At 41.1% G+C, this 123,435-nt stretch overlaps 2 protein-coding genes across 10 annotated transcripts; one reads left to right on the plus strand and one right to left on the minus strand.

The window, feature by feature from the left end:
• The first annotated feature begins 2,139 nt into the window (after positions 1 to 2,139).
• LOC112553551 (spermatogenesis-associated serine-rich protein 2-like) lies at positions 2,140 to 57,416 on the plus strand. Of its 2 annotated transcripts, none has more exons than XM_025220843.1 (17): positions 2,140 to 2,293; positions 3,333 to 3,594; positions 43,786 to 43,868; positions 44,240 to 44,348; positions 44,593 to 44,639; positions 45,506 to 45,752; positions 45,925 to 45,996; positions 46,645 to 46,782; positions 47,259 to 47,388; positions 47,631 to 47,689; positions 47,947 to 48,056; positions 48,277 to 48,357; positions 49,913 to 49,934; positions 50,095 to 50,232; positions 50,742 to 50,818; positions 50,981 to 51,044; positions 52,499 to 57,416. In XM_025220843.1, exons 2-17 carry the CDS (start codon positions 3,399 to 3,401, stop codon positions 52,891 to 52,893), a joined length of 1,968 nt encoding a protein of 655 aa, XP_025076628.1. In that variant the 5' UTR covers positions 2,140 to 2,293; positions 3,333 to 3,398; the 3' UTR covers positions 52,894 to 57,416. The 2 variants fall into 2 exon arrangements, with proteins under 2 accessions (XP_025076628.1, XP_025076637.1); XM_025220852.1 differs by lacking the exon at positions 2,140 to 2,293 and adding an exon at positions 41,286 to 41,423 and having other exon boundaries at positions 3,462 to 3,594.
• Positions 57,417 to 57,565: 149 nt separating this feature from the next.
• LOC112553560 (centrosomal protein of 164 kDa-like) lies at positions 57,566 to 72,596 on the minus strand. 8 transcript variants are annotated; one of them, XM_025220876.1, is made up of 16 exons: positions 72,265 to 72,596; positions 71,482 to 71,721; positions 64,194 to 64,289; positions 63,737 to 63,845; positions 63,392 to 63,504; positions 62,889 to 62,912; positions 62,562 to 62,655; positions 62,251 to 62,312; positions 61,777 to 61,874; positions 61,157 to 61,309; positions 60,764 to 60,867; positions 60,304 to 60,375; positions 59,975 to 60,064; positions 59,638 to 59,747; positions 59,334 to 59,433; positions 57,566 to 58,358 (listed from the first exon to the last, which is right to left on the minus strand). In XM_025220876.1, exons 2-16 carry the CDS (start codon positions 71,625 to 71,627, stop codon positions 58,059 to 58,061), a joined length of 1,671 nt encoding a protein of 556 aa, XP_025076661.1. In that variant the 5' UTR covers positions 71,628 to 71,721; positions 72,265 to 72,596; the 3' UTR covers positions 57,566 to 58,058. The 8 variants fall into 8 exon arrangements, with proteins under 8 accessions (XP_025076661.1, XP_025076651.1, XP_025076694.1 ...); XM_025220866.1 differs by having other exon boundaries at positions 63,392 to 63,507; positions 72,265 to 72,593; XM_025220909.1 differs by having other exon boundaries at positions 63,392 to 63,507; positions 71,482 to 71,563; positions 72,265 to 72,459.
• Positions 72,597 to 123,435: the final 50,839 nt, after the last annotated feature.

Consider the following 123,435-nt stretch of genomic DNA (forward strand, 5'->3'; position numbering starts at 1 on the left):
GCGAGACGCTACGTGATCCGTTGAATAGTTAAGCTCTGTTATGTTTTTCAGAAAGTACGAGAAAGAGTTGGCAACATGACACCAAGGCATGCAGATATTCATGATACCCTAAACGCCTGCAAGGCTTTTAGTTCACGCGAGCTGCGGGTAATGAGATAAACGCCATTGACAAATGCATTTCTAACTGCTGGGTCATTGTCAGCTGTTTTGGTTGTTTGTGGACTCGAATGATGTAATGTAGTGTCAGCAGAACCTTGTGTCTGTTGCAAAACTGTCGGATGTAATTCAGAAAGTGTAGGGGTCATCCCTGAAAAAAAAGTAGCCAAACAAGAGATGGGCATTTGTGCCTGCCCTCAACACAAGTGGAAAAAAATGATGATGATGACGACCACAGAATCGCCTAACTTAGGATTTGAAAATGAGCCTGTGATTGAAGCAAAACTGCAACGTTAGAGACTGTAATAGTTAAAAAAAAAACAATTTTTGTTGAAGAGTCTGGATTTTTTGTGTGACAATACGAAGGATTAGTAATTTTAATAATGTCCTCATATTTACATGTTGGTGGCATCAAGTAACGGGTCCCTAGACGAAAGCCTGTCACGAGTTGAGAACTTTCATATCTTACCCCTTTGTTCGTCGACTTCATCCTGTAATAACGGCGAATGAAAAAAAAATGTTGACAATTTATTTTGCCAGGTCAAATTAAAAATTACATTGGAAGGGCAGGAGTCGGGAAAAATATATGTGTGTGTTAGTGTGTGTGTTTGTGTGTGTGTGTGTGTGTGTGTGTGTGTGTGTGTGTGTGTGTGTGTGTGTTATATGTGTGTTTGTTTGTGTGTATCTTTTTTGTATCTGCACTTATTTGCTGCGTACCCACTTCGATTTGACATGCTCGGGTGCTGAGAAATGACGTTAGAACGGAGCGAGCAAAGCAAAAAGAAATATATTGATCCATCTGCGTGCTGCGGTATGTGTAGGAGTGGCTCAAGCTCGATCCCAGCGAAAACAACTAAATCCACCTTAAGACTAATCTGTTTCATAAATAGAACGCAGCTGTTGTACAATTTCATCGATCTCCCCAGATATCACATCTCATTTTCTCTCACTTCAGTCACCTTGTAGGTTTTCATTTTCTTAGTGTTTCTTGCACGTTGTTACAGTAATGTTTGCTTGTTTACATTTTTTTCTCTTTAGAAAGGGGTCAGTCTATAAATAAACACCGCTTGAATTGCAAATGTTATTACCCTGCATAATAAAAACTTGCCATTGTTTATTCTCTCTTTACTCTGTCTGTCTGTCTGTCTAAATTCGTGGTTAACTTGCCGTCTAATTTACTCACTGAATATACATCGATTCGAAACTTGACTTTGACATTTTGAGACAAAAAACAAAGAGACAATTAGGAGAAAAAAAAACCCCTCCATTATTCCAAGCTACAGCAATTTTGCTTTTGTTTCAACTTTTAGCCATTAAATGCAGTTGTTAATGACTGTGTGGAGTCTAATGCAAGATATTAATTACCAAAATCTGAGTGAGTACCCTCCTCTTCATCCCTCCTCCATTCTCGAGAAAGACGCCTATTAACATTCCTATGCACAGAAAAAGGTCAAACTCGAGAGGTCACATTTGTGCAGAAATACACCGAATTAGCATGCAGTGGGCTCTCTCAATGACCGTAAACATACCTAAATAAATGTTTGTATGCATGTATCTTGACGAGTAGTGATATGTTAGTCCAGATGTGGTCTCGAACCCTCAGTCATCAGAGGAGAAAGAGAAATGATAAATAGGGAAATATAATGACAACCACGATAACAACGATGGCATTATTTTAATATGTAGTTACTGAACACATTTCATTGTCATTGCAATAGAAAAGAGAAAGGATGGGATGGAAGAATAAAAGAACGAAAGAAATGGTCTGTGAAGGAAGAGTTGCAAGAGTTACAGAGAGAGAGAGAAACAATATGTTGTTGCAACTGCAGCCTCATTGCTTTCAGGAAGTTCACTAAAAGGTTGACAGCAGCCTTGAGTGTCTTGACCTTTCACTTCCCCCTCCCGCTCACTTCTGCGTGAAGTTGTTGACGTCTGCGTCGTAAACACGACGCCAGCGACTTTGAGTTGCAGGCTACAACACGCACAGGAGGCAGTGAACAACCGCTAGGTGTAGCAGTGTAGCTGATGGTGTCCTCGGTGTAACCGCAGTCCCTTCCCGCTACGACAACCATTGGCTGCATGGGTAAGTCCCTGCGACCTGTTAGGCCACCCGGCTGTGACCGACACACCTAGAAAGGTGAGTTTTCAATCGACATCGAGAAATCGATTGCTGTCAGCAAAAATAACTAAACATAGAAACTGACTACCGGTGATGAGGGTAAAACAGAATGAGGGAAAAAACTTTCTCTAGCAACACTTTGTTTACCGTGGGTATGGCTGAGAGATTTAATACAGTAATCCATTAAAAAAAATACTAACGTGTCCTCAGGTTGTGGAATGGCTATATAACAATAAATGTGTGTAAAGAACATTATACAGTTTAAAACTGTAGCTGAAAACTCTGGAAGGGATTTTGAATTCATCTGGCAGCATCTGATATTGCCAACCGGGGGGAAGAAAATCCCGACTATGATTCTTCAATAAATTTTCATCGATACAAATGTATCGTTAAGAAAAAAGTAGTCATTTTATCTTCTTGTTTTCTAATAATAATAAAGCACAAACAAAAATAAATAAAAATAAAGAAGCCATCAAATTTTGTTTATTTCACGCAATACGGCAAAGACATGGTTAAAATGAGATTTAAATTTTTGATAAACATATAGCAGCAGCCGTTCAGATGGTTAGTAGAATGTTAACTATATCGTTATGATGGTATATTAACCTCGGGATGTATTCACCAAGTGAGTGTAAGTCTGTACCCGTGGGCAAAAATTAAAAAAAAAATATTGTCAACATAGTGACGATGCTCTGTTCAGATACCGCGGATACTGCCTATAAGTTTCTCTGTACCCCAGGGTATCTTTGCCTCTGATTTCTAACTTCAATCCCAGGGGTAAAGCAATATCCTTGGGGTCTAGAGGCCGTGTTACAGAGACAAGACGCCTGCCCTTGATTTTCCCGGGACAACCACTTATCTCCGCTTTATGAATACGGCCTCGGAGTTTGTTTATACTTTAACCTGCATCGTTTATCTAAGGACTGGTCGACCGACAATTAACAGTTGCATTCCCTTCATTTTCTTTTTCTCACTCTGTCCCTCACTCATTGACTTATTCGTGAATATGCTTATCTAGCAGGCTAGATGTGCACTGTGCTCGCGTGTCGTGTTCCAGAACAATCAGTTATCGATGTAGCTGTAACGGATATGACATCGGGCAAAACAAACGTGTCGTCTGCGCATGTGGACATTACGTCGCGTACCTGATAAAGGAGGGGATGTCGATCTGGCCCTAGTACAAACCCGCCGGGAAACGAACGAGAAAGAGAAAGAAGATTTCGCAGAAACTGTCGTCACGAGTGTCATTCAGGAGCAAGCTGTTGTTTTTTTTCAAGAAGACTTACGTAGACCACATCTACGAGCGAGGGCAGTGCAAGGTAAGTTGTCTTGAAAATATAAGAATTATAAAAGCTTGTTTGGAAGATGTTTATCTTTTATATATTAACCCCAGGATCGTGAACGAAACCCTGCTCAAAACATTGACATCATTGACACATGTACAAAGTTTGTTACTAGTCTTATCGACGGTTTTTTCATATCAATCAGGTCAGTCCGTAGCTTTAGGACAAGTTTTAATGCATTGTACACACAGTACAAGAGCACAGTACACACTGCACAAGAGTAGAATATTACAGTGCAAGAGCGAGCAGTCTACTTTCAGTTTTGCTCAAGGTTTAAAAAGAAAACTAAGTAAAAGGAAAGTTGTGCATGTATATATATGCATGGATATATGTGGATGTGTATACGTTTGTGGCTGGCATATAGGTGTAGGGATGGACGTTTCGTGCTTGGGTAGTACAATCAGTATTACAGGTATCCGGTGCCCATCTGAGGACAAATCAACAACAGCCAGCCACCTTAAGGCACGAAATGAAAACATCATCCACACGTCATAACATAAACTTCACGCTTCACTCACTTTTTCACGGCCTGGAATGCTCTCGGTTATTTTTGGCTCCCCTCCTTGGACCTCCTTGGAGGCCTTTATGTCGCAATTCCTTTTAGCACTTGTCAGCTCGACAGTAAATAATGAAACTGTGCTTAGGTTTATGATAGAAACGTTTTCGCCTTCTAGATAAAAAGTAACACCAATAATAATAATAATGATAACCAGTAGGGAGGATAAATTTTGAAGGTATGGGTTGTGGAAAGTGAAGCTAATTATTCCTTTTCTTCTAGTGGGGGTAGGTGGTTGTTCTTTATCCAGGTGTGCCGTTTGCTAAATACGAGGGCACACCCTTTTTGTGCAAACACGGGTATATGAATTCGTGAAGTTCTGACATGGTACTGTTATTTACTGTTGTATTCGATTGTGTCTGTGGCTGTGACATAGTCCACCTGTGTCCTGCAAGGGCTGCTGTGTTGGATGAGTGTTACAGCCTTACAGGAATTCGTTCCGCGACAGTTTATGTGGGTGGCTGCCTGGCTGGCTGGATAGATGTCCGGTTTCCAGCTCTCGCCTGTGCGTGCATACCTGCGTTCTTCAAAGGATGGTGGCGGGAAATAGTTCCAAAACACATTCAGTAAAAGGATCAATTATTCAACCTCCTCGGTTACCAACTAACAGTCGTTAACAGAGCATGTTAGCAGCGGTACCCATCCTTAAAAGAATCCTTAAACTACTCACCCATGTTTAGGATACCCAGAACAGGTTTCACTATACAAGGCATACCTTAGTTCGATTCCATCCACCCCTCTCACTCTTCAGCTGCCCTCCCCCTCTAGATTAAGCCGGCCAGACAGACATCGTCACCACCCGTTGCGTGTCACAACCAGGAAGCAACCACTGTGGGTACAATGAGTGCGTAGCCTGTCACTGAAGGTCAACAACCTGCATTTCGACACAAAAGTGCTCACCCTGCACCTAATACAAGAGTTGTTTTCCGAAGTGTGATTGACTATCCTCGACCTCTCCTCCGTTCTCGGGTCGAGACAAACATCACCATAAACATAAAGAGGAAAAAAAAAAAAAAAAAGACTGGCATCAAAGTACGCGGATACGATTATGTTATCAAGGCTACAGCGAATGACAGAGCTAGGATGATATGTTAAATAGGTGTCGCCATGAACATTTGTGACACTGAGTTAGTATGTTTTTATTTGTGTGCACCCTGTCGTCGAGAAGGTGTCGAAGAACGTGTTCCCTCAAATGTGAAGTTTTGCTGAGTTCTGCCTGATGATTCGAAAACAAGTTTTACACTCTTGTAGACTAACGCATGACAACTGTTTGATTTCTTCTTCTTACTGGTCTACAAAAAGTAGTTGTCCCTAATAATTTTGGGCCCCTCAGTGAGACATTTTATTTGAACAGCCTCGAGGACATATAGGGTTATTTCCACTCGAGACATGGTCCGGGTAACAAAACCTTAACCTGAGCTGTAAATGCAGGTGTGAAAGATAAAGACCTGCCAGAGAACTGACACAAACAAATAAAAAAAAAGAGAAAAAGAACCACACTGATTTTTTCTTTTCTCTGTTACTACATAGACGTATCTTCATGCCCGCCTTGAACTTTATAAAACATCAAGTTGGTTTCTTTCCCTTGATACTGGTGAACACATCATATGTGGCTACTTGTAACCAAGGAAACTTTGGGTAAAGATTATTTATTGTTTATAATTCGGATTGTAATGCTGTCGTTGTCATTGCATTATCTGCCTTTGTATGCATGAAATTGTGCGTACATACGACATGTTCACACACCGGTGATCTTGTTTTATATTTTGTCACAAACAACAACAATGATACAATCTAAGCCAATCTCAACCTCTAAATATGATTTCGTTTACTACTGACTGAATTACAGTGGAGTGAGTCGGAATAAAAGGATTTATACAAAAACCAAATAAAAAATAAATAAAAAAGTTTTAAAGCTATAATAATTTTCTAGAACATTTCGTGCAGCTACATCCGTATAGAGTTTTTGTGCTGACATAATCCGTTCACAAGTCCTTTAATTTTTGTGGGAGAGGGACAGAGACGAGAACTAGAGAATAGGGTTAGGGGATGTGGTGTTTGTGTGCATGAGCGTGGGTGGAGAGGGAGGGACGCTGTGGACACGCAGACAATGGACATGACTTCTCTGGCAGAATCATGGCGTGCCATTTTCTCTCAAACGCTAAGGACATTACCACAATACTGGGAAGATTTCAGTGGAGGCTTAAAGTGGGGAACAGAAGCCTGAACAAACACCTAACACCGGCATAACCAGGTCAGGCACATCCAATGCAACATGCAGTACGTGTGGGGGGAAATGTAGGGAAGGCGAGGGAGGGGGGATAGACGGAGCGAAAAGAATGGAGAGGGAGTGAAGGAGGAAAGAAGGGTAAAGGGAGGAGCGAGGGAACAGAAACAGTAAACCTGAGAGGATGTTTGAACGCTTGAATATTTGCATACGCGTGTCATGTTTCAGACGGGTTTTGGAAGAAGTTTTAAAAGGCATACGCACATAGTCTCTCTGTATGTTTCCGTAATATTACTTCAGCTGGACAAAAAAAAAAAAAAAAAAAAAAAAAAAAGAAAAAAATGGAATCGTGTTGACGATGCTAGAACTTATCAGCATGTTTAACTGAATGTCACGGCCATGGGCAGAAGTCGGGTCTTCGTTAAACCTTGCGTTTGTATCTCTATGTTTTTCCAGCAACAACACGCTTGTTTACTGAGACACAAAGAAACCACTACACACCTTTTTCCTTTTCTAAACTTGTTTTGACGAGACATCGTCTTGTGCCCACCAATTGCATATTTCCTGCTCATCGGTTGGCTAAAACAGTGGCATGGGACCTTCTCTTTATTCTTTATACTCTTTAGACTAGAGTATTTCTTCATGTGTGCTTTAGAGTAAGAAATCCCACACAGTAGGAATAATCAGAGAGAAAGAAAGAGAAAATAAAAACAATAACAGTTAAAGAGACTATAAAATCTTGGTCATTGCAGTAAACATTGCACACCAGAATGATTGCCATAACTTGGGTTTGAAAACAGCACAATGAACAGGAATTAGCATTTGGCCTCCTCAATGGAAGCAGAGAGATTGAAGAGGGTTAGGAACTCATCGGAAAAATGTCTGGAATGTGTTGTTTATGATTAGAGGGTTATGCTCATTCGGCATTCGATTCTCTCCCCGCAATCAAAGTGTTCCAAGATGGCGTTTTCAAGCTCGTCAGCGGTGACTGCGGTGGAGATTTACCTCAAAGCATGTCCCAACAGCTCTTGCTCTTATCTTAGAAACACCCCAGCTGCTCCACCCGAGTACACCAGCACTACTTCGTGCGTGAATGTCGTCTTTGCGGTTGACTTGTACGTCGCGGATGCGTTTATCATGTATTGGGAGCACACATGTACAGCTGAACTAAGGTTGGCCTAGCTACACCATTCATAATATGTAGGTAAATGCGATAAGGTTCTTGATAATCTGTGATGACGTATTAGGGACAGATGAGGATCAATGTCACACGAAGCCCTTAAAATACTTTTCGATGCTACAAGGCTCGGGGCAGAGGGGAGGGGAGGGGAGGGGTAAAAGATACGAGTTTTATCTGTGCATGAAGTTTTTGAGAAGCCATGCGTCATTGTAGACTAGTAAATAAATACATTCATGAAAGGAGGCTTATTTAAACCTAAGCTGTAAAAATTGTAAACTTTTTATTTATTAATTTTTATTTCTTACACTTTCAAGTTTCTTGAGCTTCCGCCAAGTCGATGTTGTTTCGCCTAGACCAGGGATGCACAACCTACGGCCCGCGGGCCATATCCGGCCCGTGACGCGGTGCCATCCGGCCCGCGAAACTTCTGCCCACCGTGCAGGAAATCGGCATGTTAGTAATAAAAGAAGACCTTAAAAAAACAAAAACAAAAAAGGAAGAAGAAGTATTTAGCCCCACGTAGGGGCGTTTCCCATTTTTTTTTTTTTTTTTTTTGCGATGGACGAATATTTCGATTCAGTGCTCCGACTTGGTGTCTCTACGATGAGGCCGGACATTCAGAAGTTGGCTTCGGGAAAACAACTTCAAATATCCCACTAATTAATATATAATTAATGGTAAGTACAACTAATTGTTTCTAATAAAAAATGGTATCTGCTCTATTTTTTTTTTCCTTTTTGCATTTTTACGGTGAAGTGGCCCGCGACACGGCTGTCCGAAATGGATATGGCCCGCAGGCCGAAAAAGGTTGGGCATCACTGCCCTAGACTGGCCTAGAGCAAAGAAACAAATCAGAAGGTGACCGGTAAGTCCAATGCAGACAACAACCGCGCCACCCTGACCCACACGACCACATACGTTGCATGGAGACAACCCGAGCTCCTCTGAACCCTCAAGTCCCACCATCTGCACGACCCACGATCAAGGAGCGCCATGCCAATTGCCAAAGACAACCAGCTTAGTACAGTGTTCCCTCGTTTATCGCGGGGGATAGGTGCTATGATCAGCCGCGATAAACGAATTTCCGCGAAGTAGGGACATACATGCAATAATAATACATACATGTAAAACAATATCATGTGAGTGTAAAGTAATATATTAATAATGGTATTAATACAGTACAATAACAAATTAGTGTAAAAAAATTATAACTTTACTCAGAGAAACCCAAAAAAACTGACGCGAACTGGCTGCGAGATGGGAGATAACAATCATGGCTCGTCGCTTACGCATAGCAATGGATTTCTGTTACACAATTATTTCTTTCTTTCTATCTACAAAATAACCATGGTATTTTAATAGAAATACTAATACAGGTTCATTTTTCGTCTTTTTCCTGTTGAAATATCTATGGTATTTTATAAAATGATAATTCCCAGCGCGGAAGTATCGATCGATACTTCACCCAAAAAAAACCGCGAAGTAGTGAATCCGCGATAGATGAACCGCGAAGTAGCGAGGGAACACTGTACAGCTATAGACTGTGCCCTAGGTGACAGCCTAGCTTTCCTTAAAGTTCTCGTTTGTGTCTAGTTAAGAAGTACTAAAGCTACTGAGGGCAGGGTTGTTTCCCTTGTTTATGCTCAGAAAAGATAACTACCGTTTTAATTACGATGTTTCTTCTGTTTTCGTAGTGACAAATAATGTAAAAAATATGGTAAAACATTTTCTAAAAAATATGTGTAATATTTTTACAAAAAGTCTTACAAAACTTGTTGTTGTCTACATTAAAAGCTATTTAATTTGCATGCTATTTTGCTCAACCCGAATATCACGGAAAGCGAGACTATACTGTTCTCAACGTTAATGACAGTAAGTTTACAGGTTTGCTGTCATCCAGCTCTAATGTCAGCCTGCTTGCGGCCGACCGTCTCGTTATGGCAGGTGCATGACCCCACTTTTCTCGCGGGTGGACCTGCGACTTACTCCCCAGAAGGGGAAATAACAATTCAATGTCAAATAATAAAACTTGGTAATAATAAACATGATGTTACTCTTGATGACCATTTGGTCATTGCAGTGTCGTCTGCTCGATCGCTCTCTTTTATCTCTGAACGGCTAGCACACTAGTACGGTTTCACTGTATGCATGAACATTATTATATACATTATTACTTTATACATGAACATCTATTATTATTTTGAAACACATGTCCCTGTACAGTATATAGTCTACACTTGTGGCTCTCTGCCCCGCAGGGACCCGCGTACTGCCAAGGCTGCCTCTGTATGGTGTCATGACATGTCTCTCTATTTTTTTTTTTTTTTTTTTTTTTTTGTGGCAGCATCTCATACAGGAGAAGTGTCTGCATCCTCCAAAAGACAGAAGATACATTGAAATGAGAAGCAGATGCTTCTGACAGAGCTTTTATAAAACGAAAACCAGTCCCAAGAAAGATATCGTTAGTGCTTCTCTTCTTTTGATTGCCATTTGTTTCATTTTTTTGTTTTTATACAAACAACTCCAAAAAATCATGATCATGACACTTTTTTGTGATTTGATATCAATTTTGCTTGTTTTATAAGCCCTTTCTATGACAAGAATAGCACATCACCGGTTCGGACCACTCTGAGGCACACAGCCTCACGATTAAAAAGTAAGTGTTCTTACGGCTCTCGGCCCCGCATAGGATAGTTCGATAGTTCGATAGTTCGGCCTGACCGGCTTATTCACCAACAAAATCTCTGTGGCAAGGTGTTGAATCTGGACCATGTGATGAAGATTGTGGTCAGCACTGTAAACTTCATCGGATCACAGGCGTTGAACCACAGAACTTTCAAGGAATTTTTGACAGAAATAGAATGCGAATATGAAGACGTTCTCTTTCACAGTGAAGTCCGCTGGTTAAGCCGAGGAAAGGTACTTAAACGGTTTTTTGATTTGAGACATGAGATTGAAATTTTTATGACGGAGAAATCAAAGCAAGTGCCTCAGCTGAACGACCCCTCGTGGCTGTGGGATTTGGCGATTTTTGCGACATCACGTCACATCTGAATGAACTCAACACCAAACTACAAGGGAAAGACAAGTTGATTTCGCATGTGTATGCGGACATAACAGCATTCCAAGCGAAATTACTACTCTTCATTCAGCAGGCGGGAAGGATGGAGCTTGTCCACTTCCCAACGTGTACATCTCTACGTCAGGATCAGCAGCAACAAATGTCTTTCCCCAAAGAAAGAATGATAGAACTTTTGGGGCTCTTGAAGGATAATTTCAGTGAAAGATTTAAGGATTTTCATGATTTGAAGGATGAAATACGTCTCTTCGAAAATCCATTTGCGGCAGATGTGTCAAGTGCCCCGACAGACCTGCAACTGGAACTGATTGACTTGCAAAGCCAGACATCCCTACTTGACAAATTTCGAGCGATGCAGACAATTGCTTTCTACGCAGTGTTGCCTGCAGAAACTTTTCCAAATCTCCGAAAACAAGCGTTAAGGATGATCACGATGTTTACAAGTACTTATGTGTGTGAACAAACGTTTTCAGTGATGAAACGGGCGAAACCCATCTTACGTAATCGCCTCGCGGACGAACATTTCGATTCAGTGCTCAGACTTGGAGTTTCTTCGATGCAGCCAGACATTCAGAAGCTGGTTTCGGAAAAGCAGCTTCAAATATCCCACTAAGTACAACTTTTTTCTAATAAAAATGGTATGTTCTATTTTTGTTGTTGTTGTTGTTGTAATTTTTGCGGTGAAGCTACCCGCGACACGCGTGTCGGAAGGGAATATGGCCCGCAGGCCGAAAAAGGTTGTGCATCACTGGCCTAGACGATACATTTTCGAGTTGATTGTAAAGTCGATTGCAGGGAAACGATAAAAAGATAAAATCAGGGTTGTAGGAGAACAACAGCTGCACCGCAGCACAACATGTAAAAACACACTTATGAAAATAGTTTCTCAGCTTTTTTAAACTAGTGAGTTTAGTGGGGTACTTAACAAGGTAAATCATTACTAGGTAAATCAGTGCAACACACTATTTCTTCAAGTATCGATGCCTACCCTCCCCCACGTTCTCATGACCCACGCCTACAACATCGCCTTTAATCAGAAAGAGGTCAAAATCGGAATGTATAGTTAACATAGACTCTGGCTTTGACGACATCAACGTATCCCTAACTAGTCTTGCACACACACAGACATACACTGAGGTGTTCCAAATCATGTCCAATTAAAATTTCGACAAAATGTCTGACAAAAGATCTCTGAGTGGAAAAGATAGAAGAATGACATGGCAAAACTGAATGGACTGTTGTGCTGGCAGTAGAATTTGTACAGATTCTCGCACACAAGCAAAGCCAGTGAGATTTCCCACGCACCCTTATTTTATAAGAATAGTACGGAACCAAGATAAATTTTGATATCGTTCCTGTAAGCTGTGCCTTTCTGTAGATTGCAAGATATTAATTAAGGTCAAGCTGGCCAGTCGCGAAACTGCTAACAGTTTCTCAACACTTTTCTTGTCAAATGGTCCTCTTATGTCCCTCACAGTTTTCTTTCACCAAAGAGTACATACATACATCCTCCACAAATTGGCATGAAACTGTGTTTTAGACACGACTGTAAATAACCATTTTATTTGCAACCTAGAATTTTGGTTAAACATGATTCAGAACCTCATTCAAGCAAAACTTACCATTTCCCCCTAACGTGCTTTTCCTTTTAAGTTCATGAACAGGTAAACGACGACGATTTAAAATATCCTTTTAGAATATCCTTTGTTGTCTAATCAATATCGATCACTCTGGGCTGCGGTGACTTAACAAAGGAGAGTGATAGAAAGAAAGAGAAAAGGAGAGAAGGCATTCAGACTATCTCTATAGGGATGACTCGTTATAATTTCAGCCTAGCGTGAAGTTCACATTCAGTTTAAAATAAGCTTCAGAGATTATGACATTGCCACTCTCATTCACTGACATCGAGAAATAATGAGTGTATATTTTTCTTACCAGTAAAACATATTAACGTTTGGTCTCGGCATAGCACAACGTTAACATCGACATTCGCTCTGACACAAAGACTGACCAAATGCAGAAAGCACACACTCAACTTTGAAATGTAACTTTGGACAACTCTTTACATGAAAAATATATAGAAAGTATTTTCACACAGGGCTACCTATTCTACCATATGCTCAATACTAAACCACTAAAGCAGAGGACGGATTCTAATCACGACGGTTGGGAAACGTGGGGTGGTGGGTTGGGTAGTGGGACACAGATATAGAGATCATAGAAGTCTGTGGTGGGGGAACATCATTTATGTTCCCTTCCTCTATCATACTGTCTGGCAGTGAGAGAACGTAAACGAAGAGTGAGAAGGAGGGAGAGTGAACAGTGAAGAAGGAGAGACGGAGAGTAGTGCTGAAAGGAAGGAGGCCATTACTCCATGGCTCTCTCCACTCTCGGTAGAAGCCTTGGAGACGCCACAACATCGGAGATGTTTGTGGACACTTCATTTCTCATCGGACAAAAGAAAAGACTCAGTCCTAGCTACACCTGACAAGTTGACAGGCGACAATATTATCTATACAATATCAACTTTTGTTTTCTTTTTTCTTCCAAAGTAGATTGAAAACACACACACACAAATGCTGCACATTTCCTTCGCTTGCATTAATCGCTCTCCCAACTGTTAAGTCGGTCTTAAAGCTAAGTGACTCTATGTTTAAATAGTTAAATAAAGACAAATAGTAATGAAATCTTTCATCTTCCTAATGATGGTATTTTATATAGTTCATTAAACACCCTTTACCCCTACCACCGACCTCCCAGTCTCATCCTCCTAACATGAAGCACACCGCATAAACGTAACTCGTTTAACTAAAACAAATCACAAGAACAACGATCAGTTGTTTCACTGTGGAGGAAAATGGTCATATAAATAGCAGGGTTCTTCTTATTTTTTTGCTAAGTATTTACCAAAATAAGACTACCACCCTTGGATCTTTTTGTCATTAGGAGCACGAAAGATATATAAAGACAGTATCGTTCAACTTATGCCTATACACGTCCGTCACCGGATCGAATCCATTCTTTCCTGCCGGACGGTAAAAGTTCAGTCTTTAAGGCTCTTCCGGCTTTTGTACGGTCGTTGCAGTCAGTATGGTCATCAGTCAGCACAAACCTTCTCTGCAATTTGATGAAGTTTACAATCTCTCCTTGATATTTTGTCCGGAGGCGAGACATCTAGTTTCATGATGTGCTCAAACTGAGGCTGGAACATATCTTACTTTCCATATAATTTTGATTGATAAAACATAAACATGTTATGTTTTGGAAGCAGACTACGAATTTTGAAAGGAATTTATTTTGCTCCAAGCTCTTTTGACATTTTTTCCCCAACGCTGGCAGCAAAAACAGCGCATTTTATGCAATTCGTACTGCGCTCAAAAAATGGTTCATAATTTTAAAAATTCATAACTTTCGTTTCTTAGCAGATTTGCTGGCTACGAATTTTTGTTAAGGAATTTAATTTTGCACTTTGCTTATTTTTTTTTTTTATTTGCTCACTCTGGCGGCAAGAATGGAACATTTTGTGCAATTCTTACTGTGCACAAAAATGATTTTATTTATTAAAAAAAATATAACTTCCGTTCTCTGAAAGATTTGCTGGCTCTACGCCAGAAAATATACATGGAGAATGAAGCTAGCATTTGTCAAACAAAAGTGATCGATAGCTGCTGATACAAATTCTAAAAATGACAGGGAAAAAGTGCACTGCTAAAAAAGAAAACAAAGAAAACTATTACCTTGATATACAGAAACATTTGAAATCCTTCATACTATATCTTCTTACGAAACAGTATACTTCTCAGTGATTCATCCAACACAAGCGTACCAAAGTCGCGCGTTGTTCATTGAAGGTTCCCACAAGATGAACTTTAAGAATGCGAAGTAAACCAACTTTAGTCATGTATGAATATTCAGTAATAGAATTATTAAGAATCTGCACATTTACATTTTGTAAAATAAAGATCTTTTGCAATGGAAAGGCAATGTTGATACTGTAATAAAACTGCATGCACCCGTCGTCTGTTGCGAATTTTTGCAAGCCATAATAGTCCGTCTGACCTCTGAATGAACAACAAAGCTGAATACGGCTCCAAAGGTCAAAGGTTACAGAACAATTAAACGTGGACAGGATAAAGCATCACACGATAACAATCTGGGGCTGATAACAGCTAGTATAGGCTGTGTGGGTGACATTATAAACCGTTCAAAACATACGTGCCATTTATTAATAAATAAATATCACTGCAATGCCAGCACCTGTACTGTGATCTACATACAAACTTAAAGCCAAAGATGACTGGGTAAATAGTTCGATTGGTTGGTTGTTATGGATCGAAATAATTTTATTTTCAATTAAAATTACAGACAAAGCCACTTTAAACATGGATGTGGAGTTTCATATAGATTCGATCGAAATCGATACTTCTTTTCCATTGCTCTTGTTGGCTCAAAAATCGAGACTCATGGTCGTCTACCTTAACATTTTTTAGTCGACAGGTATGTTGTTCTGTGTGGATCCGTGGGCTGCTGCATCCTGTTCAGAAACTAAATGTAAATATATATATTGCAGATATCACAGCTAGACGTGATCGATGTTCAGACTAGAACCGATATTTTTCTGTTGGCATCATCCCTTTACACTCGACATTTGAATATCGTATCCCTCTGTACCAGTCCACAGTGACCAACAGCTATCGTAATTAAGGTGACCAGACGTTTCGGGAGCGAAAGCGGGACACGTGCCGATGATGGTGTCTCTCACAATTTAGGTCCTTTTCAGCCATCAGATCGTTTGGTACTGTAAAAATTTTGGTATGAACTTTCCTTTTGGTTTTCTGCAACTGCTGATGTGAATTTTATTGGAGTACTTCATTTTTTTCTACTTTTTGGTCAATAGCTAACTATTTTTGTGTATTTTCCTCTTTCGTCATGTATATCACTTTATAAACGTTCAGGTATACGGAAATCCTATTCAGATAATTATCTGAGACTGCGGCTGTTTCTTTTTGTCATTTTGTGTCACCTTGAAACTTTGTGCCTCGTTATATTCTTGTGACAATGCCAACGATGACGATGGCAAAAACTGTTACCAGAAAATGCGCACTCAACTTACTCGTGATAGTGACAATTGATTGATTAAAAAAAAAAAAAATTAGCAGTATTTTCGGAGGAAATAATGAAAAAAATCACAAATAGTTTCTAAAAATATAGATGTTTTGCAGTTTGTTCATGAAGGAAACATTCGAGAAACGCACATAAAAAATCCCGGATACATTGCTACATTTCACCCAAAGGACATGAATTATACTTCAGTTTGTAAGGTTTGTTTTGTAAATTTTGTTAAATGCATGCATGCGTAAGGTCGAATGGTTCCTATCATTCGGCGTTGCAACGAAGCCACGTGCATGACTATAAGACTAAATTAGTTTCAGTGACGAAATTCTTGAAAGAAATGAATCGATTCCTTGAGTTTCTCAAAATCCCGCGATTTTATTTTCAACACACATTTTCACTCGACCAAAAAAAAAAAAAGGGCGCTGGTGACATCAGATTAGAACTCGAGTATTTTCACCGAACGGTTTGTCTGATTGTTTTAGCAGGAAAGTGCTTCCACCTTGAGGTGATTTCGCACAATGTTGGAGACGGAAGGGGAATAGGAGAAAAACCTCGACGCCTAGCCCTGCGAACAGGTGTCGCATTCAAAGCGTTCCGAGACGAGATCTGAATCCAGATCGACCCTCTCACTGCAATGGTGACAAGCAAAGGTTTTCCACTGTAGAAAATATATTTTCTATTTTTGAGGTATTTAGTGTATTTAGTGCGTTATTCGGTTGGGGTAAGGTTGATTAGAATGGTTAAAGTTACCGGGCGCCCGTACCAAGCTAGCTCACCCTCAGTCTCCACGGAGTTAGGTGTTAGGTTTTGGCTAGATAGGTAGGTAAGTTAGGTAGTTGTTTTGTATATCTTGTAAATAAATTTATGTCTTCGAAATGTAAGTACTTGTGTGAGCATGTTAGTGCCAGCAAGTGCTAGTGTGTCGTACGCATGTCTCCGCCGTGTGAACGTGAGCGAGGTTTGTGTACTGTCCACGTGTGTAGTCGTGACAAGAGCAAGAGAGAAAGAACACATGAGAAGGTCCGGCGGAATCGAAGCATCGATTGAAAAGACACTTTAGTTAGAAAGTAAAGCAGGGTCTTTTGTGGACTCCAAGGTCGGCTGAGTTCGGGTGCGAGTGATGTCGGTCAGTCCGGTTACACCAACATTTACGCGAAAACACACAGAGTAAAAAAAGTAAAAGAAGCAAAAAATTTTAATTTACTCCGGTGAATGTCACTTTGCATTGAAAAATAAATTGTCCTGCAGAATTTTTTTAAGTTCAGTTCTTCTTGTCAAATGTAGAAAGATCAAATGGTGCCAGACAGTGAGAGTGATGTCCCTTCGCCTAACGAACTTGTTCTGCCATCTTGCATTTGGAGTTTTTGACTGTAATGGACTATGTGCCTTCTTTACTGACACTTTTCGTTGTTCCAGCATTGTGGACCATGCCGTTTTCAAATTACTATTTATGAACCACATACGCTGCTTCATGTTCTGTAGATTAGATTCTGGATCTGTGTGCTTCAGCGATGTCGTCTGGTGCTACGTATGGGAACTGTCTTCGCTCACATCAAAACAACAGACCCGGACGAGGGAGGCCACACAGTTTCATACAACATGACTTGTTTTAAATTATTTATTTTGTTTTCCTGCGCAAAGAGCATTCGTATGAATGGACACCTGCACGTTATAAATGATCATCATCATCGACTTTAATTTGAAGCGTGCCTGGCTGCGACAGCTTGGATATGATGCTCCTTCCATCCTGGTGACCTCGGTTTCGGTTCTGTTGTGTGGGAGATGATCAGTGGTGACCGTTCTTTACAGTTTCATTTTCACCTTCGATCAGTGGATTTGTGTGACATGGTTCTGCTTCAGATAGATCGTATGGGTCTATGTGAATCTCTGTGATATACTGATTTGAGAGTGAATTTTCTACGAGTGTGGTGCCTACAGGCCGTAGTTGGGACTCTGTGGTCTTCTTATACTTTTATCAACATTTATTTTTGTTTGTGCTTCAGTACCCAGTCCGCTGCGTTTCTACGTCATTGTACATTGTCGTCACTGATGACATCATCGCATGACGGCGTAGAGACCGAACTATAACAGTGAACTACTTCATGCTGTGCTTTTGAACTGTGTATATCCAGCACCCGGTTACTGGCAATTGTTGCCCTTTCCGTCCATCCGACTATATCTCGTGTGTCTTGTGTCACGTGTCATGGTACCTGTCTCATTGTTTATCCACTACCGCTGTACTATTATTGGAACATTATACTGTCAACATGAATGAGTTATCGTCATCAGAGGTGGTCTGGGGGTCCCTTCAACTCGTCTCGTGGAGCCAGGGGACGAGTAAGGAAAGCGACTGGCCAGCATACCACCAAAGCCAAGGACAACCCCAACATTAACATCATGCATTGGAATGCAGAAGGGGTTACCAATAAGAAGACAGAACTAGAACAGTTCCTGTACCAGAACAGCATTAACATCTGCTGTATACAGGAAACTCACCTACAAAAAGAAAAGCCCTTCAAGATCAGAGGGTACCAGACCTTCAGGAGTGATCGTCAGGGGAGAAAGAAAGGTGGAGTGTTGACCTTAGTCAGAAACAACATGAATGCTAGCGAAACGAAAAGATACATGGATGAGGCAGAATACATAGAAGTCAAGGTCACCATCACAAACAGCATCCTCCATGTCATCAACTATTACTGCCCCAGTGACAAGATGCTGTCCCTTGACACTATCCAGGTTCCAGACAGCGGCTTCCTCATCGCTGGAGACTTTAACAGCCAGTCCCAGAGTTGGGGATACAACATCCTTGACAAGCGAGGAGAAGATATTGAAACTTGGCAGGACGAGAACCATCTAATCCTTGTCAACGACCCCACAGATCCACCAACCTTCTACTCGCGCCGCTGGCACACAACAACAAAACTAGACCTGGCTCTCTGCACAGATGACATCCACAAGAATTTGAGCAGAACAGTCTTAGACCAGCTGGGAGGAAGTGACCATCGCCCAGTACTCCTTACCATCACAGGAAATACGACACCTGAACCCCCGCAGCACGCCAGATGGAATCATAAGAAGGCACAGTGGGGGCTGTTCAGAATACGAACAAATGAGCTCACGAAAGACATCAAAGTGGAAGGACTAAACATCAACAACGTCGTCAAAGATTTCAATGCCAGTATCATCAAGGCAGCCAAAGAAACTATCCCACGAGGGGTGCGAAAGGACTACACTCCGTACTTGACAGCAGAACTTCAGAGAGCCCACGATGACCTGACAAAAGCCAGAGAAGAAGCAGAAACCAGCCCCAGTCAAGAAAACAACATCAAGCTGCAAGAAACAAATGCCAAACTGCTAAGAACAAAAGTAGAATGCAAGAGAAGAAGCTGGACAGACAGCACGGCTGAATATGGAGAGAGATACCACCCAGCTGTGGAGGCTGACCAAGGCACTAAATGATAAGGGTAACAAGGGACAGAAGATCACCCTTGAAGAAGATGGACAGACATTGACAGATAAGGCAGCAGCAAATGCATTTGCGCAAGCATATGCAAAGGAGAGCAGCATCACCATCCCACCGCATCTGCAAAAAGAATTCAGAAAAGAAGAGAAAGAAAGAACAACAAATGGGGATGTCCATGAGTCGATGCAGCAAGATATCACCATCCAAGAACTGAAGAATGCCATCAAACAGCTGAAGAAGAAAAAATCTCCAGGTCCAGACAACATAACAAATGAGATGCTGCAACACCTTGGCAGAACAGCCCTCACTAAACTACTGGACATTTTCAACCTTAGCTGGAGAGAAGGCCAGGTACCTCAGTGCTGGAAGGAAGCCAGGGTGATCCCTGTTCTGAAAAAAGGGAAGAACAAGTCGCGAATCTTGAGCTACCGCCCCATCAGCCTGATAAGCTGCGTCTGCAAGACCATAGAGCGCATCATCAACCAGCGCCTGCAGTGGTACATGGAATCTGAAAGCATCATCATCCCAGAACAAGCAGGCTTCAGAAGATACAGAAGCACCGAAGATCAGACAACGCACCTAGCGCAGGTCATTGAGGATGCTTTCCAAGCCCAGAAGGTCACCCTAGCGGTCTTTATTGATATGCAGAAGGCTTTCGACAAGGTCTGGAAGGATGGACTCCTGGTCAAGCTCCAGCGAAGCAACATCAGCGGCAACATGTACCGGTGGACCAAGTCCTACTTGCACAACCGAAGAGCCAGGGTGCTTGTAGACGGACACTGTGGCCGTAAGGTGCTGCTACGGCACGGAGTTCCACAGGGGGGAGTACTCTCGCCGACCTTGTTCATACTCTTCATCAACGACCTGGTACCAGAGCTTCCAAGGGGAGTCCAAGCAGCACTGTATGCAGATGACCTGGTCATATGGTGCTCAGAAGAGTATGCAACAACAGCAACCTACAGGATGCAGCTTGCACTAGACAAAGTGGCAGCCTGGGCAGACAACGGGTACGTTACCATCAACCGTGACAAGACAACAGCCACTCTTTTCTCTCTCTCCACCAAAGCGCAAGCTGGCAGACTAAAAATGGGAGACGCTCCACTGACACTTGAGGACTAGCAGACGTACCTGGGAGTTACTTTTGACAAAAGATTGACATGGAAGCAACACATCCTGGACGCAGAAGCAAAAGCCAGAAGAAAGCTGAACATCATGAGAAAGCTGGCAGGAACACACTGGGGCGCCAACGAAAAGATCCTGAAGACCGTGTACCAAGGTACTGTAAGACCACAGGTTGGTTCCTGCTTCTCGCCGCCTGTAAACCAGAAGGTTGATTCCTGCTTGTCGCCGCTCGTGAGCCAGAAGGTTGGTTCGTGCTTCTCGCCGCCTGTAAACCAGAAGGTTGTTTCCTGCTTCTCGCCGCCCATGAACCATTAGGTTGGTTCCTGCTTCTCGCCGCCTGTAAACCAGAAGGTTGGTTCCTGCTTCTCGCCGCCTGTAAACCAGAAGGTTGGTTCCTGCTTCTTGCAGCCCGTAAACCAGAAGCTTGGTTGCTGGTTGTCGCTGCGCGTGAACCAGAAGATTCCCAGCCTGCAAGAGTTCATCGGCCCCGATTGGGCCCGTTTCGGGCTGAGAAATGGGGCCGTTAAGGGAAGTTACACTCCCAGCCCGCCGTATTATGGAAGCACAAAGCTCATCGGCCCCTTACAGGTTTTGGGAGAAATAACTCCCTCAGCCCTTCAAAGCCCCACCCTAAAAACACCTCGCAGCCCTTCATAGTCCCTCAGCCCTCCAAAGCAACACCCTGAAAACACCTCTCAGCCGTTTATAGTCCCTCAGCCCTCCAAAGCCCCATCCTAAACACCTTTCAGCCCTTCAAAGCATTTGGTAAATACCAGCAGACAAAAAATAGACATGATTCAACAATTTATTATATACAAGCAGATACACATGGTTTTAATATTAATATACAACAAAGAATTTTTCACAAATGCCTGACCAAAAAATATTCATTGCATTTTATAAAATACATATACAAGCAAAAAAAAAAGGGTTTTAATATTTATTACAACAAAGAATTTGAAATTTGAGTCTTCAAAATCTTCAGGCTAATTGTTGTGAATACCTGACCCCCCAAAAAAGAAAAAAATCATTACAATCTTCAAAACAATTTATCATATACAAGCAAAAAATAAACATCGATTTAATATTTATTTACAACAAAGAATTTGTCGCAAATGCCTCACCCCCACCTCCAAAAAAAGAAAAAAATCATTACAATCTCCAAAACAACTTATCATATAAATATACAAGCAAAAAATATGCATGGTTTTAACATTTGTTTACAACAAAGAATTTGAGTCTTTACAGTCTTCAGGCTAGTTGTCGCGAATACCTGACCAAAAGGAAAAAGGAAACAAATCATTACAGTCTTCAAAACATATCATATACATATACAAGCAAAAAATATACATGGTTTTAACGTTTTTTTACAACAAAGAATTTGAGTCTTTAAAGTCTTTAGGCTAGTTGTCGTGAATACCTGGCCAAAAAAATACTTACAATCGTCAAAACAATGTATTATACATAACAAAAAAAAAAAAAAAAAAGAGAAAAGAAATCATTACAATCTTCAAAACAATTTATTATATGCAAGCCAAAACTAAACATATCGTTTTAACATTTATTTACAACAAAGAATTTGAGTCTTCAAAGTCTTAAGGCTAGTTGTTGCGAAAAAAGCTTTAATTAGATTTCACAACAGCCACTTTCCCCCCTAAATTCTCTACACACAGATTCCTCTTCCAGCCTATCAAATTTCTCACCTGAAACATGGGATTGCTGCTGGAGTCATTCCTTGTTCACCTACATTTCATAACTTGATTCATATGTGGAGCAAGCTTCGAAACATTTCTCTGTGCTCCTCAACAGCATTACAAAGGAAAACTAATAAGAGGTAGAAATACTAGAATCATATCACATCAAAGCAGTTGCACTTGTAAACAGGTGTACAACATGCAGAGATTACCCAGAACAGGGTAATAGGCAGGGTTAACTTTCTTCATAAACACATCATGAATGATAAAGCCATGCTTACATTGATAAATTAAGCACATGCACGGTTATTTTCTTTGATTTCTTATGTCACTGACCCTCAGATGGCTTTGTCCTTGGACTTGTTCCTCAATTCTTGCCTGTTACTTCCAAACTATTTGTAAGCAGTGGCATTAATGTCCCCTTCAGATATAATATCCCCAGGCTGCTGCTGTGCACAAAGGGAAATTGTGATGGTTAGAAGTCAAATACAAATGTTTCATTGTAATACATTTGTACATGAAACCACAGTCTACTTCAGGGTCACATGCAAACCAAACAGGAAAATATATTGACTTGCAAAAACAAAACAAAAACAATCAAGTATGCTCTCAGCCACCGCCCCTGCTCAAGTGACTGTGGATGGCGTAGATCGTGTAGCCGCGTTCAATGTAGATCTGCTTCCAATGCGTTCATCACCTGGATCATGTTTCAGGCAACGACGCCTCTGATGTCCCCGTCCTGGTAGATGGCGGGGTTTTTTTTAATTGCCTGTTTGTATGGCAATTATTAACGTGGCTTAATATAAAAACTTGAACTTCGTATAATTGGTGCATGCCGGAAAATGTATTTTCCAGAGTTGTTTGCCGTATTGAATATTTCGGTAATTTTACATCTTTGGAGGTTGCCATGAGAGTTGCAGCACGAGCCATGGCTCCAGGGAAAGCTCTGCTGGCGGCTCGTTGCAGCAGCCGTCCTCTGCTGTCGGCTCTTCTTACGATACGGTTGGTTGGTAGGTAGCAAACTCTTCTCAAGTTTCACACCCCGTATCCGGTGTTTTAGTCTCGGTCGTTTGTGAACCAGAAGGACTGCTGTTATTGCTCTCTCTGCATTCGAAGGCCGACATCGTCTCATTTGTGACAGTATCTTAATATAAAAACTTGAACTTCGTATAATTGGTGCATACCGGAAAATGTATTTTCCAGAATTGTTGGCCGTATTGAATATTTCGGTAATTTTACAGATTTCGGAATCGACGCATCGATTAAAAACACACTTTAGTTAGAAAGTAAAGCAGGGTCTTTTGTGGACTCCAAGGTCGGCTGAGTCGGGTGCGAGTGATGTCGGTCAGTCCGGTTACACAACATTTAAGCGAAAACACACAGAGTAAAAAAGTAAAAGAAGCAAAAATGTTTAATTTTCTCGGGTTTGCATTGAAAAATAAATTGAAGAATTTTTAAAAGTTCAGTTCTTCTTGAAATGTTTCTACATATATATAGAAAGTAGAAATATAGAAAGATGGTGCTTTCACTCTTGTGCTGTCCGGTCCGCGTTGCGTCTTGTTCCAGACCGTAGTCCTTTGCGCGTCGAAGTCCCGGACCGTAGTCCGCGCCAGAAGGTCGGTTTCTGCTTGTACACACGAGAAAAGACACCTTAGTTAGAAAGTAAAGCAGGGTCTTTTGTGGACTCCAAGGTCGGCTGAGTCGGGTGCGAGTGATGTCGGTCAGTCCGGTTACACAACATTTAAGCGAAAACACACAGAGTAAAAAAGTAAAAGAAGCAAAAATGTTTAATTTTCTCGGGTTTGCATTGAAAAATAAATTGAAGAATTTTTAAAAGTTCAGTTCTTCTTGAAATGTTTCTACATATATATAGAAAGTAGAAATATAGAAAGATGGTGCTTTCACTCTTGTGCTGTCCGGTCCTCTGCGCGTCGAAGTCCCGGACCGTAGTCCTCTGCGCGTCGAAGTCCCGGACCGTAGTCCTCTGCGCGTCGAAGTCCCGGACCGTAGTCCGCGCCAGAACGTCGGTTTCTGCTTGTCGCCGCGCTCTTACGATATGGTTGGTTGGTAGGTAGCAAACTCTTCTAAAGTTTGATACCCTTATCGGGAATGAATTTTGGTCTTTTAGTCTCGGTCGTTTGTGAACCAGAAGGACTGCTGTTATTGCTCTCTCTGCATTCGAAGGCCGACATCGTCTCATTTGTGACAGTATCTTAATATAAAAACTTGAACTTCGTATAATTGGTGCATACCGGAAAATGTATTTTCCAGAATTGTTGGCCGTATTGAATATTTCGGTAATTTTACAGATTTCGGAATCGACGCATCGATTGAAAACACACTTTAGTTAGAAAGTAAAGCAGGGTCTTTTGTGGACTCCAAGGTCGGCTGAGTCGGGTGCGAGTGATGTCGGTCAGTCCGGTTACACAACATTTAAGCGAAAACACAGAGTAAAAAAGTAAAAGAAGCAAAAATGTTTAATTTTCTCGGGTTTGCATTGAAAAATAAATTGAAGAATTTTTAAAAGTTCAGTTCTTCTTGAAATGTTTCTACATATATATAGAAAGTAGAAATATAGAAAGATGGTGCTTTCACTCTTGTGCTGTCCGGTCCGCGTTGCGTCTTGTTCCAGACTGTAGTCCTCTGCGCGTGGAAGTCCCGGACCGTAGTCCGCGCCAGAACGTCGGTTTCTGCTTGTCGCCGCGCTCTTACGATATGGTTGGTTGGTAGGTAGCAAACTCTTCTAAAGTTTGATACCCTTATCGGGAATGAATTTTGGTCTTTTAGTCTCGGTCGTTTGTGAACCAGAAGGACTGCTGTTATTGCTCTCTCTGCATTCGAAGGCCGACATCGTCTCATTTGTGACAGTATCTTAATATAAAAACTTGAACTTCGTATAATTGGTGCATACCGGAAAATGTATTTTCCAGAATTGTTGGCCGTATTGAATATTTCGGTAATTTTACAGATTTCGGAATCGACGCATCGATTGAAAACACACTTTAGTTAGAAAGTAAAGCAGGGTCTTTTGTGGACTCCAAGGTCGGCTGAGTCGGGTGCGAGTGATGTCGGTCAGTCCGGTTACACAACATTTAAGCGAAAACACAGAGTAAAAAAGTAAAAGAAGCAAAAATGTTTAATTTTCTCGGGTTTGCATTGAAAAATAAATTGAAGAATTTTTAAAAGTTCAGTTCTTCTTGAAATGTTTCTACATATATATAGAAAGTAGAAATATAGAAAGATGGTGCTTTCACTCTTGTGCTGTCCGGTCCGCGTTGCGTCTTGTTCCAGACCGTAGTCCTCTGCGCGTCGAAGTCCCGGACCGTAGTCCGCGCCAGAACGTCGGTTTCTGCTTGTCGCCGCGCTCTTACGATATGGTTGGTTGGTAGGTAGCAAACTCTTCTAAAGTTTGATACCCTTATCGGGAATGAATTTTGGTCTTTTAGTCTCGGTCGTTTGTGAACCAGAAGGACTGCTGTTATTGCTCTCTCTGCATTCGAAGGCCGACATCGTCTCATTTGTGACAGTATCTTAATATAAAAACTTGAACTTCGTATAATTGGTGCATACCGGAAAATGTATTTTCCAGAATTGTTGGCCGTATTGAATATTTCGGTAATTTTACAGATTTCGGAATCGACGCATCGATTGAAAACACACTTTAGTTAGAAAGTAAAGCAGGGTCTTTTGTGGACTCCAAGGTCGGCTGAGTCGGGTGCGAGTGATGTCGGTCAGTCCGGTTACACAACATTTAAGCGAAAACACACAGAGTAAAAAAGTAAAAGAAGCAAAAATGTTTAATTTTCTCGGGTTTGCATTGAAAAATAAATTGAAGAATTTTTAAAAGTTCAGTTCTTCTTGAAATGTTTTACATATATATAGAAAGTAGAAATATAGAAAGATGGTGCTTTCACTCTTGTGCTGTCCGGTCCTCTGCGCGTCGAAGTCCCGGACCGTAGTCCTCTGCGCGTCGAAGTCCCGGACCGTAGTCCGCGCCAGAACGTCGGTTTCTGCTTGTCGCCGCGCTCTTACGATATGGTTGGTTGGTAGGTAGCAAACTCTTCTAAAGTTTGATACCCTTATCGGGAATGAATTTTGGTCTTTTAGTCTCGGTCGTTTGTGAACCAGAAGGACTGCTGTTATTGCTCTCTCTGCATTCGAAGGCCGACATCGTCTCATTTGTGACAGTATCTTAATATAAAAACTTGAACTTCGTATAATTGGTGCATACCGGAAAATGTATTTTCCAGAATTGTTGGCCGTATTGAATATTTCGGTAATTTTTACAGATTTCGGAATCGACGCATCGATTGAAAACACACTTTAGTTAGAAAGTAAAGCAGGGTCTTTTGTGGACTCCAAGGTCGGCTGAGTCGGGTGCGAGTGATGTCGGTCAGTCCGGTTACACAACATTTAAGCGAAAACACAGAGTAAAAAAGTAAAAGAAGCAAAAATGTTTAATTTTCTCGGGTTTGCATTGAAAAATAAATTGAAGAATTTTTAAAAGTTCAGTTCTTCTTGAAATGTTTCTACATATATATAGAAAGTAGAAATATAGAAAGATGGTGCTTTCACTCTTGTGCTGTCCGGTCCGCGCGTCGAAGTCCCGGACCGTAGTCCTCTGCGCGTGGAAGTCCCGGACCGTAGTCCGCGCCAGAACGTCGGTTTCTGCTTGTCGCCGCGCTCTTACGATATGGTTGGTTGGTAGGTAGCAAACTCTTCTAAAGTTTGATACCCTTATCGGGAATGAATTTTGGTCTTTTAGTCTCGGTCGTTTGTGAACCAGAAGGACTGCTGTTATTGCTCTCTCTGCATTCGAAGGCCGACATCGTCTCATTTGTGACAGTATCTTAATATAAAAACTTGAACTTCGTATAATTGGTGCATACCGGAAAATGTATTTTCCAGAATTGTTGGCCGTATTGAATATTTCGGTAATTTTACAGATTTCGGAATCGACGCATCGATTGAAAACACACTTTAGTTAGAAAGTAAAGCAGGGTCTTTTGTGGACTCCAAGGTCGGCTGAGTCGGGTGCGAGTGATGTCGGTCAGTCCGGTTACACAACATTTAAGCGAAAACACAGAGTAAAAAAGTAAAAGAAGCAAAAATGTTTAATTTTCTCGGGTTTGCATTGAAAAATAAATTGAAGAATTTTTAAAAGTTCAGTTCTTCTTGAAATGTTTCTACATATATATAGAAAGTAGAAATATAGAAAGATGGTGCTTTCACTCTTGTGCTGTCCGGTCCTCTGCGCGTCGAAGTCCCGGACCGTAGTCCTCTGCGCGTCGAAGTCCCGGACCGTAGTCCGCGCCAGAACGTCGGTTTCTGCTTGTCGCCGCGCTCTTACGATATGGTTGGTTGGTAGGTAGCAAACTCTTCTAAAGTTTGATACCCTTATCGGGAATGAATTTTGGTCTTTTAGTCTCGGTCGTTTGTGAACCAGAAGGACTGCTGTTATTGCTCTCTCTGCATTCGAAGGCCGACATCGTCTCATTTGTGACAGTATCTTATATAAAAACTTGAACTTCGTATAATTGGTGCATACCGGAAAATGTATTTTCCAGAATTGTTGGCCGTATTGAATATTTCGGTAATTTTACAGATTTCGGAATCGACGCATCGATTGAAAACACACTTTAGTTAGAAAGTAAAGCAGGGTCTTTTGTGGACTCCAAGGTCGGCTGAGTCGGGTGCGAGTGATGTCGGTCAGTCCGGTTACACAACATTTAAGCGAAAACACAGAGTAAAAAAGTAAAAGAAGCAAAAATGTTTAATTTTCTCGGGTTTGCATTGAAAAATAAATTGAAGAATTTTTAAAAGTTCAGTTCTTCTTGAAATGTTTCTACATATATATAGAAAGTAGAAATATAGAAAGATGGTGCTTTCACTCTTGTGCTGTCCGGTCCTCTGCGCGTCGAAGTCCCGGACCGTAGTCCTCTGCGCGTCGAAGTCCCGGACCGTAGTCCGCGCCAGAACGTCGGTTTCTGCTTGTCGCCGCGCTCTTACGATATGGTTGGTTGGTAGGTAGCAAACTCTTCTAAAGTTTGATACCCTTATCGGGAATGAATTTTTGGTCTTTTAGTCTCGGTCGTTTGTGAACCAGAAGGACTGCTGTTATTGCTCTCTCTGCATTCGAAGGCCGACATCGTCTCATTTGTGACAGTATCTTAATATAAAAACTTGAACTTCGTATAATTGGTGCATACCGGAAAATGTATTTTCCAGAATTGTTGGCCGTATTGAATATTTCGGTAATTTTACAGATTTCGGAATCGACGCATCGATTGAAAACACACTTTAGTTAGAAAGTAAAGCAGGGTCTTTTGTGGACTCCAAGGTCGGCTGAGTCGGGTGCGAGTGATGTCGGTCAGTCCGGTTACACAACATTTAAGCGAAAACACAGAGTAAAAAAGTAAAAGAAGCAAAAATGTTTAATTTTCTCGGGTTTGCATTGAAAAATAAATTGAAGAATTTTTAAAAGTTCAGTTCTTCTTGAAATGTTTCTACATATATATAGAAAGTAGAAATATAGAAAGATGGTGCTTTCACTCTTGTGCTGTCCGGTCCTCTGCGCGTCGAAGTCCCGGACCGTAGTCCTCTGCGCGTCGAAGTCCCGGACCGTAGTCCGCGCCAGAACGTCGGTTTCTGCTTGTCGCCGCGCTCTTACGATATGGTTGGTTGGTAGGTAGCAAACTCTTCTAAAGTTTGATACCCTTATCGGAATGAATTTTGGTCTTTTAGTCTCGGTCGTTTGTGAACCAGAAGGACTGCTGTTATTGCTCTCTCTGCATTCGAAGGCCGACATCGTCTCATTTGTGACAGTATCTTAATATAAAAACTTGAACTTCGTATAATTGGTGCATACCGGAAAATGTATTTTCCAGAATTGTTGGCCGTATTGAATATTTCGGTAATTTTACAGATTTCGGAATCGACGCATCGATTGAAAACACACTTTAGTTAGAAAGTAAAGCAGGGTCTTTTGTGGACTCCAAGGTCGGCTGAGTCGGGTGCGAGTGATGTCGGTCAGTCCGGTTACACAACATTTAAGCGAAAACACAGAGTAAAAAAGTAAAAGAAGCAAAAATGTTTAATTTTCTCGGGTTTGCATTGAAAAATAAATTGAAGAATTTTAAAAGTTCAGTTCTTCTTGAAATGTTTCTACATATATATAGAAAGTAGAAATATAGAAAGATGGTGCTTTCACTCTTGTGCTGTCCGGTCCTCTGCGCGTCGAAGTCCCGGACCGTAGTCCTCTGCGCGTCGAAGTCCCGGACCGTAGTCCGCGCCAGAACGTCGGTTTCTGCTTGTCGCCGCGCTCTTACGATATGGTTGGTTGGTAGGTAGCAAACTCTTCTAAAGTTTGATACCCTTATCGGGAATGAATTTTGGTCTTTTAGTCTCGGTCGTTTGTGAACCAGAAGGACTGCTGTTATTGCTCTCTCTGCATTCGAAGGCCGACATCGTCTCATTTGTGACAGTATCTTAATATAAAAACTTGAACTTCGTATAATTGGTGCATACCGGAAAATGTATTTTCCAGAATTGTTGGCCGTATTGAATATTTCGGTAATTTTACAGATTTCGGAATCGACGCATCGATTGAAAACACACTTTAGTTAGAAAGTAAAGCAGGGTCTTTTGTGGACTCCAAGGTCGGCTGAGTCGGGTGCGAGTGATGTCGGTCAGTCCGGTTACACAACATTTAAGCGAAAACACAGAGTAAAAAAGTAAAAGAAGCAAAAATGTTTAATTTTCTCGGGTTTGCATTGAAAAATAAATTGAAGAATTTTAAAAGTTCAGTTCTTCTTGAAATGTTTCTACATATATATAGAAAGTAGAAATATAGAAAGATGGTGCTTTCACTCTTGTGCTGTCCGGTCCTCTGCGCGTCGAAGTCCCGGACCGTAGTCCTCTGCGCGTCGAAGTCCCGGACCGTAGTCCGCGCCAGAACGTCGGTTTCTGCTTGTCGCCGCGCTCTTACGATATGGTTGGTTGGTAGGTAGCAAACTCTTCTAAAGTTTGATACCCTTATCGGGAATGAATTTTGGTCTTTTAGTCTCGGTCGTTTGTGAACCAGAAGGACTGCTGTTATTGCTCTCTCTGCATTCGAAGGCCGACATCGTCTCATTTGTGACAGTATCTTAATATAAAAACTTGAACTTCGTATAATTGGTGCATACCGGAAAATGTATTTTCCAGAATTGTTGGCCGTATTGAATATTTCGGTAATTTTACAGATTTCGGAATCGACGCATCGATTGAAAACACACTTTAGTTAGAAAGTAAAGCAGGGTCTTTTGTGGACTCCAAGGTCGGCTGAGTCGGGTGCGAGTGATGTCGGTCAGTCCGGTTACACAACATTTAAGCGAAAACACAGAGTAAAAAAGTAAAAGAAGCAAAAATGTTTAATTTTCTCGGGTTTGCATTGAAAAATAAATTGAAGAATTTTTAAAAGTTCAGTTCTTCTTGAAATGTTTCTACATATATATAGAAAGTAGAAATATAGAAAGATGGTGCTTTCACTCTTGTGCTGTCCGGTCCTCTGCGCGTCGAAGTCCCGGACCGTAGTCCTCTGCGCGTCGAAGTCCCGGACCGTAGTCCGCGCCAGAACGTCGGTTTCTGCTTGTCGCCGCGCTCTTACGATATGGTTGGTTGGTAGGTAGCAAACTCTTCTAAAGTTTGATACCCTTATCGGGAATGAATTTTGGTCTTTTAGTCTCGGTCGTTTGTGAACCAGAAGGACTGCTGTTATTGCTCTCTCTGCATTCGAAGGCCGACATCGTCTCATTTGTGACAGTATCTTAATATAAAAACTTGAACTTCGTATAATTGGTGCATACCGGAAAATGTATTTTCCAGAATTGTTGGCCGTATTGAATATTTCGGTAATTTTACAGATTTCGGAATCGACGCATCGATTGAAAACACACTTTAGTTAGAAAGTAAAGCAGGGTCTTTTGTGGACTCCAAGGTCGGCTGAGTCGGGTGCGAGTGATGTCGGTCAGTCCGGTTACACAACATTTAAGCGAAAACACAGAGTAAAAAAGTAAAAGAAGCAAAAATGTTTAATTTTCTCGGGTTTGCATTGAAAAATAAATTGAAGAATTTTTAAAAGTTCAGTTCTTCTTGAAATGTTTCTACATATATATAGAAAGTAGAAATATAGAAAGATGGTGCTTTCACTCTTGTGCTGTCCGGTCCTCTGCGCGTCGAAGTCCCGGACCGTAGTCCTCTGCGCGTCGAAGTCCCGGACCGTAGTCCGCGCCAGAACGTCGGTTTCTGCTTGTCGCCGCGCTCTTACGATATGGTTGGTTGGTAGGTAGCAAACTCTTCTAAAGTTTGATACCCTTATCGGGAATGAATTTTGGTCTTTTAGTCTCGGTCGTTTGTGAACCAGAAGGACTGCTGTTATTGCTCTCTCTGCATTCGAAGGCCGACATCGTCTCATTTGTGACAGTATCTTAATATAAAAACTTGAACTTCGTATAATTGGTGCATACCGGAAAATGTATTTTCCAGAATTGTTGGCCGTATTGAATATTTCGGTAATTTTACAGATTTCGGAATCGACGCATCGATTGAAAACACACTTTAGTTAGAAAGTAAAGCAGGGTCTTTTGTGGACTCCAAGGTCGGCTGAGTCGGGTGCGAGTGATGTCGGTCAGTCCGGTTACACAACATTTAAGCGAAAACACAGAGTAAAAAAGTAAAAGAAGCAAAAATGTTTAATTTTCTCGGGTTTGCATTGAAAAATAAATTGAAGAATTTTTAAAAGTTCAGTTCTTCTTGAAATGTTTCTACATATATATAGAAAGTAGAAATATAGAAAGATGGTGCTTTCACTCTTGTGCTGTCCGGTCCTCTGCGCGTCGAAGTCCCGGACCGTAGTCCTCTGCGCGTCGAAGTCCCGGACCGTAGTCCGCGCCAGAACGTCGGTTTCTGCTTGTCGCCGCGCTCTTACGATATGGTTGGTTGGTAGGTAGCAAACTCTTCTAAAGTTTGATACCCTTATCGGGAATGAATTTTGGTCTTTTAGTCTCGGTCGTTTGTGAACCAGAAGGACTGCTGTTATTGCTCTCTCTGCATTCGAAGGCCGACATCGTCTCATTTGTGACAGTATCTTAATATAAAAACTTGAACTTCGTATAATTGGTGCATACCGGAAAATGTATTTTCCAGAATTGTTGGCCGTATTGAATATTTCGGTAATTTTACAGATTTCGGAATCGACGCATCGATTGAAAACACACTTTAGTTAGAAAGTAAAGCAGGGTCTTTTGTGGACTCCAAGGTCGGCTGAGTCGGGTGCGAGTGATGTCGGTCAGTCCGGTTACACAACATTTAAGCGAAAACACAGAGTAAAAAAGTAAAAGAAGCAAAAATGTTTAATTTTCTCGGGTTTGCATTGAAAAATAAATTGAAGAATTTTTAAAAGTTCAGTTCTTCTTGAAATGTTTCTACATATATATAGAAAGTAGAAATATAGAAAGATGGTGCTTTCACTCTTGTGCTGTCCGGTCCTCTGCGCGTCGAAGTCCCGGACCGTAGTCCTCTGCGCGTCGAAGTCCCGGACCGTAGTCCGCGCCAGAACGTCGGTTTCTGCTTGTCGCCGCGCTCTTACGATATGGTTGGTTGGTAGGTAGCAAACTCTTCTAAAGTTTGATACCCTTATCGGGAATGAATTTTGGTCTTTTAGTCTCGGTCGTTTGTGAACCAGAAGGACTGCTGTTATTGCTCTCTCTGCATTCGAAGGCCGACATCGTCTCATTTGTGACAGTATCTTAATATAAAAACTTGAACTTCGTATAATTGGTGCATACCGGAAAATGTATTTTCCAGAATTGTTGGCCGTATTGAATATTTCGGTAATTTTACAGATTTCGGAATCGACGCATCGATTGAAAACACACTTTAGTTAGAAAGTAAAGCAGGGTCTTTTGTGGACTCCAAGGTCGGCTGAGTCGGGTGCGAGTGATGTCGGTCAGTCCGGTTACACAACATTTAAGCGAAAACACAGAGTAAAAAAGTAAAAGAAGCAAAAATGTTTAATTTTCTCGGGTTTGCATTGAAAAATAAATTGAAGAATTTTTAAAAGTTCAGTTCTTCTTGAAATGTTTCTACATATATATAGAAAGTAGAAATATAGAAAGATGGTGCTTTCACTCTTGTGCTGTCCGGTCCTCTGCGCGTCGAAGTCCCGGACCGTAGTCCTCTGCGCGTCGAAGTCCCGGACCGTAGTCGCGCCAGAACGTCGGTTTCTGCTTGTCGCCGCGCTCTTACGATATGGTTGGTTGGTAGGTAGCAAACTCTTCTAAAGTTTGATACCCTTATCGGGAATGAATTTTGGTCTTTTAGTCTCGGTCGTTTGAACCAGAAGGACTGCTGTTATTGCTCTCTCTGCATTCGAAGGCCGACATCGTCTCATTTGTGACAGTATCTTAATATAAAAACTTGAACTTCGTATAATTGGTGCATACCGGAAAATGTATTTCCAGAATTGTTGGCCGTATTGAATATTTCGGTAATTTTACAGATTTCGGAATCGACGCATCGATTGAAAACACACTTTAGTTAGAAAGTAAAGCAGGGTCTTTTGTGGACTCCAAGGTCGGCTGAGTCGGGTGCGAGTGATGTCGGTCAGTCCGGTTACACAACATTTAAGCGAAAACACAGAGTAAAAAAGTAAAAGAAGCAAAAATGTTTAATTTTCTCGGGTTTGCATTGAAAAATAAATTGAAGAATTTTTAAAAGTTCAGTTCTTCTTGAAATGTTTCTACATATATATAGAAAGTAGAAATATAGAAAGATGGTGCTTTCACTCTTGTGCTGTCCGGTCCTCTGCGCGTCGAAGTCCCGGACCGTAGTCCTCTGCGCGTCGAAGTCCCGGACCGTAGTCCGCGCCAGAACGTCGGTTTCTGCTTGTCGCCGCGCTCTTACGATATGGTTGGTTGGTAGGTAGCAAACTCTTCTAAAGTTTGATACCCTTATCGGGAATGAATTTTGGTCTTTTAGTCTCGGTCGTTTGTGAACCAGAAGGACTGCTGTTATTGCTCTCTCTGCATTCGAAGGCCGACATCGTCTCATTTGTGACAGTATCTTAATATAAAAACTTGAACTTCGTATAATTGGTGCATACCGGAAAATGTATTTTCCAGAATTGTTGGCCGTATTGAATATTTCGGTAATTTTACATCTTTGGAGGTTGCCATGAGAGTTGCAGCACGAGCCATTACTCCAGGAAAAGCAATGACGTCGTGGTCTATGGCAACACCAAGTAAAGCCAAATCAAATCAAATCAGAGTTTATTGTCTGTCGAGAAATTTTTCTTTTGCTCACAAGGGGAGGCATACATACTCACACAGACATTTAATAGAAACAGTTAGGATTAAGGATACATTGTCATGGTAGGCTGGATCTCCGTCAAATGGTCAATGATATTCCAATACTTATATTTCTTGTATATATTAAAAAAACCCACATTATTGCTCAGCGACCTGCCACTGTACATACGACCAGTTACTATGTTGATGGTTTCTGCGAAACTGCGTCTAATGATTCACATTTTTTCATCACGCGAATGGTTGACCAAAACTACGGTAACTATAAAACAGATCTGAAAATTAGAGATCTTTTGTACGTAAAGCGTTACGAGTCTGGCAAAAGACGCCATATAAATGTTTTATTATCATCATCCTTATTATCATTATTATTAAAATATGGTGACAAAAACTTAGGGCGTAATAAAATCAACAATTATATGTTGATGTGGATTTTATTCAGGCCACAGAATCATGCATCTCGATCTTTTGCGCTATGGAAATATAAATCTTTGTATGGGCTTTGTCTACCTGAAAAATAAAATATAAATAAAATAAAAAATAAAAACTCCAAATGATTGCAGATAAGCCACGAACTAAATATACGTCCGTGGATAATTAAAGTAATTAAAAAATTAATTTTGTAAAGCACATTCAGCTTACCGGTAAGGAAAATGTTTCATTGTAATACATTTGTACATGAAACCACAGTCTACTTTAGGGTCATATGCAAACCAAACAGGAAAATATATTGACTTGCAAAAACAAAACAAAAACAATCAAGTATGCTCTCAGCCACCGCCCCTGCTCAAGTGACTGTGGATGGCGTAGATCGTGTAGCCGCGTTCAATGTAGATCTGCTTCTATTGCATTCATGACCTGGATAATGTTTCAGGCAACGACGCCTCTGATGTCCCCGTCCTGGTAGATGGCGGGTTTTTTTTTTTAATTGCATGTTTGTATGGCAATTATTAACGTGGCTTAATATAAAAACTTGAACTTCGTATAATTGGTGCATGCCGGAAAATGTATTTTCCAGAATTGTTGGCCGTATTGAATATTTCGGTAATTTTACAGCTTTAGGTCACCTTTCTTTTTCCCACCATTTGTACCTCGATTGGTTCTTAGGTGTAGTAGTGGTGGAGATTTACATTTGTCGTTTAGACCGTATTTCCTCAGCCGGCACTGAACTCCTCCTCTCTTACCTCTCTTTCGCTTTTTTTTTTTGGTCGAGTCTTGAGGTAGGATATTAGTTGGAAAGGTGGAAGTATCATAATGGAGGGTCGCCGAAGTAAGAGAGAGTGCGAGAAGGTACTCACGGCTATACAGCATAGTGGAGGTCCGCCATGTGAGAATATAAAGTGAGTTAAAATTTAATTAATTTAATTTAAAGTTTTAGCAAAAAAGAAAGCAGTACGAGCAGTAGGAATCAGATCTAACGTAGAGAGAGAGAGCGGAGAGCGTAATCGGTTGAACGGAATCCACAGCAACATAAACATTTACGCGAAAACACACACAGAATAAAAGTAAAAGATGCAAAAAAAGCAAAAGAAAATCAGATCTCATGATTTTAATTCGGCCAGAGAGCTCTCTGATTCGGCTGAAATGTCACTGCTTAACCTTAACATTTGTTGTTCATGTTGTTCAAATGGCATCACATCCGGCCACCGGTTGTGCAATGTCAGTCACTCGGTATTTCCCTCAACACGTCACTTTCCTGGGGCGCTGTAGTCATCCTCATCGCTGTCTTCGGGCGCTTCCTTGCAATCCCATCGCTGTCGGCTGTTGCGACGAGACGGTTGGTTTCCCAGCCTGCAAGAGTTCATCGGCCCCGTAAGGGCACCTTTCGGGATGAGAAATGGGGCCGTTAAGGGAAGTTACACTCCCAGCCCGCCCTATTATGGAAGCGTAAAGTTCATCGGCCCCTTGCCTGTTTTGGGAGAAAAAACACCCTCAGCCCTTCAAAGCCTCACCCTAAAAACACCTCACAGCCCTTCATAATCTCTCAGCCCTCCAAAGCCCCACCCTAAAAACATCTCGCAGCCCTTCATAGTCCCTCAGCCCTCCAAAGCCCCACTCTAAAAACACCTCGCAGCCCTTCCATAGTCCCTCAGCCCTCCATAGCCCCACCCTAAAAACATCTCGCAGCCCTTCATAGTCACTCAGCCCTCCAAGGCCCCTCCCCTAAAAACACCTCGCAGCCCTTCATAGTCCCTCAGCCCTCCAAAGCCCCATCCTTAAAACACCCCATAGCCCTTCAAAGCCCCTCTCAGCCCTCCAAAGCCCCACCCTAAAAACACCTTTCAGCCCTTCAAAGCACTTGGTAAATACCAGCAGACAAAAAATAGACATGATTCAACAATTTATTATATACAAGCAGAAACACATGGTTTTAATATTAATTTACAACAAAGAATTTTTCAAAAATGCCTGACCAAAAAATATTCATTGCAATTTATCTTTCCCCTCATTCCATCACAAGGCTATTTTTAGCAGTTTTTCTATAATCTGGCATTTGCATTAGGAAAGGCAAAAATGAGAAAAATATTTTGATTCCCATCTAGTATTTCTACATACAAAGTCCTTTTCAACAGGCTTTCTCACTTATGCTGTGGCACAACTACAAAACTGTATACTGGCTTGCTGAGAAAAGTGGTGAGCAGCCACAGATTATGAATGAAGCAAGAAAGCTGAAACATATACTCCATGCCTTTAACAGGCAACATGAAAAAGTAATATGTAGTAGTATGCTGTAGCATCATCAGGGTTGTCCATGGGACATATTTTTCTATCCCATCCCATCCCGTCCCATGGCAATTTATGCCTGTCCCATCCCGTTCCATCCCACGGGACGTTTCCCATGGGATTCCCATGGTATTAACAATCCTATGGACAACACTGAAAACCACTTTTCGGCTTTTGTTCTATAATTCCTGCTACTTCACATACAATAGATGATTCAGAGGAAAGATTTAAATCCTTGATGAATGAAATAACAGTAAATTTATTTTGCAATATCAAGTATCGACTACCATGGGAAATACAAGTGTGTGCTGTCCCGTCCCATCCCATCCCATGGGACGTTTCCCATGGGATTCCCATGGGATTCCCATTCCTATGGACAATACTGAGCATCATGTAGTTCCTTAATGCCATATCAGCAACAAAGGCCACATCATGGCAAGAAAGTTCAGAAATGTCACACCATTCAATGTAATCGGAGAAACTTTTGCAGACGAAGTTGCAAGAGAAGCTGCTTGGAAACCAGTGAAAGCAACAGTCGAAAAAGGCAAGACTTCCTGCCAGGTGTGTCAATGCAATACGGAAAGAGGCAGCACATGGCAGGTCTCATCACAATGCGAAAGGTTGATTCAGAAGATGCATTCTCAAGAAATTTCATGCACTGCCATTAGCTCAGCTCTTTTGGATCCGATCGGTCATCAAAAACTTGTCTTGAGGTTGTCTGGGACTGTAAACCACCTAAAAATCCATCCCATCAAAATCCAGCAAGATGTTCTTGAGACTGAGCTGATGCTTTTCATCTTTAGGAGGCTGGGCCAACAGCTGGCCATCTTCTACAACTAACAATACATGAACAACAAATGTTGTGAACATTTTATCATGAAATTCTGCAGTCATCCAGTTTCTTGAAAAGACACCAGGACAATTTTTTTTCAATGTTTATGTAAATAACTGTTAAGGTGCTAAGTACTTAATTGTCAGCGGCTTACTACATTGACCTTTCCTAATCAACATTTTATTCACTTTAGTTTTGAGCATAAAATTACCTGGAAATAAAATATTTTAAAAATTCATAACCTGGAAGATTTTTGAGCTTGATCACTGGAGAGAAAAATCTATTCTTCTATGTACTTTCCCTTTTCCTTATTACTGATTCAAAAATCCCCTAGGAGTATACTGTATATGACTTCAAAAAGGTAGAGTGTGTTTGTGTGTGTAGTTCTGGCTAAGGGTTGAGCAAAAGCACAACGTTTGTCCAAACGTGACCTGTGTGTGTTACTCCTTTCGTCGGCTGTCCTTTGTGTATTTTGCTCTGGAGCATCTTTAATGAATGTTTATTTTATTCTGTGTAATATACGAAAAGCAAACTTTGACAATGCCGTCATTTTAGATGAAAACATTAGAGGGAGAGACGGTCTACAGCATTTCCCCTTCACCAGAAACGTTTCTCCCACCTTCAAACTTCCCTTCCCCTGAGAAAAATAACATAACTCTAAAAATAAATTTCTGGATAGATTTTTGTTCTTTTATTTCACATTAAACTTTACAGCTCACTGACAAAAGCCATCCCTTTCTTTTTGTTTTTCAATTTCTTTCTTTATTATGTAAAGGGACAGTTACTAGCCAATTTTTTTATAATAACTAATAGCGAGTGTAAACTCACTTTTACGTGCGTGCATATTATGTGTGGGTGTGTGCGTGCGTCAGCCTTACAAAAAATATATAAAAGAACGTTGTATACCTAAAGTAACACCATGGTCAACATGTGTAGCATATTTCTCTTTGTCGGTCATCTAAGTAAGTGTCGAAAGTGAAAACCCGCATCCCTCGAAAAAGTGAGGAGGGGTGGGGAGGAGGGTGTTACTCCTGTCTGAAAATAAGTGTGAATGTGTGTGGTGGTAGCTAGTGTTCGACGTCGTGTCAGAAACCAAGATGACATTGATTCTGCAGGTGAGTTGCACAGTTTAAAAGCCAGGTGTGCACAAGGAAAGATCTGTACCCACGACCCTGTCAATGTGACAAACTCTAGGCGGTGCTGTAGCAAGATAGGACCTCTCCTCAAGAATCGAAGAGAAAGTGAGAAAATTAAAGAACAACAAAGCTGCTGAACCAGATGGGATAATAGAGTAATTACTACAGCACTCCTGCTCAAGTGTAGTTTACTTTCTTAAAAAATTATTCAATGATAAGAGTATCACGAAAAATAAGCTGAATAACTTGCCTGGCCACTTCAAATTAAAAAACAAACAAACAATAAGACAAGTAATGCATTTTGACTAAGGTCCAAGTAAAAAAGAAAGAGAGGGAGAGAGTGAGTGAGAGACGTTATTGAGCTTTTAGGTCACCTTAGATCTGTCACTAATACTAGCCTCATTTTCTCAAATTTAATTGTTTTCTAATCTTTCGAGACTATATATACAGCAATTCGATATTTGTGACAATGACACCACCGGCAACCAAAAAATCGCAGCACAACCACGTACAGTGATACCTCGGTTCTCGAACGCCTTGACTTTCGACCAAATCGGTATTCGACCAGGAAATTCGAGAAAATTTTGTCTTGGAATCCGAACAAATATTTGGAACTCGAACAGCCGAACGTCCGAGATGAGCCGAGTTGAGCCGAATGGCGTTCATTGGGCCCAGCGCGCCTTGCTTGCGTCATCAGTGTGAGTGCAGAGAGAGAGAGTCATGAAATGTGTGCAAAATGGGCAGAAATCGCAAATTTTGTTGAATAACATCCCCTGATAAAGTGGTAGCAAATACAGCAGTTAACATTTTTAATGACAATGTTATGTCCACTTTCCGCAAAATTTTGCAAAGGAGAAAAAAAAAAACAGCAAACAATTGACAAATTCTTCCGTAAAGAAATCAGACAAGCAACTGCAGAGCAAGATTCTGATTCTCCTCAGCAAAAGATACAGAGAACAGAAACACCCGAAGAGCAGTTACCCTCTGTTTTTATTGAAGAGGACTCCCCTTCAAAACAATAACCATCCCCCTTCCCTCCTCCCTCCACATTCATTCCCTCCTGCCATAAAACTTTGGTACAGGTACAGTAAATGAAACACAATTTACTGTACTGTACTGTACTGTACTGTACATTTTTTTGTTTTTTTTGTTTTGTTTTAATAAATACACTTTTATTTCTTATTTCTTGTGGAGACTCATGTTTTTCTACATATTATATACAAATTAGGCCAGTAAATAGCCATTTTCTGGGGCTTGGAACGAATTAATCCAGTTTCCATTATTTCCTATGGGTTTCATTGCTTCGGTTCTCGAACAATTTGGTTCTCTACCGTCTTCCCGGAACGAATTATGTTCGAGAACCGAGGTATCACTGTACGTTCTTCAAATATTTATTTAGTAAGCAGCTCCTGTTAATTATTAAATCTCATACAAAAATCTATTGATAGTTCCCAAATGATTTATGGGGAAAATGATCTGCGTTTCCTGCTGACGGCGATGATGTCGTAAATAAGTGCGCGTGTATCAAGCTCACGATCCCACATGAGCTGTCGGGACAAAGCTGGACGCCATGATTTGTGGCCCTGTGGAACACAGAAGCTAAGTGGTTGAATACATCCCAAACCCCTTTCAAGCACACATACAAACGCACGCACACTCAAAAACGCCACTGCCTTTTCAAAGAGCGCCGAAAAAGGAGGTGGGGGGAACCTTTCAATTCCTCTGACTTTGCCAAGTAGTGGTGCTTTCTGGTGAAAGCCACAAAGCGGGACACTGGGAGTCCCCGCCCGATGAGCAGGAGGGACACGAGGCCTAAAGCGGGACGTCTGGTCACCTTATCGTAATTAATTGTCCTACCTGAGATAACCTGCAGATTAACAGTTGTTTCTCCAGTGAAGCTGGAATAATAATAATAATAAAACCAAACATGAAACCTTTATGCTCACATAGTACCCACGCGATAGGAAGAGTCTGCAATGAAAATAATTTCTGAAAACGTGTTTTAGTCTTTGTCGGCGACAGAAAGATTTTCAGAGACAAAAATGGATTTTGTGAACTCAAATTGAACTTAAAACGTATGGTGAGTGTCAAACCTTTAATTCTACTTAAACGTGGTATCGCAGGAGAAAATCTTATTTGCGATTTGCTGGGTGCATCGATCGTTATTATTTTCTATTTTCTCTTTTATAACGCAGTCGTTTCGCGGGGCAAGATTCTCCGTGGATGAAACTTCGGGTAAAGTCGGCAGTTTCCGTAAAGCGTCGACGTAAACAGCAGTTATTTCCGGCGGTAGCCAGTCAAGAAAATGGCACGTAAGAACAACGTTAAATCGGGTAAGATGCTGTTATTCTTTCCATTCGCTTGAATGATGAAGTTCTTTGAAAAAAAAAGCAAATAAAAAACTGGAAAAGATATGTTAACTTTTACATACGGTAAATAAAAGAACATTAGTTTAACTTTTTTCTTTTTTTTTTTTTTTGGTTTGTCTCTTTCAAGTTCTACGAAAACGTTGAAATGAAAGATTGGTTTGTCCCCATCTTTCGGAGTACGTCTTGCACGTTTATTTAATTGAAAAAATGTGCACAAGATAAATATGTGTGATTAGCAGTTTAAAATATATTGATAGGTTGCATGTCGGTTGTGCAACGCCCAACGGCTTCAAGTTGTTAATAGATATGGCATATTGACATGGCACTGGCAGTTTTGCTTGGTCAGGAAAAGCCTAGAGTGTTCAAGCTTCAAGCGTCTTGGAATCAGGCTGAAGCCTCACATTTTATGTATCTTTGTCAGTTAAGAGCGATGAATGAAATGCAAAATAATGGCAGCGGAAAAACATGTTGCTGTGCGACTGAATCGGCTTTTAAATGTGAAGCTTCGCTGAACTTCAACAAACACGTTTTTTTTTTTTGTTGAAAAAAAACCCAACCCCAAAACAAGTGAGCAGCAGTCGTGACCCACGAACGGATGCTGGCAATAGAGTTAGGAACAGCAGTTTTAAAAAGTCATTAACTTAATTTAGGTCTATATAGTTAGCGCAGACTAACAGGAGGCGTTGTCAGCTTTGCCTGAATGAGATGATGATAAAAGTACCTGGCTGTAATAATGAAAAAATAGGCCCCATGACATTTTAACTGTTAGGCCGCTCGGATACTTAGACATGGTGCTGTAAAATTCTTTTCTGTGCTGGGATGTTTAAATAAGTACCCAAATCATGTTTTTTCAGTGATAAATTAAACTAATTAGGTTTATTTGAAGAATATTTTATTAGAGGAAATGGATTTTGACAGCTGGTACTTAAATGTAGTTGAAGAAGAAAAATATTACTAAGAAAATAAGCTACCTGGATCCAAAATATATGCAGATAGCAAAAATCACGTTCACTGTCATTTTACATCAATACACGAATACATAAATATATAGACATGTTATCAATAAAATAAAAATGTGCCCAATGTGGTAAGAAAATGTGTTAAAAATTGTTTTAAATGAAAATATTTTGTGATGGAAATATATTTTCTTCATTAAATTGAAGATGACATGATGAATAGGCGTATGTATAAATCAATACATAATGCCAAAGACAATAAAGAGTCATTTTAAATGTTAAAATTAAAATAACATTCCCAACATATTTGATATAAAGGAACTACACTCAAAAGGGATATTTAGTTTTACATTTACTCCTGGAGTGTTGAGAGTCAGAGCAGGTGTTTTCTGTGACTTTCTTGTTAAACATGCTAGTGTAATTTCAGTATCTTTTGTATGAACATATATTTAAGCAAATTTTCATAAAACATTTTGTGGGTTTCCTTCTCGACTGTATTATAAATGAAAGGGGGTGGGGAACTGTCTACAGTGATATAATACAGTACAGCAAATTGTATGATTTTATTGTATAGTGTGTGTGACCGGAGAAAGTGTATGATCAGCTGCTTCTTTTTTTTTAAAAAAAAGTTCTTAAAGAATTGTAGATTTGTAAGGTTTTTAAGGGAATAATAATAATAAATGCAAAATTTGTAAAGTGCATATTCACATTCCTAAGGAGCATGCTCTTAGTGCCAAAGAGCAAGAATGAGACATGGACAGCATACGAGAGAGAGAGAGGAAAACAAATTAATAACATATGAACCATGAAAGAATAAACAACAATACTAATGATGAATAAAAACAATACAAAAATCTCTAAGAAGAACCAACAAGAACTGGTATTGATAAATTCATGATATTGCAAAAGGAGGACGAGCAGGGAAGGGTGGGAAAAAGGACTAGTCTTATGGGAAAGGGTGTTCGGAGTAATGCCTACGGAAGAGGTGCATTTTCAGAGCACGTTTAAAGGATTCAATAGTGTGTAGGTGACATGAAAAGGGAGAGAGTTCCATTTTGCTGCATAGTAACTAAAACTCATATGTCCATATGTTGTTTGTATATATAAAGTAGGCTGAATAATTATTTGTGCTTAATAGAAGAAGGGTGTTCTATTACCTTATCCTGCACAAAAAAAGAGATTTGTTTTAATGATAAATTTTATTCTGGAAAAAATAACTGTTTAATTATATCTTACACAGTATCAGGATAAGTAAATAGAAGCTTTCACGATGTCTTGTTTAAGGAAAACCTCAAGTTTTATGATAATTTTTTTGGATGATAGTGGAGTAAAACTGTAAATGTCAGTCTTTCTTTTTTTTCCCCATCCAGAAAACCCTGGAACTGTCCACTTTGATTCAAGGACCAGAGCTGTTATGGCAGGCCAAGACAGCCATGACAATGTCAAAGAAAAAGTACATTATTTCTTATTATATTGAATGGTTATGATTGATAGCAGAAACTATAATTCATCATTGTCATTATGTAGCAATGATAAATGTCTTGTGTATATTTAGTAAATAAATAAAATGTACATAGTTTCATAGATACTATTGAGTCTGTATTCTTTTCAAAATATTTTCATGTTACTTCCTGAGTTTTTATTTTTAATAAGTTTTCTTTAAGGAATACTTCATCAGAGGAAAGTGCTTTTGGCAGCTGGTACTTAAGCACAGTTACTTAGATTAAGCATTTTTTTTTAGACAATTCACTTGTGACATATTTTTTGTTTCTTTTGCAATTGTTAGATTTTTGTTGGTTTTTAATGGTATTGTTTCCTCCACAGGTCCAGTCGGTGAGAGAGGTAGTACCAGGAAAAAGCAACAACGAAATTGTAATGGTCCTGCAATATTATGACTACAATGTAGAGAAGGCTATTCAGGCATACCTTGAAGGTTAGTGTTCAAAATACTTTACTCAGACTCTCTTATTTTGTAACCTTCACTTGCAACACTTGAGAAATGAAAATAACTACCCACACACTATTCTTTGATCTTGTGTATTTCCATGCAGTCAATTATATAGCATATTTGGCAGTACATCTCTGCCTTGACAACATTTTCCCATTGTGTGTGTGTGTTTTTTTTTAAGGCATGTGTTATGATAGCTGCTAATATTGTTTTGAACATCTGTCTCCAGATGGTGCCAAAGAAGCGTTAAAGGAGTGGCACATGCCAGTTGCAAAAGTAAATATTGAGGAATATTTTTTTTTCTTTTGTATGATTTAAAAAATTGATTTAAAGTATACCACTTTTATGTAATATCAATGTCTTTTGCAGAAGTGAGTGAACATGCTTATGTTCAGCTTTCCTGGATGTCAGCTTTGCATTTCTAAGATGTAAATCATGTCACAATGGAAACTACAAATTTGAATTGTTTGGTGTTCATTAGAGTGTTTTGGAAGCTTGTATAATGCAGTGTGAAACACAGCAGTAAAACTTGACCATGGATAACTTAGTAACATATCCCCACTGCCTGTATTCTCTCTTCAGTCGCATTTTTAAAGGCATGTATTTTTTTGATTTGCTTTCATATCTGTAATAGTGGCACATAAATGAGGAAGTGTTTAACAGTATTTCTCTTCCTACCTATCACCAGAACAACCACATATGGCCACAGGATTTTTACTGTGCAACAAAACAATGGGACTCTCTCCCTTTCCATATCTGCAACCTACCCACTATTAAATTCATTAAATATGCATTGAAAACGCACCTCTTCCGTAAACAGTACTCTTAACACCCTTTCCCACAACGCTAGTCCTTTTTCACACCCTTCTCTGCTCGTCTTCCTTTTGCAATATCATGATACTCTCAGTTTTGTTTTTATTCATAATTAGTACTGTTGTTTATTCTTTCATAGTTTATATGTTATATGTTTGTCATCCTGTCCCTTGTATGCTTGTCCATGACTCCTTAGAAGTGTGAGTAGGCACTTTACAAATTTTGTATTTATTATTATTTAGAACTTGAAGCTACATTAGTTATTTTAGTGTCTCCTTTTTTTGTACATGACTATGCTGACACCTTGTGCTTGTTCTTTTTTCACCTAGCCCAACAAGAAAAAGAAGAACAAGAAGAAACCAGTGAGTGCATCTCAGGCAGAGAATGGGACATTTACAGCCACAGGTCCAGCATTAGCAGCGTCAGCAGCATCACCATCACCTACTTCTTCTGTAGAAGCTATTAAGGCTAATTCTAGCCAGGTTTTAAGTGCCAAACAGGAGCCAACAAAATATGATGTGACTAAAACAACTGCAGCCAGCAAATACACTTTGTCGAATGGGGATCTTCCGAAAGGTACATTTGCAAATTACCTGTAGAAACACAGTGGGTAGATATGTGCGTGAACATTTGGGTGTGTGTGTATGTGTGAGAGAGAGAAGGAAGGAGAGAGAAAGAGAATATGAGTTCTCAATACAGAAGAATTATGATAACCATTCAAATGCAGTTGGTGTTGGTATCATAACAGAGGCAAGAACAAAAAGTCGGCAAGAAGAGTCTAGTGTCGGTACTGAAGGAGCAGGGCGGACAGAAGCACATGGTGAGCCTTCTGTTAAGAGACAATAAAATGTTGCCACAAAATATGTTAAGAATGTCCTTTTACTGATTCTTTAGCCTGCTAAATAGCTTACTAGAATTAAACAGTTGAACTCTATATTTATTGATGTACTTTATCAGATCCTGACTATAGTGTGTTGACCATATGGGTCACACCATTGCCTGGTCATCTGATTATAAGGATAAGATTTTGTATGTTTTATTTTTATAGCGATGAAATGTAGGTGTTTGAAGCAGTTAATTCCGTCATCTTAGAATCAACGGACTGACTGTCTTAAGACAGAACATTATGGAATTTGCCTGTTAGTTTTCATGATAAGAAAACTTAAGAATTTGTTTCTTAAGATTAACACAATATTGACACACTTAAATGTTTGTTTAAGTAATGCAGTCTGTTAAAAATTTTATGTGTTTTATGCTGTATATAGAAATATGGTTGAGAGGTGAAGGTCATGCTTTAGTGTTTCTCCCCATTGTATTTAAATGGACTGGACTTTTTTCTCCTAGCATGCTTGAAGGTGAGTTAACTGATTAAAGTTGCATTCTAGATTTTGAAGTGGTGCTGTTGCGACTTGTGACAGCATGGCCCTAAGAGAGTGAAAATATGGTAAATATTGAATCAATTTCTCAGGTACACATGGTCATGGTCATGGTCATAGTCATCACAGTGGCAGTCATGGACATAGTCAGAGAACACACACTACCAGTGAACGAAGTACTTCTAGTGTGGGTGCAGGGGGTGATAATCACACCAGGCGACCTTTCCAAGGTATAAAGACATGCCTATTGTTATCAGTCTTTTATATTATCTTTTCTGCTTTATGTGTGTGTGCATGCCTGTGGGGTGGGAGGGGTGTGTTTTTAATGTTGCTCATATACTTTCAGTACATGTGCACAGGCTTTCTTTGGGTGTACTTGTACCTGTAGTGCTATTTTGAAGCAGCATTCCCAACAACAGGTGAAATTGTTTTAAACTGTCTGATTAAAATGATATAAATACCACATCATATTCATCATTAGAGGTTTTACATATACAAAGACTAAAAGCCAGAAGCTAAATAAGATTTAATACTAGAATAAGTGGGACTGGGCAAAATGTCCAGTATTCTTCAGTGTTTTCACTTGCTACAGATAATGAGCTCAATAGATTAAAAGGAATCAAGCTAAAGAGATAGTCAAATGAATAGCTATAAACTTTGGTTTCTTTCTTGGATGTATCACATTTCACAAATGTTTGTGTTTAAGGCCTAGAGAGAGCAATAAAAGACCTACAGCGTCAAACAACTTCCCTGGAGAGGCTTCACTTAGTGTTAGATCATGAAATAGATCGCAGCTACAAGAGCATCAAGAATGTTTTTGAGGAGATGAGGGCACAGTAAGTATTGAGAATGTTACAGGGCTGGTATGTCCAGTTTTGATATAACCCTAGACTGATGATTGAATTGTATTTACGAAACCCATAATATGCATATGATAACATCTGAAAAAAACTTTTTTTTTTAAAGTGTAAAAGACATTTTTGTTTTTCTTAATATAAAATTTCTTTAAGGCTGAAAGGTGCATTTACACATATTTAATACTTATGATAGTGACCTGGTTAAAAAATAAATGTTGCAGCATGAATACACGAGAAAAGCAGCTGATTTCTGAAATGGACATTGTGAAACAGCAGGCTTGTGAGTTTTAGTTTTATAAAAAAAATGATAAGGTATATTTTTGACTGTTGTATGTGTATGTGTTATATCTGTGCATCTTAGCATTTTCTCAAAATTCTTTAACCCAAAACTATATGAAATAGATTAAAATGAGCTTTGTCGAGAGGGTTATAAATATATTATCAATATTTGACATTAAAACTTTAACCTCAAAGAAATGTTCAGTTTTTTATGCAAACAAGTAATGTTTTGAAGTAAATGGTTCTTGCTATCTACAGATGATGTTTTCAAGATGAGACAAGAGAAAGCAGCTGCACTAAAGATCCAGATTGAACGTGCAGAGAAAATTAGTGAAGCTGAACTTGTAGAACTAAGAGCAGATGTCAAGGTAAGATTTTTATTTAGTATGATATATGGTATTCAAGAATGATGGTTTTTGTTTTTGCTGTTTCTTCAAATTTCAGTACAGCTCTTGAAAAAACACCTGCTTGTAATAGATGCCATATGTTTTTAAGAATCTTAAATGTAATATTTTAATTCTTTTATTAATTAAATTTGGGTCATGTACTTTAATGCATGTACATATATAAAGATATTTTTTTTGTCAGCACTTTGTGAGTGACAGGAAAATAGATGAAGAACTTGGTAGAACTACTAGATTCCATTACGATTCAGATCATCTAAGAGAGGTCAGTATTCAATATTTTTTTTACCACGAAATTTAACATTTCATGCAATTTAAATGTTCCGGGCTGATAGACCGATACTTTTCATTGGATACATAGACAACGCAGATATGATTCTACATGTGTGAATGAAAAAGAAATCTTGACTTCAGCTAAGTTGCAAATAGCTATTTAGATAGTTCTATATTATAAGTTATTTTATTAAGTAATGATGATTATGTGAAAAGTTAATATAGGGAAATATACACTTGACTATTTACCCCTTAAAGACCCGTTTGGGTGATTCAAGTTGTACACTGGTCAAGGCAATGTAAATATATTGTGTAATTTTCAGTTCCTGATATACAACCACTTATATGTAAATCAAAGTTGGTGATTTGCACCTATAACCTGGAAGGTCCTGCAAAATCTCGCTTCTGCACATGAATAGCATGCTATATTATTGTAGACAGTGCCCAGTGGTTGGAATGATGATTTATTGGATTCCTTAGATCTTAATTTCTTTTGGTTTGGTAGTGAAGAATAAGATTAAATTTGGCTTCAAGTACCAAGTCATTTTTATAACTATGCATTTTTTGGATTGCACTTATTGAGTAACAGAACTATATTGAGTTTGTAGTTTTCTTTATTTCTTTTTCTCTACTTTTCATGTTTTTCTCAGCTACAAGCTTGCTTGGACTTTTAATGTGTTTATTTAAGAATCTTTTTTCACATTTTTTAAAATCCCTCTCCCTTAACCTCCTTCCCTGTTTTCCCCAATTCAGATAGATTTTCCAGTTGTTTTTGTTTATTTTTGATGTATTGACATGGACCAACTGTCCTCTCTGGCAAGAAAATGTCTGATTTGATGAGTATGTTTTCTGTTCAGTGACAGAACATTGTCTCTTGTTTCACTTGTGCCTCTTGGTAGTATGGTAGTGATGGTTGAGTTTGTATTTGTCACCATTGTGACAGATTCAGAGAGCATAGTGCAGTAAAACCTCTCTATCAAGACCTGTTAGAATCCACCAGAATCAGATCTTAACTGAAAGGGGTCTTAATAGAGAGATCAACCAGTCAGCTTTGTACAGGGACATATTATTAATTAGGTATGATGAAGTCAGCTCTACACATATTAAGCTGACCTGCTGTTCTCTCAATGTTGAATCATTTAGAAAGTAGGAATTCTTTTCTGCACGTTTAACAACAGCACATGCACTTCCATTGTGGTATTTTCTGTGCAACTTGTATCAGCAGAGACATATTCTTAGCATGAGGTCACACACAAAATTTTAACTTTGTACCCAGATGGAAATTTAAACAGATGTAGCAACTTGTTGTTACTTAATTTCTTGAGATTCCTGTTTCTCCTTACAATTTCATGTTCAAGGCATTAATAAGTTATTTGAAAAGAAAGGAGTCTTTTGAATGTGTATCACCTCTTGGGCAGGCTGCCCTCTCCACCCTGATATGTAATGTCTCAGCAATTAAAGCATTACAAATTTGAGTTCTTATGTTTTGTTTTTATGTACAGAAATAGCAATAATAGTCTTAATTCTTTCTCTTCTTTTTATTTCAGGAGATTATGAATTTTGGAGAAGGTATGCTTTCAGAAGACATTTTTAAAAAAAAGAAAATGATGATTGGAACTTACTTAGAAGTTAAAGAAAATTTTCATTCTTTTTACTTGTGATTTTGATATTTATTAGCCTGTTTAACAGTTTACAATTCTTACACAATCTCTTTTCTTTTCCTCCTTAGTGAAGCCAGTCAAGTGTATCTACTCCCTACGACGCCCATCTGTCTCCTCTGTGGCTAGCAGTGGGCATGGTAATGATGAAAGCCTTGCTTTACCTCAGTCACTTGCTACTGCAGACCCTCAGGATTCAGCTGTGCAGGGTAAAATTGAAAATGTTACAGCTTTGGTATATGTATTTCATAGGAGGAATTAACATGATCACATGGTCCATGTTTGAAACTTGGTCAAAATTGTTTTAGGAACTGAAAAGGGAATTGGAATAGCTTTGTTAATATTTCTACTGCTGATAATTAGTATACATAGGACTTTGAAAAAACATGTAAGAGCATTGAGTTTTGCTCAGAAAACATTATGGATAGAGGCTTTTCTGTTGTTTGTGCATATGAGCACATGCATGTGTGTGCTATTCATAACTGCTTATGTGCTCAACCAAGTTATAGAATATAATGATTTTTATTTTTTGCATATTCCCTCAAATTAACCATTTTGTCAGCAGCCATATAGTCATTACCTCATGTTTGTTCGTAAAAGTCTGGTTGTCAGACATTTTCCTACCCTGTGATATTATGTACTACCTTTTTTTCTTAGTTGGCTTTTTTTATTATTTTTTGTCATTCTTTCTTAAATATGTAGTCTAAAAATCTTGTAGGTGGCAATGGAAAACTGATGACTGCAGAGGAAATGGCAGAGCTGCAGGTGCGGTTGAAGAACTCTTTAAAAATTCAGGTAAAGAATGTTATTGCATTGATGTGACAATTTTATGGACAGTCCAAATCTTTTGACCTGTTGAAGGCTTTACAAGATACATTTGTTGAGCAATAAACCTATATTTGTAAACATTGTTGAGTTAAATATCATTGTTATAAAGGATTACAAATTTTATTTCAGGGTTTCTCGGACCGTCAGAGACCTGTTTCAATCAATGGAGTAAGCACTCAGGATGTAAATAGTGGTAGGTATACCATTTATTTATATAATGGATGGTTTGGAATGTCTGTGGGTTTCTTTTTGCAGATGTTCGTTTAAAAATGAGTACAGCAAGGGAGTACTGTGAGTTCTCTAGAATATTAGGTTTTTATAACATGGTGCTAACATGGGAAAAGTGAGTTCTGTTCTACCACCTTAGGCAAGACATGGCTAAAATAAAAAAATTGAAAATAGTTTTAAAAATAGAAACCAGACCCTTTTCTTCATACCCACATAACTACTAAAATACTTATGTTTATGGAAACGTTTTAGTGACTGTATGTGAGTAAAAATTTAGCCACATTTCATATGGCAATTTGAAGTTATAGGGTTCTGAATGCAGCCTTAGCAAAACATAAACCTAGGGTAATAAGCAAAAAAAAAAAATTTTTCACTGTTTTCACACTGTATCAGCTTATGCAAGCAATTGATTGATAAATATATAAAAATGCTTAAAAATATAACTGCAGTTGAATCTTCTACTCAACCTCGGTGTCTTTGACATTGTGGCTTGTGGCATCCATAATTCTAAGTGCCAACATACACCACCATGCAGTTTCTGCTCCTCTAATATATTTTGTTTTATATATATTTTTATGGGCTTTTTCATGGTTAAACAGTTTGAAAGAATATGATTCTTATTGCTGTATAAGTGCCAAGGCTTCCAAAACTGGTTTGTGTGACCTGTGACCCATTCAGTTACTAATGGCTGCATTCAGAATGTGTGTTTTTTCACCCCTTTTAGGAATTTTTTCTTTCCTTTGTGTCTGTCAAGAAAAGTGCAGGAAATCAGAATGGAAAATCCCATTTACTTCAGGGAGTGCCTTTGTTTGAATCATGAGTGTTTGTTTTGTCTAATGGTGTGCACCATGACCTACTTCTATAAATAACTGCACTGCTGTCTCAGAAGTTGTTGTTTTGCTCACTTTGACCAGAAGTAGAAAATAATGAAAACTCTTTCTTTAGTGACAAAGTATACATATTTTCGGGTGGTTTCATCAAAAATTATTTACAGGTAGTTAGAAGACATGTTGAACTGTGATAATATGCCATTATCTCAGAATAGCAAAAAATTTTGAGCTCTGGCTTGTCTTAAGAAAAGTGAGTTCTGCTGTAGAATCATAGTATAACCTTATTGTCACTAATTTGAAATTGCTTTCACCTTTTATCCAAATTCAGAGAAATGTAGAAGACTAATTTTCATCATTAAAAATTTTTAGATTCATTGGGCCATTATAATTATTACAATTTCTGATGATCCTTAAATTCTACACAATGTTTCAGTAAGAGAATGTATAAGGTTAAAATGACTTATATAAGAACTTGTGTTATGTTGGAAAAAAAATTCTGCTTAATGCATAGCCTTACAAAACTGAGTACATTGTTCTAGTCACAACATAACTTTGATTATATATTTCTTGTTATCTTTGTGATGATCAGATAGAGGTACAAGTGGTCGTCAGAGACCTCAAGCTTCACAGCAGATAGACCAAAGAAATAAGGGTAGTGGTCGTTCTCACGCATCCTCTACAGGACATGGTGCCACAGGGTCCGGATCATTCCATCAAGAAGGAAGCCCATCACCACAGAGAAGCCAGCATTCTCCTTCAGGGCGGGGCTCAGCAGGTAGAATGAGAGGTGGTCGTGGAGGATCAGGATCTTACAACTATAGAGGTGGATCTGGCCAGGGTTGGGGTAGCCCTAGGAGGCCATATTCAGGACCTGGGGGTGGTGGTGGAACCAGAGGGGGTGGAGATAATGATCATCGTCAGCGAGGCAGAGGAGCATTCCGTCCTGGTGGCCTTCCTGTAGCCATCAATGGTGGCGCCAGCTGACTGAATGTACAACAGTAAAAAGACATGGAAAATGTATTGGCCACCATGAGTTCATTACACAGATTGACTTGCACCATCCCTACAGTGCAGAAATAGAAAGTACTAATTTTGCATGCAAATGTGGCAGTTCTGTCTTCTTAAAAAATAGTGTAGAAACTTGTACCTTTTCTCCTGTGTAGAAATGCATTTTTGACATAAAAATGTTAATTTTTTTCCTGTCCCAAGGTTAATCTGCTTCCATGGTCTGTGTGTTGCACAATAAAGGGGATGGGAAGAGGGGAAAGGGTTAAAATCATATCAGACCACAGTTGGCCTATTAAAAAGGGGGAAATTGTACCTCTGTATTATTTTTCTACGCCAGTTTACAAAGTTCGTCATCTTGTTGTACATACCATGAAAAATTGATAAAATGTCACATTTCTTGGTAATGAGAATAAATTTATCACAAGAAGAGCTTGACCTTTTCTAAATAAATTTTTTGGTTCCTGCTTTTTTTTTCAAACTTTGTTAACAGTACTTACAAAAAAGTGATGTTAATCGAGTTTATGGACATTTGTGGATAATTATTGCATCTTGCCTGTTTTTCTGTCAAAAAGAAGGGAGATGGGAAGGAGAACAGGGTTCAGACTATTGGAAACTGCATGCAACTAAAAAAAAAGGCTTGAAATGCTTGCTTTTGAAAACTTTACTTACGTTAGATAATCTATCTTTTAATGTTTCTTTTTAATTTTGTGTATTTGCAGTATCATAACATGTCAGCTCTTTTTCTATGCAAGTGTATCAAGAATACATGTCAAAATGAGTAGTAATGAAAGATTGATTTTAGAAGCATTCGCTATCATACTTGGAATCATTATTTTTTGAATGCATATTTACAAAGGTGGGCAGGGAGAAAAAAGGAGATAAAATTGCTTAAAAGAGAGTGAATCTGAGAAACAAAATGAGTAGCTGACAAAGAAATCCATTTGCCAACACCTACACTTTCTCAGTGTAAAAAGTTTGTTGAAACCTCTATATAGACCCATTTTAAGCTATAAAATCTTACTGTTGTCTTGCCATCTCTTCTGAGTTGGTTGTACTATTTAAAGATGGCAATAACTAGCATTTATTCTATGTTCGTTTGCTGCATTCTGTTAAAGCTATTTTCAGAATTAATTTTGCTAGACTTGAGTGAGGAGCATTTTAGTGATCCTGGTAAGTGTAGGTGATGGCTTCTGTCTGCATCTTGCTAACTCCTATAGGATTAATGTTTCTGGTGTGTGCAATAGTTTTGTTAAAAATCTCCTTTATTATATTCCAAACTTCACGGTTTTTGTATTTCCTTATCTTTCTTCCAGAAGATTTCCAGAAAATGGCTACAATAAATTTTCTGTATCTAGGTGATTGCACAGTGAGTTGCTCTTTACCTTTTCAGAAATATTTAACTGATCTGCAGCTTGGATATTGATGAACTGTGATGTACTTAGTCTTAAAAAAATCATTGGTTACTATTAAAAGCCTTTAATACAGTATTGAACAGAGCAATCCTAATAAATATTGACATGCTGTTAGACATTAAAGTCTTTGCTTTAAGCAGCTTGCAGTGGGGAAAATATGAGCTCAGTTTGCCCTACAAATTAGGCATTGTTTGCAGCTGCTTTGTATTTTATTCCAATTTTTGGGCACTTTATGCCAATAGTGCAATGCAGTCTTAAATGTGTGCAGCTATCTCAGGTACTTAATTCTATCACTTAAACTGCCTGTATATTTGTGTTTGGTTGGACTGCTGAGGTTGAAGGGTGGCTAATATGATGTTTCCATTTGTGCTGTACTGCAATGAAATATAATTTTTAGAAAGATGTAAAACTGTTAGCAAAGAAAACATTCTGTTTCTTAGCATCTTGATGTAAAGATTTTCTCAGGGTAGGCAGAGACAGTATTGAATAGTTATTCTGTATCCTAAGTACTTACGTTTTCATTTTTTTCACTTATTTATTTATTTTTTTTAAATGTAGGAAATCATTGTGAAAATAATTTTTGGAGGCAACGCATTGCTGGACACTAAGGTTAAATCACAGACTAAACAAACTGGTAGTTGATTTTCCCACCCATGTTTAAAATAGCTGCTTCCTTGCCAGTGTTGCTGGATATATCTTGTATGACACAGAATCTCACAGAGGAAGAACGGGGAACACAAGTTTAAACCAACTGACGTGAGAATGTGGCAAGCTTGAATAAAGTAGTTCAGTACATCCATCAGTTCCTGTATGGATTTTTCCCACAAAATTTCACAATATCAGATTGTCTTCATGCCTTATTTCATGATCAAGATATACCTTCTTTCACAGGGTATTTGCATTTTGATCACAAGATGAACTTCCATCTTTTAATCATTATTTATGGATTTGTTGGGTGGTTTGGTTTAAAGATCATAACTGACCACTTTGGTGCAGGATCTTGCTCTAGTTTAATTATTTAAACTCTAAATTTTTTTGACTTTAAAGAGATGTTTTCTAGAACTTTTTGCAATATTTTGAAGTGGAGACATGACATACTTTTGTGTGTGAGGGGATTCATGGTCCATTCCGTTCATACCACACAAGCATATCACTGCATGTAAGGTGGACAATACTGCTGCTAGAAACATGGAACATTTCATGGTAACGGGTGCTGTGGTTTTGGGACCCTAAAATGTGCTACATCGCTTAAATAGTGTATATTGTTGCAGATTGTGTGTACAGTATATAAAGACTAACCCGGTCCAGAATGTGGTTTATTTTTTTATTTGTCTCTCAGACCAACCAATTGGCCAATGAGCCTTCCCATGGTTTTTTTTATTGTTTTGTTTGCATGCCGATTTTTTGACACCCCTCACCCAACCACCAGCACCAATGATAACCACAAGTGAAGAATTCTTGTTTCCACCACCCACACACATTTTTAAAATAGGAATGAAAAACAAGCAGTATACAGTAGTAAAGGAATTCTTTCACACCTGCATTCCCTTTGTATTTGAGACCTAAAACTAATTTTGGTGAAGTGAAATGTTTGTGTAAATTGTCACTGCTTAGCTGTAGGCCCAGGAACATATAATAATTTTTATAGCAATCTAGTTACATGCATCTGACAAATCTAGTCCTTGGAGAGAAGGAGTGTGTTATAACTGATGCTGATTGGATGTATCCAGGCAGAATGGTGTGCAGTTGGTCATCCTGTTCTTGAGTTGTGAATCCTCACAGGAAAACTGTGCAGTTTCATTGCAGATGCACATAAGGACCCTCTTGCTGCAGAGGAAATCTAGATACTAGTCTAAGCATTCAAAAAGAATGAATTATATTGAAAAAGATTGTTCAGTTGGTTATGGTTGTTCCCTTCCTCTTCCTCTTTGAATTATCTGCATGAAGTGTATTAAGCCAAAGTTCATCATAGCATGTAATATAATATCAAGAAATGTTTAATGCATGTTTTAAAAAAGTTACTGTTGTTCTCAAAAGATGCTTGATGTATTGCACTTTGTTCCTTTTACTGATATGCACATCATAAAAAGTGAAACTTTATGCAGACATCTTAGACTTGTCTGTCACCTTGGGGTGTAGGTTGGTTTCCTTTGTATGCTAAAAAAATTAAAAAATTTCAGTGCATTGTGACGTGGATTAAAGAGCCAGTGCTAGTTGAATAACATTTAAAAGGCAAGGTTGTGGAAATCTTTGATGGCACAACCTGTGATGTGCACAAGTCCCCTGTGTCAGTGTAAACATGGGTACAGAGCTTGTGATTAATTCATTTACCATTTAGTCTTGTTTTTTTTAGAATTTTTAGTAAAGGAAGGTTGTTCATATATCTTGGCAAGCTGTGAGCCCATTGTCCATACAAATCTTGTCTCTTTGTTAAAAATGTACATCTGTGTAGAGAAATAACTCCTCAAATTACCAGTAATATCTAGGGAGGTAGGTAAATGTCTGATCATGTGATGCATTATAATAAGCCCTTGAGTGAATGGTGTGAGGAACACCACGTAAACTAAACAAGAATGAGAAAAAGATGGGCTTTGGACAGTTACCTTTAGAACTTAAAAAGAGGTCAAAGTTTTCCCTAAAATGTATTAAGCAAATCTGCCATTTTAAGAAGAATATTAACACCTGATGTTTAGCACTTCATTTAATATACTTTGAAAAGCCTTATGCAGTTGAACTGTACACCTAGAGATTATACAGTTATTCTTTGAGGAAATACTTGATCCCTCCCTCCTACACAGAAATTATTCTCCAAGACTGACATTCACCTAAACCAACAGGATAATTAAGATGATAGTAGTAGAAAACATGTCAGTGGGTTCATTGTGAATATTTAAATGTTGCATGCCCTGCTTTAGTAGAAATAGCAGCACAATTCATTTGGCAGTCTGGAGAAGGGGGAAGAAATGCAAACAAGGGCAGAAAGGCATGGTCTTTTTCTTCCTCCTCTTCTCTAAGCTGCCATTTGCTAGTGCTGAGAACAATGGAAGCAATTGGGGAATGCACTGCATTAAATAATGTTTGACATTATTATGTGGTTGATGTGTCTTGAAGTATGTTCATTTATGCTTGTGTTTTGTTTTTGACATTCAGGCATAGATGCCCAGGGGCACAGCATGCCTTCAACTGACAATTAGCACTGCACCAGACAGCACTGACAACAGAGCAAAAGGAACAAATTGTCATTCAGGAAATTTAGTTTCAAACATGCCTAAAAGTGTGCATTCCAAAAACAGGAATTGCACATGAATTATTTTAACTACAAGAAAAAAACAGTTCATTTTCAGATTATAAGAAACATACTTTTTGTCTGGATGCTGAACCTGTTTTGATGGCTAAAAATAGTATTGATACACATTAATTTAAGCTTCCAACTTCGCTTAAAAAAAGATCTAAAGAAAAGCAATATTTCAAATTTTCATCAGTTAACAGGAATATCAATTTTGATACAGTTAATAGATTTATAATTAGTAGTTGCACGTTACCGGCTTAGATCATGATACGTTCATGGAATGGGACTAAATTACGATAATAACCTTAATACATGCCCATCAACACATTGTGTACTTCTGCTTAACCCTTTTCAATCTGACCTTAAAAAAATTACTCGACAAACCCCAACGTAATGAAAAGCATTTGCACTTTGTTTTACAATGCTTACATCCTCAGTTCTCACACATCAAAGGAATTCAGCAAGTCCTCTCTTGTTACTTTCCTTATGTCTGTTGCTAGAAGTTCCTGTCTGAGTTTTTCTGTTTCAGGGTTTTCCAGTGAAAATAAATGATCAGGTTGAATGTATTCTGTAGGTCTGAAAAGGTGGTCTGTCTCCCCCGCGCTTAGGTGAGCCTTCTTGGTTTCGCATCTGGTACCTGGTGCACTAGATGGCCGGACTTTGGGTGTTCGCTGTGAGTTTAGATCCTCTGCACTGAAAGCAATGCTGATATTTGCCTTGTGCTTTGTCTTTATGAGCAGCTGCAAAAATAACACAAAAATACTTTTGTTTGTAATTTCTGAAGATCCTGCAAGTGAAAAAGATATGACTTTATTTATCCCTCTATGGAAGCACAACAACAAAACTACCAAAACACATTCATATCCACTCCACTAAATAGACTGTTGTACAATCATGGTTAAGACTTAATATATGATATACATTCATTGGCACACAGTAGTGTTCAGAAGTTGCACAACCAAAGCAATGAAGGACAGCCTGAATCTGTTGGTCCTGCATGCAGGTACGCAGAATTGGTAGCTTGATGGAAGTTGATGAAAAAACTTCATTCACAAGACATGCCTGTCATAGTGTAGAGTTGTCTGATTGTTAAACATAATGAAGATTACTCCAGGCAGTCATGATAGATTAGAGCAGGTGTTTGCAACACGATTCAAGCTGCTCGTCCTTCACTGGTAAACTGTTGTAAAAAAACAATCGAGGACAACACACTATATGGGATCTATAAAATAGCAGAAAAAATCTCTGGGAGAAAAAGACTGAAGAAGGAAGAGGAGCTGTTGAGCCTTCATCATGATAACCAAGTATTGGTATCCCCGTGAAGTCTCCTGTCAAAGATAGTGCCCAGGTATTTTAAATGTCTTACAAATTTCCACCTCATCATGGATGACGGTTACGGGACTCGCAGGAGAATTCTGACAGAAATTAAAGACACTCTTTAGTCTTGCATTAAGTTTTAAGAAATTGTCATTGTACCAGGCAATAAATTCATCCAAGCCGCACAATAAGTATCGACTGGCCTGCTACAAAGAGTAATGCAGTGTCAATTGAAAATTTGAGGAGATATTGACCCTTATGGTGACTGCGACAGCTGTTGGTATACAGAACAAAAGAGGGGATGAAACACAGCTCACACGTACTATCTGTGTTGTTGCCTTTGAATACACAAATTCTTGCCTCTAAAGCAAAGTGAACATTGCCATGCAAATTTTTACCTCTAATGCTTCTTTTGCAGACTGCACTTCCTGCATTGTACGTTGTTCTGACATAGTCTTTTCATCAAAAAGCTGGTCACACTTCTGAACATACATTCGTCTGCACAAATAGTAATAAAACTTTTAAAGGCGTAAGTTTAATGAACAAAAATGTGCTTGTACCCTGCTTAAAGAAAGGTGAAGATGAGCAAAACCAAATGTTATAATATGCAGGATATCGCATGATTTTAATAACAAGAATGGTATATAATGCAATTTTTAACACTAGCACTAAGTGTGGCCAAGGGTTGTGGGCTTAATTTACCTCAGTTCTGTATTTTGGGACATGAGGTCCTGTAACTTCAGGCGGTATTTATCATCGATCTCTCCAATCTTTTCTTGAAACCGCTCTTCAAAATCCATTAGACGAACTTTCTGCAAGATAAAATATGGGAAGAAAGAGAGTTTTTATAACATTTTGAAAGGACAGAAGTTACATCACTTTGAAATTTGATTTTTTTACATGCTCTTTCTCATCTGGAAGCAAAACTGAGAACATACTATGGGATGATAAAATTTCTTTCATACACAACTCCTTATGAACAAAGTTTCTTGAAACCTTTAGCAAAATATACCCAAGACAGAGGACATTAGCCACTTACAGCATCAGTAAGATTCCGAGTAGTGTTGGCTAACTGCTGGCATGTCTCATTGTACTGTTCTTGAATATGCTGCAGTTCAGCTTGTGTCTCCTGTACATAAAAAAGTCCGATGAGGCACTATTTACAATCTCTTGTATTATCGATTACATACATATACATAATGCTAAAATTGGTAATATTCCAGTTATTTTCCTGTGAAAAATGACAGCTTTTGATCTCTCTCCCTTTTATATAAAAAACCCTGGAGCATAATGGTTTACTTTGCAACTAATCATTTATAGTAACCAGCTGATGATATTGTTGCAGTTTCTTTCCAAGTACATTCTGACCTCAAGTTCTGCAGTTGTTTTCTTCAGTCTCTCCATATCAGCAGCAGCACCAGAAAACCGGCGAACAAAAGCCTTAAAAAACATTTAAGTGATAGTTACATACATTGTTAAATTTATAAACATAATGCCAGCACGACCATCCATCCAACATAAATGTTTGGTGAGAGGCAAGAGTGGCTGCCAAAATGGGTAGATGATCTATAATGAGCTAACCTTGAGGAAAACCTGTTTTGCTACAAATGTGGTGAGAGGCAGGGTTGGCAAGATCAAAGAGATTGATATTTATAATGTTTAAATTATCAAAAATTAAAATGGTTAACAAAACCTAGGAAAATACACACACACAAAGTTCTTTTTACATTCTATTATTCTCTATCTCCCATTCAAGATTCAGCAGTATACAATGTCTTTTTATTGTGATATTTATTCAAAGAGAGAGGTGATGTATACTGGCACTCACGTCAAGTTCTTTTTTGTGTTCTTTGCGCAAAGATTCCATCTGTCGATTATGTTCTTTGGCAGATGTAGCTCGTTCTACATTCCTCTCCTGCACTAACTTTGTTTCTGAAATGATTTAAAGCAGATGATTCATTGTAGAGAGTAACTATGCTGAAAAATATTAAGTATACATGTATGGTCTTATTTTTTGTGAAAAGTTGATAATACTGAGAATTTTAAGGGTGTAATTAAATGAGCACTTCTGCTCTTTTTGTAAGAATTCTTGCAGCAATGTAGTTTCTGTGCATGCAGATATATAAGAAGATTAAAAATAGAAGAAAGCTTGCTAATTATAGGAGATGAAAGTAAATTGTTTTAATTGCACACACACACACAAAGAGACATGAAAACTAACTCATTTCCTGAATAGCAGTCTGTGTTTGCTCCTCACACTGCACTCGTAATTCTTCTTCCTTTTTCTTCCACCTGTCATCCATTTCTTGGTGTAGGGAGCTTTTGTAGGAGTCGAACGCTCCTTGTAGAAATTCTATTTCTTTTACCAGGCGATCTGATCACCCAAGACAAGAAGAAATTGACATTCGTAAATAAAGCAACAATTTGCATGAAAAATAAAAATGTAGCTCTCTCTAAAGTCCATAGCACCTTTGGACAATATGTTCTATAAATTACTATATTACTATTATTTTATTCTATTATTATTATCATCACAATTTTTATACACTTACTTGGCAATGTTTAACCATTCACACGCATTCCTAGATATTCACCATAACACATACTGCACACCTCAAACAGAATAGTTGTATCATTTTATTGCCCCTTAGGCTTTCAGTTTTGAATAGGCTGCATCAGCAGATCTGCTGCAGTCATGTTTTGAATGGTTGAATATGACAGCACAAAAAAGGAAACCCAAAGGAAAATCCTCAAATTTGAAGGATCTTGTATATTTAAATAAGAAGACCCCAAAAATAACAAATACTTATATTTGTTTTACACTGCATAAATAATACTAACTGATCTGTGTTTCTGTGGTGGTCCTGTAATGCTCAAACTCGGTCTCATTTTGCACTTTTTGTTGTAACAGCTCTTCTTTGTGTTTATCTTCGATCTCTCTGTAGACACAGCCAAAATCATACAAGTGCTACATTAAGGATTTACATAATTCACCAGTGGATGAACCTGTTACTGATGTTTAATTTTTGGCATTTTACTTTGTCCCTTATATATAGACTTAAAATGAAGACATCTTTACTCGGAACTGACATGTTATTCAATTATTACTATTTGAAAAAAAAAATCTTGACAGATACTCGGCCATTTGTGAAAGGTTTACAAAAGTAGAAGGGCTGTATCATGAATGTGACACTTCATGCTGCTACAGTCAAGACGGACTCAACCTTAGCTTGACTTTAACTCATAGCACCAGTAAAATTCCTCTCTCAACCACCCACTGAACCAGCTGTGAGCTCTGCTCACTTCATTTCTCACCGAATATGGCCTTGATGTTGGTTGTGGCATTGTTCAAGTCTGTCACGTAAATATTCTTCAGCCTGAAACATTAACAAAAAGTCAAAATAAACTACGTCCAAATTAACAGTGTTTAAGAACTCATTTGTTGAACATGGGAAATGTTTTTGTGACTATGATAAGCACAGTGCTTGTATTCCTGGCAATTATCCAGTTTAACAAATTATGCGTGTCACATAAACAGTGATACATTCACTTAACTAAAACATATACATTCATAAACTATTTATTATTCTGCTTTCTGGTTCACTTTACAATTTAAACAATTTAACCTTCTGTTTTGTTTGCCGGTGATTCAGTCGCTCTTCTTCCAGGAAAAGGGTTAGGTCTGAAATCTGTTGCTGCAGCTGTGCTGTCAGAGCATCTCTGCATCAAATCAAAATATAATGTCTGTCAAACTCTTCATCATGCTGTTCATCTCATCAGCTACTTAATAATTTTTTTAGAAATAATCTGATAAAACAGCATATTATATTTCAAACATGAACAGCAGATTATATTCTTAATGCATTAGGACCTCTAAGGGAAAAATATAAGAAATTAATTACAAAAATAAAGGACTGATCGAGAAATTTACTAATTGCTATTATTATACTGACCTATCTGAATCTTCTTGTTTCTTTCTGAAAAAAAACCAAGATTGTCACAAAATTATCAGTGTTTTATGAAACTGAAATGAATAGTTAAACTGTGAAAAGCATAAACTATTTATAGAATCCTCCAATGTAAGAAATGGTAAACACGAAATTTGAGAATTTGATTACATAAACATCTGCAGCATGAAAAGTGCTTGTATGGGCCTTCTGTGAGATCCCCATCTCAGTGGACCATCTGAATGTATTGTTAAGGTATTCTCAGCGGACCATCTGAATGTATTTGTTTAAGTACCACTAGTCAGGAATAATTTCACTGGTCACTCAAAAGGAAACCCTAAAAGTCTTTGTAACTGTCGGTGCATGTTTGTGTGCCTGCACACTGTTGTGCAGGTAATAGAAACATAAATGGCAATAGAAATAACATTAAAATATCTGCATACATGAATCAAGTCAGCTTGTCTGATTCCATTCTTAGGTTTCAAGAGACATTTCTAAAAAACACTCACTTTTGCTCTCCATCTTGAGGGAAATAAAAAAATTCATCCTTTAGAGTGACAGCAAACTTGCTTTTACTACGAGAGAGTATGTAGCCAGGTCCTACCACAAACGGCACCAAGGGCTGCTGAAAGTAAACAACCACAGGGATGAAAGCTGCGTATTCTGGAACTTTTTAAATTTGTCATTCAAGTCTGCATTTGCATGTTCTCTCTCTCTCACACACGCACACACAATGAAAGAAATAAAATAAATAATCAATGAGTAATTTTTTTTCCCTTGCATGGATACAGATTTGTGGTGGCTGATAATCAGAGATGTGAAGTACAGACAAATTTTGCAAAGCAGAGACCTACCTCCATATTTTTCTGCCATGGTGGTGGCTTGCTTCGCTTGATGGGCAGGTGACTTTCCAGATTGTGCCGTCGTGTTGGCTCGTGTTCTAATTGGTGCACTCGTTCACATCTGTAGCAGGTTTACAAAGAAGCATTACACAATGAAACTCTTTCATCTCACTGCTGTTTTTCAAACATATGTCAAGACATCTGCCACCCCTCCCCCAACACCCATTCACACACATGTACATATATGTGCACATGCATGTGTACACACACATATCTACAATTACTTCACAGGTAAGTTTCCAACACAATTATTACCTATTCTGAATCATAGTTACAATGTACATTGTGGAGTGAGTGGGAAGTTGGCGTTTTACATCAAGCCAGAAACTAAGACTTTATCAAAGCAAAGCAGCCAGTCATCTATACAGATGTCACATTCAGAGAAATAACACTGTGGAGTGAGACTTACTCTGTTGTTCGCCCCAGTACAGCTGCAGCTGTCTTCGGTCGGCTCATCCTCGTTGGTGAAGCATTATGAGCTGTCCGAAATGATACAGGTGTGGATCTAAGAAAAAAAAAGGTACTACTATTAAGATAGTTGGACTATTCATGTGTAAAAATCTCCACTTTTGTGTGTGCCTCAATATGTAACTGTTCCAACTGCATGTAGAATGGGGTAACCAAAACAAAAACAGCTGTCACCTGTATGCAATTGCTCATCACATGTATGGTTTTAACCTCACTTCTTTGCCAACCCTGCCTTTTATCACACTTTGTGGCAAAACTTATTTCCACTCAAATTAACCCTGGTTATGGATTGCATACCCTCTTTATGTTGCCACCCTCACCTTTTGCCCAATAGAACTTGCAACAACATCTCAAGAATGCCAAAAGAACCAGAACCAGACAAATATGAATCTGAGTCTGAAGTTTTTATTACTCTGTCTCTCTTTCACATAGACTTGATCTTTCTCTTACTTCATTCCTCCTTTACTTACTCTCATCACAACAGTTGAAAGTATTTATCATAACAGTATAAGCAAACATAAATTTCAACACATATTTTTTATTGTTTTTCTATGAAAAATATCTGAAAAGTGCATTTAAATTTCGTTTTGTTTGTACTGTTATTGTGGATCTTTCAAGGCTGCAATGGTAGCACTGGCACAAAAGATCTGATGTTCAAATAATGGGCATTGACGACGGGAATGGATAACTGTAAAGATTACTGGTCCGGGAGACCCAAGCAACAAAAGCAAAGAAAGCCCACACCCAACATCAACTATAAATGTTAGCAAACTGACCACGTAGCTTTGCCAAGCATCCCCACAGTTTTTCTGTCTTGTGACTTCACAAATTCCAGCAGTCTCTTGATTTTGATGTACCCTTGGCCCGAGTGTCGACTGATGAAACATTTAATTTACGACCTCGAGATCTCAAGTGTCACGGATTACAATTTGTACAGATGTACTCCAGCTGAGCAACGATGACTTTCATCCTATGACTACTGAGCTTCTCGTCGTCTTTTCCGCTTGACGTAACGGCTTCTCATCACTACCATGGTCCTCTTTGTATGGACTACTACAATGAGAGAACAGCAGGATTTTTGTCTTTCTTTTATATTTTGTGTTTGCTAATCGCGGTGAGCCAGGCTTTGGCCAGGGAGCCGCGCTATATATATAAGCTCAAGTATTATTATTATTGTTGTTGTTGATGCTGCTGCGATCATTGCTTTTTTCCCTCGTGTTTCAGGTTATGCCACGTCTTCAACTGGCGCAACCACAGTCTGTTCACTACTCATCAGTTCTTCGTGGTGCTTACAAGAAAATGTATACTTACGCGCATCTCGTCGCATGACCCGATCACAAGACAAAGATCTTCGCGAAAGAAATTTTGTGTGATGGGGTGGGCATCCATGATGAACTTTCAGTCAGACAGATTGTCTTTTGTTTATGAACATTACTTTTAAATTACCGTATAAACAAACGCAAAATACACCAGAGTCTTTTGCTCTAGCTCCTGCGAGTGAGAGGGTGAGTTTGTCCACCTTTCATAAAACAATAACTGACGAGGTCAATCCTTGGTTAAAAAAAAAAGTTCTGGGATTCGGCGTTATCTACACCAGCTATATGCTAGAGTAAAAGTAAAAAATCAGTTACAGTTAATCGGAGTCGGAGGTCATTTGCCTATTGGATATATGGTTCGATGACGGGCCTAAACAAACATAAGCTTACCTTCTTTCCACTTGCTACAGTGGGGATAGTTTATACAGTGACTGGCATGTAGACAGCTTTCTATTCATCGCTTTTTGTAGGTGCCTAACCTTCTTCACTGCATGCTATGCCCCTTTTGTTGCAAAGGTGGAGCGTTCTCTGAATGGCACCGAGGACACGCAGCAAACCGTTTCGTGCGCTTGTCTTTTCAGTCTGTCACAATGTCCATGTCGTACGCTGTGTCAGGACACTCAGGTCCTACAATATACTACCAACACACACTGTCCTGCCGCTCGGTAACGTGAGCCTCCGAAGGTTCCAGAGATCAGCTGGCACGCGACCAGGTGAGTTTAACTTGCGTGAGAGGTGAGGGACGATGAAGTCGTACCTGAAAACTACCCACAAACAACTGCACCTCTAACCACAGGGCTGCCAAAAAGCCTCCTTCAACTGCAAACAAATGTTTTCGGTATATACTGACATTAAAAACTAATCAGGTGATCTCTGTGTCACCGCTGAGAGTATGAATATCGAAAAAATGCTTCCTTGATGGCGTCCTTCCATTCCTTTCTCAATAGTGATTTTCCACGACCAGCTGAGGATATTAAGGAAATAAAATAATAAACACTGATCATCAGATAAGGCCTCAAAATATCAAGCTTACAGTGACTCCCTTATCTAGACCAGTGATTCATTATCACCAAAATACAAAACTTTGAGCAAGGCGAAATTTGAGTGCATGCACTGGCCCTGTGATACGGCGGCTCAAAAATCGCAGTAACTTTGCGCAGGGCAACTTTAGGGTGAAATAAATAAACTAAACAGTTCTAATCAGTTGCTTTTCTGAACCCTTCACTCTCTCTATATATATATCTTTCCTTAACAGAGGTATATTTTTGTAATGTACAGCGGTCGGATAAAACTATGATGTTTACCGAGGACGTAAACAATTTCCTCCACAATTACTTGACCAAAAGTCTGATTTAACTGTTTTCACCAAGTCTATTAACAGAAACAGACCACACCAGTGCCATACAAAATAGAATACTATTCAAATGTCTCTCACTAGATAAAAATGAATAGCTCGTGTACCATGTCATGTTGTTGGCTGTGTTTCGTTGAAGATTGGTGTTCCACTTTACAGTGCCTGCCACTGTTCCGGTTCATCGGTTGACACTATTCATCTACTGTTTTCTGATTAAGGGACACGCAAGGCGTTTGCATTGAAATCCTCTACCAATCTTGAGTTCACACATCTCTTTCTCCTTCACACCCAATCGCCCATACACACACACTTCTTGCACACTAATTACTTCTCTTCAACTGTGGCCCATGAGGGTGGCCATGATGAGCGTAGTTCACTTTACCAATATCCACATGCAGATTTTAAACACCTTCACGGCTGTGGAGTTCCGGTTATGAAAACACTATTTGAAAACGATCCTTGGTTAAAAACAGTAACATCTGAACTTACGGGTATCTCTCACTCAAAATCCCGGTGTCGGACTGCATGCTGTAAGGGCGCCCAAGTGCCCCCATTCCATTCCTACCAGGTGTCCTGGATGATCCTAGGTGCATGCTGAAACCCAACTGCCAAGGCGTTCAAGACACAAGGACGCCAGACTTTGGATTCTGGCGACGGTATAAGTGGATCGGTTACTTGTCTGCAGTTATCTCCTTCCCGTGTTTACAGTTACTCCAAGTTACAGCCTGTTTCTCTCGCAAGTGTAGCTCACCTTGGTTATAATCTGCTCAAATCTTATGTATAACTGCTTCTATTTAAAACCCATTCATCCAGCATGCGCAGCTGCTCTCGGATACTCCTGTTCTGTTCAAATAATCTTGCTCCACGACGGCAGTCTCGTTGCATGGACGTGCTGTTCATCCTTTCGTAAAACCTGGCCTTGATTAAATGCCAGCTCAGTGTTCCTGTTACTGACTGTCGCGCTCACCACAACAGACATAAACAAACCTCCGAAAACGTTTTGTTTCACTTAGAACACTAACTCAGCCAGGCAGAGATAGCATCAGTTCAGATATTCAGCACAGTCCATTCACATCACATCCATCTGTGTTTCTAAAGACGAACTCTGGACATCTGAAGATGTTCAATCGTTGGAGCTGGAGTAACTTTACAGAGACAAAGCTCTCATTATATTTTTGGTGATAATCAGGTGACCATGAGAAATTGAAGAAAAATGCCTGGGTCTGGAATCTCTAGCAGCGTGGCTGCAAGTCACAGAGTATCTGGAACTCTTAGTCTGAATTTATAGGTCATAGGTAGTCTTGAAACAGGGTTGTAAAGTCTTCACATGTATTGTCCGTTAGTATGGCACATAACACTGATTCTTTCAAGCCTGAGTGCGATGCAGCCCTGAAACACCAACGTTTATTTTCAGTATTCAAACACCTCTGCTCCAGCAACTTGTTGGGACACAACTGCGTGTCTGGACACACCTGCAGTCTTGATCACGGAGTTACCTGTAGTAAAGTCATCGTCTTCTCTGGTAGATTGTAGCTGCTAGGTGGAGATTTTATGGCCTCGGGTAACAAATATAGTAACTTGTTTTAGAAAAAAAAAATCCTACCTCCTCCAAAAGAGGGTTGAGCGAAAAACCATTATAACTGCTCTCTGAAACGGCCAAGGTTTCCACTTAATGCTGATTGCCTGTGGCCATCGATTTCTCGACTGACGAGGAGATTGATTCTGTTCCCCCCGAGCAGTTCATGCCGAGAGCACCTGAGAGTGAGAGATTACTTAAGTTCACCCTAGGTAGCCAACATATTTGATCTGGAGATCATTCAGATCGCAGGTACTTGCCATGAATTTGCACTTACTGGGTCGTTCGGCGTCTGATACGCTTGTCCGGGAAATTTATGCTCTCTCCAACTCCACAGCACGCACACACGCACGCACCACATACACACATGGGCACGTTTCTAGGTAATGGTAAGACCTAATGGAAACTCTACAGTTAAAGTAACGGACGTCAACATATTAACACACAGTACCGACAGGTTCACCCACTGCTACTTCAATAACGAGGTTGAAATGTTTTTAACTTCCCGCTTTATAAGTGTTGCCTACGTGCAGTTCGTGGACTGTGATCAAAACATCGATTAATAAGACTTTTCACCTGACACCTAGATATCTGCAAGTTTCTTTTCTGGTCGCTCTGATAATCCCATTCTTCTCTGTAACCTTGGGGCTTAGCCCCCCTTTGAAGGCAGCTGCCTCTTGAAAGATTTATAGTTTTTTTTTTTAATGTCGCTGAAGAAAAACATTCGATTTTCATCTGCCACCATTTGATTTATTTTTACAGAGAGGGGAGTAGCAAATCCAAGATAGCTGGTGGTGACTCTCCCGAGTTCAAAGACTTTAAGCATCACTGCCAAACAGGTTCCAGAATTTGGACATGAAAAGGCAATGACCCGAATGACCCCACCCTTATGAAAAGAATCTTTTCTCTCCCTAGAAATCCTTCTTAGTATAGTTAAGCAGTAAACTAGCAGTGAACAAGAGTTAACACTTGCCATCGCGCAGCGCGACAGTTTACGAGTCTACAAACGCCAGTGCTGGAGCCGCCATGGGAGATTAGGCTTTCAGAGGTGTTGGTAACCAGGCAGACTGGCCAGAGTTTCCTACTTTTCCCCCTTTGTAAGACTCAATCAATAGTTTCCTTTTGCCAATAAAGCAAAAACTGAGCGGTTTTTCATGACTAAAATGACCCTCTTGAACCTGAAACTGAAGTTTGTTGTAATGATAATATTTTTATGTGGAAATCTGTCAACAGTAACAGCCCAAAGGCATATAGAGAAGTCGGGTGAGAGAAGGAACGTCTCAAGAGACGCTCATCAGGTTGGGTGCGAGCTGAAGGGTTTTCATAAAAGAAATTTCATATTTCATGAACTAAAATATAGTCATGGATGAATTCATTAAGTGATACATGTATTACGTTTTGCACATTTTTGTATTAAATTTCTGAGTGACAATAATGAATGATCTGATTAACATACATGTTTCGCTTCTTTAATGGCTTTAATAGTTAAAAACACCTGAAAGCTTTTGGATGTTCACATATAATGTTTTCAAAATGTTTATTTATTCAGTTAGAAGAAGTGTTTCTAATGCACAATTAGGTTACAGAATACTAAATACAAAATTGGTTATAGCAAAGTCTCTGACTCTCGGACTGTCAATTCAATATACATCAATAATGTGGGGAACCCCACTGATGAACTGCCAGTTAGTGCCTACATGTCCATTGACCTCAGTTTGAAAACAACAGTTTTGAAGTGCAGACTTTGACTAAAGTATGAAAGCATTTCATACTGGTCACAAAATACACTGAATTTAGAGTCTGAAATGCTGACCACATGGAATTATAGTTCACCAAGTGCTGTCACATTACGAAAAATCTCTAAACATGTAGGTTTGTCTACAGACAGCATGCCAGGCTAACTCTTTACAATATACTTAATTACGCAGTGGAGCAACCATGTTCACTCAGCTGATCAGCAAGAAATTCTGAATTTTAAAGAGTTAAATTAATATAAACATACACAGTATTTGACAAGGATAGCAATACGCAATTATTTAGATGCACAGAAATCATCTGCAATCTTTGATGAGTACTGATACCATGAGAGGAAGAAGGCTTACAGACAAGCTATGGTCAGGACTGGACACATGATGAGATTGAAGATATCTGAGCAGACAGTGGAATGTGCTATCTGATACTCAGTACTGCAGTCTTAAAAAAAATTCTACTGATAATAATTATGAAAAATGAAATCTAATATCTGGATCAGTGAAATCTCATAATAATATTACTGAGGAAAAGGAATATTAAGTCAGTCCACATCACCAAAAAGGAGGCAGTGACTGAAATGTTGGTTCATGATACAGTTTGAAAAATGTGTCCAGCTTTTGTCTTCTGTGCATGGCTTTTCTTAATGACTTAGGTATTTCAAAAATATTGATATAGGTACTTCAACATTTATTTTTAGACTACAAGCTCTCAACTCTATGCTATGGATTCTTTGAAGGCTACTCCCCCCACTACTTTACTGAAATCTTGTCTGTCCACACTCCTACCTGAAACCTTTGCTCCTCATCAGACTCCCGCATTCTGTCTCTCCTACAAAGAAAGTCACACACAGACAACGGATGCTCTCCCTCTGTGCTGCTAAGCACTGGAACTCTTGCACATCACCTTCACCCTTTGGACTCCAAGGATACATTCAAACGCTCTCTGAAAACATAACTTTTCACAAAGTACTATCCCTGAATTACTATTCTTAACTCTCTGGTAATGCTGTCATGCTAACCATCACGTAAATGACCCCATCTTACAGTATTTATATTCCTTCATACCTTGATCCATTGCTTTACGTTCTACTCTTGTACCTCATCCTTCAGTGTCCTCATACACACCTCACTGTCCACTGGCTGTTATATTTCATTTATCATTATTGGTCTGCGCAGAAAGTATGATCTATCTTGGTCACATTATTATTACTTTTTTATTCAGTGGTACTTACTTTGGGCGTGTTTTCAAAAACTTCAGCTGGAAGTCTGGAGTTTTTACTGTCTCACTTGTTGTAGTACTTGATGTGCTTTTCACTGCATTAGACACGAACAGGTCAAGACCTCTGTTGTCAAGATGGGAGAGCTGCACTTCAGGCATGGTTGAATAAGGAATCAAGATTGAAAGCAGCGAAGGTGACCATCCAGTTTAAAGTGGATGGTGATTGAATGAATGTGGAGCATACACGTTAACACTGTGAAAATAATAAAGAAAGAAACAAAACCAAAGGCTAAAGAAGAAATACAAATTACTTTAGTTCTTGAGACTTAACATTATGCGCGCCTCAAAAAAGAAGACATTTGCATTAAATATGCCACCACTTTTCCACTACATTTATAAGACATAGAATAAGATGAACATATACATTCGTATCATTCTCAACACTCAGGTTATGAATTTACATGAACATACAAGCTCAAACAAACATGCAGACGCGAGAGCGTGCGATCACACACACACACGCATGTGCACACACAGTACAGGTACATTTCTAGGCATTTCTTCGCTGATGTCCATAATATAATTTAAAACTGTGTATTTAAACATTTTTACTAAAGTCTTTGATAGAAAGGCTTTAGGAGTAGAGCCATTCTGAACTATTTGCCTTAACTGAATTACGAGTATCCGTGTTCATTATCATGTTATGGCTGAGGTTATAAAAATAAGCTAGTTAATTATGTTCTATTCTAGTTCTGTCACACTGCTTTATTCAGGTTCTAATCTGTTGTAACCTTACCTGTGCTTTTATTCAAAACGGATCTGCACCGGACCTTACGCAGACGGTGTTTACGTGTCCAGAATACAGCCCCTTGCTGACTTCCTCACTGGATCACGAACTAATATCCTATATACGTCCATGACTGGAGCGGCGTCGGTCGCCATGATTGTTTCTATGGATACTTCCGCTTCCGCCTTCCAGTGTCAACATGGACCTCATGGCTGTCATGTCAAAACACTTTAATCGGGACTGAACCACTTAAAACTAGTTTTAACGTTTTTTTCTTCCCAAGGTAAACCAGTCAAGCGAATCAATGCCAAGTAGAAGAGATACTAGGTTACCTAATCTCTCGGGTGATATTCCTAGCAGTATCTTGAGTTTTTTCCCCTGCCTATAAATATTAATTTAAGGTATTAAAAGATTAACAAAATATTATTTCTGTGTGTCACGAAGTTAAAAATCACAACTTCAGGCGGAAGTTAGAGAAAATAATTTCCGTTTCGTTTTAAATGTCTCGAGTCGCGTCAACTTTTTCAAGTTAAGAGAATATTCGAAATCACATTTTATGTTTTATTAACGTGATTGTAATAAGATATTTAAAAAAATATAGTTTATACGTTAACAGTGCAATATTTTATAGTTTTAAATGAAGTTTATAATAAAACAGGGGGAAAATATTGACAGATTATGCGATTTTTTTCACGACAGGTAAAGTCCTGATGAAGTTTCCCAAGGGGAGAAAACTAAGCTTCGCGTCTGACATTTATTACTATCGTCATTATTCCCCTTGCACTGGCCAACATCCCAAGTTTATGACTGAATGGACGCATGCCAATCACTTTTTCTGATATTCCTTCGCAAGCAAACACATTCAGCGTGAATTGCAGTAAACGAACAACTTCACACCAGAAGCGAAAGTTGTGGAATTAAATTTTTACTTTTATGTTAGAACCCCTCAACCAAACCCCGCTATGTATCAAATGTATGTTATATGAGAGATGCGTTGAAATGTATTGCGGCAATAAAATTTAGAGATTTTTCCTTTAATGCTCTTTCACATCTGAAAGGCCAGATTCCAAGACTGAAGAATTTCTTTAATGTACAGCTCTAAACTATGATGGCGAAAATTCTATTGTGGCTGACTGAGCGTCTGCGAATGTGATAATAAAATTCCTCACGCACTTTGCGCCAGGTTTTCGAGGAACACGCAGTCTGAGTCGACCCTAGTTCACCTGAAGAAGCCCTCAACGAATCCTTTTTCTTTCTTTAACGAAGACCCTTCGTAACTCGCACTTTCGTATGCATGGGTACGTCTAGGCAAGGAAGAGAGAGGTAAAGGGCTGATCGAAAAGTGAACGGAAGAAGAATGAGGAATGGCGGGTGATAAAAGTATGGGAGAGAAGGGATGGCAAGGAAAAGGGTTAAAACCAGTGATAATGCATCTGTAAATGACAGAAAATGGCGACAGCAAATTGGCTGCGCCTCGCTGCTGCTTTCATACCGCTGGTTGATAGACACAGTTCAGGAGACGACCGTAATCACCAGTTCGTTGCCTCGGTTTTCATGGAGAGCTCAGCGTGTTCTTCACGTCAGGGCTCTCGAGGGCAGCCAGCAACGTGAACGACGTGAGGAGCGAGCGGATGCCGAGAGAGAAAAAGTCTTCTCCCTTGGCTGTAATTCTCGACTGGTGCGCATCCCGCCAGATGTCGCTCTTTGACAGAATCGATCCTATGGGTAAAAAGGGAAGGAAGAGGGGTTGCAGGGTAAGATTTAAAAAATATGGAGCATTAACTCGTTTGCTGAAAGAGGGCTTTTAATAACTTTGCTTTCTCGTCCTTAAGGTTTTTTAGTCCTCAAAAAGAGGTTATAACGGCCTAACTATTGCTAACAACTAGAATCTTATTTTGTAATGGATGTAGGATGTGTGGGATAAAGCAAACGATTACTTAGGTAGAAAAGGAAATGAATTGAATGAAATGACGAAGTTTTACTTCTGAAAAGAAATTTACATGACCTCTATCGCTCTTTGCTCTTGCAAAGAGGCTTAGTAAGCAAATCCCTGTATCTGTATGTTGACAAGTTATTTTACTATGTATGAAATGTTAATTTACTGACAATATATACTCAATGCTGTATGTCATGATTGATAAAATGTTAAATATTCGATTGTGATTTTAACAGCAGAAAACATGTTTTACAAACAATTCACGTGTGATATTCAAGTCGCCATGACCCCACAAATAAAGGGACTTTCTGACAGGCACACGGTTAACATTAGTACAGATTTCATGGCAGATACATTATATTTGACAAGATATAGAGGAAACGAGACAAAATATTTCTAGCTTCACTCACAAACTAAGTGAACAAAGATAAGCCAAGGGTAGAGCAAACATTATTATAAGCAGTGGAGGGGGAGGCATAATTATAAAATCTGGTCTTACTAGCGACAATAAGTATCGTATTAAAGTAGGTTAAATAAATAACTTTTAAATAAAATAAATTAACCTCTTTTATCTCTTTAAGAGAGGAAGTATACTAACATGATAAAAAGTAGATAATAAATAGAATAATGCAAACAAAAATAGTAAAAGGCAGTCTAGAATTCAGGAACATCGCCAAGATCTTCCAACCAGTACAGTACGACTTTATTGGAAACTGCTAACTCGAAGCTCTTGTAAAAGGAATCTTCATGAAATTCTCGTTTAAATTCAAACACTGCCATCAGTGGCGTACTAAAGAATGGGAGGGGGTATGTGATATGTGAGAAGATGCCAGACTGCGCATGCTCCAACCCATAGGTGGACATTCGCTTAGGACCAACGCTTAGCCTCTTACGAAGTTATCGCTGTTATTCTCAGCGATCCTTAACAATGAATGTGACTAAACCGGAAGCTTTGTACACTACAGCCTCGTTTTAGTAGTTAACTGGATAAAATCGTCTGCCAGCAGTCCAGTAATGCAAGTTGGTGCTCCAGCCACAGTAGGGGAGGCATGCAAAAAATGACGACCTTTTCTTTTGATTAAAATAAAATGGCCAATAAAAGTTTCTTTCATTATATATATTTTCATTTCTCCCAATGACTTCCTGATATATTAAAAATTCACTACAGTCATCGGCTTAGTCCTTTAAAGTATTTAAAAAATTTTTTTTTTCACAAAACGAACAAGCACCCCGGGCGCCAGAAACACTTGGACAGTCACTAGCTTCCGTTATCTCCATGAGTGATTTATAAAGAGGTCGGTATCCCCGTCAGGAGGCAAGGTCCTGCTCTCGCTGGCCACTGTATAATCTGACGCCTGATTTGACACTCGTTGACATGTCCCTGATGAAGGACTGACACGAGACGGGCGCGAGGCCGACAGACGCTAGGAAGTCGTTTCCGACATCCTGACAGGAGAAAAGTGGGTGGAGGGCGAGATGGAAGGGCAGCGTCGTGCAGCGGCACCAACAGGGCATCCTGTCCTGCAGCAGAAGCAGCAGCAGCAGAAGACTGCCACTCACGGGTCGAGGTTCGCATGGCTGGGTCGACGTTCATCCGAGGCCATAGAACGGTCTAATTACACGGGCCGATTTCACGGCCGGCAGCCACCTAGTGAGGTTGGTCTGGACGGCGTAATGCCATGCCGTCTTCAGACAGGAGGAACCTGGACCGGCCAGGGTTAGCTTTCAAAGATGCTGCAGGAGATTAGAAGAAACTTGGTTGGCTAACATTCTTTTTTTTTATGGCGTGAAGTGTCGCATTTTAATGCAGTATAAAACAATGATTTATGAGGTCGCCTAAATCTCAGTGTCCATGCTGACAAGTAAACAATCAAACAAAACACGATGCATGACTCTAATAGTAAAAAAAAAGCAGCAGCAGCAGCAACAACAACAACAACAACAACAACAACAACAACAACAACAACAACAACAACAACATATCCAAAGAGACCACTACCATCCCCCTGTCAATAACTAATCTGAAATTAGTCTACTTTGTAATTCAAAACCCACGTGGCGGCGATTTGTCCTATAGACGTCAGGCATAACGGGCCCATGGTCACCACAAAACGCTTCACAGAAGTTGTCGGCTCGACCAGTGGGTTACAGCCTCGACGTGAATGCCAGCCCCCCCTCCAGACAGGGGTGTCCCTGACGACGATGTGTGGGCTGCAGCCGGTCCAAGCACCTTACCGTGACGTGCCTTGAGCAAGCAGACACGATGTTTCTGATGAAAAGGTTGACAAAAGTGGCAGTTGGACCTAGATTATCCATTTAGCCGGCTTGACACATAATCAATGGCGGGCTTTCGCCGGACCCGCCCGCCCGTTTTGCGCGGAGCGGCAAATAGACGTGGCTGACACAAAAGATAATTGCGCGCCCAGTGTGAAGTACGTCTGCTCTTCACATGACGCTTTGGCAAAAGCTTTTTGACATATTCATACACTGTGTGTGTCAGCGCTTCGCCTTGCCTCGCATGTCTTCACTTGATGTGTCGACAAATGGCCTGATAGCGGAGGACCTAGACTTTGAGATATTTCGAATTTGCCGGTACTCACCCTGATGACGAATTTATTTCTTTCTTTCCCTCTTTTAGCCTGCCTTTTTCATTTTAAAAAAGAAATTACTATAATTGCACTGGAAAGAGAGGTTTAAACTTTTAATAAATTTTGTTGTCCATACCCTAGGGTTATTATTATTATTGAAGGTTTTTATTTTGTTCGTGGTACGGTGGGCGTTTAATCACTGGCTGTCAAATTTATGCCTACACCAAAAAGCTGCGTTCACGTGCTTTCATGTGAAATGAAATGTTGAAAAGGTTCATATTTCATGAATCATCCTGCCAGGGCGATTCACACGTCCATGACACGTCAACTGCGCATGCGTATTGTTAAAACTAACTCCGAGAAACTGTAGAAGATGCCAGCACAGCGACATCAGGACAATCAGTCACGTGACAAGGTGGATAAATAATGCTTTGAAAGTTCTGTTTGACACTTGAGTGTTCCATGACGAAAACAGAGTTTTCGCTTTCCTTCATCAAAGGCGTGAATGAATGTACTTTCGGTCATTCTTAGCTTCATCCAATCTTTTTAGTGCATCGCAATGTTTCAGAATTTCCCTTTCCTGATTTGAAAAATGTAGCGAAAGACATGTGTTATTGATAATTAAAAATGTAATGCAGAAGTCATAAAGAATGATAAACAAAATGATTATGAACATTGAAGTGGACAGAGATTAGCACTGTAGATAATCGCAGGTTGGAGGGGCAAGGAAACAAGTTTAAGACGACATATACCCTACAAACAAATGTATATATACAAACAAATCGCTAAATACACTTTCTCTCTGTCTAGGTATCTTTTTCTCTCTCTCGTGTGAACACTTGTTTTTATTTGGCGTCGCCATCTGTGGGTTCATCTTCTTCAACAGCTGCAGCTACACCCAGTGCCTAACAACTGGAAGTCTTGTGATGGACAAGGAAGACCATTTATTGGCTTGTTCCCCCAACTACACCCATACCTATTGTCAGCTGAAAGTTTTGTAATTGACAAGGAAGACAATCTAACGAGTTGTCTCCTCAACTACACCCGTGTCTCCTGTCAGCTGGAAGTCTGGTGTTGGTTTTGTTCCAGCAACTACACCCTCAACCTCTACCCACTTAGCGGTGGGAGCGTGCCTCGTCCACACGGGGGCTAATGGTGACGTACACTGGCAGGTCGTGCACATCCACAACGAGCTAGTCACGCTGCACGTCACCAGCTAAACAAGTTTTGCCAGCATCCAGCGGACGGGCGCCATGTTTCAATTCCACGTCACGCCAGAGCGCTGATGGTCTACTTCCGCTTTTAGGGGCTCGCACTCGTGAATTCGACTCTTCTACCCCCATGCTGCCAGCACTTAGGTCGTAATCGGGATAGTCATTAATAACAAGACGATTATCCGGCCACAGCTGTAAATTAGACTACTAAGAAGAAAGAGTGGGGAGAAGATTAGATGGAGGAGAACGATGAGGAGGAAAAAATGGAGTAGGAGGAAGTAAAAAAAAATAAGAAGCAAAAGAAGAAATAGATGAGGAGGAGAAAGAAGAAAAAGAAAAGATGAAGAACAGAAGGAAGTGTAAAAAAGAAAAAGAGAAGGACAGGGAAGAAAAAGGAGGAAAAGGAGGAGATATGAGAAAAAAAAATGAAACCCTAAATTCCTTAGGGGAAAAAATCCCCGCAAGAATCTGTTTATGGCATGCCCTCTCATTACTTTTTTAATGTTCTTTGTCTAGAGATGTTTTGTGAGAACTAGAAGTCTGTTATTAATATTAAAGACAGATACCCTAGTCACTCCCAGAAACATTAAAGTCTAACTCGAGTGCTCAGCGAAAATCCCTGAAAACAGTGTAAAGTATCACAAAAACACACTTTCTTGGTATTTTATGATGAAGAAGCACAAGACATTTCATACATGTATGAATGTTTTTATCTTAACTACACATGGACTGGTCAAGAAAACAGGAGTGATGAAAGGGCGGTATTTCTAAAAATATAGCCGTGTGTACAAGTTGAATTCGAAGAGGAAAGATGCAATAGTCGGTTAAAAAAAACCAACCAACCAAAAAAAAAAAAAAACAGACCAAGACACGATGTGCTGTTGCTGAATGTTCTATTAGGCACTTAGATGGAGTTTGTGCTCATGGTCATTACCTAAAGATACTGGCTAGTGGATTAACTTTGTTCCGAGATCTTTATATATTTTTTTTCAAAAGTATCGTGCGAACATCGTTCCCACACCGCACTCAAGAATTTGTTCAAAACATTTCCAAAATCCAGTCACTGATACAGTACAAGCGATTCTTTAACTTTCAGTAAAATAAGAGATCTTCCTACATCAGTGCCAACTATACAAAAGCACGAGCTGTTAAAACCAACTACGACTGCTGGCAAAAAGTTTAAACAAAGGTCAAGCACCAGACATGCAACATCAAGTCACGTGATCATTTTTTCAACGAAAGTAACCTCCGTCGACCGAATGCCACCATCTGAGAAGCTTGCACACCGAGATGCGCAGCAGCAGCAGACGCAGGCTGTTTCTGTGCGAGCGAGTGCTTCCAGCAGGAAATGTCCGGACGCACGAGGACGAGCAGGTCGGAAGGTTGTCGGTGAAGTCGACCGTAACGACAGGCACCACAGGGCGGGGGTAGGAGGGCGAGGCTGGGGCTTGGGTGCGGCGTCATCTCGTGGACCGTGTTATTGCGTTAGCTGCCCATTACAAGCGATGCCCGGGCATCCCTGCCCGCAAGGGTTCTTCAGCTCGCGGAGGGCCGACCGGTGGTGCAGTTGGTGAGTGGCGGATTTCCTGTCGGTATCTGGTGTCTTGACAGCTTGCACATCTTCAACGCATTCGCTGCTTTTGTTTCCGAATCTCGTTCGTTACATCCGGTACCAGACTTTTACCCTCCCGATCTTCGCCTCCTCCCCTCCCCGCGAAATCTGTCCTTCTTCTCAATCCTAACGTTACTTCTTCCTTCTCTTTTTGTCTCTCATCTTTGTGTCCTGTTCCTCGTTCAAGACCATCTCCATTTGCGGGTGATGTCACGGTGGTGTTGTCTCGGGCTTCACTTATGCTCTTTGCTAGTCCATATGCAGCATATGTGGCCTTTGAACCTTTTTTCACGTTGCCAAGGAAACGAACAATGGTCCGAGGAAGCAATTAGGGCTGTCGTGGAGGAAAGGACACCCACTTGTGTGATGGCGACTAGTGTGATTGACCATTAGTGCTGGCTGTCTGCTGTCTTGGTCGCGCCTCGGAGTGGCTGTCTTAACTCCATTGTACGTCACACGTCCAGGGGCTGGGCGACGACAGATTCGGCTTTTGTTTCCCGTCGAGACGAGAGCCACATAAACTTGCGCATCTGCTGGGGACGACACCAGCAGGACACTTCCGGTGTTGAACGACCGGAAGGAGAAAGCTTTATGAATTGTCAGGGATGGTCACACAAGGGGAATGTAGTACAACAGAGAGAGAAAGAGAGAACAATTCACAAACAAGCGGTTCATTACAGTTTTCTTTTCTTCCCCAGCTGATAGTTTATGGCTGTGAACTAAATTAACTTTTATCGGTTTATTACTGCTGTCCTCTTTACTTTATTAAATAAAATGTTCTCTGTGTGTGTGAAAGAGAGAGACTTTTTTTTGTGGATGTGAAGTGCACCTGCAGATCGAAACAATAACTCAGCAGATTGCACAATTTCTTGTTTGTCCAAGCTGTACAAACCTCAAAAAGTGCACTCAGCAAGAACCTCAGGGAGCTAACACGGGTTTACCATTTCCACCCAGCTACTCTCGTCGAGGTTTCTGTAAACCGGGTAGAGGATGGGATAGAGAGGAACTGGGATGACATCACAGCTAGGAGCGTGTTTTCGTGTTACCTGTTGTTCTTGTCTCGTTCAGCTTCTTCTTTCGTTCCATTTCTTTCGAAACTAACAGATATTTTTTGTCCTGTAATCGAAGAATACGTATATTGTGTTATGTTGAATCTGTTTTTTTTTTAAATCGTTACAAATAAAGCAGAAAAAAGACATTTTTCTTTGATTTACCCATCAGTCAACCAGATGCAAGACTGCAGCGGTCATAAAGCCTGTCTCTGAATTAAAAACAAAGTTACAGACAGAAAAAAACGCCTGGATATTTGTTTTACTGAACCTTACCAGTATCTTGGCAGTTACATTGCGGCTAACAGTGACAATGAAAAGAGATTCCATCAGAACTGGTCTCGCAGAACAAGATTTCTACAGACTTCAAGAGATCATCAAGCTTGTAGACCACTATCAAACTGGAAATTTACATATTAAATGTACCTACAGTTCTCTATGCCTCAATAACCGGGACAACCAACAAGAAGATCGAGAGCCGCTGTTACGATCTGAGTTTGTGCTCGATCGGGTTTAAAATTCTCACAGTGCGCAGGTCAGGGGTCAGCAGGTGGACAAGACCAGGTGTCCTCCACACGCTGCCATCAGATGGCACCACCAGCAGGAAGAAAGAGGAACAGGCCACAAGGTATACGTGGTGATGAACTGTCGATAAGAAGATGAACCCTGGGGACAAGACCTGGCACAAAGCTGGCTTGCCCAGAAACCGAGATGGCTGGAAAAGATTCGTTGGCGCCTTACACTCCAGTCGGAGCAAAGAGGATTAACTAACTAACCAGACTTTGCATTCCTGTCCTATTACTTTGACTTTGTTGGCTTCTACATATAGGTAACGGAAGATCATCCTGTTTATTTTGTTGAACGAATGTCATAAAACTGTCGCCGTTGTTTCTTGTTGTTGGGAGATTGTTTTGTCAGCGGCGCAAGGGGTCCATGTACACAATAAATGCATAATATACAACATAGTAGGTCTCACCTCAAGACATATAGTCACATGTATAAAAATAGTTCTGTGTATGTATGTTTGATAAATACTCCTGGTACTCATTTTTCCTTCATGATGTGAATAGCTCTGCGTACGAATAATCGAGATAGAAAACAAACCTCGCGAGCAATCTACTCAAGGAAGGAGAGAAAAGTGAACTTCATTAAAAAGCTGTCCAATCTGGATTCCAATCTGAGAGAGACTTAGGGTCGTTAAGGATTAGGATAATAGAACTTTGTGGCATGACAGGTCCAGATTCTGTAACAAAGACTGACAGCAGCATTGGATTGTGGGGGCCAAGTTCCACAGCTGCAAAAATTGGAGGTGTGGGAAAAAAACACCGACACAGAGCTACACAGAAAATGCATTAGAACCCAGGTCTAAATGCCTGTTAATTAACATAGCGAAACAGGCGTAGCTGATTTGATTTAAAAGATGAACACTGTCCACCCTAGAGCTAGTCTGCTCCAAGCGTCGAGTGTGGGGAAGGGGGAATGAATAGTAGGGTGTTGTCTCCCTTTGTCGCTCTTTTTTATTTTGAAGGGAGGAAAGAAAGGGCAAGGAGCGACGCGAGGCCCCCTTTTGCTGGACAAGGTCCTTCTTGAGGCGAAACCCAGGCGAGCGATTTCTATTTTCTCATTAATTATTGCTCTGTGTTGTGATTTGTTGGAGGGATTGGAGTAAATGAATCTCGTTCGATTCATTTCCTGGGAGCCCCCCAACATCAACACGAGCAGTGCTGCGGCGTCCATAGAGTTGTACTGGGCGAGGGAAGCTGCAGACGGAGAATGCAATTGTCCGCTGTCATCGTTGCTGCTGTCGTCGTAGTAGTTCTTGCTGTCGTTGTTGTTCATTGTCCTGCTTGGAAGGAACTCGTCCTTTCTGTCCTTCTTTTACAGACGGGCTCTCGTCATGGGCATTGTCTTCTGGGCTGCAGGCCCCTTCCGTCCCATCGAAGGCCGTCAGCTTTCGGTTCCGTCGACTCTGCGCAGGTCACGATGGAGTGGTTTCCCCCTTTTTTTTTAGGAGTTATTGTCCTTGATACAACTGCAGGAAGAGCAGTACTCGACCCCAATCTTTCCATTTCCCTTTTGATTGCCGTTTCTGAGGGATCGAGCCGACAAACACTCGTCTGGTTGTCTTAACACCTAGGATGGTTCTGTACGGTTGTGTGCCCCTTGAGGTCAGGAAGTATTAGAAAAAATATGCGAACTACAATTTGTGTGTCCTTTCTTTTGTGACACCTAGAAATAGTAGTTATGCGCCTTTTATTTTTTGCCTGGTACGAATTTGAAAGATTAGAATTGACATTTATTATTATGACTAGTTCTATCTACATAGAAGTAAGGATTTTTGTTTGGATATTTGTAAACTTTTCCACACGCGTGCATGGGTCATTTGTTTATGTATTTATTGGTTGGTGTGTGTGTGCACACGCGACGACGGAGCTTAGAAGAAAACATAAACAGCCATACACAAATTAAAGCAAACACACGAAGAACTCATATTAACGACATGCAGCACATGCAATATCATCTCTCTCTATCACACACACGATCGGGAAAGCTGATGGTCGGGTCTAACCACAGAAGCAGAATGATACTACCAGAACATCTCTTACGAAGAGCACTATCTCTCATCAAAAGGAAACAGAGAGGTCACGTGGCTGTTACTATGAGGACGACAGTCGTGACTGACTATCGGTGTTGGCATTAAGGCTGGTCGTGATGACACTTGTGATTAATTAGTTTGTTAATTGAGCTTTGACCACTGGATATGTCTTAAACAGACGCCGTAGTAGTAAGACTTTTTTAATCAAAAATTTCGTAGTTGTCCGTGTTGCTGATGTGACCATGCGAGCTTGACACCATCATTCGCCGTGCCACCCTAGGCTTGATAAAGAGGCTGACTTCATGGCGGACAGCCTCGCTAGACACTGAGAAACCGAAATAACGCCCAAATGAAGAGTGACGTGCATTAACCCCTAACCTTTACTTTAAAAAAGAAGTTTGTGCTCTGTTGGCTCTTTAAAAAGCCCTCTTTCCGATGTCTTTCCCCCCTGGAGGCCATTTCACGAAGAAAGGATGTCAGATTTTTGATACTTTATTCATCTGCCTTAAAAAATCCCAATATTTATGCCGAAGCTGGCATTTTGTAGCGCCATCTAGTGGTGCACCTAATCAGCGCGGAAACCCTTTCTCGCCATCTTACCAAAAATGGCTCATCAGGTAATTGAAGGACACTTCGGTGAGAAAATGTTCACCAATGCGTGATCTCTCCAGCAGCAAAGAGCACGCGGTGCCATCCCCACCCCACCCCACCCGGAGTCCCTGTACCCCTCCACCCTTCCATGGAGATTAAAAAAATTTAGTCGCGCAAGCAACGCGACTGAGCCCAGGGCATCGGAGCCGGGTGGTTGGGAGGGTAGGGGGTGAGAAGGGGGAGATAGAATGGAAGGGGAGGTAAGGAGGCCAAAAAAAGCCGATAATATTAAGGGAATGAGAGTGATGGCCCTTTTTCCTTTTCTTTTGCACCTACTCTCTCCAATTTTCTCTCCCTCTTTTTCTCTTCACCTTGCATTTCACAGAGCGCCGAGCTTGGAAGCGAAATTTTGTCCGCCTGGTTGCGCTGGCCCATGACAGTAATTTAAGGCGCGTATGTTTTGCGAGGGCCAAAGAATGTGTCTTATTAGCTGCTTATACGCAGCGCTGGCGGCTCCTGGCGGCTCCTACCTTCTGCAGCCGGGCTCCGCTCGCAGCAGGTCCTTCGTTCTCCTTCCGAATCAGCGGCTTCTGTCTAATACTATTGATCCCCCTCCATATGGCCGAGGCTGTCGAAAATTAAACTTCATAATCATGTCGACTCCAGGCTAAGACGGCGTCTTCAAAGTGGAAGGCAAAAGGGGCAGAAGGGAAGGAGGAAGAAAGATTTGGTTGCAGAAGAGAAAGAACATCATGAAGAAAGAAAACGAAATGAAAATGTTGAAGAAAAAAATTCAAAAAAGATTCTGTTGAAGTACTTCAGGAGAGAGAGAGGACTTCATGTGGAACAACTTACCTTTATAGCAGTTAGAAGTGTTAATGTTCGTGCTCAAGTGCAGATATTTATTAAGTGTGAAAATATTTAATTACATGCTTGAAATGATAACATTTTGTTCCTTTAATTTTTAGTTTGGGTTAGGCAGTGTAAGCAATGAAGAGCGTTTTGTTTTCGGGGAAAAGAACAACAGCTTTGGTGTAGGTAGTACTACTGTTGGTGCTGCTGTGTAGTCTACCTGTCCAAAGACCGTTGCCCCTTGAATTCTCTAAGAACGGTTTGACTGGAGGACTCTGCGGCATCCTATCTGTACTCCATGATTGTCTAACAGGAGTAAGAAAGTTTCTCGAATGAGCTCGGAAAGTCGTGATAACTTTATTTTGCATCACTTCTTGTTCTTCTTCTTTTTGTTCTTTGGTTTTTTTTCTTGTTCTTTTTCTATATGGTTATTTTTGTTCTTGTTTTGTAAGGTTTTTGGTTCTTGTTCTTTTTATTTATGTTCTTGTTCTTTTTATTTATGTTCTTGTTCTTTTTATTTATGTTCTTGTTCTTTTTATTTATGTTCTTGTTCTTTTTTGGTTTCTTTCTTCAGTCTTTTGAAGACCCACGATGTTTTGTTTTTAGAACCGAAGAGCCTATTTCCAAAACAGTTAACAATGATAAGCTCAAATTGCTCGCTCCTTTTTCCTGTGATCACCGATTTTTTTTCTTAAAAACCTCCATTGCTGAGATCTGCATTAAGAATGGCATAAAAATTACCCACAAATGCACGGTGCCTGAAAAAATAGTACCTAGAAAAATTCTTGTACTCTGAGAAAAAAGACCTCCGGTCGCCCGCAGCGCACTCACCAACAGGTGAACAGCACATGTTGTGCTGCCAGCATCCAGCTGCGCCTGCGCACACTTACTTCCGGCTGTCATCCCGTGTCGACAGATGCTACCAGATCTTTCTCTCCACCCTGTCCTTCTCTCAAATCATGTTGGCTGTAGTCAACACTTACAGCATGCCAAGTAAAAATCTGTCCATGGCGCCTGGCAGACAAGCCCAAACAGCTTATCTAATTCGTCTGACCTTTGACATTTTTTTTTTTTTTGTGGAAGTGTTATATCATCAAAGGCTAGCAGTGCCTCGAGGCATCTTCGTCTTATTGTCCTGTCGTCACGTGGCGTTAAGCTGCGTCTGTCTATTGGTCGATCTTGTTGTATCTGACTCCTTGTCTCTCGGTTCTTTATTTTCATAAGCTGTTTCAGATATTCCTTGTTTAAATTTTCGTTTTGTAATGCTCTTTTCTGGCCTTTTATCATGATGATGATTATGCAAAGAATCCATGAACATTATCTGCATACAAAATTACAATGCATACGAAAAATGTAGTTATAGAAACGAGTCTAGCTTAAACAACATTATTTTATTTTAAACAATTTTAGCACAAAAAGTTCTAAAATTTTGCCGAGCGTCGTGTTTCTAAAAAGAAAATCTCCCACAACTGATTATCTATAGATTTAAGGCCTAAAAGTGTTTACAATTAAACATGTGTTCTGCAACTGGAACCAGATTTCCTAAATAGTTCTTTACTTTTCATAAGACAATCAACAAACTAATGTAATTCAGGTAAGCAAGATAAGAGAAAGAACGAAAGAGAAAAAGAAAGAGGAAGAAGTGGCAGGAAAAGCATGCGGCTCTGGAAGGAAACGATCACCGGTGTCGAGTGTCTAAAGGCAATTTCTTGCACCCACAAACCGTGGGCTGTTGTGGGCCAGAGCCGGCGCATGAAAACAGAGCCTGGCCGGGGCTGGCGGTGGCGCGCCGTGTTTTCCAGTGCCACGTGATTTTACAGGAAAAATAAACTCCTATTTGCAGGTCTTGTCCGCCCATCGGGCCCATTTCCTCTCGGAAGGTAGGAGGACAACATCCAGTTGCGCCTCTCTTTTGCCACATGCAGGGTCGAGTTACGACGTGCCGACAAAATGGCTGACTTCGTAAACAAATGGTTCTGGGTACACACTTTCCACGAAACGGGCAGAAAGAACGAGTGGGTAAGATACGCGGTGGGAGGGAAGAAAAACAGTGTTAGTGGTAGTGGTGGTGGTGATGGTGGTGAGTGGGGTGGGGAGGTGTTAGACGAGAGAAGTCGTGCCAGTCGCAGGGAAAAATGCTGGCTGATGAGGGAGAGTAGGGGAAAAAGCTTTCGTCCCCCCTCCTCTACCCTTTTAACCGAGTAGACCTTACTTCGTCAAAAGACGAAGCAAAATTAGCGCCTGATTCTTATCTTCTAAAGGACTAGTGTTCTAAGGACAGTTAATGTGTTTGGAAGTTCTTGGGATGGCGAAGTGAACTACCTCCCGTGAGAGACACGGTGTTGACGAGGAAATGTCAGGAGTAACGATAAGGCTGTACTTCGAGAGTAGGTAGGGGATATCCCTAGGGTAGGCACTTGGCAAGAACAAGTGCAACTGCAGGCAGGGAAGGTGGATTTTGTGGATGTATCCCTCAAAAAAACTATCCCGGCACCGCACATCCTTCTGGCTTTTGTAGGTGGACATAATATTTCTGCAGTAACAGAGAATATCACACTATATCTTTACTTTACTCTTTCTTCATGCCAGTGGAGACCTAGTCACAACTTCCCCACTTTGAAAAAAAGGAAAAAAGTTTTGAGATATTCACTTACTGGGTCATCATCGTTCCGAAGCCAGTCTCAAATGCACTCTCATTCAAACGGACACGTACTTTGCTGGATCCTCGCGGCCATTAGCTTCTTTCTGAATCCCTCCCCAACTAGTGGGTGTACTCTACATTTAATGAAATAGGATGTTCTCAAATCCGGAGGACCTGGAGAAAGGTTGGAACAAATTTGTCACAAGAGGATGGAAAACCTGTAACGGAAAAGTTGGTGTTTGTTGGGGGTGTATGGAGGGTAAAATAGAAATAGGACGTATACAAGCTGTTGCATTGGGGGGATGAAAGGAACGATTTTGCCGCCAGCTGGATGCAAAGAAATCGTTTGGAAAAAGGATGCTTGATAATCTCGCTTTCCTCTTCCGGGATCATTGAAAAGTTCCAACCAGTCTTACGTCCGCAGATCCTCGCCGCTGAAGACAGACAAGAGCTCTCCGCATCCGCCATCATCCCATCCCCACTGCATCGCACGTTATCAGCAGCCAACCAGCCAACAAGAAACTGCACTCGCTCCTAAAATAGATAAGAGTTTGCTTGCGGTGGCGCCCATAGGTGTTGAAGACCATGGGACCGGCCCGACAAATAAAAAGAAACCCGCGGGTGGAGGGGGACAAGAGTCGGGTGGCTGTGCCTGAGAAGGGGACGAGTGGCGAGGTGGAGTGGTTGTCGCAGGGGCTAGCAGGCGGTACAATTAGCAAGTCGCTCGCGCCACAGTTGTTCCAAGTCAACAAATCTGCTCCGCCCAGGCATGCCAGCCCTTTTCACCTGCACATTAATGAACTCCCGTCTTTAGGCGCGGGGGCCACAAGGTGTACCCAGCACAGACGTTTTGTGAAAAGCTTTTACGCCGCGCAGAAGTGGCTCTTGTGTGTGACAAACCGAGAGAAAGCGGCGGTGTTGAGAATTTTCTTGTGTGCAAAACGTCCTTGCTACCCAGTTCCGGATTACTTATTTAAGCAACAGCTTGTGTGTGAGTGAGAGAGAGAGAAGGGAGAGAAGGGAGAGGAGAGAGGAGAGAAGGCCATCTGGTATTCACCCTTCCGGTGATAAAACCAACATAACCAGGCGCCAGTTGCACGACACATTTCTTAGTTTAAACACTTTTAGGGCTTAAATATTTTTTAGGTAGTAAGTTCAGAACATCTAAATATAAAATTATTTTAAATAAGATTAAAACTCTAGGAGCAAGAGTTTCGTTCTCATTTTTCGATTGTGCATGTGCAATGCATCTAATATGGTATAGGAGCGATTTTTGAAAACTTTCTAACTTTACATCTTTGGAACTTTTAAGTTTTACAAGAATGCTGTGAAACTAGCCCCAGAAATAATCAAGTCTTCTATTTTTCTTCTCATTCGCGTGTGCGAGGAAAGTAGAGGCCGCAAATAAAGTCTTTAAACAAACGAAACACAAAACGTAAGAGATATGTTTCTGCATGAAGAGAGGAAAGAATGCTTTTAGCAGTCCTTATTCCTGGTTCAAGCCATAGGTTTTAACACCCTACAAAACACCAGAAAAAAATCTCACCAGCTGCCATTTCAAACGCAGTATTATTGTTGACACTATCATAAATTCCCATGGTCTAGATATCCATCAACATTTTCCTAAAACCATCACAGTAGCGATTTAACCAGAAACAAACCAGAACCAGTTACGCATTTCTACAAGACATTTAAGAAATAATCAAATACAATTACTAACATAAAAATAATTCACTTCCTAATAACAATCAGATTATGATGCAATTAGAATGAACATAAAGCTTTTCGTATTTTGCTTCAATTTGGGATTAAACCTGAGCATGCTGAACGCGACGAATAAGCTCAGAATAAACTTGTACATATATTAGTGAAAGACGGAGGTAATACTGCCCTACCCTTCTTTCCCCCAGTCTACCCCATGTGAGACAGGTCCGTGGGGATTTGGGAGGAATTGTTTTAGAAACGAGCAAAAGCATGTTTGCACAAATCACAACAATGCGCAGGTCTGGCTCAAAACAAGATGTTACTGGCACTCAGAGCTACTAGTCTTTTCTCTGTTTCAGCTTTTAGGGCCACAGGTGCCATGTCTTACAGGAGACACTGCTCGCCAGGTGCTACATCCTACAGGAGACACTAGTCGCCAGGTGCTACATCCTACAGGAGATGCTGCTCCTCGCGGCAAACACTCGCACACAAGTCTCATGGTTTGCAGCCACACAAGGGTGGATCCCTCTACTTCCCTTACACAGAACAATTGTCTGTCAGCAGCCTTAACAGAAATCTGTAACAAGACATCCTTTATTCTTCCTCAAGAGCAAGATTGGAGTTTGTATGGGTTAACACGTAGCTTGCCAGCTCACCAGCGCCTTGTAGCTGTGTGCTACAGAAATGTCAACAGCGACCATTTTGAATCCGGTTTTCTCACTTAGATTGCATGCATGCATACATAATACATCTTTAAATACTTTTGTGTTAAAGAAATGTGTAGCTAAACAAATGTTACGGGAGAGAGCAGCAAATAAAATTCGCGAAACCACGAGGACGTCCGGCCTGAAAACAAGAACAATTTGTAGGCAAACAATGCTGTATAAGTAACTGTAAGTAACAATAACCAGATGTAGTTTCACAGAATACATTACTGCCTTCTTTCTTGGACAACAACATTGTCAACATCATCATCACGTTCGGAACTATTTTTTTCCCTTAGAATTTTCTGTTGGTCGGAAATTCAGGACTAAACAGCGATGTCAAAGGTCATGTTTTCTGTCACTCTTCCCCTACTCCATCACCCAACACTCTTTCTTATAAATTTCTTCTTTCTCCTTCTTCCTCTTTTGGGTTCTCTTTTCCATTCTCTTAGCATGGAGGTTTTTTCCTGTCAATTACAGAATAAATCAACCCTCTCTTGAAACATTAGCAGACTACCAGCACTGCCTTAACATCCACGCAGGAGAACGGAGTGGAGGAGACGGGCGGGAGGGACGTGGAAAGGGTGCATCAGTCAAGCAAGAAATAAGAGCATTTGTTGCCCTGCCATCAGGCACATCAACAAACAGTTTTCCCTGCTCTCCTTACTGAATATTTCTTTCAAACACGGCCCTCGCTGGCTGTACCTCGTTCAGATGTTGCCCGCGAAAGACAACATACATCTGTGCGCGTGCAGGCGGGTGGATGCCAGACTGTTTCTTTGGCTCGTTTGTGTGACACTTCGCGTATCAAGCATCAAGCAATTTGTCGACGACGGTTATGTCAACAACGTTATCCTCTATCTCCTGAAAGGTGTGCGAACTGATGTCTAGCTCCTGACAAAAACAAAAATCTCTCTCTCTCATACAGGGAAGTAAGATTTTTGGCAATTAAACACAGGAACCCACCCTCCTCAGTTTTAGCAGCAGAGAAGAGATGATTAGACAAGAATTCACTTGGTCTAAGCTCTCGTTTACATGGTTCTCTATTGACTAGTTCTTGAATTTCTCTGGTAAGTGTCTTATTATTTACTAGATGAACATGCAAGACCGAGCGTTGACCCTTAGCTTAGTAGCTAATTCTTTTCAACAACCTTCGACTCTCACACATCTCTGCTAGGTGCTACTCATCTCACAGACACTAGTGATGGAGCTAGCTGCTAGAGATGCTCACAAGGTGCCTGGTGTCTAACCCAGGCTTGAAAGCTGTCTGCATGAAGAATCTACTGTTATTTGAAAGATGCACAGCGGGGCACCCTCCGTATTGTAAAAAATGGACAGGAGTAAAGAGCAGATTATTTTTGTTTCGGAAATTTGCTTTCTGGTCCCTACAGCGTTTTGTACAGCCTCGCGCAATTCTGTCAACTTAATTCTTCCTGCACTTTACAGGAGCGGCCATGTCTTTTTGTCAGGGAAAGTCAGCAGGAGACCTTTTTACTTGGGGATTAGGTCGCCATCTAAAGGCATTACAAGAATGGGGTCAATACAAATTCGTCCACTTCACCACGTGACACGAGAAGGACTCATTGTAATACAAACAGTTTGTTGGAAAGATGCACGAAACATTGTTCTTTGTCAGAACGGGGATTGAGAGAGGGATGATGAAAAAGAGAATTCAATCGAATTCAATACGAGTTCCAGAGTTCAAAGTCTCCAGATGTGTCGGATGGAGCTTCTTTGTGTACTTTTGCCGAGATAAGAAAGCTGCAACACAAGACATGCCTCACTGCCCGAGCGTTCATCATGGCTGCTGACCTTTGGACGTGCATCAAGTCCTTGACATTTATGTCGACTTGTGAGCGCGCTTGTCAGAACTTCTTCAACGGTAATCGCCGCGCATTTTGATAATGACCTTCTTCAGTGCCTTGGCGACCTTAAGGACATCCTGCGATCTTTGATTACCGTAATCATCTCAAACCACAGGAATTTTCCTGCCGTAGATAATGTTGTTCCATTCTCCATTAGTTACGGGGTGCATGCAGGCCGAACCGGATGTGAGCATAACACGCAATCCCGATAAGCACATGCAGACAGAAAGAAAAGGAGAAAAAGAAGGAGGAAAGAAAGAAAATAACGGACAGAAAAAAAGAAGAAAGAAAAAAAACTATCACGCTTACAAGGAAAAGGTCTGCTGTTTATGGTCTTTGCTTTAAATATTAATCTGTTATTATTTATAAAAACATAAATTTAACGGCAACTTTAAACAAAGAACAGTTCATAAAGGGATGGTGCTGGTCTACCATAATAACTCGGGGGATCCAGCGCGATATCGAGGACACACCAAGAATACAGGGGTGGGAGCGTCTTCATCTCTTTCCTTCCATCCTGCATTCTCATTAAGCTGCGCGATATGATCGCATCAGACCGAACTTTCCGAACTCGAATCACATTACAGAATATCCCCCGCTAACTATCAAATGCCATCCTCTTGTCCCCCTCCAGTATCCCGTGAGAGGCTAGTGAGAGATGCAGCGGTCTTTGGAGAGGAAGCGACAGTGATCCGGGTACTTGCCATTGGTTCACCTCGCCCACAGGAAATGTTCGGACCTCGCACGAGAGAACAGGAAACTGCAACTGCTGGCATCTACTGCAAGTCTTGTGACGACACATTGGTGTACAGTGATAGAATCTGTCTGGTCCTTCGAATCCTTTGCGAGAAAGAGAAGTGTCCAGGTAATTTTGGATGTTCGTCCGACAAACGTCCGAGTGTCACATTCAGAGAGTGTCCCTAGACGAGATCCGAACCCTGAGCCTCTCACTGTAGTGGTGACAAGCGACACCACACTACTGGGCCCCTAGTGCAGGGAAGCCAGCAGGAAACAGAACAGCCAGAACATATATTGTCCCTCAACAAAGAAAAAGTCTTCTGAAGCAGATAAATGCAAAGTAAAGGTCAGTCAGTAGAATGTTGACACAAAGATTAACAAAGAAGATGAATGAAGAGGAACAGAATGTTTGGAGTTAATTATATCTCGTCTGCCTACAGTCAACAAAAGACCAGCAACATAGACAGACCTACTCAGATGACTGGGTTAAGCTTATTACAAGCCGCTACCGAACCAACTCTAATAATATCTCCGACATCCTACAGTCTACAACCATTACAAGAACTCCAATACACAGGCCCTCGAGATGACTGGGTTTAAGTTTATGACAAGACTCAACGAAGTCTGATGATATATCTTCTACATTTAGCCAACAAAAGAGCAGAAATACCAAATCATCCAAATGATAGATGTGAGTTTATTACTAGATGCTACAGAGCTAAATATAATAATATTAATAATAATTATTCTCTCCTGATTCTAGCCAGAAAAAGAGCAGACACAAAGGGACGCCCAGATAACATGATTAAGAGCAAGTCCTTTGGTTTGCAAGATAAATACTTGCTTTATGGATTCGGATGGGTCTGTAAATTACAAGTTACATTACCAGGCAACCTTAGTGTGAATTGTTGTCTTGTGCATGGCATCACTGATCTTTTGAGACTGACGGCGCGGGCAGCGCTTGAGGTTTATACCATCTTGTGCTTTGAATACAGGAATTTGTTTAATAATAAATAAACAGGATAGGAAGAGAAAGACATAAAAACAGAAAATATTTATCTTTTTTGTTTATTTCTTCATAATTGTTCAAAAAGGAGAAAAAATCCAGTATTTTGAGCAAGAAGAATCAACTGTATAAAATGGTCAGCCAGATGTCAGAAATGTATGACACACCCTCATGCTGGTCAGACTGCTAGTAGACTTCATAGCACACACACACACACACAAACACACGTGTGCAAACGGGTTTGTGAGTATATAAAATTACTTTTAGCTTCCATAAACCATAATGCAATTTTTTAAAGACAGTAGACATGAGGCTGCCTGAAGAGGGAGGGAAGGAAACAAAGGGAGAAAAACAGAAAGGAGAAGAACTAGGTGTAGCTGTTGTTGCCGAGAGTAAACAAGTGACGAAGTGTGAAGTAGGTGCAGACCCCGATGAGTTGCAGACAGACATCAGTACCAGTGGAGGTGAGCGGCTTAGTGTCTGGTTCACCGGGGTTACGAGTCCTCCCTGCCACCACCTTTGTCCGCACTGACACGACCCGCGTGCCAGACATCTGGTGGATGATGATGATGATGACTTATTATTATTATTTTTTTTTTTGTCAGTTAAACCAACATCATCACTAGACACTGCCGCAGGGCTACAGCCAGTTTGCTTCTAAAGCTGGCAGCAGGGGGGCTACTGTCTGGACATTTTTGTGCGGATTTTTCTTGCCAACCTTTCTCCGACATCATACTAATTCCTCCACACCCTCCCTACTAAAAATAAGGATCAACAACATATGAAGCAGATTGTCGTCTGACGGATCAAAAGCAGGCTAATGTTCAGTCAAGCTTGAACTTTCTCTTATATGCACACACACACACACATTTATACACAGATATACACAAAAACGAAACACGCATACAGACAGGATAGAAAGGATGGAGGAACACGAGAGATGCCAGGGCGAGGGAGCAGAGCACGTGACACACACACACATTCTCTTACTCGCTTGCTTGCATGTTTTGTTTCCACTTTTTGTGGAGGCTGTGCATTACACTGCATGATGCACATTCCCCTGGAATGGCCAGTGTGGCTGCTGGAGATTACACGTGACATCCTGAGGTGATGCTCTCTGACGACTGACACTAACGATGAACGCGTTGCGAGAGTTCACATCGGCTTTCTCTTGGCCGCCGTTCATCTGCTAATGGAGGCAGAGCTTGTGTCTGTTTCCAACAGACAACCACAAACAAACAACCCTCATGTTAACATATTTTTTTCTCAGAGAATTCCTGCAAAAACCACCGTTTTGGCGAGAGAGAGGTTTGACAGCCCAGGTGACAGCCCAGTTTTTGTCAAAATGTTTCTATATTTTCCAGGTGCCAGCTGCCAGCACTTAAATGGATTGCTGATGCCTAACAATGACTAAGAAAATTATAAAATTATTTTTTTATTATTTTTATATTATATTTTATTTTAACTGAGTGTGAGGCTCTGTATACTCAGCAAAGTACTGTGAACCCTTCCTGACCAACAGCAACATCCGGTAGAAGGTCTGTCCTGAACATCACGTGTACCTTCATGCTATGTGCGTGTGTGTGTGTGTGCGTGCGTGGTCACCTATGTTACCAGCGTGTGTGATTGTGTGCGTGCGAGCTCGTAGATGCGTGGCGGATGGCAGAAGGAGCGATAGGAAAATCAATGAAACCTTACAAAATAAGTCCTTGCGTCTTCTTCATTCTTCTCTCGTTCTGTTCCGCGTTTCGCCCCAAGCGATCTATTCAATTCGAAGACAATATTATCAGCTGCCTTTCATAAAACAACATATGTCATTAGCACATCCCGCGTGTCTTTTCTAACCGCTAGCTGCAAAAAGAAAAAAAAGTGTGTGAAAATCTCTTGAAAAATGTTACTTTTTTTCTTTGGTCTTTTTGTTGACCACAATATTTGTTTTTCCACTCTTTCAGCGTCCTTCTCTTCCTTGTTCTTTGTAAGACTCGCCTCCGATGGAGGTTGGGGGGATGTGTGTGTGTGTGTGGGGGGAGGATGCTGCAGAACAAAAACCCCGAGCAGCTACTTGAGCCACGTGACATGTTTGATCTAAGCCTCCAAAATACGGAGCGAGAGAAAAGTGGCAGACGTGGCGGCGAGTGCTTCCTCCGCGCTGCTGCACGCGCCCCCTGGTGGCGAATTATGCCTCTTGCTTTCTGCACCGCAGTCCACGGCACTTCCGGCTTACCAAGTAACGCCCTTGAGATTTTCTCCCTTTTTTTCTCTCCTTCCTGCACGCGATTATGTTGCATGCGAAGGAGACAAACATCGTGGTCTGCAAAATCTCTGTACAGCATCCAAACGGAGGTGTGGAAATCAAGGCGGTTATCAACATACATTCAAATGTAGTTTTAGGGAGAACCTATAGATATCCTACCCAGCAGAAGGACATCGGTGTTTCTTCTAAAATTAAATGCTAAAATAAAGAATTAAGTCTGTGTCTCAATATTTTACCCAACAAACCAACCAGCCAGCAACAGCCTTGCCAACATCCTCAGTTGCTACACAACAAAAATCCCTGTCATGTCAGATGTAACAGCTGGACATAGGGTTCCATTTCCACACAATACTCAAACCGAAAAAAGGTAGAAAAACATACAAATACCAGGTATATAAAGAAAAAAAAAATTAGATAAACAATTAACAAGAAAACCAAAAAAGGGCAACATAAGGGACTAGCAACTAGTCTAGTCCACCACCACTGCGGACTTGGCAGACCTGGCAGACCTTCTTGACACCGAGAGCAAGAGACAACAAGAGGAAAAGAGGGCACCAGCAACAGTAAACAGCATGGAGCAGCAATCCTCCTCCCACACCTCCTCCAACTCATCCCCATCCTCACTCCTCCCCATATTCCCCCATCCCCACACAGTGCGAAATCTCTTTTAGGTGGAAGCACGTTTTCTCTCCCAAAAACAACAACAAAAAGGAAGGAACATAAAAGTCTTTGCAGGTGGGTGACAGCGCAGACTGGGCAGCAAATTTCTGTCCGTTCTTTGTAGAGTTCAGGTCAACCATTTGCTCCCAAGGAATCGTTAAGTGGCCGCGCACTCTCCTCCTTCCGATCCTCAATGTAGTTAGTGAAATGTAAGTAGACTGAAATAAGCTGACTCCTTATGATGTTACACAGCTACTGAGGTAGGTTACGGAAATGGAATCATTAACTGAGCAGCACAGATTATGCTTCTTATCCCCCTTTGTTGGACTTCTTCCTTGTAAGATGAGAGTGATGTCCCTTTGCCTTTCTTTACAGGGAGTATGATCTCCATTTCTTTTTAACGATTTAGAAACGAGTGAATTGTATTATCTCTCATCTACATCCTGAAACTGGTTCTACTTTGGAGCAACAGACAACAGGAAGCAATCCTTGTCATCGGCCTACAGATGGAAGACAACGACAAATCACTCGAAAGTATTCCAAACCCAACCTCCCCCCTCGACGTCAGCTGATTATCGGACCTGTTCCGCGCACCTGGCCTTGCTTTCGCCGTGTTCGATTGAGAGAGGGCGTGCAGACAGTCCACGCATGCCCAGTGAGTGACCAGGGTCCTTTCCGCATGGTGGGCTTCCTGTACCGCATTGTCAGGGTCCTCGCCGAGTGGTAGCCTTCCTGTGACGCTTTGTCAGACTCCCAGTCCCACTAATGAGGACCAGCAAGAGGAGGTCCACTTAGACTCGCAGTAGGCGGGCCGTGCTCACAAAACCCTCTCACTTCTGTCTTGGGTGCCTTCTGATACGTCCAGTCCTCAAGTGGTGCTCTTAACAAGTGGACAGCTTGGTCCGTTTGTTTGTGGGTGTGCGTGCGCGCATGAGTCCGTGCCTTATCTTGTCAGAAGGATTATCTGATTTTTTTTTTTAAAAGTAAGCTCCAAAATGTCTTCGAACTTTCGAAAGATGTTTAATCTCGATAAAAATTTCTAAGCCAACTGAAGATAAGATGCTATTAGGAAAATAAACAGCTTTTCGTTCGGTTTTGTTGTCCATGGCTTTGCCGGTCAGTATAGACCATGTGACAAGTCCTTTGTGCTCCACTGTTAACGGGTAGAACAACTTCCTCCCTGTATTGGTGCTGAAGCCGCTAATAGTGAGGATTATCATCGGGTGGGCTCTTTCAAGTGCATCCGCTGACAGGTGGGATGCTATTCGGGTGGGTAGAGCGTTTTGCCCGGCCAAGTGGCGCACCTTAGTTTCTCTAGCAGACGAGAAAAAGGAGGATGAACTAGCCGCAGCGGATGTTTGGACTACGAACGGGTGGCCAAAATGCCAGTGGGTGGCCAGACAGTCTACTTTGACTCAACACACTTTCGTAAAGGCCGAACCTTGACCATAACCAAGCTTTTTACAAGAGTTGTGGTCCTGTTGGAGTGCGATCGCGTTTGTTGGTGGGTAGAACACGCATGACCCAATCTACTGCCAGTTTGTGTCACAGACTCGAATCCAGTTCCACTCGACTGCTCTGATGAATGATAGCTTCTCCACGATGTGAAAATAATTCAGATAATAGAATGTGTAGAGCATCCTCTTGTGTTCATTCAATTTTCTCTTTTGGTTGGTTTGTTCGTGAAATGTTATTTTCTTGTTTGAGTTCTCTTGTTCATGTAATTGTTACTAATTTACATTATCAGTTTTTGGCGTTTTATCTATATTTGCATATAATGAGTAAGTGCTTGTCTCATGCATTTTTGTCCTTTGAGTATAAGCCCAATAGAACCAATAGGTATTTCACAAATTGCAATAAGTTGCAAACGAAGATAAGGTTATTTTTGTCTTCATTCACGTGCCCTGCCGGTTTTGGGAATTAAAGTAAAATGTCGAATTTCTGTCTCTGTCTCTCCCTTGCTCGTTGGTCCTCTCAGTTCCTTCACCTTCCGTGCACCTCCTATCTTCTTGGAAACCCACCCTGCACGCCCGAAGCACTTATTATCATAAGAAACCCATCAGCCGGATAAAGCCGGCGAGGATCCTGCAGTCACCAACCCTCGTCGTTGGACGCGTCTTCGTGCGACAGAAGCTGCTCGTCCTCGGCTGTCGGTCGTCTGCCCACATCCCCGCCACTCGACGGGCAGTCGTGCGAGCGATCACGCCGCCAGCCGCTCGACATGGAAGCCGAGGTCCATGTTGCACGCCCCAGGGCTCGCGCAAGTTCTTTTTTTTTCTCTCTGTCTGTCCTTTCCCCCTTCCCCCATCTCACTTTTTTTTCCCCAGAACCGTCCTCAGATGGTGCACGCGTGTTTCTGCGTCAACGTGGAAGGACCTGGCCCGTGGGCGCCACCAGCAAAGTCTCCCAGGGCTCTATCGTCGCCGCATAACCATCGAGCCGTGAGCTCCGGCTGAAAGGGGACACCGTATCCAGTTCGTAAGTTGCACTCATGCAACGCGCCCCCTAATGGGAACATAACCTTTCGGTCGTTGCCTTTGTTCTCCACTTCATCCGCTCATTTCCACTAATGGCCAGATCGAGGCCACCTCCGCCTGGGTGAGATAGTTGGACAAACTCTGTCCTTGTGGAGGAGGACCGCACTCGGTAATCTTCGTCGAGAGTTGTACTGGTCTTTTTTTTCCATCATATTTCTTCCCCATCCACCCTCTCCCTCCTCCACCGTTTATCGCTATTTTCAATTAAATAAAATGAAAGCTTCTCTCATATTCTCATGCTCAAATCGGATTCAGAAGAATTTTCCGTTTTGTTAATTTGGAGTAAAACACTTTAACATGAGTGGCTAATTATTTCGCGGTTACTCGAAACCTTACTCTGCAGGAACATGTGGCAGCAACGAGTGACAGGATGGCAGTGACAACGGAAATGACAGTCGATGCTCATTTGGGAAACTTTAATGTTGTAATTATCAAAGGAATATTTGTCTAGCTTTAATGCTTAATTGGACGAAAACAATTATCCGACAACAATATAACAAATGAACACAAAAAATATCAGCTAACAGGGAAGTTAGTTCCAGTTTGATAATGAATGAATGAGTTAAGCTATGGAAAAATAAATGAATGAAGAGATGGTGGAAGGAAGAAAGAAAAAAAAAGCCATTGAAAAAGTGAGTGAACGATTAAGCGAGTGAGTGAATGAGTGCAAAATGAGAAATATTGAGAAACTTTGAAGTGTGTTTGACCAGAAGTGGTCTAAACTCTATGGAGGGACTGACTAGAGACAGCAAAAGACTATTATCACCATTCCCTATCTCGAGAAGACAAAGTGGGAAAAGGTTTAGGGACATAAAGAAAGTAGAGACGTGTACATCAGACAAATACTTCAAAGACCATGAAAGGCAGAGTACACCTGTGTGTATGTGTGTGTGTGTGAGAGGACAGCTAAAGGTAGGAGAGGGAAATGTGAGGGATGGAGGTTGAAACTAGGAATGGGGTTGGGGGACATCATCTGAAACTCAAACAAAATTTTCGGTAAGAAGCTTTCGCAGGATTCGCAGCCAATGAGCCGTCGCGATTTTATCTCGGCGAATCCTCTAATGAAACTATGAAGTGGCCACGTCCTCTCTCCCCACCCTCCCTTGCGCTCACAAAATCTTATTATTCGTCTGTAAGCTCTCGACTTAAAGTCGTCAGTTCACACACAACGTAAAACGAGCGGATTTCTTCGGCGACAGGCTTTTTTCCAAACAAGATCGACAGTAATCGCCTTGCACTTCCATGCGGTCTCATGGTCGCCTCGATCAAACTCGGTGACAGCAGTTCCTCCATTTCTTGTGCTGCGGTCTGGCTTGCACGCTGATGAACAAGCAAGTCAGCATCCAATCCAATCGCCGAAATTATTCTTTGACCGCAGCCAGCAGTAGAAGCATCAACACCAGCAGCAGTAGTAGTAGCAGCAGCGGCAACTGAGCCACGAGCGAATTGCGACCATTGATTACTGGGTGACGTGGAAGAAGAAATGAATTCATAACCGAGAGACCGCTAAGGACGTTACTAATTTTGTGGCCGCCATGGATGCTGGGAGTGATCCGAAGAGAAGGTCACGCCGTGTACAAGCACTTCCCGCCTCTTTCTCGCCGATTTACAACGGGCAGGCTACTCTCCCTTCTCTCGCGTCACCCCGCGAGAACTAAGGGCAACTCAGTCGCGATACTCGCATGGAGTAGTCCCCCTTGCTCTTTGTCCACTAAGTTGTGATCGACTGTTACTAAAATTTTATTTCTCCTATTTCCTGTTCTTCATTCTGGACCAGTTTGACAGTTTATGAGTGTGTTTACTGCATGATGATATATCTTTTTAAAAAAGTTTTGATAAAACCTCATTCTGAAATAAATTCTCACTGCAGGAGCCAAACCCTATATCTGACATATTTTCGGAGCCAAATTTAGACAACTCTTTTTCTTTAAGGGAAAGTCTGCTTGTGCGGAAAGTATGGTATGGAGTCATATGACTACAGTTTTTGTTAATTCCCTTTAGTTACAATCATTTGGTGTTTAATAATGAAAAGAAAAACACAGCCTCCTGTGTCAGGAACAGTTTGTCATCTTATGACGGGTGTAGGATCTTCTCGATGGTGGGAACAGCATCACGACCAGTGGTCTGCGAGCCTCGTATTTAATCAGCTCAAGATCAGTCTCGGTTCGACTTAAGCATCTGGCAGATGACTTTCCTTTTTAGTGTTTACCTCCAGCGACCTCGTTCACGTCCTCGTATCAAAGCCTCTGGCTACCCGGATGACACTGGTATCGCCCCGAGGTCCCTAAAGGTTGTAGTGGCGAAACTCCTGCTTTCTCTCTAACTTCGCCAGAGAATTCGCCACTGGCGACAAGGCGCAGCGGCAGCTGGGTAAATACCAACGACCGAATCTTCGGTCTGCGGCAATTAGTAACTCGAAACGCTAGGGGTCCTCCGGGGTCATCGCGGTCCCCAGGACTCGCCAGTTTGCGCATCATTGCCGAGGGGAGAATCTCGGGAGACGCAAAACGTGCAGAGCATCGACAATGACACGCAGAAGTCCGCTGTCAGTGAGTTTAGCTTACAAGCCTCGATATGAATTACTTGTATTACTTGAATTGTATTACGTGTTCACTTGAATTACTTATGAATTACTGCCGTAACAGTCCACTATACTGCTTCACCGAATGTTCATTGTCATTTTCTTTTATCCTTTTTTTGTATCGGGGCTATCTCTGATGATACACTTGGATTTCTCCAACGTAAAAAAAAAGCTTGTTTCTGGAGCTATTGAGACAGGCAAATATGTAGCTCTTAGAATCGTCCCTTCCGTTACAGTAATTAGCGATTAAAGGGACTGAAGTCAACCAGTAAAAAGGTAAGGTAATTAAACAGTGTTAAAGACGAGTTCGAGGGAAAATAGGGCTGCATCTTGCTTCACTAATTAGCTTTGACAGTGTAAGATAGGTTAGAAGGTCCGTGATGGGGGATGTCATCGATGTAAAGTCTGAGCGCAGAGAGAGATGCTAAAGGGTTAGCATAGTGCTGGAGGTCGTGCATCTGTAGCCTTTTCTCCAAAAGGAAAAAAAAAAAGGAAAAAGCTAACTTGCGCCGTAGCCAACCAGCCATCCAAAATTCAGCAAACAAACAAACAAACAAACAAACAAACAAACAAACAAACAAACAAACAATCAAAAAGGACAACAAGCAGCAACAGCAGCAGCAGCAACAACTAAAACAACGAATATAAAAAAATAAAGAAACAAAAAAATTCAGCAAACTAGCGTTATTAATTGACAGAAAAATCCAGAAACTGACGTGACTGTGAGAACAAGATGCAAGGTAGGTATGTTGAAATTTGTTCAAATTAAGAATAGTTAAAAACTCAGAATACCAGACATCTAAAAGCAGCTTACCGTCAATGCTAAAATGTTTGACAGGTAAACTTAACGAAATCTTAAAGAAAGTTCTTTTTTTTTCACTCACCCTTTCACTCAATCATCGTTGATTATTATATTGAGAGGAGAGTGCCAGGTGGGCAGGTTTACTCGTCGAGATACAGTTGTCAACATTGTGTCAACATGCAGAGCGATAAAACGTGTGTGCGCGTGTGCGCGTGCTTACTCGTGCGTGCGGATGACTGCACTAGGGCAGTGGTTCTCAAAGTTTTCCGGACCGCGGACCACTTTACTTAAGTAAGAGCTACGGCGGACCACCAAGGCCTAAGTAAAAAATTATGGCGGACCACCAAGGCCTAAAAATCACTCTGTACTATGAATTTCAAATTTAAATTGCAGCATTTGTTTCATTACAATTCAAATTTAAATGTCCTTTTGTAAAAGTAATATAGTAATAAGTTGACATAAAACTACTTATACCTCGTTATTTGTAATTAAAATGTTAATGCGAGGAATGCATCACTTTAAACATCACTTTGATGTCAGCCGCGGACCACCTGACTTATGCCCGCGGACCACTAGTGGTCCGCGGACCACACTTTGAGAACCACTGCACTAGGACATCAAGGTTGCGTGCAGCACGGAAGTGACGTGCCGCCCTAGTCAGCGACACAGGCCAACCGACAGTCGCGGACGTAACATTACCTAATGCAAGGTCAATGTATGACCTAAGCAAGGCCGACAAAAGACACTGATACAGGTCACGCTTTGAGAAAGGGGTCAAGAAACGCCGGCTCAGGGGACGCCGATTCGTCATCTTCCGCTGCAGGCCCTCGTCCAGCTCTGATCCTCAGTCGATGCAGACTGGCGTCGCCTGCACGGTCACTTGATAATGTCTCTTGACAGAGTCGTTAGCGTCCGCCACGATCTCTCCCAGTCACAAGACCCTACCTCCCCTCCTCCCACTAACCCCGCTTGGGTCATCCTCCTGGGCCCGCAAACGTCCAGCTGCCTGGAGGACATAGTATGAACAGTATAATGTCGTGCTGGAGCCTGTGAATGAAACTCTGTGTCTACCTCCCTCTGCGGGGTAGGGACTGCGCAGTCGTATGGCAGGAGTCTGGTTACTGGTGGACCATCTGTGTCTGGCCGAACCTTGGAGCTGAGAGAAGCAACCTCCACATGACGTCCACGGAAGCACATGCGATACATTGCTCAGCCGCAGCTCTCCTCGCTGGCATTTTAACATCTGCAGTAGGCATTTCTAATTCGGCTCCAATTATATAATTTGTTGCGTTTTGTACGGCCTCGCCTGGTTTGCTCCTTCTTCTTCATCATCATCATCATGATCATCATCGTCATCATCATCATCATAAAAAAAATGTTACAAATTAAACACTTATTAAGAAATCAGTCCCTCAGTCACTCATCCCTTGACTGGCAGCTAACAGGACCCGCCACTCTTGCCCGTTTTGGACGATAGTGAGCAGGTCCTGCACAATCCAGTCTTTGATGATGAAAAGCCAGGTCTTCCTCTTTGCCGCTGCAGCATCGACTATCCTCGAAGGTATCATGAAGGTCAGTCTTCGACAAGGTGTAGTGCAGGGTCACATGACCCAAACCATACAAGTTGCAAGTAGAGGTTCCTGGTGTCCTGCGAGTGTGGCAGCCGTGCTTCGTACAAAGTCACTGGTTTTTGTGTTTTTAAACCTGATGTTAATGCTGTGCCAGATCCTGTTCAGCCTAACCATTGGCGCTGTTGCTGTTACGATCCTGATGCGGACATGTCCGCTTATTAAAAGCTAAGAAAAGACAACTTCTAACATCAAAACTTCCCTAAAGTGTCGGTAAAGAAGAATTTGAAGAATTAGAGGAAAAAATAAGTAAAAGGAATGAACACGTACACGTCTCCGTCAATAAATCTCGTGAGCTGCACAGATTATCTTATCTCATCAACGACAGGGAGGACCGGTGGTGCAACGGTTAGCGCCTGTCACCAATACAATGAGGACCGGCTGTCCTGGGTTCAGATCTCGTATCGGGCACGATGTTCTTTCTCTGCATGTGGCATCTGTTTACAGGGCTGGCTGCTTTGTTGTTATTATAGCCTTAGTTGCTGGCTCGAACTAAAAAACCCCAAACACTTTCAAGGTCTTACATAGAGTTTTGTACTTTTAAAGGCTTTCGTTCCCTAGTGACACAGGTCACAGACTTTCTACAGACCTGCAAGGTGTAATTTGCCATTCCAACACTACCAGCTACGTCATTATGGTGACCCGCAACCCACCCGACGTGAAGGGGTGGGGTAAAGCTATTTTTCATCCTCTCATTTTCTGGTCCTCCCTTAATCTGTCAAAATCGTCGACAGGACAAAGATGTGTCATTTTCCTTTCAGATACACGACCGATGTCTCGTTCGTGAGCTCACTTCACAAGTCGAAACCTTCAAATAGTCTTCATCTGTTTCTTTTCACTTTGACAGTCCCTTTCCTGGTAACCCTTCCACGCCCTACTAATTTCGTTCCCCCGTGAAGCCATTTTGTTGAGGACCCACCTCTCGCTTCTTTCCGACACTGAAAAGGGGTTTGTTCTCTATCCATAGACTTGCCCAATTTGCCACCGCTGTCCCTCTGCGTTTCTTTTAAACAAACCGAAGTCGATTTTTAAAGACCTTGTTCAGATCTTTACAATCTCCCCCAAAAGACGATGAGGCGAGATCACTCTGATAGCAACCAAACAGGTCAGCGACGTGTCCAGTGTACGAATCTTGACAGTGCTCTCCCTCCATGAGGCGCAGGCCCCGCCCCTGAATGTTCTAGTCGTCCACCTGCCTCTCTGCTGAGCTTAGAAATTTAGTATCTTGTATTCCTTTTGCCGGTCGTCGACTGTTCCACCAGCCTTTTCTCCTCCCTCTCTCTTCTCCACCCATTGTCAGTTGAAAGAACGTTGTTCGCGATCCAGCAACCAAGGGAAAGCAGAACGGGGCGGGATCTCTGTAATTACCCCCCTTGCCTGCCACTCGTGGTCTGGAGCCAGCCAACTTTTGAACCGCGTTGACACCCAAGAGAAACTCCTTCTTTCAGTTCAGGGCGCAAAATTTCTCTTCTGTAAAGCCCCGTCATCAAATTGTCGGTAGTTCTCTGGACATGGGCGCCAAGCACGCCGCTCCTCCCATGCTCCCCCACACTCCCCATCTGATGGCAACTCGCTGCGATGCTACCGGTACTCCTGATGAGTCGTGCAAGTCACGTGGTCTTGTCACGTGACCACACGTGCGCACTCCCGTTTCGAGGTGTTTGGAGTGTAAACAGAATGGTCGAGATGGTCTCGAAAAGAAAAGCTCCAACGTTTTCGACTTTTTGCCTCCGCTGGCGTGAAACTAAAAGAAACAGACTTTTGACAGGCGACTGACAAACATCCTTACGTGGCTCTTGGCAACCCACACTGTTGTTTTAGCTTCGCGTGTGGAGAAATGTCAGGGGCGAGTACTATGAATAATAATGGGCTCCCTCCCCACTTCGCTTGGCGAGGATTTGGAAAATTGCAGTGTCTTCCCGAAGGCGCTGTTTAAAAAAAATTGTGGACATCATACCATGTCTGCTTCAGGGTTTCCACCGGGTTAAGATGACCACGTTGCCTGCAAGAGACTGCATGTCCTGAAGTCTGGCACTCAGCCCGCACCTCACTCAAGATGTGAGTCATGGACCTTGGTAAGCTGAGTGGGCTTACACACATGAAAGGAGCAGGGACACAGAAATGGAGATGGCACAATGTTTGACCCAAAGGTCTTGATGCTATTTTCCCAGGAATGCGATATAGCATTTTGAATTTTCGTTCAGAAGGAGGACCATCTGAAACTTTTCTGAAGGTGGTTCAAACAGGGTTCATCAGGGAGAGAGAAACAGTCATGTAGAAAGAAAAAAAGAAAGAAAGAAAACAAATAATACTAACGATTTTTTTCCTTTACGTGACAGATCCCTGCGCTTGGCAAAGATGCTTTATGAGACTCTCTACCACGTATTGACAACGGCGTGAAGACACACAACGTCCACTCCCTGCACGCAAAACATCCACACAACAACAACAAATCACCTGAGCTTTCACCAGCACCAAGCTGCAGGAGATTGCAGGCCGGCGCGGTGTACAATACAGAGAAGAGCCTGGACTCTCCTCAGCAACCGGAAGGATTTCCTGCCTGCCAAGTCACGCATGAGTGCGCGGCGAGGACTAATTCGCGAGATCAATATGACGTTTTACATGCCTCGGCGGCAGATAAAAGTTGCTTCCGAAAGGAAGTCTGATTATGGCCGTTCTTTTTTGAAAGTCCTGGCCGCAGTGGAACAACAGAGCGCCGGACCACTTCTCCTCTTTCGCCGTCCTCCCCTCTTATCGGCAGGAGCTGAAGTTCTGTAAGAAAGACTGACCAATGATCAATCGATCACCCCCTCCGCTTGCAGTACAGTAATTAACAGGCCCAGATCACGTGACCTCAACGAGCGCCAGCCATAGGGTAGAGTTTTGTCTCCAGTGCAGGCAAGAAGTCGAACTCAACCTTTACCGTGATCATCAGGGAAGTGATCCTCCCAGAGAGTTCCATCGAGTAAGGGAGATAAATAACGCGGACACTTGTCCTGCAGGCCTTCCAGGTGTGTGATTAACATTCACACAGGTAGCAGACATCACAAATTAATACATCCGAATAATAATAATAATAATAATAATAATAATAATAATAATAATAATAATAATAATAATAATAATAATAATAATAATAATAATAATAAACCAACTTCTGATTTACAAAGCGAATTATCACGCTCACCAAGGAGCTTGCTCTCAGAGACAAGAAAGACCGTGGACAGTATACAAAGGGCAAAAGGATAAACAATCCCAAAGACAAGGAATAAAAAGATGAACACAGAAGACGCAAAGAGGAATCAGGGAACAAAACAGTAAGGACTGAGTGAATTTCTTGAATCTGCAGAGGGAAACGAGAGGGAGGTCTAGTCAAGAGACGAAAAAATTGAAAGAAAGGGTTTGAAAATGGACTAGCATTATGTAGACTGTTGTTAGGAGCAATGCTCATGGAGCAGATGTGTTTATATGTTTAAAGAATGTGATGGTGGGAAGAGAGTTTTTTTTTTTAAAAAATCAATCAATCCTACGAATATCCTGCAGATACCTTAGACAAATGATTAACATTGATGCAAAACATCATTGTTATTCATCGCTGCCGCATATTCGTGTATCAGCTAAATAAACAAACAAGTAAATAAATGAATAATTATCGCGAGCAAACACTGGCAAACACTCCGCCTCAGATTTGAGACTAATTACGTCACGAGCGGCCACAAGAACTAGTTAGCATCTTGTGCACCGTTGATAAACACCTACAAAGCCGGTATTTAGCAACTCCGACAACACTGACAACAAAATGCACAAACAAATAATTTTCAGTTTTTCAGGAATCAAGGAAGATAAGACAGCGGTGACACCCAGTAAAAGCCGTCACACATACGGCAGTGACATGTGATAACCCTGTCTGAGGGCAAGCAGGGGAGGTATAAATAACACACACACACACACACACACACACACAGAGACATACACGCACGCACGCACACACACACACACACACACACACACACACACACACACACACACACACACACACACAGACATACACACACTCGCACGCGCGCGCACACACACACACACACATTGGAAGGAAGGTGTGACACACGAAAGTGAATTCTAGTTGCGTGGTGTGAGGAGGGTAGTAGGGGGTGTGCCTTGGCAAGACTGGTTAGGACATATTTTGAATGATTTATCTACATTCCCATATTTTCTTAGCTTGGGGCGGACGGAGGGGAGACAAGTGGAAGTGTGGCGCCAAAGGGAAGCAATCGCGCCTCAGTATCGTGCACGTGGCAGGAAGAGGCTTACCACGAGGCTGAGTATTCTGGAGTTTAACAATAACATAAGTGTTCAAAACGCGTAATGGGACGTCAGATAAAAAAAAAAAAAAGATGCGCGTGCTTTTTAAAATAAAATTTTTAGCCGCCCCTGTTCCCTGACAAGTTTGTTCACTGCAGCGTATATTTGATGCACTGGTGTTTTTACTAGAACCTCAGCTGGAAAACAGGAAAACAATGACAGGTCTGGCAACAAACAGTGAAATGAAGTTATTGTAGTTATCTTCTGCTTGGTTATCGATTAAATACATTCTGTTCAGTGCCTCGTATAAAAAAGAATTGATTGAAGATTAATAGAAAGATATTTCAAATACTTAACTTATATATATATTATCCTTTTTAATTTTAAACTTTGTTTCGCCTCCCATCTTCGTTTTCTCCTTCAATAATTTACTTGATTTACTTCGTCTCTGCCTCTTCTGCTCTCCGACCATCCCTCTTCCCTCCTTCGGCAGACCGGACACTCGAACTCGAAGGCGCGCCAACGAACATGGACACAGATGCTCGCACATTGATGCAGTGGATGACAGAAAATATTAAGATCACTCTCTGATAGCCGACAAAATATCAGATTGTAGTACCTGCCTTTGTAAAGTCCATGCAAAATAAGGTTTAATCGTTCATTCCCTCATTTATTCCTTGACCAGTGCTAGCTGACGGTAGTCCTGATATTCCAGAGCACTGTAGAGCGTTATTATGCGAATAAAACAAACAACAACTTTGACAAAATAAATAAAAGTTCCTAGAATGCTCAAGAAAAATAAGATTTTTGTGTAAATATAAATAAAATGAAATAAATAAGGCAACACAGAATAAGTCAATAAATTCAAACCGCAATAAAACGCGATGAAGGAATGTGATGACCATGCAACAAAAGGTTGCACAGTGAATAAAACTTTCAAGACAAGCATCAAAATTACAGAATGCATCAGCACTGTCCAGGCCTGTATTTTTTATCATCAGCTCTACCGCCATTTTGCTTGCGTGTGCAGCTGCTTCAGGAAAATCTTATTAGCTTTGGAGAGGAACGCCCGCATGCTAACTCCAATTAAAATCAGTTGAAAGTTAACAAAAACATTGTGTACAGCATCTTTATAGGCAGTCTCTAATGACAGGAGAGTTAGGACCCGCTGCTCGAGAAATAGATGAACGCACGCTATAACTCAGACCCAATGTTTCAGATGTTCTTGTGTAAATCTTATGGCCGTGTGCCACTTCCAAAAATTTAAAATAAGAAAAAAGAAGAAGAAGATGGGGGGTGACCCCTTGCTGAGACCCTGGTAGTGGCCCTGATCAAACTGCTTGTGGAGCAATGTCTGACAGGCTATCGTCTCCATCTTGTATGTCACAGTAACCACTCGACCGTGTTCTAATTGGTCATTGCCATGGCGACGCGAGCCCTCCCGGCTGTTCCCTCGCCTCTCAGCGCCGGTGAACAGTCTTGTGCGTGTCTCCAAGTGACCACGCCCCCATCATTAGTCCCGCCATTAACATCGGAGGGGAGCTCACCCAAGGTGAATGCTTTCAGCACTCCATGTTTCTCCCTAACCACCCTCACCCCATCCGTCCCTCACCCAGCCTCCTACCCATCTCCTGCCCGTGCGTTTTCTTCCTGTCCCACCCCACCTCACCTCACCTCACCCCTCACCTCACCTCCCTCTTTACAGGAAGCTGCAGAACTTGGAGAGGTCTTTTTTTTTGATGGGGTGGGACAGTAACAGCCATATCTGTATTCTTTAGTTACTAAAAGAATCTCTATATCTTGAATATGTATTTTTGTAAAAAAAATGTTTCTGGCGTCTGTTCTTCATTTTAACAGGGTGAGTCTGTTCTTAAAAGGGTGAACGGTGTAGGATGTTGATGAACACAAAACGTAGAACACAGACAACAAGGAATCCATGCTTTTAAGACGAGTGAAAAATAATGTTAACTCAAAACAAACACAACAGAGCACAGAATATAGGTAACAAATAGTGTACAGTCAAGTAAAGTACAATACACAAATTAAAAAATTAAATTTAAGATTAAGATGACTCGTCCATCGTCTTCCTCAAGACCAAAAAATGCTCAGACTACAGACGTTCAAACTAAATGAGACTAAGACATAGCTTTAAACCAAAATTTTGTTTAAATCACCAGAAACTTCTGATATAAAAGATAAAAAGGAAGCAAAGAGGCGCTGATCGATTTTAAAATTCCTGCAAGATTCGAAATTTTGTGATTAAAAAACCACAAATCAATGGCACTATAAAGATCTGTGTAATTTCCATTTCTTGAAAAAAGAAATCAGATTTCATTCACCGCGAATCACTGCTGTCAGTCGTTTTGAGGGAGGAAACTCCGCAAATAATCGTGCGAGAGGAAAGCATCGACAAAACCAAGTAACGAGTCTAAGAAAATTCTTCATTTGGAAGCCAGCGGTTTTCCCATCAGCATGAACCTGCTTGCGACATATTTAATTTGCCTCCTTAGATGGCGAGCTTTTGCAAGCAATAGCATTTCACTCTGAAGTTTGAGAGCCGGTCTTTTGAAATCCAATAAGCGCAAATTAACTTTTCAGCTGAAAGGGAGAAAGTATTTAGCTCGTCTGTAACAAATCAGATAGAAAACTCTGAGAGCTATCTGCTCAACACACTGTTCAACACACTACTCAACCCGAATCAGACGTAATCAGACCGAACTCACAGGAAAGCTCAAAAAGAAAAGAACAAGTATAAAAAAAAGAAAAAGAAAAAAAAAAAGAACCAAACAAACCGAACCAAACAAACAAGAACCAACCAACCAACCAACCCAACCCAACCAACCAACCAACCAACCAACCAACCAACCAACCAACCAACCAACCAACCAACCAACCAACCAACCAACCAACCAACCAACCAACCAACCAACCAACCAACCAACCAGCCAACCAACCAACCAACCAACCCAATGCCATCGTTTTAGTGTGCAACCATAACGACCTCAAACTGATTCTGGACAGAGACTAGTTGAGGCACACAATATAAAAATAAAATTTTACCCTGCTACGAAAACCACAGTTAATATGTTAACCCACATTCTTCCACAATGAGAGAGAGAAAGAGAGAAGAAAGGGAGTAGACAGAAAAAATAGAGAAAGCAGAGATTCCTTTCACCAAGCCCTGTCTCATCCACTTCTGGATTTCCAAACTTACTGCTTGAAAGGGAAATTAAACACTGTTAGTTTGTCAAAAGATGGCGCGGAAGGTGGCGACAAGGGGGTGGCTGCATGACGTAGAGGCCCGGTGACTGAAGGTCAAGTACATTCAAGTGGCACGCGGCGGACCCCGGGTCCTGATCCCCCACAGATAGCCGCCGTCCCTGACATGACGGGGAGCAAACACTAAATCTCACGGTGCGAGGGTGAGTAACAGGCCTCTCTCTCCATCCCTTAGTCTCTATCTCTCATTTCTATCAATTTATCTGTGTGTGCGCGCGCACGTGTGTGTGAGAAGAGTATGTGTGCGTGTTTGTTAGCGTGCGTGTATGTGTGCGCGTACGTTTATGTGTGCGCGCCAATGTATGTGTTTGAGTATATACTTGTTCGTGATTGTATATACGCATGCGCACAAGAGAGAGAGATGGGTGGACACTAATTGTCGAGTATAGTCTAAAGGTACGCCCCTACACCTGACACTAGAATTCGTAAAAAAGATAACCCTCAGACCTCAGAACCATCCCAATAAAATAAATATTACAGAACAACGCAAAATTAAAACTCTAAAATATAACCTGGCATTTACTCCTTCCTCTAGTAACAACCAGCATCACATTAAAACAAGAATAAGTTAGAAAAGTGCAACATAAACGGTTAAGCTGGTTTTAAATGAAAAGAGTGACAACTCTTATTGGTTTTACATTTCAATCGCCTCCCCTGACATTTGACTTCAAGTTCAGCTTAAACGGAAAGTACACAAACACACACAGATCCACGCACGCACGCAAGCATCCACATAGTATTTATAGATGTGTACTCACAGATTCACGCATTCAGAATCAGAGACGTGGACAAACACGAGGGAGGGAGGGGAGAAAGTAAAGAAAGTGAGGGAGGAGGAGACTTAGTCATAGTTTGTCTAGCAGGAGGTCACTTGGTGCGGCTGTGTTCCAGAGCTCGTCTCCGATTCCACTTACGTCACGCCAGCAGCCTCCCCCCAGCCCCCCTCCTCCCCCTTCTACCCTCCCTCCCCCCCTCCACAGACCTGCGCGACGTGCACGGCGACAGGTGCCCGCTGTCTCCCGCGCCTTGGGTTACGCCTAGAGTCGCCCCCCGTGTTTACCCTGTCGACGACAAGTAAAACAAACAAGTCTGTAATTGGTCGCCACCTACTCGCGGGCGCCCGCTGCTCGGATCGCTGACATGTCTCCCTCCCACACCCTCACCCCCCCACCACGACCACTCTCATCCTCTTACTACACTCCCCGTTCTGTGACGATGTGCAAAGAAATGCTTGATATAAAAGGAAGCAATTCGAACACGGGAGAGTTGAGAGAGAGAGAGGGAGAGAGAGAAAGAAAAAAAAGTGGAAAAAGAAATGGGTGGACACTAATTGCCGAGTATGTCTAAAGGTTTGCCCCTACACCTGACACTAGAATTCTTTCTTGGCAGGCTGCTTGTTCGTCGGATATGTAAAGCAACATCGCAGTTTGTTTTATGCGCGACTGTTGGCAGCTACTTTCCCCCAAGTCCTTTAGTTAAACAAGAGACATTATGTTCTTGTCTTCTCCTCCAAATTCGTCCTCGTGCTCAAGAGTACTCCCCATCCCCATCCTCATCCCCCAACCACCATCACCAACCCCTCTCTTCCTGTGTTTGAGGTGGACACGAGTACCGCCTCCACTGTGTGAACTTCCGTCATCATATGCAACAAGCCTGGAGGAAAGCTGGGGGAATCGCAAGCTTTTCGCTAAACTGTATTTTCGTGAAATGCCAGGCAGTGCACCCGGCAAGATAAGCACTCGGTGCCCATGGAAAACGTGGCTATTAGCACAGGCGGGCAGACCGCCATGATCGATACCCGGCCCACAACTCTAAATGCAGTTACTTAAATTTATTGTGAGGCAAACGCTTAACAGAACATATTTGATAATGATAACAAAAAAGGGGAAAGAGGGAAGGAAGTTGAATTAAGCCTCTTAGTGTCACATAATACAGTTTTTCTCTATCTGGCAATTAATGATGTACAGTGGGGTACTCACCCACCCTCAAAAGCTGGTGAACACGATTTCTTGGGAGCGTCTTCGGTTGGATTAAAAAATTATTTGGTAGAAAAATTTTTCCTATTGATGATTTCACACTATGTTGGAATATTCTCATAAAGTAGGGTAGGGGGGTGGGGAGGACTGATGAAGGGAGAGAAAGTTGGGAGTACCCGGGAAAAGCCTGGACGGTTAGTCCTGAGAGCAGAGCAGGCGCTGAGTTACTTGTTAGCTCGGTGCTAAACAGTGTTATTAACTTACCTACTAATAGTCTACAAGCATTTTAGCTAGACTTTAGCACAAGTGTACATACAGCCTCTTCTTCTAAAATAAGATGAACCTAACACACAGTAGTGAGTAGTACTCGCCCTGACCACGGACTATTTCGTGTCCGTGTTCTGACACTCAGATGGCACGAGATCATGAAATACAGATATATAGATATAATCGAGGGTAATAGAATTTTCGGAGGATTTTTAAAATGTTTTACTTTATCACTTGTACACTAAAACCCTTCTAGTTTATATTTGTCTCTTACCAAACAGTCTGTAGTTTGGTGCTCAAGGGCTGACTGTGAGGATCATGTCACTGCAAATAAACTTGTTTGATGTCTGAGTTTGATTCTGTAATTCTATTTGAAGACGGTTTGGTCCATGAAGTTCTTGACAATAAATCTTCCGTAGAATTCTACAAACTTGTATCCCTGAGGTCGACATCAGATAATAAACATACACGTGTCTCGATAATTGCGCTTTTGTTTTACTTCGTTATTTTATTTGATTTAAAAGAAGCGTAAAGATAGTAAAGATAAAACAAACACAAACGTGCACAAACAAACAAAAACAAATCTAGAACTTTCACAAAAATAAATCCAGGAAACAGCAATCACTCGTGCGAAAAAATCCTCTGATCAGGTGTCCCGTCATTCAGGCGCAGGCCCGTTAGTGCTTCAACGTGGGTTGCTGGGAGGACATCAGAAGACGAGGAAGATAACCTCTTCTGGAGCGGCAGGCTTGATGCATTCTTGAAACATGTCATCCGGTACGGACATGCGCAGTCCACGGGTCGCGCCATCGACCTGCCAAATGGGTCGTGAAAGTTTCGATCTCCGGGCGCAAGTTTGTCGAGTCTGTCGAGTCCTTTGCCGGCATCAGGCGGCCGGTCCGGCAGATAAACATCTGCGGGAGGACAAGGTGAGTATTGACAGGACGCTGGTCGCACACAGCCAGCCTTAGACAGATTTCACGCATGGCTTCACTCAGCCTTTGCATGCGGCTTAGTAGAGGAAGATAAAGAGCTGGGAGGACCTGCGCCATCAATACAATGTTTCCGTTTTTATCAATGGAGAGAGAGAGGGAAAGAGAGAGATGGAGAGAGGAGTTTGCTTTGCCATTTTAATATGTTTCTATTCAGATTAATTTATTTTCCAACTATTGATGCAAACCTCCGGCATCTTATGTTGTAAAATGGATGAATTTTATACTCAAAGACTTATAATAATTTTAATTTGTAGATGTGTCTGATGTGCGTTTCTCAGGTGAGCAGACGGCTTTCAGATCGCGGGGCTTTAATAAGTTATTGAAACAGACATTAAGCAAACAGAACATTTGACCAAATACTGTAACTGAGTTTAGTAAATGTCTCAGTGTGGATTTTTCTCCCATTTCATTACAGACGACTGGATTGAGCCCGCAGGTTTTACCCGAAACATATTTGATTAATTTGGGATAGAAGTTAAGATGGAGAAAAGGAAAATTGTGACAGAATCATCGATGTCTTAAAATCTCCATTATATTTTCACCATCAACTACTATTGTCACCCTTGCTGTGGGATGTTTGAATATTATTTTTTCTTATAAAAAAACTAGCGTCAATAATAACTCGAAGGACGAGCACTTTCTCTTTCTCCCTTTACACACACAGAGGAGAGAGAGAGAAGGCTGAATGCTTGTAGTACTCACTGCATCATCGGGTGTCCATCACTAATTTGTGACATGCTAACTTGCAATCATCACCTGTACCACCACACTCTGTCAAAATAATGGACTATTTGTCCAAAATTCAGGAATGGCGGTGAACTTCAACTGTGAGCGTTTATACCTTTGTGACAACCACAGTTATCTATGAGCGATCATTCTCTCTTTCTTTCTCTCTCTCACACCGGACAAAAACCGCCTCAATGTTTCCACACTGTTTGCGATGGATTAAAAAAGCCTCGGTGATTTCACGACCCAGAACACTCACCTTTGTTCAGGACATTTTGAAGGACGTGCGGTGCTAAGCGGAACAATTTGAAACTTTTAATATTTTTTTATTTCATTGTTATCAAATCAAACCTGACACCAGCATTTATTGGATACCTTCAGTTGGGCGGTCACCTACCCTTGTAGCTGTCCACTTTCTAATGGCGGTTTCCTGCATCCCTTTCCATCAACAACAACAACAACAACAACAACAACAACAACAACAACAACAACAACAACAACAACAACAACAACAACAACAACAACAACAACAACAACAACAACAACAACAACAACAACAACAACAACAACAACAGTACTCAGACCGCTTGCTCCATCCCATGTACATGCAGTGGTGTCCGATAAAAGAGTCATCAGTAAAGTTTGAACAAGGCATCCTCATTGCTCCCCATGGCTTGTGCATAAAAACTCAGTGAGTTAGACATTTCAAATGTCGAGCTTGTTTTTATTGCCCATACTCTGTGGGCTGACAAGCACACACTGTGCTTGACTAAAGAAATGGCGCTCGTCCCTCGTCCGTGCCTAGAAAATTCTATCATGCTGGAACCTGAATATGTTGACTCGGTGGCTGTGTGTTTGACATCCATACAAAAACCGCACAGATCGGAGGTGGGTGCCTGGGAGATAAATTAGCAACTTCCCAAAATCATCGCATGCGAGGAAATCCATCATTATTACCAGAGTTTACACGACTATTTAGCTGTTTCCTACCAGGTCTTGCTTGGTTCCGAACTCGGGTCCTCCTGCTTGAAATTTTCGTAGTAATTTCCGCGCAGATGTTGAACAACAACAAGCGTAATAAAAGGATTGTGTTTATGATATGCATGATGATTAATCTCCGCTAATGTAACATGCACCGTTGACTCCATTAGTCCGTAACAACCTCTGACATGCGGAGTGGGTGGATGGAATGGCGTAATAGCTTTTGTCCTCGCGGCCTGCCTGCGCAGCTTAGCTTCAAGATGCTGAAAACTCTTAAGTTGCTGATGATGTGGCTATCAATTCATTTCCCTGGGATTCTGCTGTCAAGAAAATGTATTTGAGTTTGAGAGAAATTTTCTTCAAGTTTTGTTTTAATATGATGAATGATGCAAAAATGTTGAGAACACGTGTAGACTTTCTGTCCACATCCATGGAAGGACCTGGTTATCAACCCGGATTTTTTTCTTCAATTATCTTTGTTTATGTTTTTTATAAACAAAAAATATATAACTAAAAGAAAGATACACATTAATCACAGTTTAGACAATCGCATTATTATTTTTGAGAGGTAAATTATTTTTGAGAGGTAAAATATTTTGTACCGAATAGTTTAGAGTTCTTTCGAGACAGTTCTAGTCGAAGCTGACAGACCCGTGATCACTTTAGCTGAGTGCTAGGAGTAAGCCATGCAGTTAGTACCTGGCTATGGGAGGCAGAGAGGAAAATACACTCACTGTAAATTCTTTGTGAAGCTGGAATGCGGTCCACGGTACAAAGAGAATTTAGAGAGAATTTTCCGTTAGAACCACACACCTGGTGCAGATTGTACACCTGGAGTCTGGCTTCCGCAAAGTTCGCGGTGTCACTGGTGTTAATTTGGAGCGGTCACCCATAGCTACCTGAGTGTGTCACACTGAACATGAGTGTGTCACACTGAGCATTTGAGTGTGTCGTTGTCGTTGTTCTATGTCAGGCTGATTTGCGTGCGTCACGTTCACTGTTCTAACTGCGTAATACGTAACTTAGTGCGTCACTCCGAGTTTTCTGTGGGCATCGCATTCACATCCCAATATGTCACATACATTCTTCTGAGTGCTACTTGTGTAAGTGAGTTTGTCACGCAGTTCTGTCTGCGTCACCTTAGCCATTACGTTATGAGTGCGTCACGCTTTCCGTTCTCGGTACGTGACGTGACGTGAGTCCGGCACTGAGCTGTGCTCACCACCGAGCAGGGTGCGTTTTGTCTGTCACCCTTGCGGGGAGGAAACCCTACGACTAAAACGCCTCATTAGGCTTAGAGTGTGAAGGGAGCTAACCGGAGGAGGAAGAAGTACAGGGTTAGCAAACTTGGGCCAGATCATTACGTCATGAGGCCGGCCGGCAGCGCACCTATGTATGGAAAGCATCAGCAGCAAAGCAACACTTCATTGCAAACCCTGAGTTGGGGAGGGGAGGGAATGGGAGGAGAGGGGAAGGGATGGTATGTTGAGATGGAAGAGGAAACGCTGCAGCACCCTTGTAAGTGCCTCATTGTTCCTCCGTGGATGGGTTGAATCCCCCTCCGCGTTCTCCACCCCGAAGTCTTGGAGGCTACGGGACTATTTTAACGGTCACTCCATTTTTCGCGTGTCAGGCCTGCCAGCTCGACAAACAGTGACAAGTGGGTCAAGAGTGGCCGATGTGTGATTGACAAGCGCCAAAAAATCGATATCTCGCGCCACTCGAGAAAGCTCGAGAAGATAAAAAAAAAGGGGCGCGAGCAAGCGCAGTGTGGGGCTGCGTGGGGCTTGTGGGGCTTGTGGGGCTTGCAGACACGGGACAATGGCACCGCTCTCTGGGCTTTCTTCTCTTGCACGTACCATGCCAGCAACGTCGTACTGCTCCTACACACAGCCATATTCGTAATCCCTTCTGTTTGTTCTATTCCCAGTTCTTTCTTTCCTTACTTTATTTCTTTTTTCTCTTATCTTTATCTACTTTCTTCCTTTTCTAATATTTAACTTGATTTTTTTTATCCCCTTCTTTGATACCGTTTTCTTTCTTCTTAGTTATTGTCCTTCTCCTTCTTTTTTTCTTTTACTCTTTCTTTCTTCATTATTTCTTTGTTTGTAGGAAAAGTGACATCCGTTTATGTGTCCAGCTTTGATGTCGTGCCTGCTATGAATTCTGTTGAAGTTTCTTTGAAATGTCACCGCAATGTTAGAAAAACAATTCCCCATATCACAAGCATATCATCGTGGGACATTTTTTTAATTTTGTTATTTTTAATAGCTCTGCTCTACCAGTTCAATCTTTTTTTGTCTACATCCCACCTATATCCTATTTCCCCACACGTGTCTTTTATCCTATATCCCATCTGTGTCCTACATGGCGATTGCTTTTGGAATACAAAAATACATTTTTCTTGGGTGTGACCAAAAATGTGTTCCACCCACCACCACCTACCTTCTTTTCTTACGACCTTTCTCAGTTTTACTTTGTTTCCTACTTTTTTCATAGGTATTTTCCATCATCATCATCATCAATTATCAATCATCAATCCATCAATCCATCAATCATCCATCCATCATTCATCATCGATCCATCATCCATCCATCATCATCATCATCATCAAGCTGGGGTATAGGAACCAAACCATCATCCCCTATCCCCGCCCCACCATTCCCCATCCCCAACCCTTTAACCCTCGGAGGAAGAAGACTGGAACTTTTGCTTACAGAGCGCTGCCATGCTTGCACCGCATCGGGCGTGACACTTGAATGGGTTGCGAGCAGAGTTCGATTGGTGGGCGCTGCTATTCAGTTAGTCCTTTTCAGGGCTGGCGCTGAACAAGTATGTTCACGATGGGAAAAAAGTTCCTTTTCTGCTCGTTTGGTTTGGTAACGGTTCCTCCACCTTCTGCGACAAATTGCGAGCCAGATGGATGCGTTCGAGAAAGAGTTCCTATGATATTCATGATCATTCGGGTTCATTGGAGGTTTGCAGGGTTTGAATAGTCGGCTGAGGGGTGTAGGTATATGTTTCTGCTCTCAGGCTATAAAGTAGTGTGGGGTAATTTATCATTAGGAGAAATTCGTTATTCTAGGGTCTAAAATATGCGGAATCAATAGCTATCACAAATTAATAATAACAAATAAATATACAAAATAAATAAAACCCATTGAAACTGTAATTTATTATCATATTTAGTATGACAAAGACTTGGTTGAAGTAACGATTACTCCGTTAATTAACTAAGAACGCTTGAGTCAAAGCTGAGACATAAGCTAAAAACAAGGAAAAAAATCAAATGATAAACAAACAAGCAAGCACGCAAACAAAACAAACAAACAAACAAACAAACAAACAAACAAACAAACAAACAAACAAACAAACAAACAAACACCCTAACCACCAGTGAAGGAAAAAATTAGACGAATAGGACCTCCCATGTTTACATGAGGTAATAGAAAGAACATGAGAAACAACCTTTTAGTTGTGTAAAAACACGCCCTTAACAAAAAATAAAACAAGAGTTCCAAAATAAAACAACCTCCCAACAGCAAAACAACAAACAAAACAAAAAAAAACAAAACAAAAACAAAACACAAACACAAACACTCAACCTCAGCTAACTTAAACTTTATCAAACCTAAAAAATTTAAGATTTCTGTTCTTTCTCTATTGTTTACTAGATGAACTGCCAAAGAGACAAAAACTCCACTGTACATGTGAACTAGGTTGAATGAGCGTCCATTGCAGGAACTACAGGTACAATGTTGACAATGAATGAACACGATTGTCATTCAAACATGAAAGAAAAAAAAGTAATTCATAGATTATACTGTAAGGACCTAAACGCAGTTAAATTTAATAGTCGCCTCTGCTCGACAAAAATCATTCGCTGAAAAAACTTGTTTATAACAATATTATATTTACTTTTATTCCAGCTCTGTCTACATTTATTCGAGCCTTTGAGGAAGTAGCATGGGTGAACTGCTAGTTGTAAAAATGTCAATTTTTCCACACTCCTCACGGCGGAAATAAATAAAATACCTAATGTCTAACGAGAGCTGTAAATGTTTGTGGAATCATGCACGTGAATGAAGCATTGAAAAACGGAGGTATAATAAGACTAGAGATTGCAGGGGACTGTGCACCATTCTTATTACACAGCAACATCAAAATCACGAACATTTTGACGGAAATATGTTCTCCATTTCTACACACAGAGAAAGAGTTTTATTTTAAATATCAGCAATTCAGGTGTCGGTCGATGTGAGACAAATAAACGATCGACAAGTGTATTGACTCTCGATGGTTGCGCTGACAATGAAGAAAGGACTGGTGAGAACACAATTGCTATATTCGCCTCTTCATATTCTGAGGATCACATTCACTCCAGACCGTCTACTCCGCCCAATGTGTTATTCCACAGGGGGAAAAATGCTAGTCTGGCATCCGATTTGAGAATCAGTTGGCATCAGATGGCATGAGATTGCCCGCAGCAATCACCTTCCTTTCCGGGACACCCTCCACCCTCCAAACATAGCTCTGAATTGCTGATTGCCACTCCAGTGGTAATGATTGGTGGGGAAGGTCTCGCGAATTGCTGTTTAACAGACGAGAGCGAGATTACGTCACCATGACTAATTTCACTCCATAGTTTTGGTTCTATGTTCACACAAAAATTTCACTACAGGATTTTTTCAATCCCACAAATGGGCTTGGATTTACTCTGTGTGTGTATGTGTGTGGTGAGAAGTTGTGTGTCTGTGTGTGTGTGTGTGAACTCAGTGGGTCAGTGGGTGGGTATGGACTGATTGTGGGTGGTTATGTATATCTGTGCTGTCACTGTGTCATCAAGTGTCATCCTACACACGGCAAACTTTACAGGGTACAAGAGTCGTTTTCTGGACTATTGAAATATATTCCTACCTTCTTGAAAGCTTTGAGTATTGTCAGGTAATATTTTATTGGTAACACTTATTTTAATTCCTAGGAGGCGACATTTCTGTAACACTGACATGGACATCCATCTCTATCCAAGGCGGCCTTGTAATACTGTCCGAGACATCCTAGTACCGGCAGCAGTTCAGCCAAACAATCTAATTCGAGTCCTGGAAACGGTTGTAGGGGGCTGGGATAAGAGTTTGAGAAAAGTGGTCACAATCAGGATGACTATCGATGGAGGCAGTTCCTGTGTTCGTTCCGTCATTTAGATTGTGGTCTTCACTCACTCTGTGTGCGTGCGTCCACGCGCTTTCACTTCTGAGAAACTTCCAGATTTTCGTCTTCGATTCGTTTCTGAAATTTTATGATGATAAATTGTGAAATTACAGTATCTACAAAATAGTTATTTTTGAGACGATGTACAGTGACGTATAATCATGAACGTGTACAGGTGGATTGCTGTCTGCCAAGACCAACGCTTAGCCTCTTGCGAAGTTCTCCGCTGTTAGTCTCGGCGAGCCTAAACAAAGAATGTGACTAAACCGGAAGTTTTGTAGTCCTATGCCTCGTTTTAGAGGTTAACTGGGAAAAATCGTCAACCAGCAGTCCAGTAATACAAGTTCGTTGTATAATGATGCCATATGGCAGTAAAATCCTGACAAAATAATAACCATGTACTTGAAACACACACACACAAACACACAAACACACAAACATTCTCTCTCTCTCTGTGTTTTTTTTTTCATTGGTGGTGGATGCATGGGTCTGATCCCACTGCCGTGGCGAGTGTCCTCAGTGACGTGCCTTAACTTAGTCAAGTCGCAGACCGGAAGCCTGGCACAGATTGCCCCAGTGTTACGGAAAACCTGACTACAGGGTGCGGAGCGCAGAGTTGTCTCCCAGTGAATTAACTTGACAAGCGCTGGGGTGAAAAAGCAGCCATACGGAAACGACATTAACCCATTCACAGCGGACAGCCCGCGTCTTTAAACATGCACTTTGTCAGTCCTGCCAGCAGCAGGCAGAATGGCGGCCATGGCTTGCACGGCGCAGAAGAGCCGTGGTTAACTGTTGATAATGCAGATGGAGGCTCACCTCATCTCTCTCCAAATCTATCTGGCTGGCAGCAAGGAGGCGATGTGCTGATAAGCAAATAATAACGATCGAACATTTTGAGCCTCTCTTTAACTCCTCGCAAATTGTCCTTTTGTGTCAATGCCAGCGATTCCGTCTTGCCGACAAAATAAAAATCTGAAATGCGAGGGAGAAAAGTGCCCACAGAAGTTGTCTTTAAAAAAATGTCCACCATGGGTCACGACTTCTGACGCCAGATTTAGGGCTTGAAAGGGGGCTGGATGTGAAAGACGAGGACGATGATTGAAAGCGTGGAAAGATTTCTTGGAGAGATGACGAGAGGAAAGAGTTGCTATAGCAACATGTTATAACATTTGACGGACGTTCTACAGACGAAAATAAGACAGATTTCTCTCCCCTCTACATCTATAAACAATTGACAAATAATCTTTAATATTAACGATATTTGTATGGGTCTTAGGGCATGAAACCTAGTCTCAATTGAACTTACACATGTCACACATTTAATATGAAATAATGGATGCTGTGTGTGAGAGAGAGGCAGAAAGAGAGAGGCTAAGCCACTTGGAAAACATTTGGTAACATGCATCCACCCATCGACCTGTGCCTGCACTCTTCCACATATTACCGCCAATCCTTTTCGACCACAGCTTCTTGCACATCCCTCCCCTACCTCAGTCCATACCACGTGATGTCAGCAAAGCCAGACAAGTCAAAACACCGGAAGTTCCAGAGCAGATGACGTCGGAGCACGTGATATCACGGACGAGATGGTGGGATGCTGCACCCAGTTGCATAATATGATCAGCGGGAAAGAAATTATCTATGACAGCCAATAGCCAACGACACGAAATTTGCGTTAAAAATGGAAAATTTTTACTTAATGATAATGATGGTCGAGATAAAAAATAATCTTTGAAGATTTAGAGGCAAAATATTAAAAAAAAGACAGCAGACGTAGTTTTTTCCGCTGTACAGATCAATAGATATATATGTGTGTGAAAGAAAGAACCGGAAAAAGGGTAAATGGAAGAGACACAATCGAGCAATCGAGAACACGGGGAAGAAT

Source organism: Pomacea canaliculata, linkage group LG1 (genome assembly GCF_003073045.1).
Source record: "Pomacea canaliculata isolate SZHN2017 linkage group LG1, ASM307304v1, whole genome shotgun sequence".
In the NCBI taxonomy this organism is placed as follows: domain Eukaryota; kingdom Metazoa; phylum Mollusca; class Gastropoda; order Architaenioglossa; family Ampullariidae; genus Pomacea; species Pomacea canaliculata.

Excerpts from the sequence above, each read along its gene's own strand:
- LOC112553560 (XM_025220866.1), bottom strand. The coding sequence starts at position 71,627 with ATGCCTGAAGTGCAGCTCTCCCATCTTGACAACAGAGGTCTTGACCTG. Across the intron at positions 61,875-62,250 it reads CAACATCAAGGCCATATTCG|AGAGATCGAAGATAAACACA; the intron begins GTGAGAAATGAA and ends CTGTGTCTACAG. Across the intron at positions 59,748-59,974 it reads CTCGGAATCTTACTGATGCT|AAAGTTCGTCTAATGGATTT; the intron begins GTAAGTGGCTAA and ends TTTATCTTGCAG.
- LOC112553551 (XM_025220843.1), top strand. The coding sequence starts at position 3,399 with ATGTGGACATTACGTCGCGTACCTGATAAAGGAGGGGATGTCGATCTG. Across the intron at positions 49,935-50,094 it reads GATTATGAATTTTGGAGAAG|TGAAGCCAGTCAAGTGTATC; the intron begins GTATGCTTTCAG and ends TTTCCTCCTTAG. Across the intron at positions 51,045-52,498 it reads CACTCAGGATGTAAATAGTG|ATAGAGGTACAAGTGGTCGT; the intron begins GTAGGTATACCA and ends TGTGATGATCAG.